The sequence below is a fragment of the Pleurodeles waltl genome, chromosome 6 (genome assembly GCF_031143425.1).
Source record: "Pleurodeles waltl isolate 20211129_DDA chromosome 6, aPleWal1.hap1.20221129, whole genome shotgun sequence".
NCBI classification, from domain to species: Eukaryota; Metazoa; Chordata; class Amphibia; order Caudata; family Salamandridae; genus Pleurodeles; species Pleurodeles waltl.
In genome coordinates this window covers 105,798,824-105,943,002 of record NC_090445.1, presented here as the reverse complement: position 1 = coordinate 105,943,002, position 144,179 = coordinate 105,798,824, and the positions used below count along the sequence as shown (strand labels likewise).

Below are 144,179 nucleotides of genomic sequence, written 5' to 3'. Positions count from 1 at the left end.
TTACATCAGGGAAGATGTATTATCTACTGGCAATAGCCAGTAGGTAATTATATCTAAAACCAACTTTTTCAATAGATGGAGCTTTTTTGTTTTGCCAAAACTGTGGTGCGGTTTGACGAATCATCACAAAATTTTCAACACTAATATGACAGACAGTTAGTACAGCTGCTGTGTTGAAAATCTCGGGGTGGTTCGTCAAGCAGGGGCTGAGAAATTGAGGGGATTTTAATCCTCTTTTTCCCCATTCTCTGTCTAAGGGGATTTTGCATTCTGTAGATACGGCTACAGCCCGCACCGCTGAACGGAATTACACCAAATGTGGCAGGAAACTAGATCTTGGTCTTTTGTGAATTGGTGTAAATCTGCTCAGTAGTTTCAGATTTAAGGTTAAAAATATAGATGTATAGGAACGTGGATCCTTCGTGGTTCTACTCGCGGAGGATCTGCAGATCCTAAGGAAAAGCAAGCCTTTGATTTGCTTGCTGCAGCATGACAGAAAAGTTCCAGCCACCATTTTGCTTCTCGCATTCGCTGGGGGGGTGGGGGGGGGGTAAGACACATGTGGGGTCAAGATACAGGTATCCTGACCCCATAGGACACATGTGGGGTCTGGGTCCCTTAGGGACCCTTCATGGACAGAAAAACTGCCAAATGTTTTTGGGGGGTTGATCCACAGATCCACCGTAGGACTCAGCATGCCCCCCAGTGTAAACTTGCGAAGGACCTTCAGATGCAAAAAAAATGGGAAAAAAATACACCTACTGCATCCAGCCCCATGCTGTGCACTGAACAACCAAAGGTTACAGAGACAAACTATAACCCATGCCCCCCCTATGCACAGTTTTCTCTTCAATTATTTTATTCCAAATGTTGCAGTGATATTATCAATGATGTCATAGAAGATGTCATGGCTAATGGAATATGTGGGGTAATTAGCAGTACATGGAGAGGGTGATTAATCAACAGGGACTGAGAAAAAGGGGGTGTCCAAAAACACTTTCCTGATTCTGTGTCTACGGTGATTTGGCAATCATTAGACACAGCCACAGCCCGAACCGCTGAGTGGAACTCCACCAAATTTGGCAGGAAAATAGATTTTGGTCCGCAGATTATGCTTTTTGTGATTTAGTGTAAATTTGTTCAGCAGTTTCAGCCTGCTCTACATTTATACCGGGCTGCTCTAATTTTATCCTTCACCAGGAGTGTGGTGTGGTTTATGTGGAAGAGTCTATTAAATTGGCCCCCGTCTCCTATTGTGCTCAATATGGACCAACACACATGTCTCTTTTAACTGGGAAATTGGTAAGATTTTCCTGTCCTGTGAAAGAACTCTGAACATCCCATGGTTTAACTATATCAAGTCTGCCTTGACAGATGTGGGTATGCCACATCTATTCCATGAGCCTGAGACTTTGAGTAAACATGATACGGCCCGGTGAAAAAAACCATCTTCAGTCAGGTTAAACACAACCTAGGAGAGGCCCATGAGCGTATCAAAATCTCCACTTAGTAAGTGTGCTTCACTCTGTGGTATGAAAGGTCTAGAGCCATATCTGGAGTGGAGTGACTGCTGTTGGGATAGAATGTTATTAACGCACTTTCAACTGGGTTTTGTGAGATGGCACTTGGGCTTTCCCCTGGGTCAGTTTGACCCACTTAGAATCCTGCTGTGCCCATGTGATGAATCCTCACCCCAGAGCTTGTTACATTTTACTTTTTTTGTAAATTTTCAAACATTTTTACGCTATTGTGGCGCTTTGCTGCACCAGCGTCAAAAATATTTACGCTAGTGCAGCAAAGTGCAAGGAGGCCCATAGGTTAAAATGGGCGCGTCATTTTAATGCCTGCTTTGAACAGGCATTAAAAAAGACGCCAAAAATGGTGTCGTGAAATCTTGTAGATTTCACTGTGCCATTTTTGCGGTCCTGCTGTCACCGGAACGCCCCCTTGTATAATTATGCCTGACGCAGACATAATGTGGCGCATTGAGTCACAAAGTGGTGCAATGCATGAATTGCACCATTTTGTAAATATGGCGTGGTGAAAATTGCCTCCTTGAGCAACATTAGCATTAAAAAAATGACACTAGTATGGCGCAAAGAGGCACTAGGGCCTTGTAAATCTGGCTCTTAGTTACTTAACGCAAGTATAACTGTAAGTATAACTGCAATTACTGAATTTCTATGGCTGTGTGGATGAAAAATAAACCTAACTATAATGTCCATGTAACCTTTAGTTTTTATTCAGTGAATATATATATATATATATACATATATATATATATATATATATATATTCACTGAAAAAGAATATGCTTGCCACTAATTAGTTATAGTTAGGTCAGTTGTTCCATAAGAAATGCATTTGTTGTGTTGCTCATAAATTTGGCACCATTTGACGAATCTCCATGAAACGTTCCAAAAAGGTGCTACTCTTTGACTAGTTTGAAGATGGAAAGTTTCAGGGTGATCCGTCAAGTGGAGGTGAGAAAAAAGGGGGGTCCTAAAATGTGAAATCCCCAAGCATTTTCCATAGATTTCTTAAGCAGGGCAAAAACTAATGAACGTAATTACATCAAATTTAGCAGAAAGCTAGATCGTTGTATGGAGATTGTGCTTTTTGTGATTTGGTGTAAATCTGTTTAGTAGTTTTTGAAAATGTAAGGTTAAAAAATAATTGTATATCTGGGCGGTTGGGTCTGTGAGAGTCTCTTGCGGAAGCGTCTTTTTAAAAACAGAGCATTCTGATTTGCCCAGGGAGCTTTATTTTCCTTGGGCCTCCTCGCTCACGTGGAAATCAGACTCTTGCAGGAGCGAGCGCTCTGATTGGCTGCCAGCAGCATGAGAAAAATGTTCTTGACAGCCATTATAGGACTCGGGGAGTTAGCCCCCTGCCCTGAACATGTTTGAAAATAAAGTTTGCAGGATATTGATACACTGCCCTCCTAGGCCCCATGGGGGTGGGGGCAGAGGGACCCCATTGGGGTCAACATGCAAACAAAATCACCAATTTTTGCAGCAATTCCGCAGGACTCTTCCTGTAACTATATTACATCTTCCATTCTACCTCAATCAGTGAGATAGTGATGGGCAGATTTCTGTGCGCCTTTCAAACAGCTAGCACAGTAGTCCACTAGATGCATCTGATCTTCATTGGCACATTGATTTGGCACTCTTAGTGCATGTGGTAGGAGGTGCTACATTGCATGGGATTAGTAAATTGCTCTTGCCATTGACAATGGTTGTGTTTTTTATTGACTCTGCCTAGTTACATTTACTTTCAAGCATGACTGGCATTTTGACATAATTAAATACAATGTCATTTTTGTGTCCAATAGATTGTTTCTTACTAATATGTGCATTTCATTACTTTGGCATTGCCCCCGGGCTGTCTTTAGTAGTCTAAGGACCTTATTACAGAAAGTGCCTCAGATGCGCTCAGACACTTGTGTGGTCCCTTCTGCTATACTGATAGCGCTGGCACACATGTAGCACCAGCGCTATCTCTAGAAGGCAGTCCCTCATTTGAATGGGTATGTGGCTGCATGCAAATGAGGGAATCTCTTTGCCACTGCGCATGTGCCTTATTATGAATGTGGGCGGAAAGACACTGAAGCTGTCAGAAGGCCACAAAAAGGTGATGCACTGTTTGTGCGACCCATGACGGCAGCCCTCTGGATGGGGCAAACGGGGTACCAGGGCCCCCCCCAGACGTCTCACTGCAGGCGGGCTCAGTCACTCACTACACCTGCCTGCAAAGGGATCTGTGCCCCCAGGGCAGCACGAGCTTGCGGCTGCCCTCAAAGCAGCACATTCTCTGTAATGAGAAGCACTTTCCCGGTTTGCACACCTATTTAAAGGTGTGCCATGGCACAAAAAGGAAAAGCGCGCCCTATGTGTAATAAGGGCACTGGACTAAAGTGTCAGATATTCTACCTGTCTGGTAAGTGGGAAGGCTATTGAATGAGCACTGGAGATGTCAAACTGTGTTTTATTACTTACATTCCTAACAATTCATCCTCTAATCCTTAATTAGTTTGTATTGTTATTTATATCACGTTCAGTGAAGATCAAAAGCGCACACATTAAAGAGGATGGTAATCTTTGAATCTTTGATGGTGCAGGTTTTTTTAGTTTAAGATCTGTTATCAAAAGGCAGAGAAGATTGTAGGGGTTTGGCTTCTTAGGGTTGCGGTTTCCTTTCATCAAATATTTCAAGGACCAGTCTACTACCTCATCTTCCTCTTTTGTTTGGAAAAATGAACAGGATTTTGTGATTGTATGCTCCCTTCTGTCTTGGGTAAAAACATACACACGCTCTCTCTCTCACTCTCCCTGAATCTACACGTCCTCTAGATGCACTTACCTTTCAACATTTTGGCCTTCAATATTTTGTCCACGATATTCTTGTATCTTGATATTCTTAACCTCGATATTCAGTAAAACAGTCCCTCTTTCCTTATTGAGGTAGTGAAGGGACCACATTGTGGGTGTTTTAGGAAGATGAGGGGCCCATAAATGGCACTATGAATGATTTTGTCTCTGCGTTCCAGAGTTGTATGCCTTCACAGAAAAATACATTATTGAAACTATACATTATGTCACAATATTGACTAAAATGAAGCATAAATCAGAGTTGATAGATAATGTGCTAGAAAAGTTTTAAAAAGTTTTTTCCTGCATGCATCTTGCACATTAAACTGTTTCTGTGTACCTTCACACCCTGCTTCTTTATCATTAAATAGCTACTACTCAAAAGCCACACTTCAAGTTTAATTTCACTTACTGTAGAACAATAATCATTCTGAATACATTTTTACACTCTAAAATAACTTATAATGGTTCTTATTTTGAGCGAGGAAACAATTAAAACCTGACTGTGCATTTCAAATTTAATTTCCCGTGCCTTTCATCAAAATTACTAATGTGCAATATTTCGTTTTTAAAGAATCACACTGATTGCAAGAAAAAGGGTTGTACAAATGAAATGGACCCCTAAGTTTCAAAGGAGTGGTACTAATCTGTAGTTACAATTACCAAGATGAACTTTCCTTCATTTCCCTACAAACGTGCTTAAATGAAGATGCGCAGAAATTACCCTTTCACAACTCGTTCTCATTCCACCATCCACACTGTCAATCACATCGCTATGAATTCACCCATTTAGTGTATTGTCATAAATATTCGACCACTTTTTCTTTTTAGATTCCAGGAATACAGGATACCATTTTCCACTATCGATGATTATTGAAATAACTTCATTCTGTTTGGCGGAAGTTGAAGGAATTCATGGCCCAAATCTATTTCTATGATTTTAGATCCATTACCTGCAGTAATGGATATAAATTCTAAACTTGCTTCTCGCTTCCTCACTATCGTTTGTTTTGTATTACAATATTTAATAGCTCCTAGTACCTCTAGTCTATCATACAACAGCAACTACCATGTGTTGCAGCAGCCAGGGAGCATCACACCACAGGGGAAGCGTGCAGTCCACACTCCCAGACTTGCAGAATACACTAGAGAGGAGGAAGAGCACCTTCACCGGTCTTCAGTAGGCTTCTTGCGCACATGGTAGCTGGCACAATGGCTTCCTCTTTCTTGGGAAGATGTGGAGTGAGTAGAGAGAGCCCGGCTCTCATCGGTGATGATCCTTGGCTTGTGCAGGCCAGCTGGAGCAATACTCGGGTCTAGGGCACATTCCTGTTGCAGACAGCAATCCTCTTCACAGTAGTCAAAGCAGCTGGTTTTTTGGTTCTTGGGCTGAATAAAGTAGGACCTTAACGTGCAGGGAAATCTACCATAAGCAGGTCTTTTCCACTGTTCTCGAATCAGGTCCCGGCGCTATAAAAGGGTAGCCACGTTTCCTGACCCATTTTTCGTGGCCTTATGCACAGAGCTTCAGCTTCAATGAAAAGGTGAGGATGAATAACTTCACACTGGGACAACATGTGTTTAGGCCTACAGCCAATAAGAACTTAGGCAGGATTTTAAATTGTGTAGGGATCCAATCAAGTACTAGCGCATCTTTCTTCAGATACAGTTCAGCCCCATGGTGAGGAGATAGGAAAGTAACCTCTTTCTTGGCATGGTTACTCCCACTTTCTTCCTGTTGTCAGTGTTTTTGACTGTGTCCACTGGGATCCTACTTACCAGTCATCAGTGGTTATGCTCTCTCCCTTAAAACTTAGTAACTGTAACCTTTTCTCCCCACATTTGGCATACTGGTCCCCCATGTAAGTCCCTAGTATGTGGTACCCAGGGCACTGGGGTCCCAGAGGATCCCTATGGGCTGCAGCATATATTATGCCACTCATGGGAAGCCCAGGCAAAGTGATCTGCAGGGACCTCTGGGAGCATCTCAGTGGCCAGGCCAGGCAGGTGACGTCAGCGCCACCTCCTGATAGGTGGTCACCTGGCTAGGTGACCAATCCCCCTTTCAGGGCTATTTAGGGTCTCTCTCTTGGGTAGGTTCTCAGATTCAGCTTGCAAGATTTCAGCAGGATTTCTCTGCAACCTCTGCTTCTACTTCTGGCCTCCGGAACTGCGACTGGACCCTCAGGACCCAACAATCTGCCTCTAAGAAGAACTCTTCTGCAACATTGTTTCTATGGCTCCTGCCAGCTTCTACAACATTTCCACTGGCTGTGCATCTACTGAGGGTGGTGTGTCTTCAGCCTGCACTAGAAGGAAGAAGGAATCTCCCTTGGAGCAAAGAGGTCACTTCCCTGCATCCGCTGGCACTTACTGCAATGAAGACCGGCTGCATGGATCTCCTCTCATCCTGAGCTGTGTGAATCCTGCATCACAAGTGGTAGTCTAGAGTAGTCCTCTTGGTCCTCTCTGCCAGCTGTCTGACTTTGGGGAAGGTAAGCTCCTGTCTTCCCAAGCAGGACAGTATCCCCATGCACCGCCTATCTTGCAGCTACCAAGGCTTGTTTGCATCTCCTTCAACAGAACTTCAGGATACGTGCAGCTCCCACCCTTAGCACTCCTTCCTGTGATGTACAGCCCTCTGCATGGTTCTCCTGCGGAGTGGGACCCTTCTTCTGTGTATTGCATGGGCTCCTTCTGCAACTTCTGTGTCCCCATCCTGTAGAACTCCTGTGGTGCTGCCTCTGATCCTGTGGGCCCTCTGTCTTGCTGAGGGTCCCCTGTGACCACCCCGCCCTCTCCTGGGTTGAGTCCTCCTGGGACTTGCCGGTCCCTGGCAGCACCACTTTTCCTCCAACTGCAAATTTGCCTTTGCCAAGGCTTGCTGGTTGAATCCCTGCACCAACAACCATCCGTAAAATTCACTCTAGTGTGGGGCATCTTCTGCATCCCTACAAAACTCTCCTCCGGCACCAGGGCTGTAGCGCTGACCTGACCTTGATTTTTTTTTTCTAATTATTTTTATTCACATTTTATCGAGGGTTAAATACAAACAATAGCATGACTCAACAGTTTCTTGTTATATCATTTGCCAACGTTACTTGCTTCCCCAGTGCACATTTGGATTCATCATTTGTCTTATCTATGTTACCTTGTCTCTATGGGTGCGTTCCGCTGTTGCACGTTCTCTGTCGTGTGCTTGGGTATAGCCTCCCCAGTAACCTCTGTCGTGTAATATGCTATCCCCACCTCCCCTTCCAATTGTCTTAACCGAACTCTTAACAACCTATTAACCTGATGGCGCGCATGGGAGCATGCTAGGATAGTTGCTGTAAGATGTGGGGCAGGCCCGTACCAGGGAAGTGGCCCGGCTCTTAATACCGTCTTCATCCCTATATTGCCTCTCGGTGCATGTCTGGGGTCCCCCCGGTGTGTCCTGTTACTTCCCAGGCCCGATCGGTAAGGGGTCTGTGGAGGCCTGTATCGTGGTCTGATTTCTTATTATACCTCTCCCCTCTATCGTAGGCCTGTCCTTCCCTCACTGCTCACATGTCCCGTCCTGTAATTCGTGTCCTCTATTTCTTAACATCAGGTCTCACTTGTCAACTGTCACCGTCTCCGCACCTCCCTCTCCCTTAACTATATGTTCCCACTTCATCAGTATTTCTTCCCATGTCGGAGCAATGGGTCTTAATCGTATGCCCACGCTTCTTCACACTTAAGGGCTTGTAGTTCGGCTCTGGCCCATTTCAGCCCGTTACGTCTCCATTCACTCAGGGAGGCTCCTGGGTGACCCCCAGACATGTGCTATTAATCTCCTAAATAGTGCCAGTGCCAGATCCAGGAAGCGTTCCTTTATCTTCCCCATTACTAATCCTGTTTTCAGGCCCAGGAGACACATAGCTGGAGTTTGGGTCACCTCGGACTCGAGCAACTCTTTCAGTTCGGACACCACTGCTCCCCAGCCCCTCTGAATATCGGGGCAGTGCCATACCATGTGGTCAAAGTCAGCGTCCACCTCATTACATTTAGGGCATGTCTTGGGGGTTCCTCCGTATATTAAAGTCAATCTATGTGGAGTAAGGTACGTCCTATGTAAGTAATTGAATTGAGTGTATCTTAGTCGTGTGTTCCTTGATACGCCCCACGGGTGTGCTAGTCCCTTCCGCCATTCCGAGTCTGTGAGATCCCTGCCCAAGGCCCTCTCCCATCTCTCTATTTGGGGTTGTAGTGGGTCCAATACGCTTCCGACCTGTGTCTTGTATAACTTAGTTATTAAGTGAGCATCATCTCCTGCTGTCAGCAGTAGGTGCAGAACTTGGTGTGTGGCCAGTTCCGCGTTAACCGTGTCCCAGTGCTTCATTAAATTATGTGTTAGCCTCTGGTACAGGAGAAACTGTCCACTCGGTACCCCTCCAGTGTCCATCAAATCGGTGAATGTCCTCAAAACCCCGTCACAAAAGAGGTCCCCGATTGTCTCCACTCCTGCTTTCGCCCATGCGCTTAGTCCGACTCCCTTTCGGTTCCCGCCCGCCGATTCCGAAAGAAGTACCGATAATGGTAGTTCAGGTGAGTAAGCCGGACCTACGCCCACCAGACATGTACAACTTCTCCAGCAGACCAGCGCCACTTTCGTCATTTTACTTTTTTCTTATGGTTCCACCTTCCGGTGTATCATCTGCGCTATGATGTCATTGCGACTCATTTCGCCGCCTGTGACACATCTGTCCAGTCGGCCTCCTCCCGGCATCCACCTGGAGACCCACTGTAACTGGCACGCCAGATAGTAGAATTCAAAGTCTGGGACACCAAGTCCACCCTCTAGTGTTGGCCTGCAGAGAATTGCTAGCGCTGTGTGGCTTTGGCCTCCGTCCCATACCAGTTCCCTGAGCAAGGTATTCAACTCCCTGAACCACGATTCCGGGATCGTCACTGGGAGGTTAACAAAATAGTAAAGGAGGTGGGGTAACATAACCATCTTAGATAAAGATATTCTGGCCGTTATCAGCAGTTTCAATGTCAGCCAGAACCTAACTGAGGTCCGGAGGGAGGAGAGTGCCCTTCCCAGGTTCCCTTCTCGGAGATCTTTAACATTGTGGTACACCTGTACCCCCAGGTATTTGATGGTTTGTGGTGCCCACACCACATCCTGGGGGCATGAGGAGGGACGGGCCCATCCTGCCATGATAGGGAAGACGAATGTTTTGCTCCTGTTAAGTCATAGCCCTGACATATTCCCGAAGCAGTCCAACATTTGCAGTGCCCAGGGCAGTCCCGTCTCCCCGTCCCTGAGATAAATCAGGACATCGTCGGCATAGAGTGAGATTCTGTGCTCGGTTTGTCCCCATTCTACTCCCTTGCCCGCTCCTTCCAACCGAAATTGTGCCGCCAAGGGCTCAATAGCCAGGGCAAATAATAATGGTGACAATGGACAACCCTGCCTGGTGCCTCTGTATATTGGGTAGGGTTCTGAGATCGTCTTCCCCATTCTTACTCGTGCCAGTGGGGATGTATATAGCAAGTCCACCCATCTCACCCAATCTTCCCCTAGCCCCATCCTAAGCATCACTGTTCGTAAATAGTCCCATCTGACTGAGTCAAAAGCTTTCTCAAAGTTAATAGCTATTAGCGCACCAGCTGGGGGTCGTTCCGTGCTAGGCATCTGTAATATGGCAAAGAGGCGTCTGAGGTTCAGCGATGTAGTACGGCTTGGGACAAACCCATTCTGGTCCGCATGGACTAGCATTTGTATATGCTGGAGCAATCGGTTAGCCAGGATCTTACTAAGGATTTTAAAATCGCTGTTCAGCACGGATAGCGGGTGAAAATCAGTGACTGATGCCTCGCCTGATTTCAATTTGGGCAGGGGCACCACCAGTGCCTCTCTGAGAGAGTCCGGCAGTCGTCCGGCGTGCAGTTCTTCTGCATATAGTTTCACCAGCTGGGGCGCCACCAGCGCCATGTACCTTTTGTAAAAGTCCATTGGGCGACCATCTGTGCCAGGTGTCTTCCCAGGGGCCAGCTTTGTGATAGCCTCCCTTATCTCTTCTACTGTCACCGGTCCCCCCAGTTCGCCCCTTCTTTCGTGCGCCAGTACAGTCAGTGGGAGCGGTTGTAGAAATGTATCTAGTCGCCCTTTCTCTATCTGATTGGGGCTCCGGTACAAATATGTATAATAGTCCCTGAAGGCGTCATTTATAGGGCCTGGTCTGAATCTGTGCTCGCCGTTCATATCCCGAATGCTCACGATGGGGGATCCCTCCCCACCCTGTCTCACCAACCAGGCCAATAGCTTACCTGCCCTGCCCTCTTCAGCTTGTATCGACACTAAATATTTCTGTGTGCAGTGGCATCAGAGCTGTTCCTCTACCTAGGAATGGGCCCTCCTTGCCTGCATATATTCTTCCTCCTTCAGTGTGCCTTGGCTCCCTGCCTTTTCTGCCTCATGTATGATTCCCTCTAGTTTGGTCAGTTCACGCTCTAGGGTGCGTTTAATCCCCACCGTTTGCCCTATACAGTAACCTCTTGTCGCTACCTTGTGTTTCCCACTCTATGTGTCTAGAAGTGGCTGATCCCTTATTAGTTTTACTGTGGTCTGTCAAGAATGAACGGAGCGCCTCCCTGTATGCTTGGTCTTCAAGTGCGGCGAGTGATAATCTCCATAACGGTATGGGGGGCCTGTCCTCAACCACTCTTCAGTTGAGCAATCGGGGATTGTGGTCAGATATTGAGCGTTCCAAATATTCTGAGTGGGTCATCCCCCGTGCTAGGGCAGCCAAGCACACCACCTTGTCTATCCTGGTGTATATGTGGTGTAGCCCTGAATAATATGAGTAGTCCATGTCCTCGGGGTGCTGTTCGCGCCAGACATCAATCAGTTCCCATTCATGCATCCATTCCCTAAGTTTTTGGGCTACTTTATGGACTGCTGCTCCCGGTAATGGTGAAATGGAGCGGTCCAAAACTATACTCGTTATGCTATTGAAGTCCCCCCCCCCAGCAATAACTCCCCGTGCTGCTGGCGCGTGAGACAGCTCGACAAGCGCTGCATGAAGCGAATCTGGTCCTGATTGGGGGCGTAAATACTTCCCAACACCAATGGGGTCCCATGGAGTCTCCCCTCCACCAGTACGAACCGACCCTCCTGATCTATGTCAATAGAAACCACCGCGAAGGGGACACCTGCCCGCACCCAAACCAACAACCCTCTTGCATACGTGGAGTATTTAGTAGTGAACACCTGCCCTCTCCATCTCCACCTTAGCTTTTCCACTTCTCTTGCTGTTAGGTGGGTTTCCTGTAGCATCGCTATATGGATGCCTCTCCTCTTTATATAAGATAGTATTCTATGTCTTTTAGCTGGTGACCCCATCCCTCTTATGTTCCACGTTAGGAAACTATAGTCTGTCATTGAAAAGCATCAAAGGGGGTCGGCCTAACCTACCACCCTCGGTACTCCATGTCCCCCCATCCACCATTCTTGGTTGCTCAGCTATAAGCTGTTGCCCCCAGGTGCCATCAAAACTTAAAATTTAAAATCCCAACTCCCCCTCCCAGGGCACCTTCGAAAATGCAGGTAGCCCAAATAACCAGTGCAACAGTGCAACTTTGTCATCAAAGTGAATATAGTTCTCGCCAGTCTAACTGAGTGGACGAGAAGCCGGTAGGGGGGTGGGTGGGTCCATGTCCGTCAGGGCCTTCTGCGTACTCTGTGTACCCCATCTCTAGACCAGGTCGCATGCAGTTACCCCAAGTCATCTGCTGTTTGCGGGGTCACCCTCGGTGGCCGCCCGGAGCAGCCGGAGCCTTCCACTGTTGAAACTGTTGTGCCATCTGAGTCTCTCTCATTGCTCCCTGAAGGGGATGCTTCTCTGCCCATGGCAGCCGGCGCTCTCAAGGCATCTGTCCTCTCAGACTCCCTCTAGGATTTTGTCGGTCCAGACCGGAGGTGGGCCCGGCGACGTCACCCCCGGGAAGCTCCCCGCATCCTTCTCTCGGCGTTATCCAATTTCGTGGGCCGCCCCGTTCGTCCTCCACGGGTCTCTATCCACTCCCATGCCTCCTCTGGATTCTGGAAGAATGTGGTCTTGTCCTCCGCAATCACTCTCAATCTTGCAGGGAAAAGGAGAGAGTACTGGATCCCTTCGTTTCTGAGGGCCCTCCTCACCGCCATGAATGACGCTCTCCTAATTTGGACGTCCATGGTGAAGTCCGGGAAAAGAGTTACTTCTCCATTCGCCACCTTAAATGGTCCCGCCTCTCTGGCTCTCTGGAGCAGAATGTCTCTGTCTTTATAGTGGAGCAGCCTAGCGACCACTGCGCGGGGCGGTCTTCCTGGTGCCAGGTGCCTGGAGGGGACTCGGTGTGCCCTCTCCAACGTGAAGAATGGTGTCAATTGTCCCGGTGCTACCACAGTGCACAGCCATTCCTCAAGAAATTCTATCATATTAGTGCCCTGTGCTCCTTCCGGGAGTCCTACCACTCTTACATTGTTCCTTCGATTCCTTCCCTCCTCATCTTCTGCGCTGCGCTCCAGGCACATCACTCTGCCCGTGAGGCTCAGTACTGAGGCTTCTAGTTCCTTTTGTCTCTGTGTAAGGTCCGCAATCGTGGTCTCCGTTTCCTTGACTCTATCAACAAGATTCTGGTGATTCGCCCGCAGGAGGCCCATTTCCACCGCCACCTGGTTAATGTCGTGCTTCAAGGTTGCTTTGGTGTCCTCAATTGCACCCAATATTTTATCTAGGGTATCCTGTACTTTGGTCTGCGGGTGGTCCCCTCCACCGTGATCAGCGTTAGTGGTGCGTTCCATCGATTTACTCAGACGCCGGCCCTTAGAAGTCATCTGGCCAGAATGGCCCGGAGCCTGGGATCTCGACAGTGCTTGAGGCCAAAACCACACCCCGCCTGACCCTTTTACTTCTAGATCCAGTGCATCCAGTTCAGGTTCTTTTACCAGCGCGGCAGTGCCCAGTCAGTCCTCCGCTGGTTACTCTGGTTGTCCATGCAAGACGTGTTCTCATGTTTGTACTGTCCCTATGTGGAGGCCTTCCGGGCCCGGACATGCCCTCTTCCAGGGGTTGATGCTAGGTGTAGCGCTAGGCCCCACTCCGCTTCGCCCTCGATGAACTCGTCGCCCACGGGGCCCCTAATGTCTTTTGCAGAAAGTCTGATGTCTTCCCCAATGTATTGTTGGGGTGCCCAGTCTGCTGCTCCCAATTTGCAGCTGAGCCAGGGCCTCGCGGTGTAGTCAAGTCCATAGAGGGTCTCTTCCCGGGTGTTCAGCTCTTCCCACCCCGGTGCCCGAGGGAGCTAGTAGGGCCCGAGGTGTTTAGAGGCCCCCGCTACTCTTCACCAGTGAAAATTCTGGGTCCCGCAGGCCTAGCTCTCGTTGCGTGGCCTGCCCAGGCAAGGCTCCGCTTCCGCCGCTCCGGCTGAGCACAGCACGCCGCTCTTCCGGCTCGCAGGGGCCGACTGAGTCCGCCGCTCCTCCGCTCGGGGCTATGCACCCACTCCCCCTATCAAAGGGGTCGCGCAGCCGGATCTGCCCCTCCGCGGCTCTGCAGCATCTCGCAGCGTCTCCTCACCACCACCCGGGAGACTGGCACTCGAGCCCCCGGCTCCAGTTTCTCTCTGGGCCCCGGCCGCAACGCTCCACTGCTCTCCTCCTGGGGGGTCCCGGAGTCCGGGAATCCTCTCCGCCGACTATTCTCTATGCCAGCCGCCTCCGATGCGCAATACCCTTGGGGATGGCCAAGAGATGGGGCTCGTTTTTGCAGATAATTGAAAGGCCCCTCGGGAGCCGATGAATTAAGCGGCCGCCATCTTACCCGGCCTAGCCGACCTGATCTTGATCACCATCAACCAACTCCTGCAAGTACAGCTGGGTGGGTAGTTGCTCCTACTCCTCCTGGACTCCACTGTGACCCTTGGACTTGTCCCCTCTTTCCACAGGTCTCCCTCTCCAGGAATCCACCGCTGGTTTCTTGCAGTCTTGTCTGGGTGTCTTCTCTTTTACTTCCTTTTGGGTGGTCTGGGGAAATTCCAGTGATTTACTCCTGCTTTCCTGGTCGCTGGGGGGGGGGTACTGTGGTACTTACCTTTGTGGTTTTCTAGCACTCCCAGCTCCCCTCTATGCATTCCACTTACCTAGGTGGGGGTCCTGTGTTCGCATTCCATTTTTTTAGTATATGCTTTGGGCTTAATCTAGGGTCACTATTGTCTAACTGTATTTGCACTGTTTTCTAACCTTTTCCATGCCTAATACTGTTTACTAGTGTATATAATAAGTGTTTTACTTACCTCCCATGGAAGGGTTGCCCTTCTAGTATTTTGTGGTATTGTGTGACCAAACTTTTACTTTTATTTTTGTACAACTGAGTGTTTTCTTTCATGTGTGTAAGTGCTATGTAACTACAGTGGTTTTGCATGAGCTTTGCATGTCTCCTAGATAAGCCTTCACTGCTCATCCACAGCTACCTCTAGAAAGCCTGGCTTCTAGATGCTGCCTACACTTCACTAAGAGGGGAAACCTGGACCTGGTGTAAGGTGTAAGTACCTTGGGTACCCACCACACACCAGGCCAGCTTCCTACAGAGGAGAATTCCCTAATAGTATCAAGAATGCTGTTCTGTTACCTGCGAAAATGTATCTCTTCCAGGTCCTTCAGCTAATCAACAGCTGCTGCAAGGACTCCAGGTCTAGTGCCTGAGCCAAAGACAGGTTGTGGTGGATAGGAAGGCAGCATATCCCTTCTGTTCGCATGCGAGCAATGGCAAAACACTTGGCCAACAACTTCATCACAGTCTGACCTCTGTGGACTAGCATGATACACTGGTCCATGGAAGGTTCTGTTGAGTTAAACAAGACACACAACATCCTGTCTGCAATGACTTGGTCAGGACGAGGGAGGATCAGCACAGGCAGGACCCTATGAAGACAAAGGGAGAAGGTTAACTAATGGCCTTCATGATCCGCACATCCAACATTGCAGCCCACCTTTATGGGGCTGCATACATTTTTGTGAACCCCAAACACTCATGTATACAACAACATGCTCCACCAACGCACACATCTCTAATTCTGGAAATTCAGACATAGAAAACACTCTAAAATTCGAATATATTCAGTCATTTAATGTTTTGTTGTATACAGACCCATTCATCAAAACAATCCTCTTTATCTAGTAGAGTTGCTCACTATTTCTGGTGGTTCTGCAGGCCTCCAGAACCAGAAATTGATAGCACCAACATTCAGATCTATCGTGGCCCAGAAGCATATGAAACAAAGAAAGACCACGAAAGTAGAGCAGTACTGAATTTTGTTTCCACAAGGGCCAGATGCAGTTGTTCCTCCTGGTGGGACCATGTCTAAAATCGGTTATGAGTTCTACTCTTCCCCCTCTCGGCCTCCATACATTCCTCTTCATATGCCAGGCACATTTGGAAATATCTCTGCTGACAAATACGGATGCTAAGGGACTTTTTTTTTCAATATTAGGCATATCAGACTCCCTTTGCAGGAGTCTGGATCAGATGTGTTAGGACAGGATAATTTAAACATTTGCATATGTCCACAATAGAGTTACACATTTCAAAACAACATAACACTTACAAGTCAAATAGGTCTTGATTCTTTTCACAAGTATTTACATTTTGTGATTATATGGTTTGTTCCTGTGGATTCTAGAATAGGTTTTGCAACTCATCGCTCAATAACTATTGCTACAGGAGAGAAGCAATACAGGTCCAGAAATACCTCTGCCAAGGTTTAAACGTAATGTTAATAGGAGTAGCAGATAAAGACTAATGTCTTTCACCACCAGGCACCAAAATGGTTAAGTTTGTTTCTTGACCAGCCGTTATTCATTAATTTCCTACTCACACAAGTTTTTTATCTTTTAAAAAAGTTCCTACATTTGTGTATGTTCCAATGTATTTAGCCAGTCTTCTCTACAACTTCAGGTAGGACTTTAAGATCCTTCAATACATTGATCTGTTTCTTTCCTTATATTTGGTCCACTCTAGTTCTAAGATTTTCACCACTTCCGCACATCTTATTTGAGGCTATCACTTTGTTGTCAAGACACCTAGGGGCACGTCCTTCACGCAACGCAGAGCAGCAAGCAAGTTGCTGTACTGCGTTGCGTGAAGAGTAAGAGGGTAGAAATGCTCCATATGCTCCTTATTTCTGCACTCTCCCTGCGCGGGCGCACTGAGTGCCGCCTAACCCCCAACACACGCACCCTTGCAGCATTGTGCAAGGGTGCCTGTGTTACAAGCAGGATGGTTTTGTGCAAGGAGGGGCACCTTCCTGCACAATAACAACCCTTACAGTCATGTTTCTATTTCTATGTGTCCTGCTGCAGCATGCACTACATGTGGAAAGAGGAAATTACGAGGACAAATAAATATATTTCTCCTCGTTACGCCTCGCTGAGGAAGGCGTAGCATTTTGTTGCCCATACTTCACCCATGGAACGCCTCCCAGGTTGAAATGTATTGTGACACTGCCCAAGCAGTTACAATGCTTTTGCCGGAACGCGCTTTATAAATACCTACTACTTACATACATACTCTCCATTTCTTACAAAGCCACTCAGGGCCTTGCAGATCAGGTCTTGCATGGCTTTGTAAATTCCAAATAAGCCTTTGTGTTGTGCGACATAAAGGCTTGAAAAATCTAGAGCTTAAAATATGCAGATTACCTCAGATCAACAAATAAAAATTAAAAAAAACTAGCTGCTCCATTTTGTTGGTGCGTATATGCATGGTATGCACACCTACAAAATGTCTCAGCCGGCCACATCATAGGCTTTTTTTTCTTATTTAGCCATGCTGCACAGCATCAGGGATACTGTGCAGCATGGCTAAAAACATTGACAAAGATAATAGGTTGACAAGGCGAGACCTATTGGCTTAGCCAATACTTGTTTCTTCTGTCGAACCTGTTAGTCACTGGCTCGACTCTCTTGTCCCTCTCCAGTTCCCTATCTTCTCTCCTCTCATTTCCTCCCCCATTTCCCTCATTTGGTTCTCCCGACGGTTCTGTACTCCCCCCGCCATCCCTAGTTACAGGGGAAGAGGGGGCCTGGTCCCTTCCATCTGGCCACACTCAGGAAATACGAGCCATTCTGCGGATATGATTCACTTTCCTTGGTGGTTAATTGAGTTAAGTAACAGCAACGTAAGACTAGACCGGCTCAGGGGGGGACTATGGGCTTACGTACTGGAAATATGTCATCACTGCTGCGAAATAGTCGCCAAACATCGCAGCAGTGGAATGCGGGGCTGACATGAGTGGCTGGTGCAGGATGTGTAGCTGAAGAAGGGTGGGCGAATGCAATGCAGGGAGTGGGGACAGATGCAGCAGAGGTAAGGCAAGGGTTGAGTGCTGCAGGACTACATTCCATTTGCTTTAGAATGCCACTAAAGTTTATAGTTTTACCAATGCATCTCACATGTTATTTATCATTGCATAGCACCCAACTTCCACTAGTGTGGCATCAAGGTTCTCTAATTGTCTGTAGTGGGTACAGTTGAACCAGTGTGCTTGGTTCCAGATGTGTTTGGTTGCAGGAAGGCCTTTGTGGTCAGATCTGGGTAAGGTGCTTGACATCCTAGCACACAGGCTGGTCATGTTGCCGCAGGCGTGTTGCTGCTGCTGTGCATGTTCATGTTCAAAGGACATGTAAAACGTGATAAATTGTGCCACATGTAGTATGTAATGGGAAAAGGGTGTGGTACCCATCTGCATTTTCTTGTGTAGGTATGTGCTAGTTGTGCAGATACATACTAACTGTGAAAGCCCAAGTGTCGTGGAGATGGGAAAGAGTAGTATTCTGTTGCGAGAGGTACAAGTGTAGGACACGGGTGTGTTGGTGCAAACAGTGGAAATCCTGGGCACAAGAGGTTGTATTGAGCATTACCCCATGGTATGCGAATTTGGGGAAGAGTGGCACCCTGTTGCGTGAGGTTGTATGCAGGTAGCTGCCTGTGCTATGTGAAGATGTGGAACTGTTGTACCCTATTGTGAGAATTTGCATGGGGGTGCACCTCATTGTGTGCTAGATTGGTGGCGAGTAGTACCCTGCTGTGAGACCGGTGGAGTATCCCATGCGTGCAATGCGGGAGAAGAGGAGTACCATGTCACGAGAGGTTCCTACAGGCAGTACTCGGTCGTGTGAACATTTTGGGAAAGTGTAGTACCTATTGATGTCGTGTGTGGTAGCCACAAGTTTCACCTGAGTCGTTATTCTATACAAATGGACGCGTGTTGTACAGTAGGCGGAGTAAGTTTGTGATTGTTTTGTCGTGTGTTTTATTCAGTTTTCCTATAATGGAGTCAGTCATTGTTGTGTTTCAATTGTAACATTTGATGTAGCTCAAGTGTGTCATGGGTGAGTACTTCTTTGCCTGCTGATCTGGTCTGGCATCATGGGTTGTATTTGTATTGCTGGTCTGCTCTAGTGTTGATGGTTGTGTTGTGTCAACAGTCTTTCAGTAGGCCTCTACTAGATGCTGTCACCATTGTGTTTGGAAGATGTCCTAACCTTTGCTTCCTGAGCATGCGGTACTGGTGCATATTTGGTGTTATCCTCGGCCTGGCACTTGGTCATGTTAGTGTGGCAGGCTAGTGTGACTGAGAGTTGGGCTTATTGGAGAGCTGGCCTCCACGTTTGTATGTATGAGTTTGTGGAGCGTGTGATTCCAGTGGCGATGTGTTAATTTCTTGTAAAAGATCATAAGGTGTGACATAATTTTGTGTCTGTGTGATCTGCGCAGATTGTTGTGCCCGTGTCATCTGCGTTATTTAGTATTGTGATGTGGATATCTGAGAACATTGTATATGAGTGTTGCTGTGATGACAGGTTTTGTGTTGGAGTCTAGCCAAGGGAATTTTGAGTTCAGATGATCTATGGTTAAACTTTAAGTTTTAGCTGAATACTAGAGGCTAGTTTTTGGCACATCTTGGGAGGGGAATGAGAGGTTAAAATAATGTATTGGGGGTTGGAGCATGGCTGCAGGTGTTGTGATATGTAAGTTTTGAGACTGGATTGCAGCAAAGACGCCTCCTAAATGTTCTGATATTTCTTAAACGAATATGCGAGAGGTGATTTAGGTCTGAATGGTCCACATCCTGCTGGTGAACTTTGTTGTTGTTTCCAATTGCCATTATATCCAAGGAAGTGCTGGGGCAAAAAAACAAACCCCACAGGCCCTGCAGTCTGTGTGTGTATTGGGGGCACAGGGCAGGAAGAGCACAGATGACTACCCATTTGCTGGGAGCAGGGATCCCAAGTTTCCCAGATCCATATGTGAGGCGCGTCTCCAGGTTCTTTTTCTTTAAAGTCTGGGACTTGTGGTTTTGTTTATTTCAATATAAAAAGTCCCAGAAGTCAAAGAAAAAACTGGACTAGAATAGCACAACACGCAGGGATCTGGGAACCTTGGCAACTGTATGAGAGAGTTTTGTCTATGAAAAAATGAACCTACTTCCAGAACCCCTACCCCTAAGGCTCTCCTGGCTGACAGGGATGCATCATAAGTGCCAATTTTACCCAACCATCCTGAGCCTAGGGCAGTGCTTTAAATGGGCAGGAACTTCTATTGACTGACTACAGGCACTTCTTTTATTTGATACGGAGAGTGCTTGCACTTCTCAGCCCTGCTGAAGTACAATTAATGGGAGAGTACAGGCACTTTTCGGGAGAAAACAGGTACTCTAAAGAGGGAGTACCTGCACTTTCATATTTCCATTTAAAGCACTGGCCTAGGGGGTGTAGAGGTAGGTGCGTGCCCTGGTTCGGAGCCGCACAAGCCCACGACAAATATGCAAAGGCCAAAGCTTCAATCTTCCTTTTTTTTGTGTGTGGTGGAGGTGGGACCCTGAGCTGCCAGGTGGGCTGTGTGTCTACACTTCCGTGCAAAGAGGCAGCGAACCAGGAACTAGGCACGGTGATGGGAGACAGGGTAGAGTGACCAGATTTTGAGGAGCAAAAACTGGGACAGGTCAGACATAAAAGAAGGACTAAAGACATTACTCTCACTTTTATATCTGGCACGTGTCTTTTTTTTTTGTGCAGGAGAGAAAGAATGAGAGAGAGAGAGAATTTACAAGACTACATATATAAAATTAGGTATGGCTTGACCTTCCACCTGCACCCCCAACCTGTCCCCACCCACCTCTTTCTGCTACCCACTCCGTTTCTCTGCTGGGAGCAGTCAGGGGACTGTGTTGCCTGACAGTAACAGATAAAATACTTTCATTATTTCATACTTTGTAGGCCTCTTTAATTTATGCTTCCCTGACCTTTGTCCCAAAATCTGGGACATCTATTTAGTAATCTGACCTTTGTCCCAAAAACCGGGACATTTATTTAATATTCTGACCTTTGTCCCAAAAACCGGGACATTTATTTAAAATTAAGAGAAGCGTCGGGACACCGGGACAGTCCTCTAAAAACCGGGACTGTCCGGGGAAATCCGGGACTCCAGGTCACCCTAACAGGGTGCGTGCCCTGACGTCCCACTCGCCCCAGCACGGTTTGGTCCAGCCATGGCTGGCATTAGTGCAGGCAAACTGAGTCTCAAGTTTCTTAGCCGCGCCCATCTGTACAAAACGAAGGCACCCGGCGCATCCGGGCCTAGCGAGGGCAGCTAAGGACTTGTGGAGAGAGACTGAGAGTCAGGAAAGAGGAACTCTCGTCTTTACGGCGACGTTTTGGGGTTAATGAAGGAAGCACGGATTTCTCCCAGGCCCACGCTGTGAGCGATTAGTCCCGGGCGGCTCGCTTTGTTCCACCCCAGTTCTTTCCACTAATAGCAAACCTCGACTTCAGTCCGAAGCTGTAGAGGGACTTGGAGGCGCGGCGCACAGAGGATGCAGGGAGCGCAGAAGCCTCGAGACGCACTGGAGCTGTGTGTGTATGTGTGTGTTTTGGGGCGGGGGGGTTGAAAAAACACCGAGGTTGCTGAAGGTTTACAGGGATGCTGATGTTGCAGTAGGTCCACGGGATGCAAAGCTGCAGGGGAGGGGGCACTGAGGCTGCAGGAGGTTCAGGGGCTGCGGGAGGGGCGCCGAGGAAGCCTGAGGTTCAGATGATGGAAGGCTCAAGGGTGTTCTGAGGAGTACTGAGGTTGCAGGAGGTTCAGAGGGTGCAAGGCTGCAGGGTGTTCGGAGGGGCCCTGGGGCTGCAGGGACTCACAGGGCTGCTGATGTTGCAGGAAGCTCAGAGGATGCAAGGCTGCAGGGGTTTAAGAGTTTCAGAGGATGGGAGGATACGGGGGCTCGGACGGGTAAACTGAGGGAGCAAGAGGTGCAGAGAATGGAAGGCTCCAGGGAGTTTGGAGGGGTGCTGAGGTGGAAAGAGGTGCAGAGAATGGAAGGCTTCAGGGGGTTTGGAGGGACACTGAGGCGCCAAGAGGTGCAGAGAATGGAAGGCTGCAAGGGGTTCAGTGGGGCGCTGAGGAGGCAAGAGATTCAGAGAATAGAAACATGCAGGGTGTTCGGAGGGACCCTGCGGCCACAGGGATTCACAGGGATGCTGATGTTGCAGGAGTCTCAGAGGATGTAAGGCTGCAGGGGGTTCGGTGAGGCGCCAAGAGGTGCAGAGAATGGAAGGCTCCAGGGGGTTTGGAGGGGCGCTGAGATGGAAAGAGGTGCCTAGAATGGAAGGCTACAAGGGGTTCAGAGGGGCAAGGAGGGGGCAAGAGGTTCTGAGAGTAGAAACCTATAGGGTGTTCGGAGAGGTCTTGCAGCTACAGGGATTCACAGGGATGCTGATGTTGGAAGAGACTCAGAGGATGCAAGGCTGCAGGGGGTTCGGAGAGGCGCTGAGGTGCCAAGACGTGCAGAGAATGGAAGGCTCCAGGGGGTTTGGAGGGGCGCTGAGGTGGAAAGAGGTGCAGAGAATGGAAGGCTGCAAGGGGTCCAGAGGGGCGCTGAGGGGGCAAGAGGTGCAGAGAATGGAAGGCTCCAGGGAGTTTGGAGGGGCGCTGAGGTGGAAAGAGGTGCAGAGAATGGAAGGCTTCAGGGGGTTCGGAGGGGCGCTGAGGTGGAAAGAGGTGCAGAGAATGGAAGGCTCCAGGGGGTTTGGAGGGGCGCTGAGGTGGAAAGAGGTGCAGAGAATGGAAGGCTGCAAGGGGTCCAGAGGGGCGCTGAGGGGGCAAGAGGTGCAGAGAATGGAAGGCTCCAGGGAGTTTGGAGGGGCGCTGAGGTGGAAAGAGGTGCAGAGAATGGAAGGCTTCAGGGGGTTCGGAGGGGCGCTGAGGCGCCAAGAGGTGCAGAGATTGGAAGGCTGCAGGGGTTTCAGAGGGGCGCTGAGGGAGCAAGAAGTTCAGAGAATAGAAACCTGCAGGGTGTTCGGAGAGGTCCTGCGGCTACAGGGATTCACAGGGATGCTGATGTTGCAGGAGGCTTAGAGGATGCACGGCTGCAGGGCGTTAAGAGGGGCTCTGGAGCAGCAGGAGGTTTAGAAAATGCAAGGTTGCAGGGTTTAGGAGGGACTCAGGACTGCAGGAGGCTTAGGAATTGCAAGGCTGCAGGGGTTTCAGAGGGACACTGAGGTTGCAAGAGTGGTGTTGAGGCAGCAAGAGGTGCAGAGAATGGAAGGCTGAAGTGGGTTCAGAGGGGCACTGAGGCGCCAAGAGGTGCAGACAATGGAAGACTCCAGGGGGTTAGAAGGGGCGCGGAGGGGTGAAGAGGTTCAGAGAATGGAAGGCTGCAGGGCGTTCAGAGGGGCCCTGAGGCTACAGGGATTCACAGGGATGCTGATGTTGCAGGAGGCTTAGAGGATGCAAGGCTGCAGGGGGTTATGAGGAGCTCTGGGGCAGCAGGAGGTTTAGAATATGGAAGGCTGCAGTGGGTTAAGAGGGGCTCAAGACTGCAGTAGGCTTAGGAAATGCAAGGCTGCAGGGGGTTAAGAGGGACTCTGGACTGTAGGAGGCTTAGGAATTGCAAGGCTGCAGGGGTTTCAGAGGGACACTGAGGTTGCAAGAGTATCAGAGGATGGAACGATACTGGGGCTCGGAGGGGTGTTGAGGCAGCAAGAGGTGCAGAGAATAGAAGGCTGCAGTGGGTTTAGGGGGCACTGAGGTGCCAAGAGGTGCAGACAGTTGAAGGCTGTAGGGGGTTCAGAGAGCATAGAGGGGTCAAGAGGTTCAGAGAATGGAAGGCTGCAGGGTGTTCAGAAGTGCCCTGAAGCTACAGGGATTCATAGGGATGCTGATGTTGCAGGAGTATCGGAGGATGCAAGGCTGCAGGGAATTCATAGGGACTCTGGGGCTGCAGGATGTTTAGAGGATGCAAGGCTTCTGGGGATTTGGAGGGGCGCTGAGGCTGCTAGAGGTTCACAGGATGTAAAGCTGCAGGGAGTTCAGATGGGCACTGAGGCATCAATATGTTTAGAGGATGCAAGGCTGCATGAAGTTCAGAAGGGTGCTGAGGCTGCAGGAGTGTCAGAGGATACAAGGCTGCATTGGGTTCGGACGGGGGCTGGAGCTTCAGGAGGTTCGGAGGATGCAAAGCTCCAGGGGGTTCAAAGGGACATTGAGGCAGCAAGAGGGTCAGAAGATTGAAGGCTGCAGGGGGACCGGAGAGGCTCCAATGCTCCAATGGGTTCGCTGGGCTGCTGATGTTGCAGGAGGTTCAGAAGATGCAAAGCTACGGGGGGAGGGGTGCCGAGACAGAATGCGCTTCAGAGGATGGACGGCTGCAAGGGACTCAGAGGAGCACTGAGGTGACTGTGGATTAAGAAGGGTGCTGAAGCTGCAGAGGGTTCATGGTGCTGCATGGCCCAGAGGTGCACCGAGGCTGCAGAGGGCCGCCTAGGTTGCAGGAGGCAGAGAGATACCAGGTTGCGAGGTGCTCAAGTGCACACAGGCTGCTGGAACTTCAGATGTGCATTAGGGCTGCAAGCAATACCGGAGCACTGGAACTATGTGCGATGTCTCCAAGATTAATGCATCCATTGCAGGGATCATAGTTTGACCCCATCATCACAAGTTCTAGTGCTGGTAGGTACATCCTTTCAGCCTTTTACCCGTCTGAGTTGAATGAAATAAGCACCGCTGAATTGTGCTACGATAAACATCTGTTATATAGTGCCATGAAACCCATAGGTGAGTGTGTGTTTTAGAAATACATTGCATATTAAATGTGCAGTGGGCTCCAAATAGATATACTATCAGAATATTGAATTTTTATATCGACCCACACAAAAATAGCTCCAGAATATTGACTGCTTTTCACAGCGAGAGGCTGAAATCCAAAGGTATCCCAAGACTATGGTGTTGAGTAGATTAGCAAATCAAAATTCCCCTTTGAATTCTGGTATTTGTAGTGTTACACTTTCAGTCATAAAGTAAACAGTATGAGTACCACACATACAGCATCCATTTTATGACATCCTGATTCCTCACTACTCATCCCTACTTCTCATCCATGCTTCTCATCCATCATCCCTACTTCTCATCCATCATATATTATCCCTACTTCTCATCCATCGTCCCTGCTTCTCTTCCATCATCCCTATTTCTCATCCGTCATACATCATCCCTACTTCTCATCCATCACCCCTACTTCTCATCCATCATCCCTATTTCTCTTCCATCATCCTTACTTCTCATCCATCATACATCATCCCTACTTCTCATCCATCACCCCTACTTCTCATCCATCATCCCTACTTCTCAACCCTGCTTCTTATCCATCATGCATCATCCCTACTTCTCACTTCTCATACATCATCCCTACTTCTCATACATCATCCCTACTTCTCATCCATCATCCCTGCTTCTCATCCATCATACATCATCCCTACTTCTCATCCATCATCATTACTTCTCATCCATCATCCCTGCTTCTCTTCCATCATCCCTACTCCTCATCCCTGCTTCTCATCCCTACTTCTCTTCCATCATCCCTACTTCTCATCCCTCATCTCTGCTTCTCATCCCTACTTCTCATCCATCATTCCTACTTTTCATGCCTCAGCCATCATCCCTACGCCTCATCCATCATCCCTACTCCTCATCCATCATCCCTCAGTCATACCAACACATTTTCAGTTTTGTGAAACACACCTTCACACTGATTGGTTAGGAACAGCCAATCAGAGTTATGAGAGAGCGCTGCATTCTTACAGCTCTGCTGGTTTGGGAAATACAAGGAGCCCACAGCTGGGGCCATAAATCAGCTCTTGGAGAAAGGGTTATACAGTTCATCTATAGTTCATCTAAAATCTTTCTGGTTTCAGAAAAGAAAAAAAACATCTCTCAGAGATAAAAGCAGCCTCAGATGTAAACATGTTATTTGTTACAAATAAAAAGCAGGCTCAGATTTAAACATTTTATTTGTTACAAATAAAAATGAAACCAGAAAAGGTTTGGATGAATTGGATTGCACTGTCACCAGAGTTGATTTTAAACATTTTGTTTCTACATATGAAACTGAAACCAGAAAGGTTTTTGGTTGAACTGGAGATGAACTGTATAACCCTTTCTCCAAGAGCTGATTTATGGCCCAGGCTGTGCACTCCTTGTATTTCCCAAACCAACAGAGCTTTCTGCAGAGGCCTGTGCAAACAGAAAAACACTGAGTTAAATAAAATGAAATATTGTGCAGCCTTGAATTCACTGGAAACAAACACACAGTAACATTTCCTCTCCTCCCTCTTCACCCACCATGTGCAATGAGGAAGCTGTTTTCCATTGAAATAGAAAGCAGCTCTCTCTCATAACTCTGATTGGCTGTTCCCAACCAATCATTGTGAAGGTGTGTTTCACAAAACTGAAAATGTGTTGGTATGACTGAGGGATGAGGAAGTATGGATGATGGATGAGGAGTAGGGATGATGGCTGAGGCATGAGAAGTAGGAATGATGGAAGATGGATGAGAAGTAGGGATGAGAATCAGGGATGAGGGATGAGAAGCAGGGATGAGGATTTAGAAGTAGGGATGATGGAAGAGAAGTAGCGATGACGGAAGAGAAGTAGGGATGAGAAGCAGTGATGAGGAGTAGGGATGATGGATGAGAAGTAGGGATGATGGATGAGAAGCAGGGATGATGTATGATGGATGAGAAGTAGGGATGATGGATGAGAAGTGAGAAGTAGGAATGATGTATGATGGATGAGAAGCAGGGATGATGGAAGAGAAGCATGGATGATGGATGAGAAGTAGGGGTGATGGATGAGAAGTAGGGATGATGTATGATGAATGAGAAGTAGGGATGATATATGATGGATGAGAAGTAGGGATGATGGATGAGAAGTAGGGATGATGGATGAGAAGTAGGGATGATGGAAGAGAAGAAGGGATAATGGATGAAAAGTAGGGATGATGGATGAGAAGCAGGGATGAGACACAGGTATGAGAAGTAGGGATGATGGAAGAGAAGTAGGGATAATGGATGAGAAGTAGGGACGATGGATAAGAAGTAGGGATGATGGAAGAGAAGCAGGGATGATGGATGAGAAGTAGGGATGATGGATGAGAAGCAGGGATGAGACGCAGGGATGAGAAGTAGGGATGATGGATGAGAAGTAGGGATGATGGATGAGAAGTGGGGGTGATATATGATGATGAGAAGTAGGGATGATGGAAGAGAAGTAGGGATGATGGAAGAGAAGCAGGGATGATGGATGAGAAGTAGGGATGATGTATGATGGATGAGAAGTAGGGATGATGGATGAGAAGCAGGGTTGAGAAGTAGGGATGAAACTAAAAACAGGAATGGGTGACATCATTTATCCTTCACATTTGGCAACTTGAACTGGGGTCGGAGTGTCTGTGTGTGTGTTTGTATAAATAAATATAAGGACTCCATTATAGATCCATATGCCAAATTTGGGCCTCGACCTGTCATTCGAGAGATGTGTGTGTCTGTCTTAAATTTCAGATTTAGGAGGCTAAGAGTGTTGCAATCTAGGTAAAGAACATATTTTGTGCTTATGATTAGTGCCCTTTCCATGTGGTGTGCTCAGTTTCCATTAGCATTACACCGTTTTTAATTGTGCATGTTCCTACGTGTCTCTTCAGCTCCCTTTTAAGGTTTTGCCTAAGTGAGCATGAGCTCGCCCATTACTTACTAATATTTACCACTGGCTGGCTTCCAGGTCACTCTTGTTTCCAAACTTCTTAATGGTCACGCCTCCTGCTTCCTCCCAGATGCTCATCTCCTCCTGTTTTAAACTGGGGCTTCTGTCCCTAACAAGGAGCATGGACCTAGCACAACTTTCTGTTTGTGGCCAGTATCCTTCCACCGGCCACACTGTCCTCCAGATAACTTATTGCAATGCATTCTATAAGAGCGGATCGGACTGTACGGTCTTCCCCCGCCCTCCTGCTGCTGTGCGGGTTGTTGCTTTTTTCTCCTCCGCAGCTCCCTTGTTTTGCTTCCACCCACTCCCTCCTCTTGTTGTCGGTTGTTGCTTCCTTTCTCCTCCACCCCCACCTCCCTTGTCTTGCTTGCGCCCCGCCACACTTTTTTAGACATACTGCACTGCAGCGTAGGCTGCGATGCATTATGTCTTAAAGGAAAAAAATGCACTATGACACGGTGAAGCTGGCCACGTCATAGCACTTTTCTTTAATTTAAGCGAAGTTGCACAGCACCCAGCTGTCAAACTACTTCACATGATGTGATATACTATTTTTGAAATAGATCCTTATTTTTGGCCCGTTCTCCAGGTTGTTGCTTGTCTTTTTTATAATCAATTGTAAAGGCTAAAGATACAGTCTGTCCATTTTCCATAACATCACAAACTCAATATAATACATTGTTTCTTAAGCTTAAAAATGGGCACCAGATTGCAGTCTGTATTAACCACAAGCATTTGTTTTACCAGGTGCCAGCATACTGGGGATAACTCAAGCCTGGTGGGCTGCTCCACTGATATAATTATGGTAATTCTTGGCATATTGGAGCATCCATGGCACGTTGGTGCCCACCTGTAGCTTGACTGCATCTGTCAAAATGGTAGTGATGTGCGGTGCATTGTCGCCATTCAGATCATGTGCCATGGTGGAGCTTACCACTGGCAGAATGCTACTCATTGGATATTGTTGGGACATAATGCTTGTAATATTGGACGATTCCACACATGAGCGTATCTACACATAGTGTAATGCTTGTGTATCAGTTGTAATTGATGGCATACTCTGGGCATGTGCTGTGATGCCCTATTATAGTGCTGGTATCGGTTGGCTTTATGACTGCTCTCTGCTACGGCGACCACCACATAACGCAAGGGGAGGTGCGGGGCAGGGCTGGCCTTAGCACTGGTTGTGCCCTGTGCAACAATGTTTGTTGCCGCTCCCCAGTGACCACCTCTGCCACAGATTCCCTCATTACCAACCTTTAACAGTGCCCCTCAAGTCTACATAACCACTCTCTCACAGATGGATTTAAATAGTTTCATAGAGACCCTTATTATAGTGTAGGGTGTCCGACCACTTTACATTGCAGACACATTACACAGAGACAATCAATCATATGTGTGTAAATCAGTGTATAAGAAATATTACATAAGACAAATGACTACAAGTTGTCGGAGTCACATGTCATCCATACTGGTAGGCTGCACAGTTTAAGAGTGCTTGGTCTGGAGAAGCACAAACTCAGAATTTAAAACGTAACGCCATGGTTGGGAGACCTCTTTAATTATAAGAATTGATTTCTACCCAAATTAATACTTTTTGCAACATTAGGATAATGAAAGACTGAGGAAAAGTCATAACACTCTAATGTATACCTTGCCGTTTGCATGCAGCTCTTTCATTACCGTTTATAGCTCACTGCTCTATATTAGGATTTGAAGGTATAAACTGCTAGTAACAAAAGGACCTCTGACAAAAGGAGTAACCCACAGACCTATTTGCATTATATGCACTCTGTGTTGTAGATGGCACACGTTCTTTGCAGCAGGCACATTAAACCTCTGTGCTACCTTAAAACTTCCACTAGAGAAAATTCCAATCCCTCCTCAGGCAGAAAATGAATCACCAGAGTTCTCTTGACATTTTAATTGTTGCCTGAATATTGCGGAGGCAAGGAACGCGCAGCAGGTGCTTTTAAAACCATACTATACCTACAAACACGGCGCCCTCACCAGAAGTCATTGCCCGGTGCGGTGGCTCTTGTCACACCACCCTAGAGCTGGCACTGGTGCGGGGGATGGAGACGAGGTACACATTAAAAATAAAATAAAAAGAACTTACCTCGCCTCCGTTCCTGCCGTCTACTGCCACTTTGTGCTCTTCTTCTTCTAGTGTCCCAGCATTCACTGCTGGGACACCAACACAGGCTCCCCAGCAATCCTGGTGCTGCTTTCATGCAAACATTGCATAAAAGCACCGCCAGGATTGGTCTGAGCGCAGTGACTGCTGCTCAGACACAGCCTTGAGGTCTGCTGGCTGGGTCCACAGCTAGGCTGGAGAAACCTAAGTGCACATGTGTGTTTGGCCAGCCTCAGCCGGCCGGCCAAACACTCATGTGCACTTAGGTGCACTCACCCCCCCCCCACCTCCTGTGGCCCAGCCCCTCCCTACACTGCTAGCTGTGCCAGAAGCAGATCTATTGTTTTGTCTGCTTCTGGCACAGCCAGTGGGGCAACGCTCCTTCGTCATAGTGAAGGAGCCGCCCCCCGCTCTGCTAGCTACCACTTGGGAGTCAGTCAACAGTCTTTCTTCTGTGTTACTTTTATTTTTTTCACCACATTCCTTCCAAGTACAATGCCAGTCATAGAGAATAACTGGCAACCTAACTGGAAGGAGCAGGATAGAAAACCAGACTGACGATGAACGTAGAAGTGAAAGAAGGCACTATATATATTTTAGAAAACTAATAAACCGTATGAAATTGACTACTCAGATTATTTGAACTGCCTCAAATACTCAGTGATGTTAGCCATTTTTAGTGAAACTGCAGTAAAAAATGCAGTTTTGCCTCAGATTTTTCAAAAGTTTTGTGTGCCTGTTGAACCCCTAACATTATTGGTGAGGGTCATTCAGTTAAAATACTGGACTATTTCAAGAGTGCTCTTTCAGAACCCATGGTCTTGTAGCCAGTTTGGCTTGAAATTATGTTAAACAATTCACTACTGAGTCCCATTTTTACAAATTCTTTTGGGGGAGACACCACTCGAACAGTTGCAGCTGACCCACTTCCGGTGTGGTGTTTGTGCTGTGCCACTGTTAGATTTCACCAGCCATCATTGTCTATGGCTGCCTTTTATGTCACCCGTCCTCACCCCCTCCTCATCCCAGTTTAAAGATGAACAACCAGGGCTGACTGTGGTGCCCTCTTTAAGAACATTTTGCCCAGTTGGCACAAAAACCTACCTCAGCCACTGAACATGAGATTAAGGGGACGAGGAGAGGCTGAGTAAGAAAAAGGAAAGAAAAGGAAATTGAGAAATTAGAGTTTAGAGATGAATTGGGTGTGAAGGTGGCTGACAGTGGATTGGTGAGGACATTTAAGAAAGGGTAAGTGACATTTGGGTTACATGTGCAGGACAAGTGTAAGTAGAGTGAGGGAGAGTTTGTGAGTCCAAATATTGGTGAAGATTTCCTATGCTTTCGCACAGGTTCTCACAGCTTGCTAGGTGACTCTACACACATAAAGGATTTTTGTGGCAAAAGTTAGTGCGATTTTGGCGCTGTATGGTTTTGTGTCATGAAGCACTGATGACGCAGAAAAGAGAGGCCAACAAATATTCATATATCATGTAATCAAAATCGTATAAGGTAGTGTGATTTTAGCAAAGAAAAATAATGTACGTGGGAAATTGTGCCCACGGGGTAGTTCGCCATTATTATATACAAGCTTAATTAATCATGAAGAATTGACAAGTTTAGTAATCCGTCATAATTGCAAATGTATTCTATGATTTTCTTGTTGAGACTGTTTTATGCCTAGCTTAAATTTAGCAGAGGCTTTGGCCTAGTTGCCTGGTCTCGAATTTAACTGCGTGGTTTTCACTTGTATTAACAAAGACATATTATTTTACTTTAAGGTTGTATTTTTCGAGTAGAAATGACTAATACACTTATCTCAAGGTTTCGTGCTAGGCTAGTTTCATCCCTTTTGAAGCAAGGTCAGTTTCTGCAGGTGCGGACAATAAAAGCACTGATACCGAAATAATTGGCAAACTTTGTTGCAACTTGTGTTCCAAGGCCCCAAGGACACCTTATGCAAAAATGAGTACTAGGAGAAAGACACTATTCATTGGTCAAATTGAAGCCACCTATGAACCCTCTAATGGAAGACCTTGAAGAATTTGGAATGTTTCTTACTTAAACCCACCGGCCAAAGAGAAGTTAGCCATTTTCTTTGATGACATTTTGAAGCAAGATTCAAGAAGCCATTTTGGAACTAACCCTCTGATGCCTTTTCTCTGTCACAGAGAAAGAAACTTTAAGAATTCTCACCCTAGAGACTTTAACTGTAATTTTTGCCCCGTCTTGTCCATGCAGTAACTTTTGCCCCGTTCTCCTTGCTGCAGCAAGTAAACTTGCCCTTAACTTTGCCCCCTTTAAAATCTGCCCCATGCTGATCGAACCGATACCTGAAAGACGAAGACTTTTCTTGAATGCTGATTGTATTTGGTAAATATGAAAGAATAATTGTATTATGCATTGTGTTTTCCTTCCTAGGTACCAACTGCTTATTTTGATAGGGCCCAAGCTAGAAGTTTTCTAAATTTGTGTTGACTAAATTCGTTTTGCATGAAGCCCCACATGCCAGTGCTAATTAGAGGCTAGTCGAGGAATTCATCTGATACATCATGCTAAATTGAAATCTTGTTATGCTGACCGATATATGAAATTAGTCAAATTCAATTGCTTATATTAGTGATTTGCATTGCTATAACCGAGTGCATTATAATCCAGATATTGCGTAGATTGCGTTTCTTCCGTTGCTATGGACAGCTAGTAATGTTCATATACGTATATCATTTGATTTTGAGACTTACTTACATTGTGCTAGCTTTGTTAATATAGGGAAATAAACTCATTAACTTTTAATAAACTGGTGTGGTTATTCATGACTGAAGGGTCATGGTGTGTCAAATACTGATTGTTATTGATTCCTAATGTGTTAACTGATTATTAATTGATTATTGGTTATTGAATATAATTAGTTATTGATGATTGATTTGAGTGATCCGACTATTCTTGGGTGAGGAGAGCCCAACTAGGTTAAAAGGTTCACCGACCTCCAGCGTGTCCAAGTACAAGTAATTTATAAGGACTGGATGCGCTATCAGCACCAAACCTCCAATAATTCCTGCAAAGTGGGTATAATGGGAAAACATCTGCAAAAAACCCTAGGGTTCCAAGGGAAATCAGGTAAACTCAAGTCATGGCCAGGCTTTGCATGAAATCCTAATACTAACTAAAAACAAGTGCAAACAATAGGCAAAAGGAAAATTGAGCGAATTTCCCCATGTGTAATACATGTAATTTATGTAAAATGACACATATTACATGAGAAAAAATGGGGTATTGTACTGGTGTAACAGTTTGTACTGAACGTTATCCCTTACATACAAAACGTATGCATAAACTGTTCCCTGCATTTATGCTCCAGGGGATTGCTAAACCATATGAAATGTGGAGAAAAGATTCTATTTTTTTGCTGGGCGAAGCTGATGACATCATTTTAGTCAGTGACAGAATTGAAAAAAAATTACTCTGGGAACCAATAAAGTAGATATCAAGGTGTGTTAGACCTATCAACCGTAGGGTGGTCTTCTCAAAAACATTTTGCCTGCTTGCCTCCATTTTTCTGGATTTTTGCTTCTGTTGGGCTTAGGACTCTGGACAATTTACCACTTCTAACCAGTGCTAAAGTGCTGTGCGCACTCCCCTAAACATGGTTTGATTGGCATATACCTGATTGGCATATCTAATATACTTGTAAGTCCCTTGTAGAGTGGTATACCATATAACCAGGGCCTGTAAATGAAATGCTACCAGTGGGCCTGCAGCACTTATTGTGTCACCGACTTAAGCAGCACTTTAAAACATGTCCTAGGACCGCCATTGCAGCCTGAATGCAGTGTCCCACTCCCATGTTGACTTGGCATTTCAAACGCCTTGCCAAGTCTTAAACTCCCTTTTTATTACATATGTTACCCCTGAGTAGCCCTCGGTAGCCCAAAGAGCAGGGTGCTAAGTAATTAAAAGGTAGGACATGTACTATTAAGTTTTACATGTCCTAATACTGAAAAACTCCCAAATTTGCTTTTCGTAACTGTGAGACCTACCTTTCCCAATGGGGATTCCTTATTACATATAATAAGCTGTAATTCGTAAATGGGAGGAGGTGGATATGGCATGTTTGGTACCTATGAACCTGTAATGATAAACTCTCTTTAATGATAAAGTTGAATTTATCACAATAGGCTTAACAATGCTGCATTGTTATTGCAGCAAGCTAGGAGACAGGTCAGGGGAGGCACGAAACTCCCAGAACTTCAAAGAACATCTCTGGACATGTCTCCAACTTTCTAGAAGCAGGGAACAAGGGTGTAAAAATAGGGCTCTCAGAACCACTCTTCAGGTCACTAATGGACCTGCGGAAGGACTCTCAGAGAACTGCCTGCTGTTGTGACCTTCTGTGCACTCTACCAAACTGCTACTGTCCCTGGAAGGACTACTTTGCTGCCTGGAGCCTGCCTTCAACCTTCAGAGACCAGCCATGCTGTTGAGCCCTTCATCTACATCAGCACCTAGGACTTCCCAAAGTGACTCCAAGGGCTAGATTGCTGGCCTCCTGTTCAGAGCCACGGGCTCCAACCATCTTGAAATCATACCTGGACCCAGCCTGAGTAAGTCCAGAACCCCCCAAGAGGTCTCCATCTACTCCTGGACCCTTGGTTGTGATGCTAAAGCTGCCCAGATGGCCAAATTCCAAAACTGAGGACTTAAAATTTAGCCAGAAAGTGCTCTGAGAACCAGGAGGAGACCTGTACCGACCTACTTGCCTATCCGCCTGAGGTGCATCGGCAGTGGAATTGACTTTGTGGCCTTTCCCACTATGTTCTTCTCCGCAGCAGCAAATCCATTTCAGCAGTCCTTCGCAAAAGGGGTATCCAACCTCGTGGAACTGTCTTTGGCTACACCTTCTGATTGGTCCCACTGGAGGTTTCTTACTTCCATTTCAACGACTAAGTCCGAAGGTGAAAATCTTCACTGCGGCTTCGCCCCAAGGCTATCCGACGATGACGCTCCCTCCTCGGATACTCCTGCAGCCTTGCCCCACTGAACTTTTACCTCCTCAGAGACTTTCTCTTCAAACATTTTCTAAGTCCAAAGGTAAGCACTGACAGGGCCCAATCCACTTCATATATCTGAACCACGCTCGATTGCAGTCGGCCTTAATTTTAGACTATGGCCCGAGCCAGCGCGACCATATGTCCGCGGTTGGCTGTTTTTGCTTTTTAACCTAAACATTTAAAAATTCATGACTCTGGTTCTACTAACTTGGGGGCATATTTATACTCTGTTTGCACCGAATTAGTGTCATTTTTTTTAACTCTAATTCGGTGCAAAACTAACTCCATATTTATACTTTGGTGCTAGACCCCTCTAGCACCAAATTTATGGAGTTAAAGTCATTTTTTGATAGTGGAGACCTACTTTGCCTTAATGAGATGCAAGGTAGGCGTTCCCGTGCAAAAAATGACTCTATGGCCTTAACGCCATATTTAGGGGCATATTTATACTCTGCGGCATATTTATACTCTGTTTGCACCGAATTAGTGTCATTTTTTTTTTACTCTAATTCGGTGCAAAACTAACTCCATATTTATACTTTGGTGCTAGACTCATCTAGCACCAAGGCCCTGATTTAAACTTTTTTTGCACCGCATTAACGTCATTTTATGACGCAAAAGTGGCGCAAACTTACAAAATATTGGCCCTTATTTATACTTTTTGCTGCAAAGCTGCACTAACTCAGTTTTGCACCAAAAAGTTTAGCACCGGCTTGCACCATTTCTGTGCACCAGCCGGGCACCATATTTATGGAATGGTGCAAGCCGGTGCAAAGGGTAGGCTAGAGTTTAAAAAAATGACTTTAGTCGGGTGGGGCTGGCAGTATAGAAGAAGAGGGTTTAGCACCAAAAAATGGCTTTAGGCAGGTTAGTGTAAAAAAAAATGACTCAACCAGATTAGCGTCATTTTATGGTGCTAAACCTACCATGCCACATGACTCCTGCCTTAGAAAAGGCAGCAGTCATGCCCACCACCCCTGTGGCCAGCAAAGAGGACAGGGGTCCCCTGGGCATGGCCATTGCACCATGTGCCATGTATGGGGGCCCATTTCAGGGACCCCTATGGCACTTTCAAAAATAAAATGCACTTACCTGTACTTACCTGGGATGGGGTCCCCCATCCTCGCAGTCCCTCTAGTGTGGGTGGGGGTGCCCCTAGGGCCTAGGGAGGGCACCTCTGGGCTTATTCCATGGTTTTCCACCATGGAAATAGGGCCACAGGTCGCCTAACACCTGCCCTGACCCTGGTCTTAAAAAATGGGGCAAAGCAAGCTTTGCCCCATTTTTTGACCCCTCCTCCCTCCCTTGCACCATTTTTACATGGGAGTATAAATATGGTGTTAAGGCCATGGAGTCATTTTTTTGCACGGGAACGCCTACCTTGCATCTCATTAAGGCAAGGTAGTTTTCCACTTCCAAAAAATGACTTTAACTCCATAAATTTGGTGCTAGATGGGTCTAGCACCAAAGTATAAATATGGAGTTAGTTTTGCACTGAATTAGAGTTAAAAAAAATTACGCTAATTCAGTGCAAACAGAGTATAAATGTGCCCCTTAGCGTCAAAAAATGATGCTAATCTAGTCAGAATCATTTATTTTGACTCAAAACTGCCTAACGTCATTTTATTTTAAGCTAGCCTACCCTTTGCACCGGCTTGCACCATTCCATAAATATGGTGCCCAGCTGGTGCTAAAAAATGGTGCAAGCCGGTGCAAAACTTTTTGGGGCAAAACTGCCCTAGTGCAGTTTTGCACCAAAAAGTATAAATAAGGCCCTTGGAGTCTTCCAGTATTTTTCTAAATTGGTTTGGGATTTTTATTGTGTTTAGTTTACACATTATTGCTGTTTGTGTGCTGCATAAATACTTTAAACATGGTCTCTGAGTTAAGCCTGGCTGCTTTTTGTGCCAAGCTACCCAGGGTTAGGCACAGGTTAATTTAGTGACGTTTTGTGGTTCAACCTGCAAGGGAATGTGGCTGCTGCTTGACCAGGGCTCGCACCCCAGTCAACGAACAACCCACTTTCTCACAAGGTGCAACATAGAAAAGGGAGTGAGGTCACGAAAGGGGGAGCTTGAAAGCAGAAACTGACAGTCAATTTATACATTTATTTAAAAAAATGCTGCAAAGAAATTGGCAACAAGGACAAATGTGACAGCAATTCTGTCCCAAAGAGGCTGCTTTTTAATACAATTTACAAAGTTAAGACACCTGCTGCAGAGATCTTTGTGTGCCCAGCAATTTTGAGGGGATTATAATAACAGTATGATAACTCCTGTGGTTAATGCAGTTCTGGGAGAGTTCTGTGTTTTGTCTAGTCATGGTTGTGACTGATAAAGTTGGATAGAGGGTTAATGTGACTCCTGCAAAGCACATTGTGTAACCTGCAGATCATAGATGCACATTTTATTTTATGTAGCTAGGTAGGTGGGCTACTGCTTTTGACACTGAGATAATTTCCCTACTTACAGTTCATAAGTTGCAGTCCTTTTTATATAGTGCAGTGAACTATGTACCGGCTTCAAGGAGCTTCATGCAAACTGTAAGTCATGGGTTTAGAATCTTATTGGGTTTTTTCTCACTCTGTTGTTAGTCTAAGATTGCAAAGAAGGGCTCCTCTGGGAATGAATCAAGTTGTTAGTACAAACAATCCCAATCACTGTGGTGCGTGTTATATCTTGACTTTGTGTTTCTCCCGACCATTCACTCTTAACACATAGGCCCTGATGACAACCCTGGCGGTCGGTGATAAAGCAGCGGTAATTCCACCAACAGGCCAGTGGTAAAAAAAATGGAATCATGACCATGGTGGAAACCACCAACACAGACAGCCACTTTAACACTTCTACCGCCATAGCGGTAGCTACCAACACTGCGGCGGTCACCGCCAACAGACAGGCGGAAGACAATGTACCACCCACACTATTACAAGGCACCAATCCGCCAGGTTTTCCGGGGCGGTACCAATGCCATCAAAAGAACGGCGGAAACAGCCTGTGGAACGGAAACCACTCACCTCTCGACACCCAACGAGGAACCAGAACGCCATGGAGCCCGAGTTACAGGTGTTACCAATGTTGGTTTGCCTCCTCTTCTACCAGGAACATCAAAGACGGCGGCGACAACCACGGTGAGTACTGCACCTAGCACACAGGGGAGGGGGGAGGAAAAAGAGAGTGACACACTCACGCAACACCCCCACCCCTCACCCACAACAACAGACACACAAACACATGCATCAACATTACATTTACACCCCGTAACTCCTTGGAAGAACGCAAGGACCAAATGAAATGATTGTAACAAGTGTAATCATCGAAAATCCAGATAGGCCAACATAACTTTAAAAAATCAGTATATACAAATATTTACAGCAAGTACACAAGTCTGTATACTGTTCCATTACATGTCCGTGGACCAGTGGTCCCAAAAAACATGGGCGAAGCCCACACATGACACCTGCCTCAAAACAGAGAGAACACTGCTGGGGCATCAGGTCGAAAAGAAACAGGCACCTCAGGGGAAGGGGAGGGAGAGCACCTCAGCCGGATGACAGGACGACGCCACTGCTTCATGAGGAGGCTCCATGCCCACTGGTTGGTCCTGTGGCAGTTCCCATTCCCTCACCTGGGTGTCTGAGCCACGAGAATTTCTGGGAACAGGTAGCATGATACTCCATGGAGGCAGAGACACACTCCACCCTGCGGCGACTTAGCCTGCCAACTGCTGGTACTGCCAGTGCTGGTTGTGGGGCCTCATGTAGTGTGTGCAGGGTCCAGGACGTCTCCTGCAGCCTTGGGCGGCTGCCCACTGGGGATGCTGCTGATGTCCGCTGTGGTGGCACTGGCTGGGCACGTCGCAGGGCAGGTAGCGGTGGCTGCGGCGGAGATGCTGTCGGTGGTGCAGGTGTCAGCACCTGTGGAGGGAGACACCAGGACATCTCCTGCAGTCTCAGACAGCTGCCCACTGGGGATGACGCTGGGGGCTGTAGCAGAGGCAGCAGACATGCAGGTGGCGGTGGTAGCAGCGGTGGCCACCGCAGTACAGGTTGCTGTTCTGTCTTGCAGAAGGGGTGACACCAGTCCCTCACCCGGAGGCTCCGTGCCTTCAGCTGACTTCCCTTTGGCCTTGTGTCCCTTCCCCACCCTGGAAGTCGCTGCTGGGACCTTGGCACTGTCCTCTTTTGTCTTGGATGAGGCCTTGCTGGGTGGTTGGTGTGGCTTTTCCCTACGGCATGTGGGCCCCTTCTTCACCTTGACAGGTGGCGGAATAGGGTGATCCTTGGCCTCACTAGGTGGCACACTGACAGCCCTGGTGGGTGCCGCCTTCAATGTTCCCGCACTTGCAGGGACCACAGTGCTCGAGGATTTTGTGGCTGAGGTGCTGGGCTAGGATCTGGACATCCTGGCCCTAGGGGAAGGACGGGGGGCAGGTGTAGGGAATAGGTCAATGTTAGCTAGGAAAAGTTTTTTAGACACACTGGGACAGGAAGATAGAGGGGGTTTGGGAGTGGAGGAAGAGGTAGTGGTTGTAGGAGGTGTATGTCTGCTGAGTTTGGGTGAGGGTGCATGGGCTGGAGGCTGTTGTGAGGTGGATGGCTGTTGAGTGGGTGTGTGCCTGCATTTGTGTACTTTGGGAGTGGGGCTCACAGACACACTGGGAGAGGACACAGGGGACGTGTGCATGGTAGTGGGGGTGGTGATTGCACGTGAGCGGTGTGTGGTGATGGGTGTGCTGGTGATGGAGGTAGTGGCTGAGGAAGTAGTGCATGCAGGTGTGAGTGGAGACGAGACTGGGAGGGAGGTGGAGGACGTGGAGGAGGGGGACACAGTGGAGGCAGTGGATGTTGTTATGTCTGCATGGGCATGGTGCTTGTGTGAGTGCCTGTGGGATGTGTGGTGCTTATGTTTGCCTGAGCCACTTTTGAGGGTTGATGAGTGTGCATGCTGGTCTGATGGTGTGCTTGGGATAGGCTGAGGTAGAGGGGATTGGGTCTGGGTAGTGGAAGTAGGAGGGGGGAGGCTGGACACAGGGACGATTGCTGCCATCAGTGCTAAGGACAGAGCCTGAAATGCTCTTTGTTGGGCCACCACGCCAGAATGAATGCCCTCCAGGTAAGCATTTGTTTGTTGCAAATGTCTCTCGACACCCTGGATGGCATTCAGTATGGTTGACTGCCCAACAGTGAGGGTTCTCAGGAGGCTCCTCACTGAGGGCAGCAGGGCTGACTGGGGCAGGGCCTGAGGTGCCTGGGGCGATGGAGATGCCCACCCTCCTGGGTGTGCAGGCACACTGAGGGGCTCCTGGGAGGGCGGTGCTGGTAGGGGGGGTGGCGGCTGTACCTGTTGTTGCGGTGGGCACAGAGGTGCCCGCCACCGCAAGGGAGCTCCCATCAGAGGAGGAGTCACTGTCGCTGGTGTCTCCTCCTGTCCCTGTCGTGGAGCTCCCCTCGCCCCCCGTCCCACTGGTGCCTTCAGACTCCGTACATTCACCCTCCTGGGCCATGTGGGTTGCAGCTCCCTCCTGCTCCGGTGCCAATGCTCCTCCGCCAGATGATGCTAATGCACACAAGGACAGGGTGACAAAACAAAAATGGGGGGAAAGACAGAGGAGACACATGGTCAATGCCAGCAACAACACCACCGTTGGCGGACACAACACACAGGGAGCAGCCCTATGCACTAGGCCATGCACTAACAGTTCTTAGGAAAATCACGTGTCCATGGGGGACAGTGCCTAAGCCCATTTGATGCACACCTGGAACCCACAGGAGCCTGACTAGGTGTAGATGGCCACTATCACTTTGGATTGGAGTGCCACAGAGCCTGCCTAACAGTGGACCTACCCTAGCAAGTTTGCCCTGGCCTAGGGGAACCCACAGCCCACTTCCCCCACTCAGACACCTCATAAAGCACACAGAGTCAGCTGAATGACACTGTACTCACCCCCTTGTGGCTGCTGTGATGCCCTTAAGCGCCCATCCATCTCAGGATATGTCACCACCAGGATCCGGTACATCAGGAGGGTCATGGTGCGACAGGCACCCCTTCCACGTTGGGAGGCCATCCCCAGCTGGGCCTCCACCGTCTTCTTGCTCCAGCGGGGCAGGTCCTCCCATCTTTTGCGGCAGTGGGTGCTCCTTCTATGGTAGACCCCCAGGGTCCGCACTTCCTTGGCGATGGCACGCCAAATACCCTTCTTCTGGTGGGCGCTGACCTAGAGGAAAAGTGAAGTAAGAATTGATTTTACTGTCCCATCCAGTTCTTCTTACTCATTGGCCACAACTTCCCAACCATGCCCTGAAACACATACACTGACCATCCTCACATGCTGGCCACAGCCCCCCCACATGTATCTTCCATCCACGCCACTCCATACATTCATGTCCCATCCATCATGCTCACAGTGTACTCACCTGTTTGTCTGGAGGACCGTAGAGTAGCGTGTACTGGGGAGGACGCCAGCCACCAGGTTGTCCAACTCCTCCGCGGTAAAGGCAGGGGCCCTTTCCCCAGACACTGTAGCCATTGTTGCTTCCAGACTCAGGTCACAGCAGCACTTGCAGTGTAGGTCCTCTCCTGTTGAAGGTCAGGTATCAAGTGAGTGAACAGATAGAAAATGGCGGTTACGTCCGCGGCGGTGCGTACCGTCACCACCGGCATACATCGTCATTGGCTCCTGGAACCCATAGGGCCCAATGATAACCAATGCTGAATTTCGCCATGGTCTTCGTCCGCCTACCGCGACGCTGCACAACACCAGCGCAGTTACCTCATTTCCCCTTGTCCCTCCTTACAGGTCAGGCAGTCGCCATTTCAGGGGGCCACATGGCAGGGCAACTAACTGCGTCACAATACTGCAAAACACCCTTGTGCAAGCTATGTGGTGTATGACCCTCTGCTCACCCTTCTCCTCCACAGGGCACATCCGCTGGGGCAGATGATGAGATGGTGTCATCCTCCGGCATACAGACCCCTTGTGGACCTGCCGACAATGGAAGACAGACACATCATTATCACCTACAGATCGTGCCACAATCCATGAACTGTGTGCCCAGTTGGAGCCAGACCTGATGTCAGCTATCCGCCATCCCACAGGAATCCCCCCTCTAGTGCAGGTCCTTTCAGTACTCCATTTCCTGGCCAGTGATTCCTTTCAAACAACAGTGGCCATGGCATCAGGGATGTCACAGCCAATGTTCTCTAATGTGTTGTCCAGAGTGTTATCTGCCCTGCTGAAACACATGAGCAGCTACATTGTTTTCCCTCAGGTGGAGGATTTGCCCACAGTGAAAGGAGGCTTCTATGCCCTGGGACATATCCCCAACATCATTGGTGCCATTTGCCCCAGCCCGCAGGAATGAACAGGTGTACAGAAACCGCAAAAGCTACCTTTCCATGAATGTGCAGATGGTGTGTTTGGCAGACCAGTACATCTCCCATGTGAATGCCAAGTATCCTGGCTCAGTGCATGACGCTTACATTTTGAAGAATAGCAGCATCCCTTATGTAATGGGCCAACTCCAGAGGCACCATGTGTTACTAATAGGTGAGCCCAAGGTCCCTATACAGTTTGAATAGGTGTCTGGGTATGGGAGAGTCCCTAAGGGTTGGTGTGTATCTAACAGATACCCCTCGATATTTGCAGGTGACTCTGGTTACCCCAACCTGTCATGGCTACTGACCCCAGTGAGGAATCCCAGGACGAGGGCAGAGGAACGCTACAATGAGGCACATGGGTGAACTAGGAGGATAATAGAGCGGACTTTCAGCCTACTGAAGGCCAGGTTCCGGTGCCTCCATCTGACAGGTGGCTCCCTATACTACTCTCTGAAGAAGGTGTGCCAGATAATCGTGGCATGCTGTATGTTGCACAACCTGGCTTTGCTACGCCAGGTACCTTTTCTGCAGGAGGATGGGCCTGATGTTGGTCTTGTGGCAGCTGTGGAGCCTGTGGACAGTGAAGAAGAGGAGGCAGAAGAAGAAGATATAGACAACCGAAACAATATCATCATGCAATACTTCTAGTGAGACACAGGTAAGAGACTTGCACTGCTCCTCTCATATCATACTACTGTAGGACATTGCATGATTCTGCCTTTTTACCTCTGTGTATGGACCCTGACAGTTAACTTTGCCTTTCCATTTCACAGATCTGGGTACCACTTTCTGCCTTCTGCTATGTTTACTGCTGCCCAACAACTGTCAAACATTGGTATGTGAAAATTAACATTGACATTGATATTTGTCAGAGAGGTTGTAATAACACACTTGTGAAAGTACAGACTGACTCCAGATCGTTTTGCGATTCAAGGGTGTTTATTTAAGTGCTATTCAGTGGAGGGGTATGTGCAATGGGCTGGGGTGATGGTGGAGGAATGTCCATGGCAGAGTCCAGTCTCTTTCTATAACTGGTGCATTGTCCAAGGGGGCATAGGAAGTGGAGTAATGGCAGTTCAAGGTTGTCAGGGTGACATAGTGGGAAAGAAGGGTGACAATCAGGAGAGTCTTATTTCCTGGTGGGGGTCTTGGCAATGTTTTCTGTCTTGTGCCTGGATCTCAGGGACCGTTTGCGGGGTGATTCTCCTTCTGCAGGGGTTGGGGTGCTGGTGGCCTGTTGGTCCTTTGGTGGGGCCTCCTGTCCACTAGCGCCAGCGGACATGGAAGGCTGTTCATCGTTCGGGCTGGTATCAGGGGCCACGTGGTATGCCACTGTCTCCCTCATGGTGTTGGCCATGTCTGCCAGCACCACTGCAATGGTGACCAGGGCGGTGTTGATGGACTTCAAGTCCTCCCTGATCCCCAGGTACTGTTCCTCCTGCAGCCGCTGGGTCTCCTGAAACTTGGCCAGTACCGGCCCATGGTCTCCTGGGAATGGTGGTATGCTCCCATGATGTTGGAGAGTGCCTTGTGGAGAGTGGGTTCCCTGGGCCTGTCCTCCCCCTGTCGCACAGCAGTCCTCCCAGTTTCCCTGTTGTCCTGTGCCTCTGTCCCCTGAACCGTGTGCCCACTGTCACTGACCACAGGTCCCTGATTGTCTTGGGTTAGTGGGGTTGCCTGGGGTCCCTGTAGTGGTGGACACACTGCTGATTGATGTGTCCTGGGGACAGAGGGATGGGCTGGGTGGGCGCTGTGGTGGTGTTTCCTGAGGTGGGAGGTTCAGTGGTGGTTTGTGACTGTGGCAGGGGAACCGACTGTCCAGAGGTCCCTGATGGGCCGGGCTGGTCATCTTGATCCAGGCATGCAGAGCTGCTGTCAACACTGTGGGCCTCTTCTGTGGGGGGGACTGGATATGGCTGGCACCTCCTGTCCGGTGGTGTTGGGTAGGGGTCCTATTGGGGTGTAAATGCATTGTTATTGTATCTGTGTGTGCCATCTTGTGCAATGGGTGAGTTACCCTCTACTCCTGTGCTTGCATTATTGCCTTGGCCCTTGTGTGATTGATGATTTTGTGGCCTGGGTGAATCTCTCTACTGGACATGCTTTGGTGATGGGTGTCCATGCATTGGTGTTACATTCAGGGCTTGGTTTTGGGATGTGTGGGTTGTGATAGTGGGGTATCTGTGAGGTGTTGGGGTGAGGGGTGTGAGGGTAGGGGTAGGAGTTTGTGATGGCATGCAGGTAGGGTGGGGGGATATAATAGTAAATATTTGCCTTACCAGAGTCCAGTCCTCCTGCTACTCCTGCGAGGCCCTCAGGATGCATGATCGCCAAGACTTGCTCCTCCCATGTTGTTAGTTGTGGGGGAGGAGGTGGGCATCCACCGCCAAGCCTCTGTATGGCTACCTGGTGTCTTGCAACCACGGAACGCACCTTCCCCATGTAGGTCGTTCCACTGCTTCCTGATGTCATCCCGTGTTCTTGGATGCTGTCCCACTGTGTTGACCCTGGTGACAATTCTCCGCCATAGCTTCATCTTTCTTGCAATGGACGTCTGCTACACCTGTGATCCGAATAGCTGTGGCTCTACCTGGATGATTTCCTCCACCATGACCCTGAGCTCCTCCTCAGAAAACCTGGGGTGTCTTTGAGGTGCCATAATGTGGTGTGGGTGATGTGTGAGGTGATGTGTGTTGTGCTGTGTGAAATGTTGTGTTGGTGTGTGTTCTCTGAGGTGCGTGGATGTTGTATGAGTGATGGTGTTGTGTGCCTGTGGATGCTGGTGTTGTGTTTGCTATTCTCTCTCTCTCTGCTTTTTGAAAAAATTTCATTGTAAGGGGTTGTGGGTAATGTGGGTGTGTGCTTTATAGTGGTGTGAGTGTGTGGGTGTGGTGTGTTTATGTGTATCAGGTGTGTGTATTTTAAATTGTCCAATGTGGTTGTGTTTTGTAAATGTGTGTGTATTTTGAGCACGGCGGTGTGTATCGCCAATGGATTACCGCGGTTGAATGACCGCCGTGTTGATTCGCGGGTCGTGATAGTGTGGGCATATTCCTGTTGCCGTGACGGTGTAGGTTTTGCTTTCGCCAGTTTAGTACTGGCCTTTGGTGTGGCAGACTTGTGTGGGTGTCTGTATTGTGGCGGATTACGAGATGTGGGTCCTAATACCTGTAGCGGATTTCCACCACGGTATCTTGATGGCCGTCAGCACGGCGGTAAGCGGGATTTACTGCCAGGGATGTAATGAGGGCCATAATGTCTACAAGTATGTATTCACTTTATAATCACCATTGCCTTTAGTAACTTTTCATGCACATTGATTTACACACTTGTATGATTTATTGGGGGTCATTCTGACCCCGGCGGGAGCACCGCCGACAGACCGGCGGTGCCCCGCAGGGCATTCTGACCGCGGCGGTTCGGCCGCGGTCAGATGCGGGAAACCGGCGGTCTCCCGCTGGTTTCCCGCTGCCCTGCAGAATCCTCCATGGCGGCGGAGCGCCATGGGGATTCTGACACCCCCTACCGCCATCCTGTTCCTGGCGGGTCTCCCGCCAGGAACTGGATGGCGGTAGGGGGTGCTGCGGGGCCCCTGGGGGCCCCTGCAGTGCCCATGCCAATGGCATGGGCACTGCAGGGGCCCCCGTAAGAGGGCCCCACAAAGTATTTCAGTGTCTGCTATGCAGACACTGAAATACGCGACGGGTGCAACAGCACCCGTCGCACCTTCCCACTCCGCCGGCTCAATTCTGAGCCGGCGTCCTCGTGGGAAGGTTGATTTGCCCTGGGCTGGCGGGTGGCCTTTTGGCGGCCGCCCGCCAGCCCAGGGCAAATCCCAAAATACCCTCAGCGGTCTTTCGACCGCGGAGCGGTATTTTGGTGGGGGAACTTTGGCGGGCGGCCTCCGCCGCCCGCCGAAGTAAGAATCACCCCCATTGTGTCTCTGTTTGTGATGTAAAGAATTCTGACACACTACACCGGGATGAGTAACACCATAAAAGAAGTAAATACAAAATAAATTAATAGGTGCCATTTAAATCATTATTAGTGTAATTACTCAAAAGCACATATAAATCCTTCATTTGCACAGTACATCATGCACCTCTCTTACATGGCAGGGGTGGGGGTCGTGAACAAAATCAAAAGCTGCCTCCAAGTCATAGTCTCTCTAACATACTTCTAAAGAGTTAAGAAATGAGCCTTTGTTTCCTTCCATTGCATTGGCATCTAGGTGTTGGACTCCAGATGGCTCCCATCCAAGGTGATACATAAACAGAAGATGCTAATGATGGCCCTTACATCAGGCATGTGTGCCTGGCTGGAAGTGTTCAAAAAATAGAAAGTGCTCTCTCTGTCTCCGAACGGAATGCAGACACCAAGCGGACGCTGCTAAATTGTGTCTGAAAATGACGCCAGGACAAATTCAGCATTCACGGGGTCGGTCGGACCCCAGATCCAGCCCAGAAATAGTTGCCGGAACCGGGATATGGCGTGATCCCCCCACCTTCCATCACTGAATGTAGTAAATGTGGTGCTGCGCAATTTTTCGCTGTGCTAATAATGCAACGCTGCATATTGTCAGACAGCACTGCGCTGCGCAAATTTCTGAAAATCTTACCTGTTGTCTTTGGGGTGGTGGCACAGGTCGATGGCTGTAGTTGTGGTGTGGAAAAGAGGTGAAACATCTTAAGAAAGGGATATGTAGGAGTAGGGTGACCAGGCGTCCCGGATTTGCCGGGACAGTCGCGGGTTTTCACCAGATGTCCCAGCAGATTTTAGCAAATTTAGCTCATGTCCCGGTTTTTAAAGGGGGACGACTGAAAACAGTGAAAGGCACTTTTTAGGTGTTGTAAAGCTGTGCTAGTTAGCAGCTTTTATAAGTAAGCAATTCAATTAACAGAAATGATGCTGGTTTTAAAAATGAAAATTTTTGTCTTTTCAGAGTGCCTCATCCGTGTTCCTATGTTGATGTAAAATTGTAGACCTCCTTCTATTTTTGCAAAATGTCCCGGTTTTTGTTTTACAAGATCTGGTCACCCTATTCGGGAGTGACAGTAGAAATAGCCTGGGTAAAGGCTGCTGTTGAGATGGGCATAGCCGTCAGTCATGTTTATCTAAGGATCAACCCCAAACACATCTCTCTTTAAAGAAATTAAAGATAAGTGTTATATGTACTCCGTGTCAGTGGAAGTCAACGTGTTAAATACACTCACCGAGGGAGTTTCTTATTTCTTGACATGTTATTCACTTTGACCCATTTCTAAGCTCAATTATCTCTTGACACATGAAAGAGATCTACGCGATTGGCAGTAACTGAAACTGACATCTGAGCATCCTTCCTGTCTCTCTATGTGTGGTGTTTATTGCATTTGTTGCATGTTTGTAGTGCTTAAGCTGTTAGGTTGCTTCTTTGGAGCATTGATACACACATACTGTGATCTTAAATGCTGGAGACGTCCGCTATGGTAAACATTGTTTATTATTGTTTTTATTTTTCAAGGGGGCAGAGCCACGGGCGATGACGGACGGAGGGGGAATACACAGCACTCCTCTCAGTGCGCATGCATGTTTGGCCAGCCATCTCGGGCCGGCCAAACATACATGCATACAGGGCTCTATCCAACCAGGCAATATGTTGGCGAGAACTGGCAGAGGCTCCGACTCTGCCTCGGAGCGCCAAGCCAGGGTGCTCCGGCCAATCCTAATGCTGCTCTCATGCGAGAGCAGCATTAGGATTGGTCACAGGGCAGGCTGGGAGTTTGTGCCTACAGCGAGTGGAGTGGGAGCCAAAAGAGTGGCAAGGAAGCGTTTTTAACATTTTCTTTATGTTGTTGTGCCCCTGCCCGCCTCTATGCCCCTACAGGCGCCGCCCCTGGTGTTATTAATATTTCCCTGCCGTCCACTTGATGACTTTGAAATAAAAATGATAACATAAAGCGCATAACTTCTCAAAGCAATATCTGTGTAGGGTATGACCCTGGGGCACAGAGGTAGTAATTGTAATAGCCAATGAGAGACTTTCATCCCTAAAGCACTGTGACTCTGTATGCACCTTTCTAAATGTAATAATACTAATGGTCCCAGTAAGGGTCAAATAAATGTGTTAAATACCTTGTTGGTTCGCTCATGTGCTTGTAGTTGTTTGTGTTCATGGAAGTGAGAGGAGCGATGGGGCTTGCTGGGAAGTTCTGACGAGAACAGCAATAAATCTAGGGCCACCCTCCCTCTGGCACACTGCCAACCCCTTTATATGTTCTCACACATGGTTATGTGGTACGCATTGGCAAAGCCAATAGGTTTCACCTACACAAGACAGATTGGCGTCAGTCTTTAAAAGATGTTGCACCGCAGCACGGGCTGCAGGCTGCTATACAACATGGCTCACAGTGAATAAAAACAAAGTGCTATGGTGCAGCCAGAATTGACCATGCCATAGCGCTTTGTTTTTATTTACTTTAAGCCATGTTGCACAGCAGCCTCCTCTGCTTTGCATCATCTTTAAAAAAACATTAATTAAGCCAAATAACGCTGCACGAGGTATTTTGCTTTGTTATTGTTTTTTAAAAGATGGATTAGCGTAAATAAAAACAAAGCGCTGTGGCATCATAGCGCTTATTGTTTTGAGGTGGGAGACAAAAAAAGAATGCAAGAGGGTGGTGGGGGATGTCAACAAGGAAGCAAGAGGGGGTGGGAGGGACAGGGCGGAAGAGGGGATGGGATGGGTAGAGAGGACCTGCAAACATATGCACTCTTAAGGAGCGCCTGATTAAAAAAACATGTAAAAGTACCTGTGCAAACAATGGACAGTGGAAGGACACTGGCCTCAGAGACAGGAACTGTACTTGGTCCACGGTCCAAGGATGACTCCACAACAGAAGAATTTAAGAGAAAATGAAAGCAGTAGAACGCCATGACCAATAAGAAGCAATGAAATGAGAGCTACATGGGAGCCAACCAATGATAAGTAATGGTAAGTATGTGGCGGGCTCTAAGCCTGTTTTTTATTTACAACAGCTTTTGCTGACAGCGCATGCATGCTGTAGGCAAAACCTAAAAAAATGCATCCCAAAGTGGGAGCACATTGTCAGAGTGTGTTTCAATATTTAGCTTTTGGAAAGGATAAAAGACCGCCAGAATTAATACACATTTACTAATCAATTATTTGAGCCACCTACAGCTCCCTTGCTTAGACGTTGATACTTGAATATAAGGGTAACAGCCTGGAAAGTGACATTTCTGAGTGACATTGAATCTAAAATTCCTCATTTAAATGCTCGACATTTTGGTTGGCATGTGTACTATGAATTTAATTGGAAAAGCTTCTGCTTGAAGTTTCTTCTAGGCTGTGTAGTCTATTTTTGATATTTGAATTCTACATATAGCAATTATAAATATGACATAGAAGCACTGAAACATGAAGCATGTTTGGGTGCTTTTAGATTACAAATATTTTAATTGTATTTTCACATCATAACATAGAAATAGAAATAGTCTCACAATCCACCTTCATCGTGCCGAACTGCCCCATATTTATATGTTGTCTACAATTTCACATATGGGAAATAGAGTTTTTTAAACCTCCAATATCCTCTGTTTGCATAGTAATAGTCCGACTTGGACCCTTCTGTCTCTTGGGGCATTGCAATTCTCGGACGTTCCTGCACAGATAACCTAGCAGCAGGCCCCACTGCTTACAAAACTCCCTGCTCCCTGCTCTGAGATGTTTTTGAATGTTTTCAGATCGTCCCCATCCATTCCACCCTCCCCACATCCATAGACTGCTTTGTGTCACTGGCAAAACTAGGGGAGACATAGAAGAGCCCTTCCTGCCATCCAAGGGTTAACTTAGCTCAGAGTGACCCCAGCAGAATCACGCCCGGACGTGTGCCAACAGCTAAGATCCTACTATATATATGATTCAGGCTAGGAATCCCAACATAAATGCATAAAATGCATTAATAATGAATCTGTATAGCATTGACCTATTTTGCCACCTATTTCTGGTGACATTTACAAACCGCTCCGCATTTGGCTATATATATTATGATGACAATTTTACGCCATATTATTCAACTATGCGTTATTTGTTATATTGGGTTTACTATAGTCAGAAAGATTATTTAATTGTTGTGTTTCAGTTGCTGTCTGGTGCGTTTGCTTTCCCTTCCGTGGTTGGTATTGTTCTCACTGGGTTATACTAACTGATATTTTTTTTAACATTCATTCAAAACTGTCTGGCTGCCAACCTACAGGACATTTAGGAAAATATTTACTTCCTTTGTTAAAAGACATACATCAGCGTATGCTAAGTGGTCCTGTAACAATGCATTGTCCATGGTTAGGTGAGTCCAAGATCTGCATCTCTCATGGTCATGACAACTGTGTTAGTTTCATGACTCATTTAGCTGCCTCCTCTCCAGTAAGGAGAAGAGGTTCAGATTCAGTCTTATTTAAGGTGGAGGAGGAAGACGAGAATTCACTTCCATTAAGTAAGTCCCATGATAGTATTTCTCTGGGATTTAGTTTACAGATCAATACTCCATCCTCTCCGGCATAAGTGAGGAGCATCCATCACTGCCCCTACAGCAGGATCCTTCTAATGTACTCAACTTAAGTTAAATTGGTTTTAGACTGATTAATTGAAAATGATAGGTAAGCTAATGTTGCGCTAGGGAGTAGATCCATTATGTCATCCTCCGCGTGTTGTAAAGGTTGTGCAAGGATAAGTCTGGATCCGCACACAATAGAAATCTCTTTGAAATAACTACTGAATAAAAGAGATTTGCAAACAGAAATCCTGGAGGAAGTGTGGATTGTCATGGTGGCCCAATGTGCAAAGAGGCTGTTCACAAAAGGTGATCACAGGAGCGAAGGAAAAGGGAAGACTGACAAAATGTCAACGATAACGACAAATGACCAGTTAAGTCATAAAGTCCAACTCCTGGTTAATGCTGGATTCTTCTGCTCCCGGTGGACATACAGAAGGTGACTGACGGAAGTTTAAATGCCCACTGAGTGCGGAGGTTTAAATGGGTACCTCCACTTCCGAGCAAACTTGGGGGGTCAAGAAATACATCTGGGTGGAAAGATATGGGCACACACGTTGATTTCTTGTTTTTGGTGCACATTCATTTTCTCACACATTAAAAATTTTGTGGAGTTTGTACAGTGGGTAGCAGCTGTGCATACCACAGATATTATTTATAAAGGAGTGTCAGTGCTTAGTTTGTTAATAAAAAAAATAATAATAATTGCACTGTCAAATGCAAGGGTTTCCGAATACCTACCAACGTCTTGATTGTACCTCATGCCTCTTTCTTCCAACATCCTAAATTCCCTATTTTTTAGCTCACTCTTACAGTTTTTATTCCTGCTTTCTCCCTTTGTGAGTATTGTATTACCTTTTCCGTCCTTCCCATTTTACTGTCTTTCTTTTTCTGTCGCTCTGCATCAAAGTCTGATGATGTAAACAAATGTCTTGGTCCCCAAAAATGAGCGCCAGAACCCACCATCTCCAACCACCAAATCCCTAACTTTTGAAAGGTTAAATCAACAGATATTGTAACATTAAGTCCTGTTAGAGCCTGATTTATATGTCGGTGGAGAGGGAATTCCTTTGCAATGGTGACAGAGTTCCATCCCTACTAAGACTATGGTCTGTCCACCCAATTTAAATTCGGGCAAACCTTAGGTTGACGACGGTGAAGACTACTCCATCTCCAATGTGGTAGCCTCCTCCGACAGCCTTATAGATTAAGGACCGTTGCAGGTTTGGCTACATGTCCATCCGCCTAGTTTAGATGGGTGGACTTATAGCAGTTTTTCAATGCCCATCACCACCAGGAGAAACTTGGTGGTAAGGGGCATTGAAAAATGTTACTTTTTTTTTTGTTTAAAGAAAATCCCACTTTGAGATTTTCTTTAAAAAATGTAACTTTGACTTACAGCTCCATCATGTTTGACGGTGCTGTCTGGCAAAGCTACAATGCATTGGCAGGAACTGCTGTGACTGCAGCTCCCATCAATGCTTGAAATTTATGTTGGGCCAGTGGACATTTCATATTTTGGCTGATGGCATCTCTGTCAGGATGACTGAGTAATTTACTCTATCCTCCTGGCCGAGGGCGGGTGGTCTGCCAAAATTATAAATTAGGCCCTTTGACTGCTACAAGAGTGCTAAATACTAGTCGCAGTGTACCTCAATTTTATTTATTTTTTAAAACGTTAGCATGCTAAAATGAGGAATGGGAGCTATGATGTTAATATGAGAAAAGTTCTCATAGCAGCCAGTCTTCTCAAACCATTTGAACAAGGGCCCTTCACAACCACATATACCAATATTTACCTCTCAAGGCCATTCTTTTTTCAGCAACAAGACTAGCAAACTTGGCTAAAGTATTATCACATTTCCCCCATTCTTAAAGAGCTACACTGGCTCCTGATTCCAGTTTAATCCAAATTGCGCCACTTAGGAGACTAAGGGGGTCATTCGGACCCTGGCGGTCCGAGACCGCCAGGGCTAGTATGACTGAAAGCACCGCCAACAGGCTGGCGGTGCTTTTTTCCCCATTCTGACCGCGGCGGTAAAGCTGCGGTCGGACCGCCGGGGCCGGCGGTTTTCTGCCATTTCTGCCCCGGCGGCGATAATCCGCCAGGGCAGCGCTGCCCTGGGGATTATGACCCCCTTACCGCCAGCCTGTTTCTGGCGGTTTTCACCGCCAGGAAGAGGATGGCGGTAAGGGGTGTCCTGGGGCCCCTGGGGGCCCCTGCACTGGCCATGCCACTGGCATGGGCAGTGCAGGGGCCCCCTAACAGGGCCCCGGCCAGCTTTTCACTGTCTGCCTAGCAGACAGTGAAAAGCGCGACAGGTGCAACTGCACCCGTCGCACGGCCGCAAGTCTTCTCTTAGGTCTACTGCCCCTAGTGGCAGGTCGGGTCCCCGATTACTCAAAACATCCAGGTCTTCAACTGTTTTTAAAACATAGTCAAGGAGGTGCAGCTTCTCAAAGGTTCAGGTAAAGTATTCCACAACTTGGGACCCTGATACGCGAGGGACCTGCCTCCCATGTGTGAACATTTGACTCTGCGGACTGTGCACAGCGACAGGTCGCTTGAGCATTGTGGATGAGAAGGCTGATATGGTCTCACCAGTTCTTGAAGGTATCCTGACCTTGCTCTATGCACATAGCACAAAGCTTTGAACTGAATCCGCTTCTCCACCGCGAGTCATTGAAGCTCCCGGAGTAGAACTGAGGCAGAGGTACATTTTGGAAGTCTGAACAACAGAGCATAGCAGCTGAGTTCTGGACTACTTGTTGCCGTAGTCCAGTCTTGACAGAATAAGTGCCTGTATAACCATCCTTTGGGCTGGGAATGGAACAACCAAATGATTTTCCTCAGCCATTTCAGGACGGTGAAGCAGACAGTGGCCAACTCCGCCCCCTGAGGCTTCATGGACAGCTTTTAGTCCAGCAGAAAGCCAAGGTTCTTTACCTTGGGGGCTGAATCAAGGAGGGCACCCAGGGTTTATGGCCAGTGCTATGAGTCCTAAAGAGATGAATTATTTCCCAGCACCAATACCTCGGTCTTGTCTCCATTGAGTTTGAGCAAATTTTTGTTCAGCCACGTTGCAACCAAACTCAAGCAAGAGTTCAATGCCTCAGAGTTGAGGTCCAGAGCAGATGACAAAAAGAAGATGATTTGCCTGTGAACTCCATGTGAGAATAGCATGAGGCAACAACTATCCACCACATCAGCTGGATGGATGGACATAGATGTTAAATAGCATCAGGCTTAAGACTGATCCTCTGGGAACTAATAGGTCAGGGCATGCAGTTTGAAAGAGATACTGACCTATATTTGTCAGCCTCTCTAAGAAAGTGCCATGTAACACAGTATCAAAGGCTGCAATGAGATCAAGTCAAATCAGCATGGAGGTCTCGCCTTTGCCCAGGAGCCTTCTGAGCTGTTCCATGACTCCTAAAAGGGTGGGTTCAGTACTGTGTCCCGCTCTGAACCCTAATTGAGAGGGATGTAAAACAGCATTGTGACTGCACAAAAGTGAAAAGTTGTTTATTTACATGTTTCTCTAAGATTTTGGACATGATGGGGAGCACTGCCATTGGTCTATAATTAGACCAATTGGAGGAGTCCAAATATGGTTTCTTCAGGAGTGGCAAGACCATGGCGTGCCTCCACGTCTGGGGAATGTGCCCCTTTTGTCAATAATAATTTAGTAGTCCTACCAAAAGCAGTATGATATCAGGGTCCGAGGTGCAGCGCTTGGCAGGGAAGAAGTTCTCTCAGTGAACCAGACTTTATTGATTGAAGCAGTAACAGAAACAAAGGGATGCCTAGTGTGGCCCACAAGTTCAGTTTCTGGTGAGCTAGTGAGGGACTAAGGGAACTTATAGACGGCTACTTGCTTGGATCTCTGCTGATTCTCCAGAGCCTGCTCTAGGGTGACCATCCGTCCATAAATGTAAAGGACTGTCTCTGAATTAGCACTAATGGCCAATGTCTGTGATGGAGATTTAAACAGATGGCATTTGTCTGTAATTTTAGCATTTGTGCTAAAAGACTAATGTTATAGTTTAAATGCGGCTGAAGTGGAAGGTCTCCTGTGCAGTGATCCTTAGGGAGGGGCAGACACATAAACAAGAAACAAGCCTTCTCAGGATGCTGGTTATTTGGAAAGAAAAGTAGATCTGTGTAGTAGGTTAATCTATAAATGTAAAGGCTGCTTGAAAGCCTATAGAGGTGCCATTAATTGATGTATACACATTAAGCTTCCTGAAGACAAAGGTTTATTCTTTTTGAGAGGTATTGTATGGGTGTTCCAATCTGAGCTTTGGAGAGATTTCTTTTAATGGGCAGTTGTAAAACTGTTTGTGCTAGGTACAATCTCCATATTAGTAAAATCTTTACTTTGTAAATTCTTTTTTGTCTTTAACCTAAATTTGTGTCCACATTTTGTGGCAGCCTTTCTTATACTTTTTGTAATGCAAGTTTAAAAAACATGACTTGCACATTCACAGTGCTTTCTGTGGTGGGCTGGGAACTCCTAGCACTACAAATACACAAGTCACTATTTCCTGCTGAAGCAAACAGAATTCAGTTCTATGGGCTCCTAGTGCACACACATACGTCTACATCGATGACATTAAGCAACAGAGATTTCATAATATAAAATAGAGTATTTCCCACTGATTTTTTAAACTTGCATTTATTTTTTATTTAAGATGTGTATTATTTTATATGCAGTTACCTGATGGTAAGAAATCAAAAACAGTCACAGAATATTTTGTTCATTTTAGCCATGCCTTTGATTCCACCTCCAAGCTTGCAGACCCCATCCACATTGTACTCAAGATCAAAGTATCCATAACTTTTTTTAAGACATTCGACCACTGAGTAAGTCAGTGATATTAGCATATGGTGTCCCGCAGTCTCTTACCTACACTATGCATCTTTTTATTTAGACATTTTCTCAAATTAACATGTGATCTGGATTTACTTAACAAATTGTACTATTCATCTGACAGAATTGGTGCTAAAGGACATGGAGAAAAAGAAAGTAATTTAGTCAGTTGCTTAATTGCACTATATGTGACCAGGAAACCTGGGTTCAAATTCCTTCTCACCTACGTGACTAAACAGTGTGATTTATGCGAATCAAGTTTAGGGGTGCGCGGGGTGCTCTGCTCCGCTGGCAGAGCCCATAACGTTTTTGGAACTCTGCGCTCCACTTGGAGCGTGGAGTTATCCAAAAAACTCTGCTAGCCCCGCCAGCGGAGGGGATCTCACCCGGTGCACGCTGCAGCCCAGTATGGGCTGTACACCGCAAGCGCAGACAGTCTACGCTTGTGTTGTGCAGACCATAAAGAGCTGCAGTGTGCATCAGAGCAGAGGAGGGAGGCAGACACGCTGAGGAGGACTCGTCTGAGAGGAGACCCTCTGGGAAGACCCAGGAAAGTCCTCTTCTCTTTTTTTGTCAGTGTTTGTGCACACTAGTGCACAAAAAAGGACTGAAACTGCAGCTTACACTCCCTACAGCACTGCCAAGGTCCTCTCCTGAATTCACCCGATCTCGGAAACGCTAAGCAGGGTCCGGCCTGGCTGACCAGGCCCGACCAGGCCCGACCCTGCTTAGCGCTTCTGAGATCAGGTGCATTCAGGACTTTGTGGGTCACGGAACTCTGCCTTCGCAGAATTCCACAGGGTTTTTATTTTTAACTCTGCAGAATTCCACGGAGCCGGACTCCATGAACTCCACCCAGGCCTAAGCAAGTTGCTTAAACCATGTCTAGTTTACTTGATAGTTACATTTGAGAACACATTCAAGTAATTTAGTTCAAGATGGATCTAGTAGAAAAACCTCACTTGTATATGCTTTAATGGCCTGTAATATTCTACCATCAATAAAGTTAATATTGGCCCTGACATAGGGCACCTTACAATTCATACTCTTTTTTAACTCATGGCTTTCTCAGAAGTGAGGCTTAATAAATGTTTTAAAGTTCATATTTAGAAACATCCAGTTCAAATAACTATCAATGCAGTGTTGTCATCGTATATACTGAAGTGAAACACTTCCAGGTTTTAAAGAAATACTTTCTACAATATAAAGTCTTTATCATGTTCTTATATTTTGTTTTTGGTGCAATTTGCATCCCAAATATTTTGAAGATTCTCTATGTTCTTTGGCACTTAAGGATGACTCAGACTACTGGTTCAGGCTCGGCTCGACTGCAGAGCCTTTTTATGATATGGACAAATTGGACAATTGCCCAGGGCCCAACATTCCAAGGGGCCCGACCCCTACCTGTCCTCTAGTAGCACTACCAATGGACCATTGCAACGGCACAGTTTGCCAGAGTGGGAGGGTGCTGCTTATTCAACCACTTGACAGTGCCTCGCATGGTTCTGGCCTCTCTGCTGAGACTAGTCTCCAAATACGCAATACTTTCCTAAACCCATGGAGGGCTTATCTTATTTTAGGAATTGTTTGCTTTGTTCTTCTCTTTCTCATTTGTTTGGTTCTTAGCAATGTCCCTTTGAATCAGTTGCTGCGGATCTCCCATCTGATCTTGAATTCATCATGCTCTTTAATTCTCTGTCTGGTGGTTGTCTCCCAGTTAAGAGATATATATAGAGTCCCTGTCACAGACTCTAATGCAGAGTTTGGGCCTTCTTGTGCTGTGACATTACAAACAAGTTGTGGGTAGCTCACATCCTGACATTTAGGGCTTCATTTTGAGTTTGGCAGGTGGCAGAGGCTGCCCGCCAAACTCTTACGGACAGAAAACCGCCACTCTGGTTTTCCGCCTGCCGGCTGAATACTCACCACAACATTGCCGCCGGCTCGCAATCGAGCCAGCAGCAATGCTGCGTTATGTCGGGTGTAGCGGCACCCGTTGAGCTTTTCAGTGCCGTGATTTGGGCAGTGAAAAGCGCGATGGGGCTGTCCATTGGGGCCCCTGCACTGCCCATGCCCCCGGCACCCTATCTCCGCCAGCCTTTGGCAGAGAGGGGACTCGTAATCCCCAGGGTAGCGATGCTTGCAGCCCTGCCCTTGCAGATTAAGACCGCCAGCACCGCCAGGCTGTCGACTGGCGGTAACCTGGTGGTGCCGGCGGTCGGACTGTGGCGGCTCTGCCACGGTTGTAATGTGGAGGCCGACCATTACTTTGGCGGTGGTCAGACCCCCACCGCAAGTCTGGTGGTCCCAGAACCACTAGACTCGTAATGAGGGCCTTAGTGTGAGTCTGTCACCCACACCATCTGCTCCGCCTCATTCATTTTTTTTTTATGTTTGACGTCTAGTGGAGGGTCAGGTCAAGCAGATGTGTTTGTTCAACTTGCTTAAACTAGCAGACGGTGAAAAAGACACTTACCTTAATGTTTCCAAAACTGTTGGCAATGGGTATTGAAATGTTTGTAAACAATCAAAATGTTGCTGTTGCTTTCTCTCCAAGAAAGAGTGGATATATTTGAGTATGAGTGATGCCCCTGACACCACTCTCAAGAGCATCAATTTACTATTGAACAAGGACCTAATATGCCATCTGAAATCAAAATACCTGGAGGCAATCCCGTACACAGCACAGTGAATAAATAGTGCGATAAAAAAGATAGTAAATAAATGAATTGACAAACCAGTGTGGTATGGCCACTCCTCCTTTTGTCCTGAGTTTTTGTCCTGAATTTTGACTCTTTTTCCTACTTTGTTACAGTTCCGTCCTGAACTTGCGTCCCTTCCAGGTGGTCACTCTAGCGTGGTCTGCTGCTGTAAAGAAGGGACACTTGATCTGCTAGCCGCTGGCAGTCTCCCTGGCCCGGTGTGAGCCTGGAATCTGATAGGCTCAGGACTGATCCTTTCACGCGCCTCCCAGGCATGGAGAAGCGGAGATTTCCCCAGAGTGTACTTCGCCTCTGCTAGTTATGTCTTGTGTCTGGCTCAGGCCCAGTGAAGGGTAACAAAGTACAAGAATTCCATCTTCTCTCAGGCGGTGACTGGCTGTTATGCTATTTTTCCTTCGTTTTCTTCTCCTCTCGCTCGGTTGATTTAGTCCCAAAGCTTTTAGTTTCACTTCCGTGGCTGAGCGATGCAGAGTGACAGACGTGAATTCAGGGAACCTGCGAGGCCCGTCGGAGTCCTGCAGAGACAGCGAGCGGAGGAACCTGGTAGGCTCCGTAGGGACAGGCCTTATGACGTCTTGTAGGTTACTGCTTGGCCTCCTAGACTTAAGGATGGGGGGGGAGGGCCTTTGAGGTGGGGTAGGGGTTATTTGCAAGTGCACGGGGCTGAAGGGCCTTCCTCAGTCCTGCCGGTGCAGGGCGTTGAGGAACCCAGCAGAGTCCTCTAGAGTCAGGCTGCTGAAGGGCCTCCCACTGCTTTACCACAAATGGTAAGTAGTGTCGGGAACTGCATGGAGTTCTATTCTTAGAAAGGGGGGGGGGTGGTAGTGCCGGGGCTGCGGAGCCTTCCTCAGTCCTGCTGGCACAGGGGACTGAGGGACCTGCCAGGCTCCCATAGGGACAGAACACTAAGGTCCATATTTAAGATAAAGTGGTGCATCAGAGGTGATGCGCCAGTTTTTCTGCGCCGCCCCCCCTTACCGGCACCTAATGACACCTTGGTTGCGCCTTATTTCTGCACACCATGGTGGTCGTTAGCGCAATAGCGTCAGTATTTTTGATGCTATTGTGGCGCTTTGCTACACTAGCGTCCAAAATGTTGACGCTATTGTAGCAAAGTGCAAGGAGGCCCATACGTTTCTATGGGAGCGTCATTTTAACGCCTACTCTGAGCAGGCATTAAAAATAATGCCAAAAATTGTGCACTGAAATCTGTTGAATTTCACTTCAACATTTTTGCGGGCCTCCTAGCGCCGGAATGCCCCCTTGCATACATTATGCCTAGCGCAGGCATAATGTGGCACAATGGTTTACAAAGTGGCGCAATTCATGCACTGCGTCACTTTGTAAATATGGCGCGGGGAAAAAGCCGCTTTTGCGCCCCCTTAGCATAAACAAATGATAAAAAAAACAAAGAACCAAGTGCAGTAAGCCCAAAGGAAAAACGCATCAATCCCTAGTAGTTTCTAAATATTCAAATTGTACATGAATAACATATAATACAATAAAATGTAGTGTGCACTACCAGCAAAGTTCCTACTGCACAAAGGAACCAAAGGGGTGAGGGAAAAGCACCCCAAATGTTAAAGAACAATAAAGTGGGTTGTGCACCACCAACAATTGTAAAGACATATAAATAATGTTCCAAGAAAGTCGTAGATTTTCATGAGTTTCTTCCAGAAGATTTATTTGATGCCACAGTAGATTAATGAAGAGCAACAAAACAGCAGCCAACGCGTTTCGCCCTATATACTTGAGCTTCTTCAGGGCAAGTAGTAAGTTCCAATATAAGGTCAACCATCGTTTGTACAATGAGTATAAGATGCCAATGAAGGGTTCAAAGAACGTAAATAATACTTTTGCAGAATAACATATTGCTGGCCGGATTTTCCAAATAAGAGAAACAATGTTAACATTCAAACGTGCCGCGTACTTTATTTACAAGACGGGCGGCAACGCGACCGGGCCCGTCCGTTTACACTTGTTTCTCTTATTTGGAAAATCCAGCCGGCAATATGTTATTCTGCAAAAGTATTATTTACGTTCTTTGAACCCTTCATTGGCATCTTATACTCATTGTACAAACGACGGTTGACCTTATATTGGAACTTACTACTTGCCCTGAAGAAGCCCAAGTATATAGGGCGAAACGCGTTGGCTGCTGTTTTGTTGCTCTTCATTAATCTACTGTGGCATCAAATAAATCTTCTGGAAGAAACTCATGAAAATCTACGACTTTCTTGGAACATTATTTATATGTCTTTACAATTGTTGGTGGTGCACAACCCACTTTATTGTTCATAAACAAATGATGCTATGGCAGCGCTAAGGTGGCGCTAGGGGCTCATAAATATGCCCGTAAGTGCTGGGAACAGAAGAGTCTCCTTCTGTTGTCACATGTGAGCACTAGTACAGTGCAGGGAACTCCAGGGCCTCCCTGGACGTCTTCTAGGGCAGGACGCATGTGTATGAGCCTGCAGGGCCTTCTGGGATCCTGCGGAAACAGGGCTTCTCACGTACCTACATAACCCTCTAGCTGTGGGTCTTTCGCATGTGACTTTAATCTACCTCCTTAAATCTGCATTCCTCCAGTGTGGACCCCCTCAGACCTACTACTATGCAGTGGCTTATCAAGCTTGTCATAGGCCCTATTGCAAGCAAGAAAGATTGCCACCCTGAATTTCACTTCAGGGCTGTTTTAAAATCCAACGCACAAAGGTGATGTGAGTAATGCTTGCAAATAGCCCAAACCACTGGCGGTTGATGGTAGCACTGAAACCCATCATCAACTGGTTTACAACAATTGGAAAGAGGAAGTATTATGACAAAGACCAGCAAGAAGTAAATAAGCTCCTTGTCTACTAAAAGTAATCCTGGACCACCAAGTATGAACTGATAATGAAGATGCATTTTTCCAATGTGACGTAATTGATTTGATAGCTGAGGATAACAGAAAGATAAATAGCTATTTATGGATGCCACTCTGCACAAAAGCCCGCCTTTTTCAAATCAGTACTGATTCACAATTTCCCTTTCCCCCTTTCCTCCATTTCTTCTCCTGTGTTTGATTTCTTTTAATCTATCCTCTTTTTTCTTATCTCCTTTCATCTCCCCTCTCTTGACCCACATTCTCTCTTTTCTCTCTTCTATTTACGTCATACCTTTCTCTCTCTCTCTCTCTCTCCTTTTAATTTCCATCTTCTGTTTCCCTTCCTCCCTTTCTCTTTCACGTCTACATCTTAGCTCCTCCAGCCCATCTCCTTCCTCCCGTTATCTCTTGCTTCCTTATTTCTGCCCCCTTTCACTTTCTCATAATTATGTTCTTTTGCTCATTCTCATCTCCTTTCTCTTTCTCATCTTTTACCCCCCACCTTGTCTCGATTTTTCTTCTTTTTGCTTCCTTCACTCTTTCACTCTTTCGTTTTCTTTGCTCCCATCCTTCTCTTCTCCAGTTCCCCCTGCTCCTGTTTACTTCACCCTCTTTCCATTTAATCTCCATTATTTTCTCTCACTTACTTCTGCATTACTATCCCAACTTTATCTTCACTCTCAGATCCCACTCTCGCTGCCTCCTCCTTATTTCCTTGCTTCCAGTCTCTTACTCCTCATCTCTTTGTTTCATTCTTTGTCTTTACAATCTTCTTCGACCTTTTTCTCACTGTCTTTACTCTCCCTTCTTCCGTTTTCTCCCCTCCTTTATCTCGTCCCATCTTCTTGTGTCTTCCTTCATAAACATCTTCTCTTCTCTATCGCATCCCTACCTGCCCTCCTTGCCTTCTGACCTATTTGCTTTCCTCTCTAACACCTTCTTAAATGTCTCACTATTCTCCTTCCTTTTTTATACCTGCACTTCCTTCTTCCCTTTTCTTCTCCTCTTCCTCACTTGTCCCAAGAATCCAGGGATAAACCAACCACTGATAATGCCTCTCTCGCTGCACTCTTCCCACCTCACAATCTCCTCATCCTTCCTAAACAACACTTCTGTCATATCCTCTGCTCACCCCACATGCCATTCTCACCAACAACATACATCCCTTCTTCATACCTTTTTTAGCCCACCCATTAACATTACTTGTATATTTCCATCAGCTTCCTTTGACCTCTGCCATTTTTCTGTCTCCAATGACAAACCTCAAAAGCACCCAGCTGATGAGTTTGCTACACTGATTCGTGCCCTTGTCACAATGTCCATGAAAAGGAGTAAACCAGGCGGTTTGGCACATCTACTTTACAGTTCCTTTCTTTGCAAAGTAACAACTCAGCCAGCAGCATGTGAAGGGAAGGGCGGGGCTGGGCCACAGGAGAGGGGGAGGGGAGGGAGAGGAGGAGAGAGTGCACCTAATGCGCATGTATTTGGCTGGCCATCTCAGGCCAGCCAAACACACATGTGAACCTAGGGTTCTCCAGCCCGGCTGTTCAACACTGCCAGGCTGAAGAAACTGCACAGAACCCAGGGCAGTGTCTGAGTATCAGAACAAGCTGCGCATACCAATCCTGATGCTGCTTTCATGCAAAGTTTATCATGAAACCAGCACCAGGATTGCTTGGGAGCCTGTGCTGGTGTCCCAGTGGATGCTGGGACACCAGAAGAAGTGATGAGGAGCAACGTGGCAGGAGGCTGCAGCGACAGGAAAAGGTGAGTTTTTAAAAATTTATTATTTTTTTATTTCCCCCCATCCCTCATCCTACCCGCCACTCCCCTTGAGATTTGCGGCGGCTGCCGCTGCTTAGGACCAATCCAGTGCGTATTTTTTTTTAAAAAGTGGCCTCCCTGTCGCAGTAGAGACACTGCAGCTTGCACCACCTATTGCCTACGCCAGCGTTGCCAGTGATAGTACCAACGCAACTACTAACCATCACACTCTTCAAGCGTGACAATTTGGATTATTCCAAGCCACCCTAAGCTGTAGGAACAGACAGGGCAGACGTTTTTTTAAATTTCATTTACATTGTATTACAAATAAATTGAACTGGTGAGCAAAACACTCTGTTGTACTCACCTCAAAATTAGACAAACATCGTCACCCTACTTGTTTCTTTAGACTGGACCAGCCATAGTCTGACTATGCTCTTTTTTAAAAAAAAGACCAGTTGGTTTCTCAGTTCCTTTAAACGTGAATAGAAATTCTAAGCCTTATTATATAGTGCTTGTAGTTGCATTTCAATGCACTGTATTTAGTTCATGACCTACAGGTGTGCGGTCGGCCTATTTTTATATGAGGGAGTTGCAGAAGAGCTGGGCCTGATTCCGTTTGCGCAAACCCTCAGTGGCCCTCAGCCTGAAGCTACAAGTAAGTACATTAATTAATAATGCATCAATATTACTTTAATTGGAATCAGTAAGTTATACAGTTTTTAAATAAATGGCAATAATCTGTTTTAAAAGTTGACACACTGCAATTTTCAGAAACAGTTCCTGGGGGAAGAAACGTTAGTATATTTTACAGGTAAGTACACGACTTACAGTTCCAATCTCCAGAGGTTAGGAAGTTTACAGGTTGGGGTTCAAGTTAACCCCAAACACCCACAACTAGCAACAAGGGGCCAGCCGGGTGCAGAGGTCAAAGTTGAGGCAAATTTAACATGGGATCCTACGGAGACTGGGGGCACTCGGTTTAAGATCTGCTGGCGGGTAAGTACCCATGTCTTCGGAGGGCAGACCTGGGGGGTTTAGAGGAGCACCGGGGGGAGGGCAGGTAAGCACCAAACACACCCCCTCAGCGGCACAGGGGCGGCTGGGTGCAAACACAGCGTCCGGCTACCAATGCTTTCCTACGAGGGGACCTTGGGAGTCACTTAGATGCTGCAGGCTGAGTCCAGGGGGTTGGTTCCGGATAACCACAGGCTGGACAAGTAGGAGGGCCGCCTGCTGAACGTTGCTGCACCGGAGGTCAGGTTTCCCAAGGCCAGGGGGCTGTGGGTGCAGTGTACCTTTTGCCAATAGGTATCTTCATCCGGAGCTATCGCTGTCAGGGGGGGTCCTCTGGATTCACATTGCAAGCGTCATCACGGGGGGACAGGATAGGTCAACCCAGGATGGGCACTCGCTTGGAATTGCCTGGGGATCCTCTCTAGTCAGTTGGACCACCTGGATACGGACCGTGGGCGTCAGGTGCAGAGTAGTCAGGACTCGCGGATCTGTGGAGGTTCTGGAGTCCTTAGATGTCATTTCTTTTTGGACAGGGCTGCTGTCCATGGTACTTCTTGGTCTTTGTTGATGCAGGCAGTCCTCTGGAAGCTTGGCAGAGATCACTGGAGCCACAGGATGCGTTGCTTTCTTCTTGCACGTTCTCTGAAGCAAGAAGCAGGCCGGTAGGGCTGGGGCCAAGTCAGTTTTCTTCTTCCTTCTTCTCTGCCGGGGTTTCGGCGTAGCAGTCCTCCTCCTTTCTTGTGAGGTCGCCAGGAATCTGATGAATTGGCTTCAGGGGAGCCCTTATATCCTGGATTTAGGGGCGTTACAGGGGTCAGAGGGCAGTAGCCAATGGCTACTGTCGCTGAGGATGGCTACACCCTTCTTGTGTCCACTCCCTTTGGGGAGGGGGACACAAACCTAACTCATTGGCATCAGTGTGGGTTTATTGTGCGGAGAATTTTGATTCCAAACTTCCCAGTATTCACTGAAGCCATTATGGAGCTGTGAAGTTCGTAATGATAAACTCCCAGACAATATACTCAAAATGGCTACACTGCACTTACAATGTCTAAGAATGGACTTAGACACTGTAGGGCAGGGATCTTCAAACTGGGGGGTGGGCCCCCTTAGGGGGGCCTCAAGTGATCCCAGGGGGGGCACCAGGCTCTGGCAAAAGAAGCATTATGCAGATAACAGTGCTTTCTTTTAAGCAAAAAAAACATTTATTACATTTTGAAAACGGCAACAGAACGTAACTGCAATGTTTAAACAAGTCTAAACTTATATAAACATTGCCTACCTAATCAAATAATTGTGAGAATTTCTGAAGGGGGGCCCGATTATGTTTTTTCCTCCACTGGGGAGCCTCGGCATTAAAAAGTTTGAAAACGACTGCTGTAGGGGCATATTGCTCATGCAACTATGCCCTCGTCTGTGGTGTAGTGCACCGTGCCTTAGGGCTGTAAGGCGTGCTAGAGGGGTGACTTACCTATGCCACAGGCAGTGGCTGGTGGGCATGGCACCCCTAGAGGTGTGCCATGTCGACTTTGCCTTTTTCTCTCCACCAGCACACATAAGCTACAAAGGCAGTGTGCATGTGTTTGGTGATGGGTCCCCCAGGGTGGCATAATACATGCTTCAGCCCTTGGGGACCTTCCGTGGCCACAGGGTCCTTGGTACTATTGGTACCTTTTACATGGGACTTAACTGTGTGCCATGGGTGTGCCAATTGTGGAAACAAAGATACAGATTTGGGGAAAGAACACTGGTGCTGGGGCCTGGTTAGCAGGATCCCAGCACAATCTCAATCAAAGCTGGCATCAATATCAAGCAAAAAGTGAGGGGTAACCATGCCAACAAGGGCACTTTTCTAAACAACCCTCCACCCAAATGAAAGGGGACGAGACTAACTTTTTCCAAGAGAGTCTTCATTAACTAAGTGGAGCAGCCAGGAAAGTCCATCTGCATTGGCATGGGCAGTTCCAGGTCTGAGTTCCACTGAAAAGTCCATTCCCTGTAGGCATATGGACCACTTCAAAAGTTTAGGGTTCTCACCATCATTTGCATTAGCCATCTGAGAGGTCTGTGGTCAGTTTGAACAATAAAGTGAATACCAAACAATATGGTCTCAGCTTTTTCAGGGACCAAACCACAGCAAAGGCCTCCCTCTCAATGGCACTCCAACGCTGCTCCCTGGGGAGTAACCTCCTGCTAATCCATCATTGGTTTGGGACAGGACGGGCCCCTTCCCATGTTCAGAGGCATCTATCTGCAAAATGAAGTGCCTAGAATAATCTGGACTTTGAGAACTGGTGCTGAGCACATTGCCTTCTTCAGGGTGTCGAAGGCCCTCTGATAGTCAAGGGTCCAGTTTACCTTTTTGGGCATCTTCTTGGAGTTCAGTTCTGTGAGGGGAGTTACAATGGATCCATACCCCTTCACAAACCTCCTGTAGTTACTAGTCAAACCAAGGAATGCCCTGACTTGAGTCTGGGTTTTTGGAGCTTCCCAGTCCAGAATTGTCTGGATCTTGGGCTGTAAGGGTTGCACTTGGCCTTCACCTACAAGGTGACCCAAGAATACAACTGTGCCCTGCCCTACTTGGCACTTTGATGCTTTAATTGTGAGGCCTGCTGATTGCACGGCCTGCAAAACCTTCCCCAGGTGGATCAGGTGATCATTTGTGTGTGTTAGTTAGGTCAATCTGTGTGAACCATAAAGAGCCTTGTTTTAAGATAAATGCTTTATGATATTTAAAAAAAATGGTAGTCCAGGCCCACCATTAGTTTTAGCAATTTGGAGTTTTGCATAGCATACACGTGGGGGGTTTATGATTCCAGCTAAACTGAGAGATTATTCTGTCCAATTTTTTTAAAATAAAATGTAAATGGTAATTGACCTGGATGTATAGATAAAGTAAATAATATTTAAGGCGCAATAACTATTTTAATAGACTCAATTTCCCCCTCGTAAAAGACGTAAAGGAGCCCAGTTACATAGTTTATCTGTAATTTTAGAAAATAAAAAAGCACAATTTAATGTGATGGACTGTTTAATAGAATGTGAAAATTAAATTCCCAAATATTTTACTTTTTTGCCATTTAATATCACTCTTATTTAACATATCTGGTGTACAAAGTACATTTAAAGGGAAAAAGTCACTTTATTGGTATTTATAGTATAACCAAAAACAAAAGAATAATTGTGACTGATGATAGGGTGTCTGAGATACTAATGAATAGTAAAACATCATCTGCATATGCAGACATTTTGAGAGTGATGTTACCAATCTTGAGTCCAGTAATTTCACTGATATTTTGGATAAGAGAAAGCAGTGGTTAATAAAAAAAAAGTAAGGGCCATAAATGTCAAGCTTGTTTAATATTCCTAAAGAGGTTAAATGAATTGAAAAATGGCTATTGATAAAATGGCTTGCAGAGGGATACAAGTATAATGCCCAAACCATTGTAATAAATAAGTCTCCAAAATTGAAGCGCCATAAGGTACAAAATAAAAATTACCAATGAACCTTGTCAAAGGCTTTCTCAGCATCAATCTCTGGAACGCCAGATGGAGAAGGAAACAAAGGGATTGCTTTAATCACTTGGAACAAAAGTTTTGTAATATTAACATAACACCTGTTTTTCATAAAACCTGTTAGATCCACATGGATTATAACTGACAACATTTTGAGAAGTCTAGTGGCAAGGAGTTTTGCAAAGATTTTACAATCTTGGTTAATTGAAGAGATAGGGCAGTAGTTTGAAACGTAAGTGTGATTGTTGGCTGGAGAGGGTAGTACAGTGATGAATGCTTCAGTAAATCGTACCTGTATTACTAAGGTTAGTAAATAATTTAAATAAATAAGCAGTGGAGCGAGAATAAAATGTTTTAGGAAATTTCCCAGAAATCTCATCTAGTCGTGGAGATTTTCGAGGCTTCAATGAATTAATTGCTGTCATAATTTCTTTGCTGGATATGGGTAAATCTAATTTAGATCTATCCAGCTGGGAGATTAGTAGAAGATTACATGACTTCAAAAAGGAGTGTGACGTTTGGTTATCAATGGGATCTGATTTGTTGTATAACAAGGTATAAAATTCCAGAAATTAAGTAACAATCACTTAAGTGGATAATGCATTTTCCTATCCTTCTCATGAATAGCATGAATTTGATTTCTGTCTTTTTTAATACTTAAGTAATTTGCCAATATTTTCCAGATTTATTTGCATTAAAATACAATCCTGCACTCCTGCTCTTTACGTTAAATAATTATATTCATCATTAGCTTCTGCAACTTAATCTTACAAGACCTATCATCAGATGATAACCATACTCTCTCAAATTTAGCAATTTGTTTTTCTTGCTCAGATATTCTTCAATAAAAATACTTATTTTCATGTGCTACTATGGAAATCGTTATACCTCTAAGATGATCTTTAAAAGCATCCCATGTATAACAGGTGCTGTTGCACCATCAATATTAAGAGAAAAATAGTTTGGCCAAGATGACCTTCCCCCTGTGTTTTTCAGACCTCTGAGTGAACCGCCTATTAGAAGCCTGAATGCCTCTTCCTTAATTGTTTACTGGCTGTTGCCTTTCCAGTCCCTGACCTTGACCCTGACACTTCGGGAGCTCTGACTTAGCTGTGAGCGGCAGGGTGCCCAGGGGAAAGTTACTATAAACTTTGGGGTTGCTGTGGGGCGAGGTTAACTGGAGGCTGGATGGCAGGTGGGGGGGCAAGTTGGGACCCAGCCACCATGGCATACCACTCCTCACAATGTATCAAGCACGTATACCATGCAACCATACTTAAATGCCCAAGATGCAAGCTTACAGAGGCCAGGTTCTACCACATGGTTTGGGAATGTCCTCCAGTATGTCTAACGTGGGTGGAAATCATGGCCAATACAGCAGATGTAGCAGGTCATGCACTGACACCCACCCTTGAATCTTGCCTCCTCAGCCTTTGTCCCAAATCCAAAGGTGACAAATACTTACATCGATTTATTGACCTGACAGTCATTCTCTTTAAACGGCAGATCGCAATGCAATGAAATGCACCCACAGCCCTAGATACTGATAAATGGCTGGCTACACAACTGCAATGGGCATGCGCGAATCAAACACGATGCGCTCCCTGCGTGCCAAGGGGATGGCAAGGGTTGGGGTAATAATTGGGACACATACATTATAAACATGGAATCCAAGAATGATACACGCCCACCTTCAAGGGAATACTCTATGAATACAGGACTACACTGTCATAAAGCGACATAATTGACCCACAATCCTCCCACACTGCTGCGACCCAATGGGTGAGGGATCCTAGAATTTTATACAAAACCTTACCCTCCATGGTCGCTGATGCCTGTCTCTGTACTCATGGGTGGTTTATGTATATTATATGCTGGGCCTCCACCGTTGCCCAGTGGTGACTCCACCTTCCTACCCCCCACCCATAAGAACCACTGCAACAGAAATGTTATGTGAAATGCTCCCATATATCACTGTATGTACTTTAAATGTGGTTATTGTCATGACTATGTAAAGTACCTCTTTGGAAATGTGATGTATGTTACTTACCTGGCTTCTCTTGCTGTGAAATCATAAAAATAGATGTAAAAAAGAAAAAACAAGAAAAGAACTACAGGGGTCGAGCTTCTATACTGATAGGATGCATCCGGGGAACTGCGTGTCCTGGTGGAGAATTATAGAACCAGGGAGGTCCGTTCAGTGGCAAACAGTCTAATCCAGGGAACTGCAGAGCCTGCCAGAGTACATCATGGGCAAGGACTCTGTCATTTTTTTTTATTTCTTCTGGTTTTAATATAGCGTGGATCTGATCCAGAGTGGCAGCTGTGGTCTTTACATGAGGAACAAGAACCAGCCTGGTTAGCACATCTTGGTACAAGTAAGGCAGAAACAAGCTGAGGGAGCCTGGTGCCCTCATGACTGAGAATACAATGAAAGAGAAAGGAGATACAGTATAATCCAGGTGAGCCTGACTACAGAGTGCCCTCAAAGCTGTTCACAAAGACAATAAATGAGCCAGCTGGGAACAAAATGGAGCAATAAGAAATACAGAAACGATCCAGATGAGTCTGGTGGCTTCATGGACATAAATCAAATGTGGAAACAAGAGATACAAGAGCCAGACGAGCGTGATTACACAGTCTCCTCGTAGATGTAAATTGTGAACAACACAAGAGATACTGAGAGGAGCCAATCGAAGGTGGTTACACAATGTTTTGACAGATGTATACAAGATGTGGTCAACAGAAATGAGCCGGGAGAGCGCAGATAAAGAAAGGCCCCATGGCTGTAAACAAAATGTGGGACAAGAGCTACAGTAGGGATTCAAGCATGTGGATGCTTGTGATGCAAACCAGGCACAAAGTGTTAGTAAATCTGACCCATAAATATAACACAATGACAGAGTGACATAATAATAAAATTGCATTGCTACCCAAAGGAACCCTTTGGTATAATGAAAGATTGAGGGGAAAAAACAATGAAGTTCTAAACCTAGGCCTTTCAATTTTCATGTAGCATCTGGTCAAAGCTCAATGTGCTATATTAGAAGGATTTGTTACTTATTGGCTCCAAGTAAAAAAAGAATCTTCATGACAAAAGCAACAACCCACTGAGCTATCTACATTAAATTATTATTCCGTGATCTGCATGTCACACGTGCTTTGCAGATGAAACATTAACCCTCTATGTTACTATACCAGGAGTCAAAACTGTGACTAGATATATCACAGGTGTCTACCTAAAGTGCATTTCTGCACCAGATAGATAGATAGATAGATCTTTATTGTTTACTGTTATTTAAAAGCATCACAATATACAACAATGCAATTAAAATGACAATATAACCTGTTCACTTCATACAAGCATCTGTGTCCTCTAAATGCCATGAACAAATGGTCGATCATAATAGAAGTCAATGCACCTAGTAAAAAGCATAATCCCAGGCAGTACAAGATGCAATATAATACAATGAAATAAATCAAACACACTTCCTACCTGCGACCCCAAAGTACCCAGGATAAAATAAAAAATCTATTAAAAAGCAGCTAAGCCAGCTTACAGAAGACCACCCACATACAAATAATTGGTAAATACATCCTCAGATACCATATAAATTCAATACTTACGGCAGAGCTAGAGACCAAAATACAAATATTAAGAATTAGTGAAAATAAAATTGCAAGTGCAACAAAATTGCCCCTTTTAAATATTATATAACGGTCTAGTTATTTATAATAAAGTGCAACAAACTCAAACAAACTTGACCATGATAAAATTTAAAAAAAGGTAGTGCAATATATACTGAAAAAGATCTTTATAGCAAGGCCTAATCACAAGGACTCGGATTTAAAACTGAAAATTCAGTCACAGTCAAATAGCGATGCAACAGGCAATCCTTATACTTGGGTAGTTTGACCCATTTACAAATAACAAACAAGCGTACTTAAGTAGACCCCTGCAATGTGAAATAGAAAATTTGCCTATTACAGTGGATACAAAAGGGGGCCCCTACGATGACCCCCATAGTCACCTTAGTAATCACATTGTGTAAGTGGACATGCAACGCGATGGCGGGGACCATTTTAGCTGTACTCCAGTGGACCAGTACTCTTTGAAATAGTGATCAAATAATCTTAAACAAACCCCAGCTACTTAAAGTTGGGAAGGGGCAAGTAGGGTAGAATCCAACAAACATTGCGGCAGCCAAACATATAACTGTGGTACCGATTTAACATTTAGACTGTTGTGTAGCCATTTTAGTTATAGCTCCATGCATGTTGTTTTAACACACTAGCCCGCTGTGCACTTTAACCTAGATATATTTTATTTAGCATGCTTTATTATTAGTACAATAACCATTTTTACGGTCTTGTTTTATTTTCATCTATCTAACTGTTTTTGCCTAGGCCAGCACTCTGTTCTCAAACAAGACATTCTTGATCACTCTGTGCTTTATTCAAGGCTGCAGCTCGGTACATTGTCGGTGATGGTGGTAGAAGTTTAGTCTCCAACATTCGTAGAAAATACACATCTTTATGGAGGGACATTTTCTCAGAACATCAGCTGTGTTATTATATAAACACTTCTTTGTCCCTTAAAACGTTAGAGGGAGATTCCAGCCAGGGAACCACAACTGTATGCTGATTGCTCAATGCTTCGCTACAGATGCTAATGCAGACGACAGGCCTTTGCTCAGGTATGGGGGTTGATGTCTTCTCAGGGGAACCGGGAAGGCAGAGTTAGAGCTTAACATGCTGTGCTCAATTATGACCTAGATAGGAAATAGTAGATCGCTCATAGTGACAATATGATAGCTTTGTTTTTATGTTTCACTCTTCTCGTCACAATTTTAATACTGTCATGTTGTGTCATCCTGGTTATTGCAGCTCACGCTTTGCTATCTAAGATGCAGTCATTTTTATTAAACTCATTATTGAAACATATACTGCTTCTGTTTGTCATTTATATATGAGACTAAATTGTGAATGAGAGAACCGGATGCGACCTGAGTGACCATGACTTCCCTGAGAAGCCTAGTTTGTCAATTGCTCGGCTGCCCAATCATCACTATCCTTTGGTAGAGATGAGGTACTGCTAGTTAGCCGGAGCAAAGCCCGGATTGGAGCAACAGGTGTCACCCGCAGTGGGTTAGACTCAATCTCCCACACCGCGGGCGATTCTGCTGCTCAAAATCCAGTAGTCTCATTAGAATAATGAGAGCCTACGCGACATGGCGCCGTCAACGTTTGGTAAGGCTCTAATTTTCGGGCCCTCCGGAGTATCTCTGTCTCATTATATATAATGATGCCTTAATACCGTATGCAGAGACATCCATGGTACGGAGGGTTTCCACCCCAGCTGCGTAGGCTATCCTATTTGCAGCTGGAGGTTGTTCAAGCTTGAACTTTAAAAGGAAAGCCCTATTTGGTGTGCCTTATCTGAACTTATAGTGTCACTACAATGGCGAATCCACAGCAGGTACAAATAGCGGTTAATATGAGACAACCTCTAACTACACATTTATTAGCGAATGGCCTAACGGCCCAGGGGGGTCCAGTCACATTTGTGGTGGATGCCCATGCAGCTTATAGAACATAACTTTTTTATTCTTGGGTCACATTTCCAGTGGTTGATGGGAATACAAATACATTTAATCATTTTACAGTTGCAAATGCGCCTGGACAATACAGAGCATATGCATATTTAGAAACACCTTTATCTTATCAAGAACATAATAATTGGCTTGATGGCGCCCTACCCCACACAATTTTACCAGTAAGGTTAGGTCCTCTAAGTAATGATGGTCCTACCTGGCCTTTATTGGCCACCTATACACCACATCCTGCAGTTGCAAATTTTGCAGTAGCTGAGGTTTGTCGCTTACATACTGAAATAACAGCGATATATAGATAATTAGTACAATTCGTAATACAAACATGAAATAAAAAACGCAGCACGTGCTGCTCCGGCACATCCACATGCAGTAACACCAGGCATAAATCCTGCGACTGTACATTCGATTATGGGTAAAGTACCCGTCAAACCAGAATCTCTGAAACACCCGAGCATCCTGTCACTCCCCGGCTGTCCGAGGAGTGCCGACTCCTCCGCTATGGCAGAGGAGTGTCGCCCCACTGCTAAAAGGCAGAAAAATAAAATGATGATAAAAGTACTTTATTATCATTTTATTTTTTTAGCTATGGGATGCCATGGCGGGCCAGCATTCCCACATCAGCACGGAGGAGGAGGAGTAGTAGTGTGCTTTAAAAGCGCATGTCAGTTTGGCTGTTCATCTCAGGCCGGCTGAACTGACATGTACAATTAGTACTCTCTACCCAGCTGTGCTTTACAGCTGGGTGGAGACCAAGCGTAGGCTCCCACTTCCTCCCTGAGCGGCGTTTCAGCCCACTCAGGCCAATTCTGGTGTTTCTCTCATGCTGTGTCTAGATTGGGTAGGGAGGGGAGCAGAGAAGCACCGAGGCGGCAGGAGCACCGAGGTGGCGTCGGAGAGCTCTGGTAAGTGTTTTTTTTTTTATTTAGTATTCCTCCAACCCTACCCCTCACCTCCACCACCCACAGTTCTGTGCGCTGCTCCACCGGCTGTCCCTGGCAGCGGCTGCCTCTGGGTCGGAGGCCATCCCTACTGGCTGGGACCTGCCCTCAGAAGGCCCAAGAAACTCAGGGGCTACTGTGTAACTGAAGGAGTGCATCACCAGTTGCAGCAATGGCCACAGTGGAATCTGCTGAATAGTAAGTTTCAAACTTGTTAGTTATTTGTTTATTGAAGGTTTTGAAGGAATGTAGTATGACGCTAGGGCATGCCCAATGCCGTATCTGCTCACACCTCTGCATTTCCTGACCTCATATTAGATGTCAGAGCGAAATAATAAAAGGCAAAAGCCCCAGCTCACGCACTAGTGGTGAGCTAGTTCAAGAGCAGCCACTGTCTCCCACCTCAGACGTTGCCGCCAAGCACACACGAGCGTCGGGAGCCTCGACCTTCTCCTGTGCAACAACCTGCTTTGCCCAATCTTATAAGTAACGGTCTGACTGCACCTTGCAGCTTCATTTTAGTCTTTGTTTTATAATTATCATTCATACCCGAAATTTTAACAATTGTGCTGGGTAGCTACCCACTTTCAAAATAATTTTTAAACTGCAGCCTACCATTTTGCTAGCTGGCTACCAAGAGCTAATCCATAAAATTCCCTTGGGCAGTGGGTCTTTCTTCTACCTACTCGCTGCTTGTTCCTGACGTCATCCCTGATGATATATATATATATATATATATATATATACATACATATATATATATATATATATATATATATATATATATATATATATATATATATATATATTTTGTTCAAGATTTATCATCTTGTCTGCTAGTCCTAGTCCTAGTTGCAGACCTACTGTTTAAAATGAAGTTGCAAGAATGATGCGTTGAGTGTTGTGGTGATGAGAACCACACTGGATCCCAGATTTCCGGTAAGATATTAAGTTATCTTGTCCGTCAGCAGCTCATCTCTTTCAGTTGTATACGCCAAAGGAATACTCCATATGCCTTGAAGAGTTCCCTTCAAATTTAGCAAGTCCCATACAAGCATTCTCTGCTTCTAGAGGGAGGCCTCTGTGCTTTATTCCTATGTGAACAAGGCAATTACTCCATGTTCTTGGAACACGGAAGACTTGTCTGTTTCCAACACTAAACTATCCTTGAGATGTGTAACTCTGCCAAATCACTGCCATGGATCCTTTATTGGCATACAAGCCTTAACAAAATGTGACGAGATGGGTGTGGAAGCAGTGACAGCCTAATTGATGGGCAGCCCTGGGCACTGCAGGGTTAAGTCTAAAGTGTCCAGGGCTACCTGTACCAGTGACACTGCTACGAGTCAATACTGAGGAGGTCCTGAGGACTTAGTGGACATATATATATATATATATATATATGTATACAGACATACGCACATACATATATATATATATATATATATATATATATATATATATATATATATATATATACGCACATATATATATGTGTGTGTGTTTGTATGTATGTATATATATATATATATATATATACATATATACATATACACCTATCTATATATATAGATTTATAGTCACTGAAAAACCAAACGTTACAGGTACGTTATAGATAGGTTCTGAGTTTACACATTTCAAGTAACTATAATTCATGCCTTGAGGTAACTATAACTCGGGCCATAGGGGAGCCTCCAGGTCCCTATCAGCTCTCTCAAGCCTATAACCATAGTGGATCCGATTAAAAAAACAGATGGCAGGCATCTGCCGTTTTTTAATGTGAGTCCCTCAGAGTGGGACGGTCTGCGGGTCGGTACATTTAATTTTTTGGGGAGGCGTGTTCAACTCCCCTCCCTGGGCCTTTTTTTAGGTCCCGGGAACCCCATCCCCCATGCTGTTTTTGTGAAACCTGGGTGGGGATTTCACCCCCCCTCCCTGAGCACTTATTTAGATCCCAGGGACCATTTGTGTTAAAGTTGGGAAGGGATCCACCCCCCTCCCTGATCCTTATTTAGGCCCTGGGAATCCCATCACCTGGGAGTGAACGTTAATACCCAGTAGTCTGGCCAAAGCTATTACCTTTCTGATGAGCTCTAAAAAAGAGTGAAACGCATGCCAGGGGTTGCTTTTATCCAACCCCCCTGCAAACCAGTCATTCACAGGCACCAACTGTGCGGCTAAGTAATAGCCATATAATCTGGGATCCCCAATCCCCCTCGTAGGGAGACTTCCGCGCAGTAACAAAGGCTACTTATGTCGCCCCCTGTTCCATATAAAGTTTGTAAGTTTAGATGTGAGAGCTCGGAATCACCCCCTTGGTATCTGATAGGGATTATTCGTCAAAGCATAAAGGTAGCGGGGGAGCCACATAATTGTAAGGTGGGCAGTATGCCCCATTGGGTTCAAGGGTAAACCATTCCAGCGTTGTAGGTCCTGATCCAAGTTTGAGGACAATCCCCGAAAATTGAGTACCCAAGCCAACTCAGGTAGAAGGGAGATGTGGATCCCCAGGTATTTAAACGCATTCCTCCGCACTGGGAATTTAGGGCACCACAGTCATCCCTCCGCATCCCCCCTCACCTCCACCAATGTTGATTTACTGGTATTAACCAGAATCCCGGATATCTCCCCAAACATCTCTAACAAATCCAAGCACCTGGGGCCCAACACAGGCGGGTCACCCATCAACACCAGGACATCATTGGCGTATAACGCCACCCTGTCTTCCATTCCATTCCCCCATCTCCACTCCCACATTAGAGGGCCGCCACACAGTAAGCATGCCAGGGGCTCAATAGCCAGAGTGAAGAGCAATGAGGATAAGGGACATCCCTGATGGGTTCCCTGCCCAATGGGGAATGGAGGGTTGAACACTACGTTCACCTGCACCTGGGCTGTTTGTTGCTGATAGAGGATGCTGATCATATGCCAGAATCTCTTTCCCAGCCCCATATGCAGTAGGACTACCTCCATATATTCCCATGAGATTGTGTCATATGCTTTACAAAAACAATGAGGAGCAAGGCCAGTTTACTACTTGCTTGAGGCCCTCACTCGACAGATGCAGTCCCTTGTACTCCTACCTGCCATGAAGCCACATTGATCTGGGTGGATGAGGCGGAACAATGTGAGGGTAAGACACGTTGCCAGTATTTTGGCATATGTCTTTACATCAGCATTAAAAAGAGAGATGGGCAGATACGATGCACATTGGTCACAGGGCAGCCCCTCCTTCGGCAGGACGACAATCGTGGCACAATCTAGTTCAGGAGGAAATGGCCCCTTCGGCAGCACCTCCTCATAGAGGTTCAGAAGATGAGGCACCAACAATGAGCAGAACCTTTTGTAGTACTCTACTGGGTAGCCGTCCGGTCCCGTGGTTTCCCCACCTTGAGCTCAGATACAGCAGCCTCAACTTCTTCTTTTATCAGTGGTTGATCTAAGTCTTGGGTAAGGGAGGGTGGGATATTTGGTACCAGGAGGTACCAAACTATAGAGTCCTCCTTTGTTAAATGTGGTAGGGGACCTCTAGTATAGAGATCTTGGTAGAAGGTTGCAAAGGTCTGAGCTATCGCCGACAACTCCACTCATTTGTTCCCCTCCCGATCACGTATGGATGGCACGACTCTGGCAGCTGCCTCACATGTCGCCACCCAATAGAGCAATTTGCCTGGTTTATCGCCCACTCCATAGACTCTACTGGTGGACGCCTGCCAGCACTGCCTTGCCTCTTCGAAAGATATTTGGCGCAGTTCCGTTTGTGCCAGCACCAGCGACAGTGTATCACCTGAGTTTCTAATTGTCAGGCCTGCCCCTCCAACTCTAGTATCCTGTATTCGAGCTGCATACATTGCTACCTCTGGTGCAGCTCCTGTTTGCGGATGTAGCTTTTGAGTATTCCCCTCATTGTAGGTTTGCATGCCGCTCAAAGCATCTCCCCTGAGTTTACTGAGCCCTCGTTGCAGCGGAAGAAAGCCTCAAGTTCCCCCTCTACAAAAGTGACACATTCAGGGGACTTCAAGTACCATGCATTAAGTCTCCAAGTTGGCTGCTGTGCCTGGTGCACCACACCCCGATCCGCTTAAAATGGCGTGTGGTCTGATATGCCCCTAGGAAGGATCTGAACAGATCTCAGATTCATCACGTCCATTGCTAGCACCCATATGAGGTCTATTCGGGCCTCAGTATGATGAGTAGCAGATCAGTGGGGGTCAGCACGCTCCTCCGGGTGCCAAACCCGTCATGCATCACACAGACCCCATGAGTCAGCCCAGGTTTTTAAGCACTCAGGCTGGAGGCGTCGGCTGGGACTGGGACCCGCCGAGACATCCTAATTTGGGTCTGGAACATCACTGAAGTCTCCCCCCACCAGAGTGAATCTGGCAGGGAGTGATGCCAAGAGCGATCCAAGTGCCTCACATGTGGTCTGCAAAAGTTGTGGGGTAATATAGCAGGACACCAGATTGTATTGCTTGGCCTCTATCTGACCCTCTACACCAATGTACCGCCCCAAGGGGTCCTCATGAATCTTGGTCACAGTCAGCAGAAGCGATTTGTGCAACAATAGGGCTAATCCCCTGGGCCCTGCGTAAAGCCTTAAATCCAAAGCACCCTAGAGAGGAGCACCGGGTCCCCATTCGATGCATCTCCTGCAGCAGGACCACCCCCGGGGAATGCCTCTCTACGTAACAGAGGAATGCAGCTAGTTTGATGCAGTCCAGCAGCCCATTAACATTCCACAAGATTACAGAAATCATTGTAAGTATAGGGATTGATGTGTACAGCCCATGTACAGTCATAGGGTGACCCACGGGGACAGCGGGCCATGAGGGCTAGGCCCTTTAGAACAACACAGTGGTGGTCATTACAACCCTGGCGGACGGTGTTAAAGCGGCGGTAAGACCGCCAACAGGCTGGCGGTAAAAATTGTGCAATTACGACCGTGGCGGAAACCGCCAACAAAGACAGCCACTTTAACACTCAGACCGCCACGGCGGTACAAACAAACAGCGCGGCGGTCACCGCCAACAGACAGGCGGAGGACAATGTACCGCCCACACTATTATGACAGGCCAATCCGCCACCTTTTCCGGGGCGGATACACAGCGGATAAAAACACAGCGGAAACAGGAATTTCGAAGGGAAAACGCTCACCTCTACACACTCCACGAGGAAGGAGGACACCATGGACCCGGAACTCCAAATCCTACCTGCAATAGTCTTCCTGCTCCTGTACCTGGAGCACCAACACCGGCGGCGAAGACCACGGTGAGTACTGCACCTACGACACAGGGGAGGGGGAGGCAAAAAACAGGGACACACACACGCAACACTCCCACCCCCACCCTCACCCTCGCCCACTACAACACACACAAATACATATCGATACATTATAGTTACACCCTCCAACCCCCCCCGGAAGAATGCAAAGACAAAAGGAAAGGGGGAGGGGGCGTCACAGACACACTGGGAGAGGACACAGGGGATGTGTGTATGGTAGTGTTGGTGGTGACTGCACGTGAGCGGGGTGTGCTGGTTGGTGTGCTGGTGAGGGACGTAGTGGCTGTAGAGGTAGTGCATGCAGGTGTGAGTGTAGACGAGACTGGGAGGGAGGAGGGAGACGAGGGGGAGGGGGACACAGTGGAGGCAGTGGATGTTGGTGTGTCTGTATGTGTGTGATGCTTGCGTGAGTGCCTGTGGGATGTGTGGTGCTTATGTTTGCCTGAGCTTCCCTTGTGTGGTGAGGTGTGTGCAGGCTGGTCTGATGGTGTGCTTGGGATAGGCAGAGGTAGAGGGGATTGGGTCTGGGTGGAGGAAGTTGGAGGGGGGAGGCTAGACACAGGGACAATGACTGCCATCAGTGCTGAGGCCAGAGTTTGAAAGGCTTGGTGAAGGGCTGCCTGACCAGAATGAATGCCCTCCAGGAATTCATTGGTTTGTTGCAACTGCCTTTCTACACCCTGGATGGCATTCAAAATGGTAGACTGCCCAACAGAGAGGGACCTGAGGAGGTCAATGGCCTCCTCACTGAGGGCAGCAGGGGTGACTGGGGCAGGGCCTGAGGTGCCTGGGGCGAAGGTGATGCCCACCCTCCTTGGTGAGCGGGCATGGGGCGAAGGCTGAGGGGCTGCTGGGAGGGCGGTGCTGGTAGGGGGGGTGGCGGCTGTACCTGTAGATGCGGGGGGCACAGATGTTGCCGCCACCACAAGGGAGCTCCCATCAGAGGACGAGTCTGTGTCGCTGGTTTCAGCTCCTGTCCACGTCGTGGTGCTCCCCTCGCCCTCCGTCACACTGGTGAATTCTGAGTCCGTAGTGTGGCCCTCCATGGCCATGTGGGATGCAGCTCCCTCGTGCTCCGGTGCCACTGCTTCTCCGCCTGATGATGCTAATGCACACAAGAACAGGGAGACCACAAAAAAGGGGGGGGGACATAAGAAAGACATGTTGAGTGCATGGATTACCGCTACCGTTGGTGGACAAGACAGACACAGAAGCCCCCTGCACTACGTCATGCTCTTGGGCTCTACAGTGCAATTCATGGGAAATGGTCTACAAGGCTATGGACGACATCTGCACACATAGATGACACAGGCACATGACTAGGTGTACTTGGCACTCTACAGAGGTGGGGGGCCACAGGGCCATGGCTTACGGAGGGGCCTAGCCTACGGAACTCGCCCAGACCTAGGGAAACCCACAACCCTCCTCCCCCACCCAGACACCTCCACTGCGCTCAAAGTCAGCAGAATGAGAGTGTACTCACCCCCTTGTGTCTGCTGTGATGCCCTCAAGCGCCCATCCAACTCCGGGTAGGCCACCGCCAGGATCCTGAACATCAGGGGGGTCATGGTTCGACGGGCACCCCTCCCATGTTAGGAGGCCATCCCCAGCTGAGCCTCCGCCGTCTTCTTGCTCCAGCGGCGAATGTCCTCCCATCTTTTCCGGCAGTGGGTGCTCCGTCTGTGGTGGACCCCCAGGGTCCGGATGTCCTTGGCGATGGCACGCCAAATATCCTTCTTCTGGTGGGCGCTGACCTACATGAAATGTACAGGGGAAGAAGAGAAGTCATTACCAACTGCGCCGTCAAAGTGAGTGGCCCCCATCCGTACCATGTGGCACATGCACCCACCGTCTTTCATGCATGCAGAACTCTGCCCCCTTACTACTTACAACCAGCCCTCTCCACACAGGCATAGCCCATACAACATGCTCCCTGTGTACTTACCTGTTGGTCTGGAGGACCGTAGAGTAGCGTGTACTTGGGGAGGACCCCATCGACAAGCTTCTCCAACTCCTCCGATGTGAAGGCAGGGGCCCTTTTCCCAGACGCACGAGCCATTGTCTCTTCCAGACCGAGGTCATAGCAACACTTGCAGTGTAGGTCCTCTCCTGTCGAAGATCAGGTATCAAGTGATTATACAGATAGAAAATGGCGGTCACGTCCGCGGCGGTCATGGCCGCGGCGGTGCGTACCATCACCGCTGGCGTACATCGTCATTGGCTCCTGGGACCCATAGGGTCCAATGTTAACCAATGCAGCATTGCGCCGCGGTCTTCGACCGCCTACTGCGACGTGTACAACGCCAGCGCAGTTACCTCACATCCCATTGTCCCACTTTAGAGGTCAGGCAGCCGCCATTTCAGGGGCCCACATGGCCTAATTTCCAAATGCATCACACAGACCTAGGCCTAGTCTCACCACACATACAGGCCACATTTTGTGTATTATTGGTGTTCTGTGTAGACTGTGGGTACATACCTCTGAGTTGTTTGACTCTGTGGTCGCTGTTGTCCTTCATAGGCATCGTCCACTGGGACATGTGAGGAGATGGCGGAATCCTCCGGTGTACCGACCGCTGGTGGATCTGTCGACAATGGAGGAAAGAAATTTGATAATCACCTACAGGTTTGACCGTGCCACAATCCAGGAACTGTGTACACAGTTGGAGCCTGACCTGATGTCAGCAATCCGCCATCCCACAGGAATCCCCCCTCAAGTGCAGGTGCTGTCAGCACTCCATTTCCTTGCAAGTGGGTCTTTTCAAACAACTGTGTCCATGGCATCAGGGATGTTCCAGCCTATGTTTTCCAACGTGTTGTCCAGAGTGTTGTCTGCCCTGCTGAAACACATGCGGAGCTACATTGTTTTCCCTCAGGTGGAGGATTTGCCTACAGTGAAAGGTGACTTCTATGCCCTTGGATATATCCCCAACATCATAGGTGCCATTGATGGGACCCATGTGGCTTTGGTCCCCCCCCACAGGAGTGAACAGGTGTACAGAAACCGGAAGAGTTATCATTCCAAGAATGTACAGATGGTATGTTTGGCAGACCAGTACATCTCCCATGTGAATGCCATGTCCCTGGCTCAGTGCATGACGCCTACATCCTGCGGAATAGCAGCATCCCCTATGTGATGGGTCAACTCCAGAGGCACTGTGTGTGGCTATTAGGTGACTCAGGTTACCCCAACCTGTCATTGCTACTGACCCCAGTGAGGAATCCCAGGACAAGGGCAGAGGAACGCTACAATGAGGCCCATGGGCGAACTAAGAGGGTGATCGAGCGGACCTTCGGCCTCCTGTAGGCCAGGTTCAGGTGTCTGCATATGACAGGTGGATCCCTATTCTACTCACCAAAGAAGGTGTGCCAGATCATCGTGGCCTGCTGTATGCTTCACAACTTGGCTTTGCGACGCCAGGTGCCTTTTCTGCAGGAGGATGGTCCAGATGGCAGTGTTGTTGCAGCTGTGGAGCCTGTTGACAGTGATGAGGAGGAAGCAGAGGAAGAAGACATGCAGAACAGGGACTCAGTTATCCAGCAATATTTCCAGTGAAACACAGGTGAGAATACATTCCTGCCTACTACATGTACTTTTACACTTCTACCTCTATCCTGTATATCGTTTTCACCCAGTTTATGGTCACTGAGTTGTCACTTCCCCTTACGGATTCACAGGTGTGGGTCCCACTGTGTCTCATCTGCTTAGATTTCTCATGGACTAGAGCTGTGTGACATAGGTATGTTGACATTACTATTTCAAGATCATTTTGTCACTGTAATTGCAAATACACTATTTCGAAATCACAGACAGACTCCAGATCTTTTGGTGCTTTAGGTGTGTTTATTTAAATACAAAATATTGGAGGGGTAAGTTAAATGGTGAGGGGTGATGGCGGAGGAGTGTCCATGGCAGAGTCCAGTCTATTAGTCTCACAGGTGCATTGCCCATATGGGCATAGGAAGTGGAGCTGGGGCAGTTTCAATATGGACAGGGTGACAAAGTGGGACAGTGGGATGACAATCGGGGTGGTCTCATTTCTTGGCGGGGGTCTTGGCATCGTGCTCTGTCTTGTTCCTGGATCTCAGGGAATGTTTGCGGTGTGGTTCTCCGTCTGCAGGGGGTGGGGTGCTGGAGTGGTGGTCCTCTGGCGGTGCCTCCTGTCCACTAGCGCCGGCGGAGGTGGTGGGCAGTTCATCGTCCATGCTAGTGTCAGGGGCCCCTTGTAGTGCCACAGTGTCCCTCCTGGTGTTGAGTACTTCCTTCAACACCCCTACGATGGTGCCCAGGGTGGAGCTGATGGTTCTGAGTTCCTCCCTGAACCCCAAATACTGTTCCTCCTGCATCCGCTGGGTCTCCTGAAACATGGCCAGTACCGTTGCCATCGTCTCCTGGGAGTGGTGGTAGGCTCCCATGAAGGAGGAGAGGGCCTCGTGGAGAGTGGGTTCCCTGGGCCTGTCCGCCCCCTGTCGCACAGCAGCCCTCCCAGTTCCCCTGTGTTCCTGGGCCTCCATCCCCTGGACCGTTTGCCCACTGCCACTGCCCCCAGGTCCATTTTTGTCTGGGCCACCTTAGTATGAGGGGGCCTGTTGCGCCCTCTATCCCTGGGGAAGCTCAGCTGGGCCAATGCACCCCAGGGAGAGAGCACCCCGGTCCCACCGCACCGTCAAATTATATAGGCAGGCACACCAAGGGTCCGATGACCCAGGGCCCCCCGTCGCCAGGTCCACTGATCAACACTCACCAGGGCAGAAGCATGACCCCCCCCGGACTGGGGAGCACTCCCAGCACCACGCCTCCTTCACGGCCCCTAACACCGTCCTCCACCTGCTGGACTTAAGTGGAATACATTTCTGGGGAACTGCATGGAAGGCATCAAAGTTCTTGACACTAATTACTATCTAGCTTTCCATCAGACCTCCGGATTTGTACTTAGCCATGTTATTTCCCATCCATGATATGTCTAGGTGATCCACGAATGCTCCCTCAGAACCAAGCTGCAGATTATTGGGAAATGTCACTAGCAGGACTCAAAGAAAGCAAGCTGCATTGCATTAGATCCAAGGTATATTTCTGCCCCAACTTTTACTCCAGAGAATCAGGAGTCAACCATCCCGGCATGAGCCAGCCCACTAGACGCCCTTCATTGTCCCTCCAGCTGCAGTCGTTGTGTTGTAGACAAAGCAGGCAGCCCCCAGCACGCGAAGTCCGTGGCACAACTGAATGTCACCTTCAATAGGGGGGGGGGGGAGGATCAGGGAGCCAGCGAGCCCCCATGCCCAGTGGGCCTCCACCACCTTGCACTCATCAGCACCTGATCTCCTCGCCCTCTTGCTCCCCCCCAGAACAGCACCAACCTGCAGTCCAGGGGGCCTCACCCCACCGCAGGCCTCGATGCGCCTTGCCGCCACCCTCAAACCACCAAAGCAGCCGCACGGCACTCCCCTCCACCTGGCCCCGGCATTTCAAACACAGCCAGGTGCCACTCACAGCCATGGGCTGGTCGTCAATGCCGCTGCCCTCTTCAACAGCAAGGCGGCCGGCCTGCCACCGAGCCTCACCCTCCTCCAGGCCCAGTTGTTCCCGATCCATCAGGCCGAGGCCCCGCCAGGCTGGTGCAGTGCGCCTCAACTGCAGCTCCCTTTCGGTCGACCCTCCTCTCCCCGGTGGCTATGGTGGATTCCCCCTGATGCCGGGTGCCTTTCCTGTCAGTTTGGCCCAGCGGGGACGTTCTGCTGTCAGGCAGGATCACTTGCTGGATCCGAGGAGTGGGAGCTCCTTAAAAATGCGGCCGCCATGATGGTTCACTTGGCTACGGCCCCGGCTTTTGCCATTTTTACAGCTCAGCGTGCATTGCACTTGCTAATCCTATGCGTAAAGACTTTGCTGTAAAGATGGCAAAGTCCTTTGTCACTTTCCTGTTTGGCATGGATGGCACTGTGCTAATCTATGCTTAAAAACTCTGCCAGAAAAACACATGTTTAAGGTGAGCAGATTCAGAGTGTCGTTGTGTTGTAGGGTGATCCTTATAACAGAGCTGCTCTTCACCTAAACTTGGGAACTACCCAGAGTATCAGCTTCCTTTTTGCATAATTTATGCAGCACTGTAATATGATATTTATTCCCATTTTTGTGTGCGGACAGGTGAAGCCTCAAGTGGGTCATGCTGCTCCTTCCTCAATATTGGTGAAAAACACGATGGTATACTCTGAATAGCTCCATACATAGTTGATGCCACGACATTTACGTGTATTCGTTTTAACATAAGGTATTTAACAAAAAACAGGTTTCATGGGGGTAACACAATTTGTATAATATGGTAAAATCACATTGAAGATGCCTCCTGACTGTTGTTTTTGCTGTGTAAAGCAATCGTTATTGTGGTTTTCTAATCCCAGTTATGCTGTACTTTGGGAATAAACTCCAGTTTGGCCTGCGTGCTATAGTAATAAATGTATGAATATGCGTTTATTAGTAAGCTTTCTTTAATTAGCATGTTATTGGGCCACATTCATCTTCTGTGTCATGGCCTAAATGCATTATGCAAAAGCTTTGAAAATAAATGTGACCCAATACCCCATGTTATTTAGAGCAGCAGATGCCATTAAACGAATATTCACACGTTTACTATTGTTGCCAAAATGAGTGCACCTGGAGGACAAAGCCAGCCCAGAATCCTCGAGGAGACGTGCTGGTGCGCGAGGAGGGGAGGACGAGGATGCTGGCAGCTCTGCAACATTTTCTGCTGATGAAAGCTTCCCTTTTCAGCCAGTGTGCTCTGGTAGAAGTGTGCTGCGCTGCAGAATACAATAGGCTGCTGTCAGCAGCGGCAGGGTCATTTATTATGTCCCCGATAATCTCTGGGGACGTGGGAGCAGAAACTGCCAGACATGCACAAAGGCACTTCCAGCACACATGCAGTAAAAAAACAACTTAGAGTAAGTGCCCCATGGAAGCACAAAATAATCCTTCTATGGAAAAAGTAACCGTTCCAGGGATACGCTCCAGAGGACTAGAAAATAACTTTCATATAAATACACACAGTAGATGTTCTAAGGACATACTGCCTTTTAAGGAGGTTACAAAGCAACTCTTACAAGATTACACAGTAACTGTACCGAGGGCACACGGTGAAACAGGTACACAAAACAACTTCTACATGAAGACACACAAGTAAAAGTGCGTCATTTTTTTTACGCTACTGTGGCGTTAGAGGGGGAAAAACGCTGCGCCATATTTACAAAGTAAACAATCAAACTCTTATATGGATACCTACAGTAATTGTTTAAAAGATGCACAAAAAAACCTCTAACACAACTACAAAAAATAGAATTGCTCCAGAGATACACAAATTAACGATTCAGGTCTTCCAAACAAATCAAGTAACTGTTTAAAATGTACACAAGGTAATTCTTTTAGGATGTACTAAGTAACTGCCTAAGAGTTGCACAAAGTAACTATTCCAGAGCTGCACACAGCAGCCTCGGAGGGACATCAAGTGCTCCCTATGGCTAGACCGTTCCAGGTGTACAGAAAGTAACTGCTTATCTACACACAAGATACCTGCCCCAGGAATATGGAAAGTAAGGGCCAGATTTATGGAGCCCTTGCGCCGTGCCAAAGCTACATTAGCGTCATTTTTTTTACGCTAATGTGGCGTTAAAAGGGGAAAAACGCTGCGCCATATTTACAAAGTGGCCCAATGCGTGCATTGCGCCACTTTGTAACCCTTTGCGTTACATTATGCCTGCGCCAGGAATAATGTATGCAAGGGGGCCTTCTGGCACTAGCGGGGGCTCTATGAGATTCCTTTGCACCATTTTTATCATCATTTTTTAACGCCTGCTAAGTGCAGGCATTAAAAAGAGTCTCCCTTTGATTACAATGGGCCTCTGGGTGCGTTGCAAGATTAGTGTCATCATTTTTTTCACTAGTCCTGCAAAGCACCGGACTAGCGTAAAAAATTATGAAGCTAGTCATCCTAACTACCGCCATGGTTCGCCGTATTATAAATACGGCGCTACCATAGTGACATTCGGGGGGCGCTATGGGGTGCAAGAAAGTGGAGCTGCACTGTGTGCAGCACCACTTTTCATAAATATGCCCCTAAATGTCCAGGAGTGGTGCAAATTAGGTGTTTAGATATACACACATTAACCGCTCCAGGTACACAAAGTACATGTCCCAGAGTCGCACTCAGGACCACATTAGGAACCCAAAGCAGCCCTGGCATTTTTGTCAAACCAGCCCCCCAATGGGGGTTGGGGTTCGCAAGTCTGAAGCACTGCTGCTTTTGTTACTGGAGGTCAATATTGCAGCACCGGCCCCATCCTTCCAGCCTCCTGGGAAAACGTCCGATGCCCGATACGGCCAGTCCGGCCCTGGTCACACTAAGTACAGTTCCAAAGACATGCAAAGGTACTGTGTTGAGTTACACAATGCAGAAATACACAAACTGTTTCACAGTTGTACACTGTACCTGCACCAGAGACACATAATACACAATGCACATGATTTAAATATACACAAAATAAATATAAAATAACATTTGCTACTTGAGTATTGTCCGTCCACTAAGAAAATCGTTTTCCTGGGCCCCTTCTTGTTATTTGGCACCACATGCTGGTGGCACATGCAGGACTCTTCCTTACCCTGCCTAATGGAAGCTTTAGCCATGGCCTGAATTGCCTTTGCTGACACAAATACTTCAGAGACAGGTTACTATCCATCTACAAAACAATATGTCCTGGTGGAAGCTCACTGCTTACACACTCAGGGCCAATTTAGGTAATCTGTACATGTGCCATGAAATTTTACACCATTGGTTAAGATGTTTTTTCCCTGGGTCCTGTGATAATAAGGGATGTCTAGTCAATGTATGTATTGAGTATAGTTATGTACCAGTGGTTTAATAGGCATTCAGGTACCAATGCACTCTGATTTAATAATCCAGTCAGATTCTTTGTACACTTAACTCTCCTGGAAGGTTGAGAAGGCAAGGCTTACTCCAGGGCATGGTTGAAGATTAAGAATCCTAATACCATCGGAGACACTTAATTGTACTGAATAAAATCAAAAGTCAGAACTATGTATTGAAAAAAGCAATATTTGTTTGTATACATGTAGGAAGTTGAAATGATGAGGACAAAAAAAGAGTGTGCTAGCACCTTCTGGGGTCCAGACACAAAGCAGGATCAAGACTAATTTGCACATGGTTGGGTCCTAATTGAGGTGGCATGGTGTGCAAAATAGCAATGTCTGGGGTGTGGCCTGAGTAATTACCAGTGGCTGAGATTAATTTAAGCATTCCATCAATCACTTTTTTCTATACTTCAGTGCGCTGCCCTAAATGTGACGCGTGTTCTCAGACGTGGGTGCCATGCTCACCATGCCACCTGAAACAAACTGCATCCCAATGACAACCTACAGTCAGTCTGAAACCAATCCTGGGTTGATTGTGTTCCTGTTCAGGGAGGACCTGGCCTGGCAGTTTGGACTGGACTGTTTCGATTGGAGCAGGGTCAAGACAGATGAGCCTATGACTGGGTCCAAACTGAGGTGGCATGGTGGGCGAAATAATGATGGGCTGGGATATGGCCTCGTAATTACCAGTGGCTGAAATGAATTCAAGCATTACATCCATTACTTACAAACCCAAACTCTAATATAGTGTTTATGCCATAAGACACTCAATAAAAAAAAAGACTTGGGGCATTATGATGAATGTTAATATAATTGAAATAGTTTTGGTGTTCTCTATAGACTTAGGCCCATATTTATACTTTTTAGCACCGCATTTGAGTCACTTTTTGACACAAAAGCAACGCAAACTAACAAAATACAATTATATATTTTGTAAGTTTGCACTGCTTTTGCATCAAAAAGTGGCGCTAAAAAGTATAAATATGGGCCTTAGTGAGCTTTGTGTTTACTATATTATCCAATTTCATCAGCTAATCAGTAGAGTAGAGCTGTGAAGAGAATGTTTTTGTTAGCAATATAGATTTGAAACTTTAAAAACCCTCAGTTTCTGACCTCTGATGGTTGGTGTTCTGCTGTACGGTACGCCTCCCTACCAGAGTCTCTCATGGTGTAAGCTTTGTTTAAATTGGATTACAAGCTACAACTTGTAGCCTGTCTTTAAAAAAAAGCCACCTGTCTGAGGATATCTAGGATAAAGGGCCCTGGGTAGACTACAAGAGACATTCATAGAGAGTGCATGTGCACTGTGCATGTTGTGCACATGGAGAGCATGGAGTATACCACTACTGCTGTGTGTGAGGAGGAATCCATTCGAATCCCATGTGTGTGTAAGGACCACGATTCTATGAAAGGAAGGAGACAGGTGCCCGCTTGAATTGTAGGAAGAGTCCCGCCCTCTTCCCGCTTCATTCATGTATGCCTACGTGAAGTTGTGTCTTTGCCAATGTCTTTTAGCCATGTTGTACAGCAGCATGGGTGAAAGTAAAGTTAGATATAAAATCTCTATGACGCGTCAGTGCTGACCGCTTGTAGTGTTTTTCTCCTATGGCAGGTGGGCAACATGAACATTAGGATAGCGGGCGGAGGTGGACAACACGAGCAATGGGAAGGAGGGTGGTAATGGGAGGCTTTGACAGTGGGAGTGTGGAAGGGAACAGGCCGTAAAAAAAAGTGCTATGACGAGGCTAGTGCTGGCCGTGCTATAGTGTTTTTTTTTCTCTATGGCAGGTGTGGAAAGCAACACAGACAAGTGGATGATGGGAGGAAGAAGCAACAAGAACGGGGGGAGGGGTCGGAGCAACAAAACAACATGGACATGGGTGTGTTGGATGGTAAGAAGCTACACAGACATGGGGGATGGGTGGGGGGGGAAAAGAAACACAGGCAATGGGGGGAGGGGGTGTAAGGTAAGAAACAATGGGGGTGGGAGTAAAAGAAACAAGAATAAAGAAAATAGTACCTGAATCACAGGGATCAGTGGATGGGCAGCGGAAGGACATAAATCAAACTATATGAATCAGTTGTTAGTCTATACTTCAGACATAAGAGGGAACACATGTATGCCTATGTGAAGTCTGCACACATGTATTTAGCAAAGCAAGTATAGTGTAATATTGCTATGTAAAGCAGCCTTGTCACCCCCAGATCAGTGAGTATCTAATCGTACCTCCACTCTTATTTGCATGCCTTTTATAGATTTTCTATATACATTGCTTTGAATGAGAGACACAAACGAAATTTACATTAAAAAGAACACAGCCTATTCATGGGAAGAATAAACAAGCATTGGCACAGCCAATAGATCGTGCCTATGTGAGACCTATTAGCTTTGTTGACGTGGAGTGACATGGAGTGGCGTTGTGTGTTGTGAAGAGCGAAGTGGTGTTGTGTGGTGTGGAGTGGCACTGTGTGAAGAGGAGTGGAATTGTGAGGTGTGGATTGCAGCAAATGTGTGGAGTGGAGTGGAGTGTAATTGTGTGGAATGTAGTGGAGTGGAATTGTATGAAGTGTAATCGTGTGTGTGGAGTTGCTTGGATAGGAATTGCATGGTGTGGTGTGGAGTGGAATTGTGTGCAGTGAAAATCAGTGGAGTGGCGTGGAGTAGAACTGTGTGGCATGGTGTGGAGTGGTATTGGGTGGCAGATAGTGCAATTGTGTGGCAGAGTTGAGTGCAGTGGAGTGGCATTGTGTGGAGCAGAGTGGGCTGGAATTGTGGGACGTGGAGTGGATTGGAATTGTGTAGAAAGGAATTGTGTGGTGTAGAGTTGAGTGGAGAGAAGTTAAATTGTGTAGCATGGAATGGAGTGAAGTAAAATTCTGTGGAGGACAGTGGAATTGTCTGGCATGGAGCGGAGTGGAGTGGAATTATGTGGCATGAAGTGGAGGGGAATTGTATGGCGTGGAGTGGAATTTTGTGATGTGAAGTAAAATTGTGTGGCATGGAATTGTGTGGCTTTGCCAGTGTCTTTTAGCCATGTTATACAGCAGCATAAATGTCAGCATGGCTAAAAGTAAAGATAGAAAAAAAATTGCTACAATGCAATCAGCACTGGTTGCGTCATATAATTTATTTCTTATGGAGGGTGGGTAACACGAACAACCTCTGTGCTAAAGCCCACGCAGTAAAGTGCCATAAAAAGGCCTTCATGGTACTCACCAGTGTGGTAAAGACCACGTAGTAAACATTCCGTACCCTTAGCGAGGCTGTGTATAACATGAGCACAATACAGAAACAAGAGGATGGTTACTAACTCAGCATAGCACTAGCTATTTTGCTGGTATTAAAGCACATCCCCTGTGGTCTCACACACATAATTAGTTAGTAGCTGTCTGAACCAGTTTCAGAGGTGATCCAGTGGAATACGCATTGTTGCCTGGAAAGCCAAGATTAAAACTGGGAAGAAACTAAGGTGATTCCACCAGTATTATCAAGGACCAGTGACAGGATCCACCCCACAAGGTGACTGGGAGTTTCCTGAGATCCAGATGACTGCTGGCTTCCTTTCTGTTGGGAATAACACGTGTAATGCCTGTGCTAGGAGAGCATTATACTACAGAAAAGGAAGATCTGCCTGCTGGATAAGGGGGACAGGTAAATTGGAGCAACTTGTCCTGTGGAATCATCAGCCCACTTGCCTAATGACTAAAGAGCTGTGGAGGCTACCACAGTTGAAACGATGCTGGAGGAGCTGATTCTGTCTTGAGTAAAGAGGCCAATTCACAGTGGAAAGGAGTGCGCCCAGTATGTCCTTCAGGAGGACCCTGACTAGAAAAGTAAGGTGAAGTTCAGTAAAAACAGGGAAGCAGAATGAGACTGGATTCAACCCTAGGAGCAAAGTGTTGAAACCCGCTTGCACTAGAGGCGAAGATGCTGCCATTTGAAACAGCCACTCAAATGCGACATCATCGGCGCTGCTGCAGGTGCCTGGTGGATCTAGGTTACCCGCTCTGTCAATAAATCCCAGGTGGGAGTTAGTTTTCCCCAAGACACATGTAAGGGGGTGGTTCTGACTCTGCTATATCTTTTAATTATCCAAATTAGAGGGGAGGGTGAGTGTGTTTATGTAAACAAGAGTGAGTGTATGAGTGAATGTGTGTATGTGTGTAAGCATGTGTGTGAGTGAAAGTGAAGATGAAACGGCGTGTGATGTCACTTCCGCTAACCCTGGCGTTTTGGTGAATTGACGTCCATGGTTGTGCCTTATAGTGAATATTTAACAGCTTCTCTCCCTCTTGACATTTTTGGATTTTACAAATTGCCGTGGCGTATGTGCGTCTTAAAAATCAGTAGAGATTTGGGTATTAGGAATGCTCAGAATGTACTCGGAAGTCGTCAAGCTTAATTGCACAATTATGTTACACTGATGGGAATTCTATAATTAAATTATTCAGCGGAGACTTCTGATCCTTCCTGGTCTGGCAGACGGAAAAAAAAGAATTAAGACTGGTGACGTGATTTTACCTCAACTTCAACGTACTAACACACAGCTGCACACCCCTGTGCGCGCGAGGAGGTGTCATGCGAAACGGAGGAGGCGAGATTGGTGGGCCGCAGGGATAACATCACACAAGAAGCAGTGATTAATTTGGACCGGTGATTAAAAGTGGGTCTACATTTTTGGGGACCTGGACGTATGTAAGTATAATATATCTATACATAATGTACGTCATAAAATCTTCACTCACAGCGAGAGAGAAAAACACAAAAAAGTGAACGAAAGAGAGAAAAACACTGACATAAAAGGCAGGGAAGAAAGAAAAACTGCAAGAACGGGATTAAGGTCTAGGGAGTGAATAGACATTGTGACTGCTGCTTAAATGACAGCTACACTTCAGTTCTCGCTTCTACCAGTTTGATTTTTAGGGTTGAGCGCTTTGGCCCCTGTTGTAATCTCTCTGTGGACTTTTAACCACGACCATCAGTTTGGTTGGTTCGTTGGCTTGCCTTTTAAAAATTGATCGATTTCATTTGTGAAAGGCATGCATATGTCATGCATTTTCCGGTGTTTAGCCCTCCTCAAGTGCACCGGTAAACTACAGAAAACATACGGCGCTCTGTGTTTTCCGTATGGTTTATGGACTACTTTTTCTTTTTATTTCTTACGCAGCGTGATCTCGCTAGGCAGTAGTCGAGCGCTTTGCATGATATCGACCCTGTTACATGGATAATGCGCTTCTGCCGGTTACATGGATAATTGCACTTTTGCCAATATGTTTGCGGGTGAACTTCTGTTTCCTTTTGTGTATCTCCTTCACAGTCAAGGCAGCTGTCAGCTTGCTTATGTGAAACTGTTTTACTTTTCATTTTCATTCAAGTGGCAGCAAAAGTCCAGTTAGGAGTTTACAACGCTAATAGCTCTGACTCGAGCAAATGCGAGACCCATTGCATTGAAAACGCTTGTTTTTTAAAGCTGCTGAAGGTAGTCCGGGGACAAGGTGTCTGAGGTGTTTGAGAATAAATTGGACGGACAGTGACAAGAATTGGGTTGCCAAAGGGTGATTTCCTGCTGCCTGAATTCTCTGATCCAAGCTGACATGCAGCCCGAAGTTTGTGTCCATCTCAGCAAGGTCAGTAAAGACTAGAGTGTAGAGGACAAGGGTGCAGCAGTGGAGGAGGGTGGCCAGCCCTCCGGCAAGGGTAGCAGGCCTAGCTCTCTGCCAGCTACAGGGGTTGGAGCAGTACTCAATGAGGTCCACACAGCATGCAGGAGGCCACATGTCTAGAAGCAGGGTGCCAGAGAATTAGCAAGGCTCTGGAAGAAGGGATGGCTATCTCACTATGTCTTTTTCCCTCCTGCGTCGAACAATACTTTTTTGATGTAGCAATTTTATTTATTTATTTATATTTTTTTCCAAAAACATTTTTTTTTAAAGACAGTAAACTACATTCAGCATTGACTTCATGCAAGGGAATGCCTCTTGTTGTACAGATAAACAAAACAGTTCACTCAAAAGAGTCACATCTATACACACACTGTTATAGTTCTTGACATTAAGTCCATGGGCCTCATGTGTTCAAGTACTGCCAACACATTTTTCCCTTTTCGGTCTTTGGAGCAAAATGTTTTGCTTGGTAACTGGTAGTAATATAGTGAGTTTCTGGTCATGAAGATATGTGTCCCCACCCCTCGCCCTGACAGATAGCACTGCCCCTTCACGTGGTACTGTGGCAGTAGTGAGCACTGTTGTTTACTTCTGGTATCCGAGTGCCATGATTTTATTGCTCTTCGGGAGGCTAATCAAATTACTACCATTGTACATTTCACTCTCCAGGGCTATGTCGAACCAGCATTCAGGGCTTATTTCAGGAGATGGCAGTGGCTTTGCAAATCAGGTTTGGTCTGTTATCCTGCCTAATAAATCTAAGTTCTGACTTTGTCCGCATGATCTAGTCATGCCCAGTGTTATCTGCCTTTTAGGGAGAAATAGGCCGTGAGCTCTCTGCGGTACTGGGCCGCCGGATTGATCCTGGCCCTCGGATGGCCCTGCTGGGTCTCTTGGTAGAGTTTGGGAGGATGAGTTTGGAAAGGACCTTTATTGGAGTAGTCACACTGGTGGCCAAAATGAATATCACCCATACCTGGAAACTGACGGAACCCCCCTCACTGGAAGTATGGAAGAGAGAGGTGGACTGGTGTGCGTGCCAGGAAAAGCCGATCCACAAGGCACGGGATGCCCCCGAAAACACAATAAAATATGGTGCCGGTGGTGGGCACATCATGTGTCACAAGCTGGCCTGATGTGTGATGGACACCTATGGTGTTTGCACCTTATACCAGGTCCAGGCAACCCCTATTAGTGGTAAGTACACTATATATATATATATATATATATATATATATATATATATATATATATATACAGTAATTATTAGGGATTGGCATATAGGAATAACAAGCATTTGCAAAAAATGTGTACAAAATAGTTAGGGCCCTATGGGCGGGGCGGGGCGGGCAAGCCATATACTAAAATAGTGGAATGCAAAGTGAAGCCCCCCACCCAAGGATGTGGAGTAGTTAAAGGGGAGCTGAAAGAACTCAGGACCCTAAGAGGTGAGTACCTAGGTGACCCCTAGCGACCAGGAGAGCAGAGATAAATACCTGGTCTTCCCAAAGACTAAAAAGGGGACTTGGAAAGAAGAAGATTGCAAGACGAGGACCAGTGCGGTGGAACCCAGTGGTGGATTCTGGAAGAATAGGACCTGAAAAAGAAGGGGACAGAGTCCATTCCACACAGGAGTGTCCAGACGGGGCATAAGCCACTGCCCACCCTTCTGTGGATGAAGATCCAGTTCGACAGGGGAAGAAGAAGATCTCCTCTGGAGCCCAGGAGCTGCAGAGAAGTTGTTGGAGCCATGCAAATGTTGTCCCACGTCAGTAGTTGGGTCGCAGATGGTCAGTGGTCAGGATGACCACCAATAAGCCTTGGCAAATGCAAGTTGGAGCAAAAAAAGAATTGCAGGGAAGAAGAGGACCAGCAAGGTCCAGGGGACTCGATCCTTGAAAGGTAGTCCGGGCTGACCCTAAGCAGTCGGGAGAGCCTGCAGAAGCAGTCGCAGCCCCACATGCAACCCACTGGCAGCAGGCACAGTAAGTTCCAGTGATGCCCAACCAGCACACCTGGAGCAGAGTCCCACGTTGCTGGAGCAGCAGAGGAGAGACTGTCCTTGCAAGGATGAAATGCTGGAGCCTGAGACTACTTGGAGCCTGAAAATCCCCTGGAGCAGGAGTCAACAAACCTTGGTTGCCGCAGGAGTCATGGTACATAGGGTTACTGTCCTAGAAGGAGAGGCAAGGGCTCACCATCTCCCAAGATGAGCAGCAGGTAGAGAGGACCAAAGGAACCACTCAGACCCACCAACTGAGTTGGAGATTCTTTCTAGAGCAGGATTACAGAAGATCCTAGCAGCCGGTCATCGTTGTCTTAGGTGCCTGCGGATGCAGGGGAGTGATTCCTTCACTCCAAGGAAATGTTGCAATTGCTGGAGGGAGCTGAATGTTGCAATGTTGCAAGGTGAGATCATCTCTGGTGTTGCAGGCTTGTTTGGTTCCTGAAGAGTCCAGCAGCAGTTCCGGTGGCCAGGAGCAGAAGAGGTCATTGCAGAGGAGTGCTGATAGAGGACTGCATACCAAATCTGGAGACCTACCCTCAAGGGAGTCCCTAAATAGCCCTAACAGGGACCTTGGTCACTCTGCAGGGTGACCACCTATCAGAGAGGGTCACTGACGTCAGTTACCTGTCCTGACCAACAAGATGCTCCTGGGGGCGTCTTCACATCTTGTTTCCAAGATGGCAGAATCAAGACGCCACTTGGAGGAGCTCTGGGGACCACCCCTGAAGTGGTGATGGACAGGGAGTGGTCACTCCCCTTTCCTTTGTGTGCTTTCAAGCCAGAGTAGGGACCGGGGGTCCCTGGACTGGTACAAACTGGATTATGCAAGGAGGGCACCAAATGTGTTCTTCAAAGCAAACCAGTGGTGTGGGTAGGCTCCTCCTCCCCAGCCATGTAAGACCTATTTCCAAGCAAGAGGGTGTTGTCTCCCTCTCCCACAGATGGTCAAGCAGCAGGAGGGCAGAAACCTGTCTGAAGGGGGGCTGTAGCAGTGTTGGCTGCCCGCAAACCCTGAAAGACTAGAAGGAGCAATACTAGGGGGCCCTATAAGGAGCCCTCGGAGTGTATGGAATCATGCCACCAATACTGGCATTAGTATTGGGGTATGATTCTGACATGTTTGACACCAAACCTGCCCAGGTTCGGAGTTACCATTATGTAGCTGGACCACGGGTGGCCAGTACACAGGTAAAATGGCTTCCCCGCACTTACGAAGTCCAGTGCATTGAAACTGGAGTTCGTAGGTGCACCCCTGCTCATTCAGGGGTGCCCTCACACACAGGAACCTGCTCCCTGCCCTATGGGCTAGGAGGGCCTCCAATAGGGGTGACTTACAGTGACCAGCAGTGAAAGGGTGCATGGACCATTTCATGCAGGCTGCAATGTCAGGCCTGCAGACACAGTTTGCATGGGCTTCCATGGGTGGCATAATACATGCTGCAGCTCACGGAGGACTCCTGGTGTGCCAATGCCTTGGGTACCTAAGTGCCATATACTAGGGACTTACAGGGGTACACCAATATGTCAATTGTGGGGTGTAAAGTGTACTAAAGCAAACAAATTTAGAGGAGAGACCACAATCACTGGGAGGATTAGCAGGATCCCAGTGAAGACAGTCTAAACACACTGATAACCAGGCAAAAAGTGGGGGTAACCCTGACAAAAAGAGTGACTTTCATACATCATGGACTAACAGTGTAATGATGTTGATGTTTGATGATGCAGATACTATGTCTACATATCCAAAGCTGATTGTGGTAATATTGATTGATTTATGGTGGGAGAGACTGATGTTTGTTCAAACTAATTAGATTGGTAATTAAAAAAATAAAGCTGATTTCCATTTAGAGGTATTACTTTTAAAAAGAATGAGGGCTGATTTAGAGTTGACTAGACAGCTCGCCGTCTGCTAGGGGAGTAGCAACAATAATCTCTGCTCCCCTGGTGAACTTCCATTCTCCATATTTAGAAATCTCTGCTGACTTAGTGGAGATCTCTGTGCCTTCAAAGGAGCCACCCTCCACGGAGGCTCCGCTTAAGGGCCTAAATGTTTGTTGAGTGGCCTCCATGTTTCATGCAGCGGCTCAGTCAACTTTTTTATTTTATAAAAATAGATGCTTGAAGAGGGAATTCGTTTCTGCAAAACAAAATACTATTAACCCTTACAGATGGGAGTTTTTTTCCGGGGTGTGGGGTCAGGTTTCTGTTTTTTCTGTTCAGGGCTGCCAGGTCCTGGTGGACCCGAACAGTAAAAAAAAGCACATCAGACTATCCATTCTAAACAGTGCGGACGGTCAGATGGTACATGCACTGTTCAGGGTAAGTTATACACCAGTACAGCCAGCAGGGGCACCACTGGTGGAAGCATGACAATCCACCTGACTCTAAATAGAGTGGGTGGACTGTCAGTTTCCCGGACAGGGTACTTGGTCTGCCAAACTCTAAATAGCCCCCTTAGTCTTTATTTACATGTTGATACACAATGGGCGAACTGTCATATTTTGTTCTCTTTTACTTCAAGGGTATTGCAGCCTTACAGTTGCCGACCTTAGGAATGCTTGGGGCAAGAAATCATGTCTGATTGTATAGCAGTTTCTGCTGTGGCCCTCACCTATGCACAATTTGTCTTGTGTGGACCAGAGATGCGCTAGCAATTTGTTACAGAGCTGAGGCCTAAAATGCTCGCTGCAGCTATCCAGCGTTGTACTTCAGCACTCTATAGTCAGTGGCAGTCCATGCCCTATATTCACAGTGAGGGATTGACAGTGATTGACAGTGGCAGGCTGCATGGTGATTAGTTGTCCTGATCATTCAAACTCACTGTTAGTGTGTGGTCAAGGCATCCCATGCTTCAAGCAGTAGGAGATGAGTGGAGAAGCACCATGGGGGCGAGGCAAGGGAGGCAGAGCCAGAGATATTGCAGGGTAATATAAAATTATGTGGCAGTGCTGGCTGTGACTGGATCAATAAAGTGAGGCATCTGATATTGTCAGTTGAAAGAGAAAAATAAAAAAATTCATCTATTCGACTCGCGACCGAGTATTATCCTGAACTAGGAACACTGAATCAGTCGACGACCAGACCCAGGAAGAAATCAAAATGTGTTCGCCCCTTCTCCTAGCGTTATTGAGAAGTTCAGCTATCTTTAAAATGTTTTCTCCTCCTCGACTTCTATACTGACTCCAAAACTATCCCTTCCCTATACCCGGTGGTTGGTTCCAATAAATCAACTCGGCCCTTTCTGGTTTTCTCTGGAATGGGGGGTCCCCTCATTTAGCCCTCACCTCATGCTTTCAGTCTACCTATTCCGGGGTTATAGCCACAGCGGACATATGCCCCTACTATGCTGTAGCACATTTATTGGTCATAACCGATTTGTGGTGTGGCCCACACGATGAACCTGCCTGCATGACTAGCATATGGGGAATGGGTGACACCCGCTACTCTCCTACCTGTATAGCACCAGGAAACTAGACAGTTTTCCCCCTGCAGCCCAAGTGGTCATTATCCTCTGGTCTAAAACCTTGAGGGGCATGGGTTGGAACAGACTTACAGAGATGACACCCCTCTGACATGGCTCTGCTATGCCACAGGTGAAACAGGTAGCAGGCTTCCAGAAGTGGGACCTGATAGGGATTTCCCTCCTGGGGGATATACTGGACAAGCACTGTGCTCAAAACCTTCTCAGACCTGCAAAGCCCCTTTCAAGTACACCACCACCAATTCCATAGATATGTACAATTTCGCCACGCTCTTACCCCCTATATTAGGAATCTAGACACAATTCCTGACTACAATCCATTGGAGGGGAAACTTCTCTCTGAGGCCATGGTGGACCACAAAATTACTACCCTATACTGCTCATTGGTCTTTAATAGTCCATCTACTTTGATAACCCTATGACAAAAATGGGAAGCTGATCTCGACACGGTGGAGGATGATGACTGGGTGGAGGCTCTGAGGGTGCTCAGGCAGGCAGCATTGTCAGCGTGGCTACACCTGATACAGCTGAAAGACATTCACAGAGTATACTATAATAGGTGCCGGTTGTGGCCTATGGAAGTAATCTCCAACCCTTCTTGTCTTCGATGTCAGGCCGCAGGGGGTACGTTTTTGCACACAGTATGGGACTGCCCAAGACTGACCCAGTTTTGGCTCCGGGTGACATGATGCCTGGGGGAGGTTCTCACATGGTCCATTCTATTAGACCCCAGACTGATACTTTTACATATATCTGATGACATGGGGGCAATAGGTACAAACGCACACTCCTCTTACTTGGACTCACACTCGCTAAAAGAAATATAGCGAGGGCATGGAAATCATCCACCTCTCCTTCTATTTCTGCATGGAAACGGGGTGTGGATTATTGTATGGAACTTGAAATACTGGTGTACAAAGCTAGAGGGTGCCCTCAAAAACAAGCTAAGATATGGTAGTGGTGGGCCGATTACCAAGGTATAGTCCTCCCTCCAATACAACCTCATTCGCAACTTCTGTATATTGATCTTTGACACCCACAGACCTCCTGAGATGGTCGGTTGTTACATTAATACAATGATGGGAGCTGGATGGGTGGGCACGGGTGGGGGGTTAAAGACAGGGCTAAGGCTATCTGTACTTAGTCTAGTGCTGGTTATTGTTATTGTTCTTAATTACTGGTACTGTTATATGGTGACCACCACTAAATGCAATCAAATGTGTTATAAAAAATAAATAAATCTACTCAGACCATTGTTATGTGGTTTGAGGGAGAGAAGAGAAGCTCAGTTAGACAAATACTATCTTGATAGGTAATCGGTTTGCAAAATATTCCACCTTTTAAATAACTTAGAGAAACTTAAAATGTCTGAGTTCTACAGCAAATCTTGGAAGCTAGTTGCTAAGTTTGCAAAATACAATAAATCTCCCGAGCTCGAATTCAGTATCATGGGGCCCAGATGAGTTGACTCCATCACTGCAGTGAAGTGAGTTCAAGGCGACAGTTTAGATCTGCTGCTATGCCATGAGTTAATTTCGCCTCCCGATGTTTGCATTGATCTCATGCACACAACTGACTGTCATTGGTCCTGGCAATTCATCAACAGAGGACACATGGACCTTATACAGAGCACTTTTGAGGTCGCATAAGCGCTTTATACAATATACTACACCCTTTTGAGATTTGGAAAAGCTTTTATGAATCATTTGCTTAATGCACAAGGTTACTAATGCATGGCACCCTGAATATCTATACAAACTGACTCTGACCTTATCTCACTTCTATCCCGTCCCAGAACCTCCAGTGGCCAGCGGCCAAAGAAATAACCAATGAATTTTCAATCAGAAACCACAAGGGCGGGTCCCTAGGAACAATGCCGCAGGGCCACATACTCTGCATTGCTCTGGACCCTGGTCTGAGGATAGATCCAAACAATTTCAGATGGAAGAGAAGGCTTTAAAGTGACCTAAGAAAGCAAGGGCAGAGATTACGGAATACAGCGTAGAAATTCTAATCCTTAAAGCCAGTTGGATTATCTGTACCCCTGGGCCAGATGTAGCAAACGATTGCGACTCGCAAACGGGCCGAATCGCAATTTGCGACAGTGCAAAATCGGAAATGGGATGCAAAAAGCCCATTTCCAACTCGCAAAAAGCGATGGGACCCGTTTGCGAGTCGCATCCGGTGCGACCCCATTTTGCGACCCGCAAATTGCAAGTCGCAATTTGCGAGTCGCAACCCATATGCAATTGCAACTCGCAAATTGCGACTAGTCGCAAAAAGCCCAGTTTGCATGTCCCATTTACCACTAACTCAGAGCAGGTGGTAACCATTACCAAAGTATAAAAGGGGACCCAGAAGGCATCTGGCTTACTCAAGATGGCGGAGATATACCTGATAGCAGTGAGGAGGAGAGTCTACGCAGCCCAGCAGAGGAGGAGGAGGGGCCACAGACAGGAGAAGATGTATAGAACCAGGCAGACTCTTTTTCAGCAAACTGAAGAGGAGATCTATGACAAATAACGCCTTAGCAGCGCAGCCATTCTAGAATTAATAGATTTACTGAAACCACAGCTAGAACACAAGACTCTGCGTGGCTGCGCCATCCCTACGCATGTGCAAGTACTATGCGCACTGCACCTCTTGGCCTCAGGGAGCTATCAGGGGGTCATTGCCGTGGCAGGTGGGGTATCCCAAAGTGCAGTGTCAAGGTTCCTCAGGGCATTCCTAGATGCCTTAGTCACGCACATGTCTCACTTCATATACTTACCAAGGAATGAGGCAGAAATTAACAGCACCAAGCTGGACTTTTACCGCATTGCCCACTTTCCTCATGTCATAGGGTGTGTAGATGGGACACACATTCAAATATGCCCCCCTGCTAATCTGGAACACATTTTCCGCAACAGGAAGTGTACCCACTCACTCAACATACAGGTTGTTTGTGATGCCCATTATGTCATCACGGACATCGTAGCTAAGTTTCCTGGCAGTACCCATGACTCATACATTTTTAGGCATAGTGGGATACATCAACGCCTGGAACGTGGGGAATTTGGAGACGGTTACCTCCTAGGTAGAGCCACAGACACTTGCAGACATACACACAGGTCACTGTGCACGACAATCTGGACTTCCTAACCGTGTACTTTTGTACCCAACAGGTGACAGTGCATATGCTCTCAGGCCTTGGATCATGACTCCGTTTTTAACACCCAGAACTGAATCAGAGAGGCAATACAACAGTGCGCATAAGAGGACCAGGAACCTGATCGCGCGCACCTTCGGACTGCTGAAGGCAAGATTCAGATGCCTCCACCGCAGTGGAGGCGCCCTCCAATACACCCCCATTACCGCTTTCAAAATTGTGGTCGCATGCGCCATCCTCCACAACATAGCCACCCGACGTGGGCTACCTCTCACCCCTGCAGACCCAGATCCTGATGATGAAGAGCAAGAACAACCACATCGCCATCATGGGGATAGGAGTCTAGCTAATCAAGGCAGACTGAGACGGGACCACATTGCAACGCAATATTTTGGACGGTACGTGTCAACTCCCACCATACTCACCTATTAACCATTTGTTAAGTGGAACAAAAATAACTGTTTTATTAATGTCATGAAGAAACTATATACAAGTTGAAATTGTCCATGGGCAGGAAAATGCCAACCAGTCATGTGGCACATTAACGCCATGTGCCACATTAATCTGTCCTGGCTGTTATCTATGATCTCCTGCCCCTCCTGCCAGCCTGGCTGGTCCCTGCTGCGTCCTTGGTGCTGTGCCTACCACTCCTCAGCACCCTACTGTCAGTGGCAGAGACACTGCTCACTGTTGAGCCCTCCTCCCAGGTGTATTTGTTAACTTCCTGGCTGTGATGTCATCATCATGTGCCAGGAAGTGTTTCCAGAGTGTTCTGGTATGCTTTCTGGAGTGTTCTGCTGCACCTGCAAGCAATTTTGAAGGTAATCGCAATTTGCGACACCCACTCGCTAATTGCGAGTTCGTTTTTTGCACACTCGCAAACAGCGACCTCGCAAACTGCGGACTCGCACACAGCGTTGCGAGTCCGGCTGCGAGTCGCAAAATCGGATCGCTTTTGTTTCTGACATTCCAATTTGCGACTCGCATTTTGCGAGTCGCATCAACTCGCAAAATGCGAGTCGCAATTTTTATTTTTGCTACATCTGGCCCCCTGTTCTTTATTTATTAGACAGTATGATGTACTACTCAGTGATCCGAGGCGGATGCAAGACAGTATTTGAAGCTTTATACACGTCCATAAAATAAATACATAAAACTCTGCAAGTGATATGTTATTCTACTCAATGGTTTGTTCTAAATATGATTTACCGATTTAGGAAGATTTAGTTTTGAGAGACTCACTACTTTTTCGAAAGTTTTAATCAATGTCCTGCCTTTTTTATGGAAATTATTCTGCATTTCCACCTTGGACCCTACTAATCAAATATTCTTTCCCCTTTTCCACCAGCATGGTCAACATTGTATTTGCTTCATTTTGCACTGGTTTGTTAAAAGCGTTTTTCTCATTTTGCTCCGAATTCATTTTCATTTCTAATTTTGGCCATTTTATCAAGTAGTTGTTGCCCAGTCCAGGTTTTTCCACATCAGTTTTTGTGCCTTGTCTAAGGGAGCACGCGCTGCTGCCACACAAGTGGTTTGTTATTTGACATTCATTGCATTGGACAAGAACAATAATGAACCAGATTTCTTTGTAAGCAGAAAATCCAATAAGGGCCAGCGGTTTGCACCTGCCCCTGCCAGAAAGAAGCAGAAGTAAGGAAATCATGTTCAACACCTGTGCGTGCGTGGGTGCGCGCGTGCGCACACACACTGCGAGTTTCACTAACACCAAACATGCAATCAAACATTCTGTTGCACGTCAGCTATTGGGACTTCTTTAATTTTTGCCCTTTTTTCTTTTCTTTAGTTCACTTTTTTTTCTGGGATCGTATTACTTTGCCTAGTCTGTCAGCAAGTATCTTCACTAGTATCTTTGTCTCAGCATTGAGTAGGGATAACATCTCTCCTATTACCACCACAATCTGACAATCAGATGCAGCCTCCTTCCATATTTGTTTGAACCTGTCTGTATTATTGCCCGGGTTGCCCCATGAAGGCACTGATTTTTGCCCTAATATTGGAGCCCCTGGCGGCCTGGATCAGACGGGACCCACTGGTTCATAGTGTGTACTGAAATGATCATTGGGAGGACGAAATATCATTGTATGCGGATGACATCCTCTTGTATGTCACAGACGCCGTTAACACACTGGGTAGGCTTATGCAGATCATAACCACCTTCGGCCACTATTCGAGCTATACAATCAATTGGAAAAAAATCCTTAATCCACCTCCTGTGGTCTGAGAACCACAATTGCCCCAAGATTGTGAAGCAACAATAGTTACAGACGAGTTTCACTACCTGGGTATATACATTACCAGGGATCCTGTGCTCTTCTGTATTGAAAAACCTCTTGCCTCTGCTAGATAGGCTGAGGCGAGGCATTAGTCACTGGAGATCCCTGCCCATATATCTCCCAGGCAGAGTTGCCCTCTTCAAAATGATGTCCCTTCCCCCTTTTCTTTATATTCTGCAAAATACACTCTATCAAATGCATGACTCCTACCTTACATTACACAAACTCACCAGAGGGTGGTACGATGGGGGACTAGCTCTGCCCGATGTTCAGAAGTATTACTGGGCAGCGCAACTTACCACTGTCAACAGTTGGGTGCACCTCCCCCCAGTTGAGCCAGTATTGTGGATGGATAGATTCCTCATGCAGCAGTTGTGATATCTCGGGGCACTCTATGGCACACCTAAGAGCACTTCTTTCACCAGTCCCACAGCAACTGTGGTTACTGTTTGGCATAAAGCTCTGAAAGCCCTGGGATGGCGACGCAAAGTTACTCAAGCTACCCCCCATAAGGGATCCAGTGCTATTAGGCTCCATGTGAGCACTGCCAGGTTGTAGGACCCGATTGGCCTCTCCCTAGTAGGGATCTTAGAGCACATGGTGACGCCATCCCCTGGGACGACCTACAACAAGACTACCACCTAGCCCCCACCCAAATGTACTACTATGTATAGGTGCTTCATGCACTTAGGGCATAATCGCCAAAAGGAATGGATCTTCCCGAATCTTCCGCTCAGAAGATCGCCTACTAGACGAACACCTGTCATGAAAAGCAACCTCCCTGGAGTATAAAAAACTACTCAACAACACACCTGATCCACTGCTGCGTTGAGGGAACAATGGACACTGGATCTGGAAGAGCTGGAGGATAATGAATGGGTGGAAGCGCTTGTGTCCCCAAGGGAGGTGGCTAAAAGGACGGGCTTCCGCTTGGTTCAATTAAAGATATTTCATTGGGCCTACTACGCCTGGACTACATTGTTGAAGAAGGGGTGGGCCGAAATGGGGAATTGTTGGCAAGGGTGGGGAGAAATAGGCACGTTCTACCATATTGTATGGGAATGTCATTCATTACAGGGCTTCTGGGCAGAGGTGGTGGCTTGTATGTGTGATGTGACTGGTGTTCAGTGACTGTCTCTGCAAAGTGGTGTCTCCTCAACGTCTGTAGTGCAACTGACATGACTTGCTTGGCACAAACTTGGTGGACACTGAGGCCCAGATTTATACTTTTTGACGCAAAACTGTGTTTGCGCAGTTTTGCGTCAAAAAGTATAGCGCCGGCTTGCGCCATTCCAGGACACCAGCCGGTCGCCAAATTTATGGAATGGCGCAAAACGGCGCAAAGGGTGGACTAGCGTAAAAAAAATGCATTAGCCGGGACGAGGCGGAGGTATGGGAGAAGGGGATCTTGCATCAAAAAATGACATTAGCTAGGTTAGAGGAAAAAAAAATGCCTCTAACCAGCCTAGCGTCATTTTCTGACACAAACCATCCATACCACATGACTCCTGTCTTAAAAAAGACAGGAGTCATGCCCACCACCCCAATGCCCAGCACAGGGGACAAGGGTCTCCTGGGCATGGCCATTGTACCCTGTGCCATGCAGGGGGCCCTAAGTTGGGCCACCGATGGGACTTTAATTAAAAAATAATACAAATACTTACCTATACTTACCCTACTTACCTGGGATGGGGCCCCCATCCTCATGTGTCCTTCTCATGTGGGTAGGGGTGTTCCTGGGGCTGAAGGAGGGCACCTGTGGACCCATTCCATGGTGTTCAACTATGGAAATGGGTCCACAGGTCCCCTAACGCCTGGTCTGACCCAGGTGCTAAATAATGGTGTAAAGCAAGCTTTGCACCATTATTTAGCCCCTCCTCCCACCTCTGCGTCATTTTAGCACGGGGGATAAATATGGGGCTATGGGGTTAGCACCATTTTTTAGATGGGAACGCCTGCCTTACATCTTATTGACGCAAGGTAGGTTCATGCATCTCAAAAATTGTGCAAACTCCAATATTATGAAGTTAAACGGGACTAGCATCAAAATATAAATATGGAGTTAGTTTTGTGCCAAATTTACATCAAAAAAAGGCACAAATTCGGAGTATAAATATGCCCCTGAGTCCACTGATTGCCAAAAGCATTATTGCACAATTGTGGGGGACTGAGCAGCGACCGCGGGTGGGAGACTGGAAACAAGATATGGATTGGTGTATGCTGGCTGAGAGGGTGGTTAATGAAGGAGAGGACTGTCCCTGGAAATTGTTGAAAACCTGGGGATCAGGGAATACCTACAGGTTCTGCCTCTGTTCCTTCTGGTCGATTTGGGGCCCTGGAGGGCCCACCTATGTTCTCCACAAATGCTGACTGAGTTGGTGAGAGGGGAGGAGATCCTTGTTTCTTATGTTGAGAGGGATGAAGCTTCACTCCACTGTATTGTCAGTTTACCAAGTTGCTGTGTACCTGTATTTTACTGTGCTGTCAATATACAGATTTTAAAACATGTATGTGTATTATTTAACTCTATCATTTACTGTAGGTTCTCTATGTCTCAATGTTTTATCTTTAGTGGTTACATCTGACCATGAGTGTTGCTGTCTCTCTTCACCATAGCATAACTCGTTTATTTGTTCCCAGGCTCTCTTGGCGCTATTGTCAAATAATGGGTATTTATTGCTTATCAGCTCAATGGTACTCACTGTATTAATGACTAAATTGACTCACCATGATGTGAACCTGTAACCGTGGGCTAAGTCCAGATCCCTGCTGTTGGTGCATTGCTCCACTGAGCCACCAACCTGGCTATCGACAGATACTAATGGTGCGCAAACTTTTATAATGTGAGGATGAGTTTGCATAGATTAGGATTACTAGCATACCTTTTTTTACCTTTTCCTCATAAGGGACTAAACATACGTTGCATTTTCATATGAAATATTCATGAAAGGGGCAATTCGTATGGAACTTTGCAACATTTGCAGACGTTTGCTGATTTTTTGAGAAATGCCACAACTATGGCCCTCATTACAACTTTGACGGGCGGCGGAGGCCGCCCGCCAAAGTTGCGCCGCAGGAATACCGCACCGCGGTCTGAAGACCGCGGCCGGCATTCTGAGTTTCCCGCTGGGCGGGCGGGCGGCCGCCTTAAGGCCGTCCGCCAGCCCAGCGGGAAACAACCTTCCCACGAGGACGCCGGCTCGGAATCGAGCCGGCGGAGTGGGAAGGTGCGACGGGTGCAGTGGCACCCGTCGCGTATTTCACTGTCTGCAATGCAGACAGTGAAATACAAAGTGGGGCCCTCTTACGGGGGCCCCTGCAGTGCCCATGCCATTGGCATGGGCACTGCAGGGGCCCCCAGGGGCCCCACGACAAGCCATACCGCCATCCTGTTCCTGGCGGCCGAACCGCCAGGAACAGGATGGCGGTATGGCTTGTCAGAATCCCCTCGGCGGCACAGCAAGCTGCGCCGCCTTGGAGGATTCAAACGGGCCACGGGAAACTGGCGGGAGACCGCCAGTTTTCCTGTTCTGACCGCGGCGTTACCGCCGCGGTCAGAATGCCCTGCGGGGCACCGCCAGCCTGTCGGCGGTGCTCCCGCGTGCCGCGGCCCTGGCGGTTCTATACCGCCAGGGTCGTAATGAGGGCCTATATGCCTAAAGACCTTTGCACACCCCTATTTAATACCGAATCCACTTCACAGCAGTATATATTTTCATTTGGCTTCAAACGACCCGATCCCAGGGCAACGCTTTTTAATTTATGTATTTATTATTTAACAGTAGCAACAGTGTGCGAACCAGAAATGAGGCCATGAGGCATTAATGTGCTTTACTGTGACTAGGAGATAAATAAAAAGTAATGCAGTAGGCAACAGGGAACAAAAAAAAAAAGAGTATAACATTCACATAACAATATTTTTTGTTATTAGTAATTTTTATGTAGCGCTGACTTAGCTACTAGGGCAGCGGAGCACTTTACATGCACCTAGGAAATGATACATATAACATACATGATGCGAGAGTTGGAAAAGCAAAAGTGGAATGGCTATTAGGTAGATGAATGAATGAACAAAATACTTATTTTGCACGCTCGACCACGAAGGGACTCTGGCCCTCATTACAACTTTGGCAGGCGGCGGAGGCCGCCCGCCAAAGTTGCGCGTCGTGAATACCGCACCGCGGTCGGAAGACCGCGGCGGGTATTCAGAGTTTTCCCCTGGGCTGGCGGGCGGCCGCCGAAAGGCCGCCCGCCAGCCCAGGGGAAAACGACCTTCCCACCATGAAGCCGGCTCGTAATCGAGCCGGCGGAGTGGGAAGGTGTGACGGGTGCTACTGCACCTGTCGCGTATTTCACTGTCTGCTATGCAGACAGTGAAATACTAGCGGGCCCTCTTACGGGGGCCCCGCGACTCCCCCTCCCGCCATCCGGTTCCCGGCGGGAGAACCGCCAGGAACTGGATGGCGGGAGGGGGAGTCGGAATCCCCAAGCCGGCGTTGGAGGATTCCTTGGGGGCAGCGGGAAACCGGCGGGAGACCGCCGGTTTCCCTTCTCTGACCGCGGCTAAGCCGCCGCGGTCAGAATGCCCCGCGGGGCACCGCCGGCCTGTCGGCGGTGCTCCCGCGTGCCGCGGCCCTGGCGGTTCTATACCGCCAGGGTCGTAATGAGGGCCTCTGTGTCCCAGAAATGCTGTGCAGAGAGGAGGCGGAGCCATCAACTGGTGAGCGCTTGAAAGCGCTGGTTTGCTCACCACGCGCGGGACGCTTGCTCGACCAGGAAGGGACTCTGTGTCCCAGAAACACTGTGCAGAGAGGAGGCAGGGGGCGGAGCCATCATCTGGTGAGTGCTTGAAAGCACTGGTTTGCTCACCGCCGCGCGGGACGTGCCTGGACAAAGCCCGGGCCAATGGCAGACCTGTCATTGGCTGGGACAGGCTGGGCTGGGCCACCCCTCTTAGCTCCGGTACTGCGGGTGACTTTGTATGTCTCTATTGAGTACCGTACAGTTTATTATTGGTTCTGACTTTTTCACCCCAGGAGATCTTCTATTTTTAAATCTGGTTCTAGCGGGCCTGTTTCCTAGAGAGGCCCTTCCCCCGGGTATACTGCGAGAATGGGCAGGAAAAGGGCCCTGCAAACGGCAGACCAGCATGGAGGAGGGAGGGGAAGTTCAAATACAACGCTGGATTCCTTCCTTGCCAGAGCAGTAGGGGTTGTCACCAAGGAAATTGACTTGGCAGAGAGGAGACTTTCATTGGAGATGGGCGACTGGCAGCCAGTCTCTCCAGAAATTGAGGCTATGGGATCATCGGAAGATGAGGGTGGACCACCACGAGGAGAGCTGGGAGGTCTGCCCGAAATCCCACTACCAGCAGAATCTGGGGCTGGTGGTCTGACTGGGACAATAAGGAAGAGCAAGAGGCTTCTGATGGTTTGCCCCCGATTACGAGTAGCCCTCCCTTGAAAAAGAAAAAGGCATAGAAGAAAGCTGGGATTAAACCAAAACAGACTTTGTTTAAAAATCTGAATCCTATGGGTTTGGTGGATGGTACGGGCCTCACTCAATCCCCGGATTTCGATGTTGATACCATTCTGGTGAAGCTTAGGGAGATGGTTGAGGCAGGTTTGGCCCCGGTTTTGGAGAAATTGAAGGCTCTTGAAAATGTAGTTTCTCTGCTGTGTGGGCAGGTGAGGCCCAGTCCAATCACAGCTGAGGATGGCCCTTTGGATCTTAGTCGTCAAAATCAACCATCCGAGGGGGTGTTCCCATATGAGGGGCACCCTGGGGCCCTGGGCAGAGACTTGCGGCAACCCACAAGGTTCTCAACTTTGGGGGCTCCCGGATACTGTATGGAGGCTGCCCCAGCTGCCACAGTTGAATTAACAGGTTGGGACCTGGAAGGTTATCTGGTAGCAGGCATATGGAGTATGGGAGGGAGCCTCGCAAAGTGCAGCCCAAAATGTGTATCCGAAGAAAAATCCCCAACTTGTTTGTTTGGAGCTCCCTCTGGCCTGTGCCCCTAAGTGGTGGTGCTTACTGGCGTTCATTCTTTAGCACCAGGTGCCAATGAATCCACGAACCAACTAAAAAATAAGATTTGCCACTGGCTGAGTAAAAACAGTGACTTTGGTTGTAAGGATCTTAGGGATATTTTGTTTGTTAGAAGAATTGATTGGGTCAGGCCTCGAGAAAAAGTGGGATATGGGGATTGTATTATTGTAAATTGGAGATACCCAGGTCTGGCCCTATTCACACAAAGCCTGGCTTCGCAGAGGAAGAGAAAGATTGGCATGGTCCCCTTAGGTTTTTTTTCATAGTCACATGTCTGATGACTCTCCAATTAGGAATCCTAGAAATCTTCACCTAGGGCAGGGAGCCATACAGCCAACCAATACGGGGTATGGTTCTATTAGTATTCCTGATCTGGAGGGGGTGGACTGACGCTAGCTAGAGAAATTTACAGTGGGTACGGTGGAACCCTCAAATGCTACTATGGTCATGGAAGATAAGGGTGGAAAGACTACAAAGTGCTGTCTCATTCCATGGAATGTAGCAGGGTATGATACTAAGCCATAAGATTATGAATGGTTAAGGTTTTTGATACAGTATGATTTTATTTTACTTCAAGAAACCTGGTCGGATGGACTGGCAGCCTGGGATGGATATCATAGGTTTGCCGTCCCGGCCATTCGGCCCCAAGGCGGTCGCCCTAAATGGGGTCTAGTGACCCTAATTCGATTCTCTAAAATAGCAAGAGCGTATCAAATTATCTGTAATCATCAGGGTATATTGATTGTTTGGGTAGTCTTTCCAAATAAATGTAATGTCCTGTTGGTAAATTTTCATAATGCTGTCTGGGACTCCGGCTGCCAAATCAGGGTCCTTATTTTAGTTCTTCGGATTCTGAAGTGTAGATTGGAGGGGTTTGGTCTGGAGTTCTGTGCTGTTGTGGCAGGGGACTTTAATGCCAAAATAGGGTGGCATAGTACAGTGATGAATCCTTTTGAGGTGGATCCTGAGGTATATACAACTGAGGGATCACAGGATGCAAGGGGCAGGGACCTGATCAAAGGCCTACGGAGCTCGGGCCTCTTGAATACTTGCGATATAGCAGATGTGGGTACACATCAGGCCTCAACTTTTGTACATAGAGGGGCAGAAACAACAATTGACTACATCTTTGTGTCCCAATCCTGAAAGAACTTGGTCTTGCATGGTAAGGTGGTAGAAAGACACTTTAGTGACCATAGCCCCCTCACAATGTTTCTTGATCTTCCTGAGATTTTACGCAAACTATGATGGGGAGGGCCGGCTCTAGTGAGGACTAAAGATCAGGGAAGGAGACTTGGTTGGAGGCAGGTAAATATCCAGCAAGTAGTAGAGAGGGTGGTGTGTGAAAATCTAAAGCTGATTACAGGTATCCTCCTAGCAGAAACACTCAGTTCAAGGGAAGTCATGGATGCCATGTTTAGAGTAAACATAGCTTTTAAAGATTGTTTGATGGTAGCAGCTCAGTCCTTCTGTAAGTATAAGGGTGGTTGGTTTAGTAAGCCCTGCTATGAGGCGAAGAAATCCCTGAGGAAGGCTTTAAAGGAACATCCCAGAGATACGGCCCACGTTAAAGATGCGAGGGCTCAGTATAATACTGTTCTGAGGGCAAGAAAGTTAAAGCTTAAGGAGTTAGCCTGGGAGAAATTGGAATGTGCAGTTGCTCTTAAGCACCCAGGCCTGTTTTAGAAAGTTGTAAACAGGGGCTTCTATGAGACAGAAACATCTGAGGGCCTGGGCTGCAATATTGACCCTGAGGTCTGGGTGAGTCATTTTTGCAGGATTTTTCAGAGGCGCCTCCTAGGAGAGACAATGGTTAAACAATATGATGATCTCCCCAATTTAGCTATAAGGTTTACTCTCTCAGAGGTAAGGGATGCGCTACATGGTAGCACTAGTAACAAAGCCCTGGGACCGGATACTATCCCAATGGATCTCTATAAATATTGCCCTCTGCTGTGGGCAGCTATCTTGCTCAATGTCCTCAATGCAGCAGTGAGCGTGGGATTTCCTGCCACTTGGAGATCGGCATGTATTATTCCTGTGTAATAAAAGGGTGATCGAAGTGATCCTAAGTCATATCGCCCAATCTCTTTCCTTGATTCTTCCGCCAACATTTTGGGACGGGTTATCTTAAGGCGCATTGAGGTCTGGATGGCTGAAAATGCAATTTTGAGCAGGGTGCAATATGGTTTTAGGGAAGGGCTTGGTACCCAAGCTTAAATCTGCTTTTGGTTATTGGTAAATATACGCAAGCCAAAAGGGGCACTTTGTATCTTGCATTTATGGATCTTAGTTGTGCCTTTGATAAGGTGAATCGGAGTAAGTTGTGGGAGAGGTTAACCAGGCTGGGTATGGACCCCCAAATTATGAAGTTGCTTCGCTATCTCTACTTAGGAACTAATGCTAGTGTGAGGGTTGGGCTAAATGGGGAATGCACAGAATCGTTTGAGCTTAATAGGGGTGTACGCCAGGGGTGTGTCCTGGCTCCTACCCTCTTCCTTCTATACACAAATGGGTTGTATGATTTTTTGCGGAACAATGTAAGGATGCTCCTAAAATCAATATTAAGAGTGTCCCGGTATTGATCAATGCGGACGATGCAGTATTAATGGCCCGCACCATGAATGGTCTTCGTGAGGTGGTTAAAGCCTACAAAAATTTTATGTCAGCTTTAGATTTAGAGATAAGCTGTAGCAAATCACATTTTATGGTGTATGGAAAACCGTTGAGTAGGGTGGGGGGGCTTATGATAAACAAGCAAGTTATAAGTAAGATTCAGGAATTCCCCTATTTAGGGGTTAATTTTGATGACAAGGGCACCTGGAAATCTTGTATCTCTAGGAGAGGGGTGCTTTTTAATGCTACAGTTGGTGACACATTTGAGTTTGCTGCAAGGGTGGGAAATAAACCTATTAAGTCACTGCTTAAAGTGCATAGGCGAAAATGTCTCCCAGTCCAGTTGTATGGGGCTCTACTGTGGGGCTATACTGAAAATAGGACCCCTGCGATAGAGGAGAACCACTTTTGCAGAAGGTTGTTAGGAGTTGGCCAGAACACTTCTGGCTTCAGTCTGCATGCTGAACTGGACTTAGACTTCATAGAGGATACTATCCAGATTGCTCCTCTCAAGTTATGGATCTCCATATGGACCAATGAGTTTGCTTCCTTCAATAAAGAAATCCTGCGCAATTGCATGTCATGTGATCACGCGAAGGATATCCCCTGGTTGATGTATATAAGAAAAGTAGCCACTGCACTTGGGTGGCCAGATATGTTTGAGGCACCAGAGGGTTTAACCAGCTTTGACAAATGCTGGGCAAAGGAGAATTTCTCAAAAAACTTAAGGGCCAAGAGGGAGGAAGAGGAACTAAAGAAAAAATCAGTAAGGGATTTCATAATGTTAAAGATGGGGGTGGGTCCTGAGGCATATCTCTTGGAGATAAGAAATGTTAGGGAAAGAACCCTTATTTCGTGATTCCGTTTGGGAGTTATCAGAACTAATTTGTGTTTCCTGCTAGGCCAGTTTGATCAAAAATCTATAAAACTGTGCCCCTGTGATGGAGTGTCTTCACAGACTCTAATTAATTTTACTTTGTTCTGTGACTTTTATGCTCCCTTTAGGCGACGCTATTTACTGCCCTTATTGAGGTCCAGGGGTTTTGTACAATATCGCCTAGCTTTTCTATGGCTCCGTATGGCTTCTGATGCGTTGGTGTGGAAGGTGGTAGGATCTTTTCTTAAGGCTGCTACAACTTGGCAAAATAATTTAAATTATTTTTAAGTGACTTCTCTTTTCTTTTTTACCTTTATTTCAAATTCATATTTTTATTGAAATATTATCTTTGTAATGAATTTTTGGATGCAATTTTTATATGTTTTTGAAGTTATTTGTAGATCATGAAGGGATTAACCATTTGGTTTAATGAAATCTTTTTTAAATTTTGTGTAAAATTATTTAATAGGCAGGATAGCTACTCGATTGCAATTTTGCTAGTGATTGTTTTTTATTTTTCCTTGTTGAACAATTATTGTTAGTGTAATGTGATATGTTGCTTATTTATTTTCTGGTTGATATTTCTCAAACCGAATAAAGTGTTTTGATGATGAAATACTTATTAAGGGCAGACATACACCACAGAGGCATCTTGAAGTTAGAAGAGTGAGAGAAGAAAAGAAGACGCAAAATAATAACAGTGTCATGCAGGCTATTTGGATCTGATATTAACAGATAAGCCACAATTGTCTTTATATTTAATCAGAATGATTGGTATTTGGAGGCGTGGCTTGGTGCTGCCTCAGATGGCCACCTTTTCCAGAACTCCATGACAGCTGCGGTGGAGAGACAAACTGCACTCCTCTGTAACAGGCCGCTTTCATGCCGGCTTTTCAGCACTCAACGAGGGAATCCATCTGGATGCAGTAGGTTCATCAGCAACCTGTATCTTTGCCCCCTTCATGCACACTTTTTAGGGTCAAGCACAAAGCGCTCCGTCCCTTGTGTTTTCTCTCTGTGGGCTTTTAACCATGCCCATGTCAAGCCCATCCGTTTGGTTGGTTCGTGTGCATACCTTTTAAAATTAGCTTGATTTTATTAGTGGAAGGCATGCATAAGTCATGCCTCTTCAGGTGTTACCCCGCCTTGAGCGCACCGGCCAACTACTGAAAGCATACAAGGCTCCATGTTTTCCTGTATGGTTTCTGCACTATTTTCTCTCTTTATTTCGTAGGCAGTGCGATCTCGCTGGGCAGAAGTCGAGCGCTTTGCATGACATCGACCCTGTTACACAGATATTTTCACTTTTGCTGGTTAGATGAATAATTGCACTTTTGCTGATACGTTTCACTGCAAGCGGACTTCTGTTTCCTCTTGTGTGTTTGGTTTGCACTCATGTTGACCATCGGCTCGCTTATGTGAAACTGTTTTACTTTTCAGTTTATGTGGCAAGAGAAGTCCGGTTAGGAGTTCACAACTCTAATAGCTTTAACTCGAGTAAACCTGAGACCCATTGCATTGCAAATGCTTGTTATAATATGTGACCAGCGCGCTGAGGAGTAAACCGCGCCCAACATTTAGTTTTCTCTCCCGATGCCCGTAACGCTGTGCTGGGCACTTAATTAACAGAGAATGTTGCCGCTTAAGCAAGAAAGTTAAAAAGGGACTTTAAAAACATATTTTTCTTATTTGCCTGCCACCTGCTTCTGACTGTTGTCTCCTTTCTATCTATTGACTACTTTATTGACTACTTCATCTACATATGGGCAGAACCATGAACCTGCATCTGCACTCTATTAAACCTCTGAATACATACTAAGACTCTCTCTGAAATAGTTTCTTCCAACCCTTTTGCTATACTGGAGAACATGGAAGACTCTGGAGGTGCTTGTCCAAACTCTTCTTCTATTATGAGGCTCATCCCACCTCTACGAATAAAATACCTTCCAAGCTACCTACAACGCCTCACACATCCACGCATGAAAGACTAAAAAAAGACCCTCCCTTCCCAATAAAATCCACTACTATGGTCTCAATGGAACAAATACTTGAAGAAATGTGTGCACTCAAACCCTACATGGAGGATACTAATAGGAAATTAAAAAACCTAGACAAAAATGGTCTTATATGAATAATAGGGTCACTCCGGTGGAAAGAAGGGCTGGTGTACTTGACGATACAGCGCTAAAAGTACAGACATTGCAATATTGTCTTTAAAAAACAAGCTGAAGACATAGAAAATTGAAATAGGAGAAACAATTGGCGCATTTATGGTCTTGCTTAAGGAATGGAAGGTCCCAAGCCCACGCCTTTTTTCTAAACCTTTCTTCCCAACATATTTGACTTGTCTACTTCTCCCTTGAATGTTTAAAGAGCACACAGACTTGAACATTCTCCCTGGTCTGCCTCAACTTCACAAAAACCTAGAGGAGTAATACTTTACTTTTTGGAACACCTGTCATATTTTATGGTCCGGTTCCAATTTATTTTTTGCACAAGATTTTGCCAAGGTCACAGCATATAGAAGGAAAATGTTTCTTGATATGAGACCATCTCTCTGCTCACTCAATGCCAGATTTGGTCTATTCCACCCATGTTTATGTAAAGTAACATACAATAGCAAGACTATTACTTATGAGGACTCCACCCTACTGCCAAAAAATATTGCCAACTGCAGAGGAGAAGCGATGGATACACCTAAACTTACTATTACTTGATTTATGGTTCGTGCTGTTTTGCTGCTATTTTCTTAGGCATCTGTTTTCTGTTCATTTGTTTATATTATGGTTAATATTTTCTCATATTTCTTATTCAAATTAATGCTTATTATCTTTGTATCCTTTCTTTTAGGTATATCCCGTGTCTCGTCGACATTTCATCATTTTTATGTGGTTTGGGCTCCCTTCTGTTTGTTCACTGTTCAGAGTTTAGCTGTGTCATTCCCTTCCCATGGTACCACCACCCTCAACTTTTTGTTTGTCATGTAGGTACGTCCTTTTTTTTAAATTTTGTTCCTGTTTGTTAAATCTTTACTATCTACCTTCTTCCTCTTTTCCTGTCTTAACCTTTTTTTTCTTTAAAGGTAGATCTTTTTGTTATTCTCTGTAGTTTGTTACATTTCTGCTTTCCTCTCTCCCGTTCTTTTTGTGTTCTACCCTTTTCTTCTCCTGCATTTTCTTTTTTCTCTTCTTATGAATACACCCAATTTATTGGATACTACCCACTTGTGCTATTCTTTCATTGCGTACTCTTTGATTTACTTCACTATATATTTATGTTATTATTGAATTGTTGTTGTTATCATTACTTATTTAAGGTTTTAAAGTTTTGAATACTTTTTAAATGACTTTAAGAATTGTTTCATGGGACATTAAAGGTTTAGGCTTGCCTATCAAACGTTAGAGGGGTTTAACTCATATTTCCAAGTTAAATGGTGATATTGGTTTATTGTAAGAGACTCAAGTACCTAACAAAGAAATCTTTAAACTTACAGACCAGTGGGTTGGCCACATCTTTGCTTCTCAGGGTACAGGGAAATGCAATTGAGTGGCTATCTTGTTATAAATATTTAGATATTCAAGTCCTTTCCCAAGATTCTGATGCTATGGGAAGATGGGCTTCCTCTTCCATAACTATTATTACAATATCTATGACTGTATTCAATCCCTATGCACCCACTACCCCAGATAAACCTTCTGGTCTGAGGTATTATCTAAATTGATGTCTTTCAATGATAATTATTTATTTGTAGGTGGTGACTGCAATATGTTTTTTGACCCATTTATTGATCAACACTCTGAATCTAAGTTGATCCCAACACACATGTGCTAACGCGTCCCTTTATAATAAATTATTACACATTGGGACTCTTTTTAGGTGAAAGAATCTTTTGACCCAGTTGAGAGACACCTTAGGACAAGATAACTAATCAACATGTCAATCAATAAGTCAATAATATCATCAATATTTATTACTACAGTGCATTTCACTTTAGTCAAAGACATTAATCAACTCAAGACACCACCATGACCTTGCAGTCATGAATAACCACACCAGTTTAGTATGAATTTTTGTGATATGTATTCCCTATTTGTTACAATGCTACTAGCAGGTTTATTAATCTCAAAACCAATAAGCACAATAACATAGTTACAATATGGCAACTCTGGTAAGATTTCATCAAAGCAAGAATCACAAACATCAGAATATAACAAGGCGTAAACATAGGTTATCCTTGGCAAAGTATCATTAGCGTTTTATTCAACAAAGCATAGATTCAGTAATTTGTCTTATTTGCGTCAGTTTGTGAACCCCTCTCAACTAACCTCTATTTAGCATTAGCATGTTGGGCTTCATGCAAAACAATTTAGTAACACAAATTTGGAAAACAATCTAGCTATGGTCTCTGTCAAAAGAAAAGCAGTTGGTACCTAGAAAGGAAAAGCAAACAGACAATCACAATTCATTGTCATATAGTTACCCTCCAAGTTTGGGTCAGCACTCAGGGTCGGTCTTCGTCTTCAGGACATCAGTTGATTCGCCATCAGTCAGGAACTCAGCTCAGGCAGGGAGGGCAAAGGGGTACTTCCCTCATAAGGAGGTAAAGTATAAACGGGTAATCTAAGGGCAAGGTTGTTTCTAAATAAATCAGCAAGTCACTAATAAAAGTGACAAAGTCTCTGGATCATAATAAATCGCATCAGCATCTCCCTCTCTCCTAGTCTCCGACTCCCTAATTCTTCTGTCTTACTTCCTGGTGACAGGGGTTTTTATCCCCTTTTCTTTGTACATTCCCCTAAAATCTGGTTGGACAAGGGGTTGCACCCCACTATCTTTAACCAATTAAATTTACATTATGTCAGTGAATCTTTCACCTCGCATCAGTTCTCAGGCATTTTATTGGTCCATATGATTGACGTCTTTAGATGTAGAATGTCCGGTATGATTTCATCCTTTTGTAATTCTTTGCACATCTTCAGTCAGTAGCTCCATTGTCTTTACCGGTTTGGGCGACCTTGTATTTAACATTAATCTACACTGTTGCATTTAGTTAATACATTTCTACAAGCGCGATGAACTTCATGGGAACGGATCTACTGTAGTTACATTCAACTTCTAGTTTGAAGAAAAAAACAAGAGTTCATGTCCTTTAGCAAGTCAGCACACTGCACGTTTAAAAAAAACACATTTAATATGAAAGCCAGGCAGCTAGGCCTCGACTCATGCTAACTAAGGCCTAAAAATTTATTAGCAAAACTTGAATAACATAACCAGTAATAATTTGTATAAAACTATCTTCTGATATAATATTCCATCAACAGTAGTCATTTTCATTAGTCCCCGTATACATTGGCGGCCACTCCCAGTGGGCACATTTCAAACACACATTTTAGCACAACATTTTAATACAGTTTCTATGCAGCATTGTTGTACATTAGTTCATAAACATTTCATGTTAATATAGATTATATAAGTTACGCTCTCTCACATGCATTCCCAGTTCACATCTACTATACAACAGAGATCCCTCATTGATGCTTGGAGAGTGTGTGCCTCATTACGAGTCTGGCGGATTCACGGTGGCAGTCATGACCGCCACTGGTTTGGCGGTCCGACTGCCAAATTAAGAGTTTGGCGGTCGGACCACCAAATGACTGCCATCTCTGCAGGGACAATGTTCCAGACGGGCTGAAGGCGGTACAGGTTGGAATCAGCCCAGGCAGTGCTAAACTCAGCGACGCCCTGCTGATTACAACCTGGTTTGCCGCCAGCCTTTTCATGCCAGTTTCACCGCCATGAAAAGGCAGATGGAAAACAGGTGCAGGGAAACACAGGAGGGCCCCTGAACTGGCCATACCTATGGCATGGGCAGGGCAGGGCTCCCACTGCCCAGCACCCTCATAATGCACACTGTCGGCTGTGCATACAGTGTGCTTTACAAGGGTGCTGGTGCCAGCTGTGGGTGGCAGCATTGACGCCAGCTCAATTACGAGCCAGCGACAATGCTTCTGCCACTATCCCGCTAGGAAAATTGTTATGGGGCCAGCAGGGAGGTCACCAGTAAGACAGCAACCTTCCTGTCGGACGTTCGGCGGACAGGTCTTTCCATCCACCTAACTTGTAATCGCCCCTGTGTAATCCTACCCTTCAGGAATACACTTTTTTCTCCCCTGCACGTTCTTCCCAATCTCAAATTGACTATTTATTTATGTCCAAGTCTTTTGCACAGCATATTATGCATTCAAATATTGGGTCAATATTAATCTCCGACCATGCTCCCGGTTTCTCTAGACTAGATCTTCTTCTAGTCACTTCTGTTACCAAATGATGGAAAGACAATAACTCCCTTCTTCTAGATCCAAATTTTACACAAAACTTTTAACATTTTGCCACCACCTTTTTTCTTGAAAATGAAAACCCTGGTATTTCCCCTCAGATTAGAAGGGACACCGTTAAAGATGCTTCTAGAGATTAATAATTTTCTTGGTAGCCTATAAAAGGAATTCCTCCCCCAATAAATTAGGTTTAATTATGAAACATATTAACTGGAACACTCATATCACCTCTCTAATTCTAAAATTTGACTGGGTGAGTTAGCTAAAACCAAATTTGGTTTTAATAGAATTGCCACAGAGAAAGCCACCTCATATTTATTTAGAACCAGCGCCAAATATTATTGAGGTCAAGATAAGGCTGGGAAACGTCTTTCTAACTATCTCAAAATGAAAAAGGATTGCACTAAAATAGATTCTTTCTTGACCTCCACCAACCTCTCTGTCCATAAAAATGAAGATGTACTTTCTGAATTTACAAACTTCTTTCAAACCCTTTACACTCCAGAACCCTATACAATCAGGATGATATACTTCAGCATTTATCTTCTATTAAAACACTCTGTAATCCGAATATAGATTTCTCTTCACTAGATGACGATATTAGTATCAATGACATTCAGACTGCTATTTGTTCCATCAAAAATAGAAAGGCCCAGGACCTGACAGTTTCACTATAGAGTTTTATTCACCTGTTTCCAATCTTCTTACACCCAAATTAAATCAGCTTTTTACTTATTTTTTATCTTCTGAGCATTCTGGAGGCTCCTTCCAAGAGGCTTTAATATGTCTCATTCCTAAGGATAACAAAGACCCAAAGCTGTGTAAAAATTATAGACCCATTTCCCTTGTTAATTTGGATTATAAATTGTTTGCAAAAAATCTTGCCTTTTGTCTGGATCCTCTAATATCTCAGTTAATTGGATGACAACAACGTGGTTTTATTAAAGGTAGACATATTTCAGACAACACTAGATTATTTTTGTAATACGTAAATCCAAATCATATAAACATTATTTAGCAGCTATTTCTGTGGATGCAGAAAAAGCATATGACCGAGTGACCGAGTTAGCTGACCTTTTGTTTTTTCTACACTTTCTTGGTTCGGCTTTGGTTCTAAATGTATTAATTTAGTCTCCCTGCTATCCTTTCTCTCATCATGGCCAATGGCCTTATCTCTCCATCTTTTCCACTTCACCTGGGTGTTTGGCAAGGCTGTACTCTTTCTCCCCTATTATTCATTCTTGCCCTAGAGCCCTTTTATCAAAAATGTGTTTAAACTCAGAAATTATAGATTTCCAGTAAGGAGACAAACATTTAAAACTTTCAGTTTATGCTGATGCTATTCTGGGTTTAATCTCACAACCACAAACCTCTTTGGCAGCTTTCCTGAATGAAGTCACAAACTTCACATCCATTTCAGGTTATAGATTAAATGCTGATAAGTGCAGAATTCTCTCCTTAAATAAACTGTGTTTTCATGCAGACTTCACTTCTTCTTCCTTTCATTGAAATCCAGATAAAATTAAATATCCTGGGCTGTGGTTCAATGTTTCAATCAAATGAACAATATCCCTCTAATTGAATGAAGTACATGCAACACTAACATCTTTTACATCTAGGTGGCATCCTTTGTTCTTATCTTGGTGTGAATGCTTAGGTACGATAAAGATGACGATAGTCCCTATAATACTGTTTTATCTTTCTAACATTCCCATAAATATCCACAGTTTTCATTATGAAAGAATATATTCTATTTTATGTTAATTGTTTTGGAATAACAAAAAATCTTCTATGTCCTTTCAAAAAATTAAATGCCACCAACATTTGACGGGTGTCAATTCTCCCGATTTTCGCTTGTACCATACAGCATTTTTTCTTAAACAAACATCGTTCTTTCTGACTGAAGATGACTCTATAATAGCTTCCCTATGGGTCAACATTGAAAGATTCTTTTTTCATCCTTTTTCTTTTAAAGAATTATTTTCCTTTACTCATAAACATACTCAATGCATGCATTGCTCCACTTTGTAACCCTTTGCGCCTCATTATGCATGCCCCATTCATAATTTATGAAAAGGAGGCATTCCAGGACAAGGAGGCCCGCAAAAATGGCACAATGAAATCTACAAGAGTTCATTGCACCATTTTCAGTGTCATTTTTTATGCCTGCTGAAAGCAGCCATTAAATGGATGCACCCATTATAATCATTGGGACTCCAAAGGTTTTGGCATTAGTGGAACAAGGCGCCACAACAGCATAAAAAATGTTGACATTATATTTCCTAATACCGCCATGATGCGCCGTATCATAAATATGGCACACACATGGTGGCGTTGGGGGGGTGCAAGAAAAGTGGCGCTGCATTGGATGCAGTGCCACTTTTCTTAAATTCAGACCTTTATTTTTATCTACAATAGGCTCTTGATCACTCTTGCAACGCTACATAAAATTAACCGTACACTTCCCTCCTCCTGTTAGTCATGCCTTACTACTTCAGCTAACCTTAAACATATGCTATTCGAATATCCCTCTACTCACCAATTTTGTTTAAAAGGCTGGCAACAGATAAATAATATCTTCCACACACAAGTACCATTTACTTTCACCAATATTTTTCTATGAAGTATTTCAGATAATTGGTCTTCCCACTCAGATAATATTCATGTACTTGATTTGCTTCTTGCAGTTGCATTTCAGAAGATTACCAAGGCATAGAAGGATTCTACTGACCAATCTTTTCAGGCTTTGTAGTATGGTGTCTGCTACGATCACAGTCTTCACAGAGCATACGTCAATCCAATTGCTCTTGCCTCGAAAAGGAACTTTCTTTGGTTATCAGTGGGATTCTTCTGCAAAAAATGCTTATTTACATAACCCTGGGATTGAAAAGGTACTTAAACCTACATAACTCTTTACCACCAACAAAATTGATTGATATAACCTGCTGCTTTTTGTCATGTTTTGACACTTAACTTTTCAGCAATGATATTATAAATTTTTAGTTTCCTCCTGATAGCATACAATTATATTACTTTTCTCTCTTTTCTTCTTTCTGCCTTTCTAACTTTCTACTATAGAAATACTTTCTACAGTTTAATAAGATGTTTCATACTTTGCACATCATATTTTATTTACATGCCTATATTTTCATTTATTGTACTTTCTCAATTACAAAATACACTTCATGTTTTAAAACTTTATAATGATGGATATTTAATTTCTTGCAAAAGACTTTGGCCTGATTACAACATTTGGGGAGTCCCGCCACAGGACCGCCAAAGCTGCGGAAAGGACTCCAAAGCCATGGCGGTGACGTCCCCCCACAAGTGTATTACGATGTTCCTGCCATACGCCCTATGGGAACAGTACTACGATATTGTTCTCGGCTCCCTTAAGGGAGTTGAGGCCAATATTGTAGCACTCTCGCACCCTCAGTGCTGGGCAGGGGGGGCCTGCACTTGCTTTCCACCAGCCTTTCCATGGTGGGATCCCCACCACAGAAAGGCTGGCGGAAAGTGGGATTGTAACCCGGTAGGAGGCACTAAGTGCAGCGCCTCCGTGGCTGGATACAACTCAGGCCATATTCCTGGTGGAGACTAAGGTCCCCTGGTGGGTCTGCCCGCCAGGGTTGTAATGTGGTGGTCAGACCATTAATGTGGTGGTCCTGGGACCGCCAGCCTCATAATGAGGCTGGTTGTAATGGACAATTGCTTTGAGGGCACTTGGTTAGTTTCGCGGGATCCATTGCCCTGATCTCAATGGCAGGTGGCAAAACACGAATATATAACAAGGGTTCACCTCTATGTTTTTTTTTTTTAAATCCACTGGTTGTATGTCAGTGAAAACCATCTAAGCATTTTCATGATGCGGCTATACTATGTCCCTGCAGCCTTACGACATTACTCTAAATTTGCAGTATAGACAAAAATGTGGATTAATCAATTTACGGTGCATGGTTGCTGGTAAATCATAGCACAATATGTCCAAGAGACTGCATTCTTCTGAAAAAGATAACATGGGTATCTTTGAATATGGTGGTAAAAGCATAAGCTATAGTTGTCCCAAAACAAGTCAGTTTTCAATCTGGCCTACACAAATTATGGCACAGTGTATTTTTACCTGATGTGTATTCACTTCTCTGGAGCGCACTAACGATCTATGGACTTATCGTGATACTACTGTTTTGTGGTTTTTATTTCTTGTTTCATTTTATTTTGGGTGCGTTTAATTCAGGTTGGCCATGTTGGAAGGACACCAAATAATGGTACTAACATGAGTGAAACCTAAATTTTAACATGTGGAAATCTTCTGCCACAATTTAATTAAGCACAGGTGGGTGCTGTAATTGTCTTTGTGCTAAACAGGGGGTGTAGAATGTGCTGTTTTGTTCTGTTGTAATGTTGAATATTATTGTTGTATTTTATGGCCTGCATGCAGGGCTTGTGTTGTAAGGCTTGATCCATAGTCACGGATGTGTTAAAACAGTGATCTCCAAACCTTTTACTAATGAGAGATACTTTGTTCCACGAAAGTACTCCCGAGCTACCAAAATTATTAGTCTTGTACTTTTAACACAAGAGAACATTAGTGGCCATGGGTCAGCTACAAAGACCTAGTCACAAGGACCCATGCAGGATTACCAGCCATCATTACCTTAGTATGGGATTGCCAGCTATAATGTAAAAAAGCTTAGTGAGTTCGGAATAACTCTACAAGGATAATACATAACAGCCATGGCTGCAATGCTCCCTAGCACAAAGGGAATAATGTTAGTAATAAGTCTCCTAACGCGGCCTCACAATAAGTCTCCCAATGATTTATCATTCGAATATTAGCTTTAAATATATTTTTGAAATCATGGGATCTGAAAATCAAAAATACACACTTTTCAGTTTTGGTATGCACATATTAATTCAACCAAGCAAAATGTTATAATTTGGTAAGCTGGGCTGCACACAGGAGAGCTACTTACAAGTAGCTGGAGAGCTACCAGTAGCTCATGAGCTGGTTGGAGAAGCCTGTGTTAGAAGTGAGACATTGTTTAATGATGTACACTTGTATATTTTATTGTTGTTAAGCATTCGATTCTGCGTGATCCGTTCTGAAAATAAGCAATAGAGTTTTATAGAGATGTATTTTATTGCAGTGAGAGCATAATTAACATGAGAACTATCAGCTGGAGACCACATGGAGAATGCTTTTCACAGCACAGCCAGACTTATCAATTCTACAAAGCTATAAACATGAACACTCCACCATACAGTATATGTCAAGACCAAAATCTCTGGTGGGCAGCAAAGCCATCCAACTCAAGACAAAAAACACCTGGGAAGAGAAGGCAAGAAGCCAGACACTCTCTTGCTGCGCTCCTAGGATATGGAACTTGCCGCTCATCTCCCTGTCCGACAATCTCCCTCAATCCCACTCTTCAGCAAGGAGCTGAAGACCATTCTCTTTAAGCAACACCTCATCCTTGTGTAATACCCCGGATAATGCAACCCAGCAGGTAATCCCCCTTATGCTTCCTGCATCCCCTCCTTCAACCAGGAGCGGCTTGCAGGACTTTAAAGGGGCTGGGTGGGGGCGGTGCGTGTGGGGGAGATGAGGGGTAATTAATTGAATTTAAAAAATACACTTACCATCACTCGCCCTCGCCGTCACTACCACCACCACGTCGCTCAACTCCTGCAGGCTACTGGCACAGGCTCCCAGCCTGTCCGGCGGCCAATCTTGACGCTGCTCAGAGCAGCGTCAGGATTGACTGGGAGCACCCAGCCAGGGTGCTCGCTGGCAGCCTGTGCCTGCTCTCTCCAGCCCGGCAACACAGTGCCAGGCTGGAGAGAGCACAGTGCGCAAGTGTGTTTGGCCGGCCCGAAGCAGCCAGCCAAACATACATGTGCACTGCCTCTGTCCCCATCATAGCCCGTGGCCCCACCCCTTTTACTATAAAACAACAATAAACATAGTTTACTGTTGCTTTATAGTAAAAGGTTTGCAGCTGCTGCTGGCGGGGGAGAGACACTCGTCCGCCCTAGCCTAGGAACCGCGCCTGCCTTCAACCCGCTCCTTTGCAAGCCTCTCTTCTGACCCCTCCTTTGCAGTCCTCCCTTCTACCCCATCTTTCTACAGCACTCCACTGCTTTTCTGCAAGGTTTTTGCTGTATAAATCCCTATATGTGCATTATAGAGAATCAGATGAACTGTGAGGGGAGCGAGACCATGTAGTTCAGGCATGAGTAGGCTGGACACTTTAGAATTTTTGTTTTACATAGTTGCATTTACGATCGGATCCATTTATTAGCATGGCCACGTTCTGTTGTGTGATTTTGCATTATTTTGTTCATGATAGCTCCATGAAAACGTGTGTAGCCAAATTGTCTAGAAAACTGCAAGTCGGCGGTTCCATTGATCTTACTATAGTGATTTACCCACATGCTAAAAATAGTACATTTCTGACAGAGCTAGTAATTTAGGATTTTGTATCCATGCTATCTTTTTAAAAACAGGCCTTTGCAGCCTGCTGCTGCAAACAAGCGACTTTACGTAAATTGTGGCATCCTGAATGAAAGGTTGGTGCCGAATGTTTCCATACAAACATCATCATTTCATCCTGGACTACTATTTCCAGGGCCCCTTGATTGCAAGGTGCATAGGAGAGGGGCTCTAATTAAGGATTCTTTATTCTACCTACCTGTGTCTGATGAGAGCTGTAGTCTGGTACATTAGATAAACATTATCTAATTTAGGTGCATGAGGGGAAAGCTTTCACTTCACTCCCATATCTGACCTTTCTGCAACTGCACAGAACCTTTGTCAGTTTGGCAAAGTGTCAGTTGTGGCAATTTTAGAGCCAGGACAGTTTTCTTTTTCAAAACAGAGCACAGGTTACTCGAGACTAATCAGCAGTGTAGGTTAGTCCAGAGGTCAAACATCATATGTCTACTGCAAAAAATGGGGTGGATAAGCAAGTAGATGGATTTTTCTCACAATGTATAATGGTGGGGGGGTTTAACTTCGGAGAGCCTTAATTTTTTCATGCAGATTCCTTTTAGCTATTTCCTTTCTTCCGGATGCAACTGGCTACCCAGCTTCCCCCTGCTACCTAAGACTGCTTTTGTGGTGGAGTTTTGGGTGATTGCGTTCCGAATGCACACCTGATCGGAGGCTTCAAACGACATTAACTCTGCACGATGCCCACAGCGGGAAGCTTACCTTTTGTCCAGCGGTGCACATACCGCCTTTATGTGTTTTCTTCCATTATTATGTGGGGTTGATGCTTTGGCGTCTCTGCGCGATGGTGCCATTTTGAATAATTTATATAGTCCCAATCCAAGATGGTGCCACAAAGTTCCAACCGTAGTCTTATTCCAACTAAAGATGGAGGTTAATGGTTCCTGGGGTGACCTTCAGGTTAAAGATGTGTATGTAAGCAGGGCTAGCCGTGCTAGACCTTCATGACAGCTTTTACCCCTGAGCGGCAGCAGGTAAATAATGCAGTGCCCGGGCATCATTCATTCTCCACCTGACGGGGGTCCTGTCGTAAGAAATGTTACTTACTTCTGCACTTATATACTTGACCTGTGTTAACCTGGTCTCTATTGAGGACTCTTATACTCTCTCCTGTCCTACTAGTCCGTTTACATTACCTCTTCGCTATGCCTTTCACCTTTTCTACCCTCAGTCCTCATCCCTCTGCACCTCACCGTCGTGTCCACTCTTCCCTCTGGTAGTGCCCAGCTTTTTAATTTGCTCTTTTCTGTACCCCTCCCTCCCATTCACTTTACCTGTTATCTTTCTTTTAATTTTCTTCCCTAATCTGGTCTTACTTCTGTACTCATCCTCTTTCGTCTTTCCTCTTCATTTTCTCTCTCTTCTGAATGTTTCCACTTCACACTTTTTTCACTGCTCTACTTACATGTATACAAATACCTATACGTAACACGTGTTTTACTTCCACCCACAGTTCTCTTCTTCATTGTCTCCAGGATTTTCGAGTGCTCTGAAGTGGTAGAAACAAAACACTATACAAAAACACACGTCTTCTTTCCAAGAACCTCGCCCTTCCATTCTTCTTACGTTTACCACGGCATCCCCCGGTATTGCCGCTCCCCGTATGTGCTTCCAGCCCCCTTCTCCTGCCCTCACCATCTTCACCACCGAACCTTCCCCTTTCGTGCTCCCCCGCCCTCCACACTTTTACTTCCAGCTCCACCCCGCTTCACTCTCCGTCTGCCTCAAAGCGCTCTGAAGTGGCCAAAGCTACCAAGTCGGTGCTATACCAACCACAGAATACCAACGAATCAAACAAGTGCAGCATGCCCCCATTTTCTTGTTTGCCACGTTTTGATCAGTCTTAGTGCTGAAACTCCGAGCACGTGGGCACTGATTCTGGCTGCAGTGGAAATAATTGTTTCATAAACATTTCATGATGGCTGTGGAATATTTTGCAAATGGCTGCTGACGGCACGTGGACTTTGATTCCAAGTGACTGCGCAATTAGCTGACTTATTCATGGAAACTTCTCCAGCATTCCTAGTAGGGCTTTGAGAGAATCCGTGCCATGACTCTCAGTAGGCTGCACTTCATCTGATGTTTAATACACGAGCAGATGGCGCCTGGTTCTACTTGATTAAACACAATTTTACATTGGCTGATACCTTTCATGAACAGGACAGGTGAACATATTCATATGACACCTCTTCGTGCTGCAAAAGTGCACTTAGATTTTACAAGAGATGGTGATTGGAAACAAGAATATTAATAGATTTTTGTATTATGAAGATTAGAGGCGCAGATATGAAGTTCACGCACAATTCTGTCTCTCAGTTAACAATGAAGTCAAAAAGGGAACATAATGACAAAGAATTGGCGTAGAGCAGCGCCACAAGTCTTTTTGCTGTGCTGCCCTATGCCAGTTCGAAATGGCGGGAATGCACCATATTTCTGAGACACTGTGCACAATGTGCTGCCGAGCGCAAACGCATGCACCCTTGCGCCAATGTACAAGGGTATAAGGGTCTCCTTCCTGCACAAAAACAATCCATGGAGGTGTTTTTCTCTGTGTGTGTTGCATTCTGGGGAAAAATGAGGAGAAATAAAGATACTTCTCCTTGTTACGCCTCCCCTGGGGAGGCGTATAGCTTTGACGCATTCCCAGGTTTAGAGATGCTTGTAAATCTGGGAATGTGCCAAAACCCATGGGTTTTATGTGGAAAAACCCACTGCAGCGTCCATGGATCGCCCCTCTGATGCAGTGTAAGGCGATGCAGCTACTTGCGCTAAATTGCTTTTCACCATATCTACGAGGCCATGAAAAGCCATGCAAAGTAGCTTTGAATGGCCTCATAGATATGGGTCTGCAATCTGCACCAAAGGAGCATCATGAAAATTGATGCATTGGTGGCACAAGGGGCTTGTAAATAAGTCCCTATGTCTCAACCTTAAGAAGGAGGGTCACTGAGCCTTGGTCTTTATGTGCTCTTCACTGCCCTCCATTGAAGCTAATTACTGTTGTAATCCTGTGCACCGTGCACAGGATGGGAAGGAGTCAGCAGGAGAAGATGGGCCTTTTGGCTGGCCTGGCCACCAGTTATCCAGGAGATGATGAGCTGACTTGTCTGTGCTTTATTGGTGCTGGTGTTTTCCAGTTCTTGGCACCAGCACTTATTTGTAAACACTGCACATATTTACGAGAAACCACCACATGGTGGCGCTGTGTGTTTTCTAAGCAAAGTTCATTAGTAGAGTATTAAACTATTTAATATATCTTTAAAAACGATAAAACTTTAACTTAAACCTGCAGTTTGTAGTGATGTGGGTTGTGCCAGCTGCAGTGGCACCTAATACATGTATATATTTTTTTACAAATTAAGTATTATGGCTTATCAGCTAGTGGAGAAAATGCAGAGGGCAAAATAGTCATTTTTCAGTTCTTAAGATAAAGTAGCTGATGATCCTGAAACAAATGATAATGCAACAGCGAAGGATCCTGGAAGGAGACAGAGAGAAATGGTGGAAACCTGATCCAAAGACCCAACTTTAGAGCTGTGCTCCACAATACTCAATCCCTATCTAGATTTTGTCTCTGTTGGCAGATATGTTTTTATATTTACATTCTTGTTGGTATAAACTGTGCGTTCCCTACTTATTAGATTCTTCGCTTCCTAATTCAAACCAATCACGTTCTTGAATTCAGAAAGATGCCCAAGGCTGCCTTTTCTAGTACAGACACTTTATCACTCTTAATGCCTGTAATTTGAGAACCACCTGCCTTACATGTCAATCTTATTTAGGCATGAGCAAAATTTTAATTATGTGCCATGATTCATGTAATGTAAGGAATTTTGTGTTACTCAAAATTCCTACAACTATGGCATTACGCTAGTTTGCATACTTTCACACCATTTGTGGTAAAAATTTACCACAAATGCACTGGGATAATATGCACTGTTGTTTGCACTGCTTATGCTTCTTTGCTCTATTTTTTGATGCAAGGATGCATTTTAATCTAAAATATAGTGCTAGATGTCGGATTTGCATTTTGTGTAATTATGCATATTTTCACTTAATTTTGCTGAAATTGCGCACAGTTACAGGAAGGCAAATCATGCACACCCTTAATCTGATTGTCTGTAAACTTCAAGTGCCTTTATTTATCTATTAATTTATTCACCCATCTCTTGATTCTTCAACTTATTATTTCACCAATTAATTGCTCTCACTCATCCATCTATCCATCTGTCCACCTTGCAGCCACTTTTTTCAGTCTATCCATCTGTCTAGCCACTGACTTACTCTTCCACTCAACGGCAAACAAAATGTCCGCCCATCAATCGGTACCTTTGGTGTTTTTTTCATCCACCAATCCATCCATTACCTTGTTGTTTGTCTTCCTTGCCATAGTGATTATGTAATGACAAATGTGGACAGAAAAAATCAGTAAGCCAAGATGCTAGCTTCCCATCGCTCCAAAATGGCCCACTTCCTTTCACATCCTGGAATTCAAAATATATGGTCGCTCTTGGAAACAAATATGCTAATCCGGTGCCAGATACTGTGCATTTGAGAATGACACAGTGATATGAGAAACTGGTCAAGATGAAAAAATAACATTCTATGAAAAAGACAGAAAGTATCAGTTGTTAAGTTTAAATCAGTCTCTCTGAGTGAATTAAGAGATCTTCAAGAGGAAGCTGCAGAAGATGAGAAAAGAAAATGGGAACATTTAGGTGACAAAAGAAATTATCAAAATGTATATGTTACCTCTGAACAAAAGGATATTTTACCTGATTCAATGTTGTATTCCATGGCACCTTATGTTCCTAATCAGTCATACTCAGGAAGGGAATCAATGCTCAGACCTTTTAGAAAATATTGGGAAAATGTTGCAGTGAGTATTTATGTTGTCTGGCATGTCAAAATAATAATGAGGAAAAAAGAACCAACACATTGATGAATCACAAATCAGAGGGCGCACTTACAAGACTCCAATTAGATTTTGTGGAATTGCTAGTTCACAATGGCTTAAAACACATTTCATGATTTTCTACTTGTTTTCTAAATGTGTGGAGGCCTATCCGACCCGGGGATCAGACAGACTGACTGTTGTCAAACTTTTGTTGAAGGAATTGATACCTAGATTTTGCCTTCTAACTTCTATTCAGACAGGTCATGGCTCCCATTTTCAGAATAAAAGTTTATAATTGGTCTGTACTGCTCTGCAAATTGATCAGTGGTTTCATTACAGCTATTGTCCTCAATATTGAGGAGTGGTTGAAAGGATGAGTGGGACCCTCAAGAACAAACTGACCAATGTGTGTGCTTCTGCTGGTTTGAAGTGGCCGGATGCTGATCCAAATGAGCATTAGATGTACTCCTGACAAAAAGACAGGTTTCTCACCTCAGGAGGTGTTGATGAGAAGAGCAATGAGAGTGGTTTATACTCCTTCAGCTACTCTTGTTTCAATTGTTGATGACATCATTTTAGATTCCTGCAAAGGTCTGGCTGATGTGGTGAAATCTGTTTCTCACCAGCACTTGGCAACAGAACTTGGCAACAGAAGCAACAAAATTAGTACAATGTCATAATCTAAGTCCTGGTGACTGGGCAGTTGTTATAAGACAAGGAAGGAAGAGTTGCCTGCAGGAGCAGTGGAAAGCCCCTTACCAAGTAGTATTGCTAACAAACACTGCTGTTAGGAGTGCCGAAATCCCACAGTGGATTCACGCTGCCCGCACAAAGAGAGTGAAGGCAGTGGATGAAGAAGTGGTGAAAACAACCAATGATTCACAGAGTCAAGCTCAAGTTCTCAGTGTAGATCAAGGGAGGTAGATATTTGGAAAGTGAATCCGGTGAAAATCATAAAGTTATAGAAGTGCAGATCTATGACAGTGATGATCCGGGTGAAGGTACCAGTAGAGCTGTACAGTGTCAGGGTGAGGATCAGAGTGAAGAACTGATGCACTGTCAAAGTCAAAGGCATGTGTGGCAGAAGAAGGAAGTAGTCTCTGGTCCCAATAATAAAGAATTCCATTTGAAAATGTGAGTCACAAGAACCCCCAGAGGGATAAAGAGTTCACAATAAATTTCGTTGTTGAAGCTAATCAGAGTTCAAGTCTTTCATTAGGTGGAGAAGTTCAACAGTAATTACTACTGAAGAAGAAAAGGCTGATAAGTCACTGAAAATAACTTTCAAAAGAAAAAACTAGCAACAGGAGAGACTTAAGTCAATCAACAAAAAACCTGAAGTAATTGAATTAGATTAATTAAACATTGAAAGTGAGTCAACAATTGCTAAAAGACCAGCAAGAAAGAGAACTCCAAATAGCAAGTATGTATCACCTGAATTGTTATATCTAGCAGCACTAGCGGAGAAAGAAGACGAGTCATAACCAGAGATCTACTACCCAATAAACAGTTGCCAATGTACTTTTAAAAGTTATCCTGAAAGTGAATGAGCATAGGAGGAAGGATCACCTTGAAGATTTTGAAAACACTATTAAATACAAAGTTAAAATTGGGAACTCCCAGACAAATCTAAAAGATGGAAGTATCTTTTTAGAGCATGAACTGAAATGAAACAATTGAAATGAACATTTGAATAAAAAGCAGATTTTTGAAGTTTTCGTTTTAAATATTGTTTATCATTGCTTTAAGGAAAATATTTGTTTGTTTTGTGTTTTACAAATATTTTTGTTTTGAATCTAAATAGAAAATGGAGTACAGCAATGCTGTAAAAATATTAGTTTAATTGTCCTGTTAATGATACTAATAAAGTGAAACATAACACACTGACATAGGGAAAGTTTAGTTGCTGGATTTCATGTTAATATTTGTACTAAAATGTTAAATGAACATACAGAGATAACGTTAAACATTACTACGTCTGCAGTTTTCTTCCCTCTTCTGCAGGTGAAGGGGGCTACTGTTTTACAACTTCCTATCTCATACAGTCTATCCTGTAATGTGATTGTTAGTATATTTAACAAGAATTAGTTTTTGTCTTCTTATCTGTTGGATTTCAACGTCTAGTTGGAGCATCTACCAATCTCTGAAGATGGTCTTAATAAGGATCTTAAATATGATAAATATCTGGAAAAATGCACAAATTAAGCATGGAATTAAATTTACGGACCAGGGATAAGTGTGTAGTTTAAGTAAAGATGAGCATGAATTTGTTAAAGAATACAATGAGAGGAGAGTGAAGCTTGTGAGAGACTGGATAGATTGGAGAGATAAGAGAAGGATAAGAGAGCAAATCAAAGAAGATCTAGAATTTAGAATGTGGAATTTACATCGTAGGTTGAGAATGGAAAGTGAGAAAAACGGCAAGAGGTGTATGTTGTGTTGTAAATCTTTGAGAATTGGGAAGGTTATACATGTGAGAGATATTTTGTGAAGGTATATTATAAATGATGATTTTCTGATTGGTGAAGAGACGATTATGAGAAGAATTTATTATGAGTCGTGTAGGACTGCTTATTTCAATTTGCTGCGCAATCTGGTTGGATCTTGCTTTTAGTGTTTCCTAGAGTCTATCATACTAGTGGAATGGATGATGCACTCGGTTTGAAGAGAGTAAAATGTGGATTTGGGGAGATAGTATTAGATATATTACATGCTATTATTCCTCCTAAAGGTGTGGAAATGAATGATGTGAAAATTAGACACTTGTGTACACTTGTGGACCGGCTTGCCTCTAGCATGGCTGGATCCCTAACCCAAATTAATTCTGAATTTAATTGCTCTGTGAGTAATGATAATGCAAAACCTTTTAGTGCTAGATATTCATCTTGCGTAGGAAGGCAGTGTTTGCAAGGTACAAAAGGTAAGGAAATGGTGCACTTTCATACCTGATAACAACAGGATTATTAACACATATATTCAAAATGTTACTAATGTTTCTCCGGAACCTCAAGCTTTCAAAGAGCATGGCGTACAGAGGATTGTTGGTTTCTGGGTTAGTGAGGTAAGGAAGGGTTTTTCATAAGGTTGGTGAATAGACTAATAAAATGGGAGGGGGAATTTTGCGGCTAATCCTAATTTCTGTAATAATTATAATTGTTTGTGACATTGTTTTGTTCCTTTCATTTAAACGACCCTGGTGTCTTTTAAGAAATTATCGGTGTGAAGGTGAAATACAATTATTAAAATGAAAGAGACAAGGAAAAGTTGAAATGGAGAATGTCAAAGATCGTGTTTACAATCAGCTAAAGAGAATGGAGGAGATCACCAAAAAGAAGCAGAAAGGTATGTAGACTGTTTCCTGATTAATACATTCTTATTAATTGTGCTTTTTAGTGATTATAGACTACTCAGAGGAAGGATTTGTAGGAAACTTTATTATTTAATTCTTCTGTGCATTATTAACAAAAAGCAAAATGCAATATCTTATCATTTCACATGTACAGACTACTGTAGAGCATTTGTTTTGGAAACAAGTTTTCTAGGATGTGTAGAAGTACTTTTTTCTAGTGTATGTTAACTAGTCCACCATGGACATTGATTCACCAAAATGCTATGGGTAGCAGAAGTGACATCATATGTCCTCTTACACCAATGACATCACAGTAAGTGGTCATATGATTTGTGACCCACTGACACTGTCCCCTCTGCTGTCACTTCTCTCAAATCTCTATTCTTATTAACACTCTCACCTGTTGCTGTCTCTCACTCCTCCTCCTCCTCTATCTCAACTGAGTCTCTCTCTCTCTGGTCTTCTTATCATATTTCAGTGTATTTCCCTCTCTCACTTGACTTTCTGACCTGCCTCTTTTACACCTCTCTATCAACTCTTACCCACCTCTGTTACTGTCTGCCTCTTTCTCACCTGTCTCTGTTTCAATATCACATTTATATCTCTCCCTCAGTTGTTTTTTCTAATCTGCCTGTCTCTTATTCACCACTTTGTCTCACTCTCTAACTGGTATAACCTCTCTATCTCCCATTCTGCTTTGTCACTTTATCACCACTTTCTCAACTTTGCCCCTCCTTGTAGCTGTCACTTTCTCAATCTGTCAACCTCCCCATTTCTCTCTCACCTGTCTTTCTAACATGACTCTTTATTGTGTATCTCTCTCACACCTGGCTCTTTTCTGTGCTGCTTCTCATAATTTTCTCTATCACCTCTATGTCCATATCTCTCTCAAATCTGTTACCTCTTTGTCTTTAACTCCTCTCTCTCATCTTTGTCTCTGTCTCTCACTTGTCTTCACTTGTTATCCTCCTCTATTCCTTGCATTATTTTCAACCTCCTAGTCTTTCCACTCTTACCTTTCTCTCTTCTGTAATTTTTGCTCTCTTCACTTGCTCAGGAGCAGTAGAAGGCACATAGATGCCTTTTGCAGCCAGGGTCAGATACACTTCTAAACTAAATAATTGTTTTACAAGTTTGTTTGCTTAGATCTGGCTGCTGCTTAGAGTTATCTTGCCCCCGCATGACCCCTAAATGACGTCCATGTAGCCCAGACTTTAATGTAAAACACAATCTTGACCAAGATGTAAGTCTTTTCTTCCACTCTTCGTGTGCTTTCCCCAAGAACACATCCTCTCCCCTCTCTCCACAGCACACAGTCAAGCTGAAGTACACTGGGATGTTTCCACTGTTATTATTGTTTTGTTCATGATGAGCCTTCCCCAGTTCAACTGAAATTTGCAACGTTACCAGGTCTTCAGCTTGTTCACTGAGGCCTATTCATTCATAACATTTTATTGTTAATGTATCTTGTTCTGTTCAAGCACTTCCAGATGATATTAGCATAAGGGTTGCTGAATAATTATTCATGTAGTGGGTTAGTGCATTGGTGTTAAGGTAACGTGGCATTGTTTTTCATGTGCTCTGATTTGCTAAAGAAGTGATAAATTCGCTCACACCACAATGATTCTGCAGAAATTCTTATTTCCTATGCAGGAATTGTGTATAAAATCTCTTGATTTTGGGGATGAGCCAGAATACTTTCCTACTCTATTATGGATAGTGTCTGATTCTTCCCTGATTTTCCTGATAATTGAGACTTGGAATAATTTCAGATTTTTACATACTCTGTATAACTCTGCATTTGAGAGCCTTCATGGCATTGACTCTGTACCAATTATATTTGAATGCTGTAATAAAAGTAAAACCTTTTATGTTACTAAGATCTGTAGAACGCATGCATGGCTGCCCCAGCGACTGGGCTTCCCCGCGCTGGACCCAGTAATCCAGCAAAGACAGCAGGAAGGACAAAAGGGCTACTGAGAGACCTGACGTAGCAAACAGCCATGTTTTAAAAAAAATTCTGAAGCAAAGTTGACTTAGGGTAATCGTTAAATCCTCAGGCACGCTGTTTCAAAGGACAGACACCAATGCCTGAAAAGAGCGACCCCCCCCAACTTCTTTTTATTGAATCGGAGGACCACTGCCAGATTAAGGCCCATATTTATACTTTTTTAGTGCCGCATGTGCGTCATTTTGTGACGCAAAAGCGGTGCAAACTTCAAAAATACAATTGTATTGATGCAAATGCAAATGCGATGCTAAAAAAGTATAAATAAGGGCCTAAGTTCTATAGAGCGAAGAGCTATGTTAGTAGGCCTGGACTGAGTGCGTGGAGTTGCGCTACTCGGAACTCTGTGAAGTGGCTAAAAAACTCTGCCACACTATGTGGAGTTCTGCTAGTTCTCCGTTGCACCCGTTTTTGTTGCATTTGACATTGAACACAATGCGAAGTACATACTCGTGTTCAAAATCGCACATGAACAGCACCACACAGTTCGCATGGGCACAGTCATCTTATTTTTCACTTTGTTTATGGTGCTGGTCCTTCACCTTCAATCTGTCCCCAGTCTTTGTAATCCTCTACCCCACACATGGTCTACCCCTATTTCTTTTTATATACTGTATTAGTGTGTCTTTTTGTGTCCATTATTTTTACGATGTTTCATTTTTTGTGTGTGTCTTTGTGATTGTTTCTATTTTTGTTTATTTTTCCCTTTTTCTTTTTTTCCCTCCTGTTTCTTTTCTCCTACTCCTACCCCATCCAGCACTATGGCAGAGCAGCAGGGCAACAGCGGCCATCTGCCTTGCGGGTGGCACTGCTGTCAAGGTGTGCAGCCTTGGCCGATCTTCAGCAAGGAGGAGGCAGCATTGGTTTTTTTATGTGCAGCGCCCCTCCCCTCCATGCTGGTTACCCCCTGCAGGAGCGTCAACAGTGCAGGGCTACGGTGCGCCTGTTGGTCAGGGCTGCCACCAAGGTCCAGGGCAGCACCCAGTAGCTGACACACCTTTGGGCAGATATCATCAACCTACTAGGCATAGAGCACCCGGGGCTTGGTGAGTATTATATTTTTATTATGTTTGTGCTCTACAATGCAAACTTTTTTTTCTGAATAGCATGCTGCTTCCGTTCAGAGGTAAGTTACGTTTAGTTTATGTTAAGAATATTATTTATTATGTGATCCAGTTAGAGCTAGGCAGGTGCTTGGTGCTACATCATCGTACTCGTAGGCAGGCAATCACTTTGGCTGACTATTTAAGAAGCCATTGCAACGCAGACTCCTCTGTCTGCGTTGCAATGGCTTCTTCTCCAAAGTGTATTTGTGAGATCAGTGAGTTATCGTTCTGTGTGACTTTATGTAGATCGCACAGTCCCAAGCAATTTCACAGTGATGCGAGTATGTATGCATTGCAAAAAAGGGAGACTGAGCTGGTCCATCAAGGGGCTTGAGAAATGAGAATAGAATGAAAGATCAATTCATTGCAAATGCAATGTATTAGTTCCAAATGTAGTTTTTGTTAAGAAAATTTGGAATAGGGATTTTAGGAGTATAGCCAACTCAACAATAGTTGTTCATACTAGTATAGTACCATAGGTAGGCGATCTGATTTAAGAACAATGTTATTGTGTTTGCCTGTTATCTAATAATTTTGTGGAAATTAACTGTACCACTAATGTATTTTTTTAATCTTCTTTCTAATCTTACATCAGCACCGAAGGGCAAGAAGAGGGGCACTGCACCGTGGGTCCGGCTGGGGGCTTGGGGAGGCGCCAACCACCAGCGCTGATGCTGATGACTCTGCTCATCCCAGTAAGTCCTAATATTTAATATTATCATTATTATTTTCCTGACTTTTGCCTCTCCCCACTTTTATACTACTTTTAATTTTGCCTTGTTTACCTTTCTTATAGTGTCTCCCTTTTTTTCCAACTCCCCTATCCACTGTAGTGATAGTGTGCCAAGTTCCTGTTATGCCTGCATTATCTTTTCTACAGTCTTTCATTGACCATTTTGTATTTCACCCCTTCATTGCTCTTCAATTATTCTGAGTCATCATCAATCGTAGGCTATAGGTCTGCCCCTCTATTATGCATATCTTTTGGTTGGCATGACTACCTGGCTTTTCTAACAGTCCAACAAAAATACCCAGAGTGACAGAAGATACTGCAGTGCTAACCGAACTATAACAATTGTGGTTGCATTTTTTTGATTAAAAAAATTAAGAATGGGACCTGGCATCTAATAAATGTATACTGTTTTTTTTATAGCCACACCAACCAGTGAAGCCTACTCAAGTTGTACGCTTCAGGAGCAGGTGGAGCAGGGGGAGATGCAGCTGCAGGGACTGGCGCTGGTAAGTCACAACACTTGCTTATTCACAATTACTCTTCCTCACTAGCTACAAGGGCGTTGTCGTGATCAGATTCATGAACCCCCCCGTATTACAGCTACAGCAGTGGTTGGGTTACTTATAGCCTCTTCTATCTGCAACTCAGCAAAAGCACATGTAGTGGATGCTAAAAATGATGGCTTGATGGAAACATGAAGGAACGGAAGGTTAAAAGAAAGGATTGGTGAAAAGAGTGAAAAGAAAGGATGCGTGGATAAGTATTGGTATTGGGTAAATGGATGGGTGAAAGGATGATTGAACGAAGGATCCATAGTGTGGGTACTGTATGGCTCAATCAATCAATCATAATTTGTAGAGCGCAACTACTCATCCGTAAGGGTCTCAAGGTGCTGAGGGGGTCGGTTCTCTGTGTTTCAGTCAAAGACTCAGGTCTTAAGGTCCTTCCTGAATTAAGGCAATGATGGAGACTGCCTGAGGTGGAGAAGCAAGGTGTTCTAGCTATTTGCCGCGAGGTAGGCAAAGGATCTTCCTCCGGCCAAGGTCTTCTGTATGTGGGGTACGGTGGCTAGAGCCTGTTGAGTGGAGCCGAGAGGTCTGGCGTGGGAGTACAACATGATGCAGTGGTTGAGGTAGATCTGTCCTAGGTCATGGAGAGCCTTGTATGCATGGACAAAGAGTTTGAAGTTGATCCTTTTTTCAATAGGAAGCAGTGGAGGTCTCTTAAGAGTCTGGTGATGTGTTTGCAGCGAGGAACGTCCAGGATGAGTCTAGCAGAGGCGTTTTGGATGTGCTGTAGTTTCTTCAGGTTCTTCTGGGTGGTGCCGGCATAGAGGGCGTTGCCATGCATTGGATGGATAAGGGAATGAGAATTTGGGTGAAAGACTGGATGAGAGAAAGGAAAGCTTAAATCACAGTGGCTATGGGTGTATAAGGGGAAGAATGTAAGGACAATTGAATAATTGCATGGATGAATAAAGAAGGGACCTCTTCTTCCATAGAGAGATCAGTGGCACCCCTATATTCTTCTATAGCAAACGCTCTTCCTGCCTGCCTAATCCATCTGCCTTACACTGCAGTAGAGTAAGCCAAGTTTCCTTATATTCTTTACTCCCCACCAAATCAATTTGCTGGAAAGAATTTGTAATGGTGGGTTAGACCAGTGAGTAAAGTGGGACTAGTAAGTGCCTGATTTGATTTCAAGTTTGGTGTAGGGGTTACTCTGTGACGAACATGCCAAATACAACCTTTATACCCATTCCTTTCCCTGTAGTGCAGTGCACTGTTTCCCCCCCAGTCTACATATGGCAGACAGGATAAAATATATCCGTATTTTATACATAACATGTGTGATGTATCTTATTTATTTGTCTGCCTCTTTGAAGTCAGGGTAGAAACTAAAATAAAAGAAAGACATGTGGGGAAGAGCAGGGCCTTTGGAATTAAAGATAGATAATTGTCACCTGCAGCTGACCAAGCTGCAGACAGTAGCAACGTACTTAAAGCGCTGGCTAGCATGCCTCCAATTATTTGGTACAACAACTTGTACTCCATAGAGCATAATGCCTCACTCATCATAATGAGAGGTAATTCATTTTTATTTCATCACTAAATGTGTCTGTTTAGTTACTAGAAAAGCCTTAAAAAGAAAAAAAATGAAATCATTATGTTTTAATCTGGTCTTATTCTGCCTTAATTCGTTTCTACCAGACAGTTAGTGCTTCTTATGTGAGGCATGTATAGGTAAACAAATAAATCAATCAATCATTGAATTTATAAAGCGCTCTACGTACCCGTGAGGGTTTCAAGGTGCGGGCGGGGAGGTGAGGGGAGCTGCTGTTACTGATCGAAGAGCCAGGACTTGAGGAGTCTTCTGAAGGTGAGTAGGTCTTGGGTCTGTCGCAGGTTGGTAGGGAGGGTGTTCCAGGTCTTGGCAGCGAGGTATGAGAAGGATCTGCCGCCGGAGGTCTTTTGTTGGATGCGGGGAACGACGGCGAGGGCGAGGTTTGCGGAGCGGAGCTGATGGGTGGGGGTGTAGAAGCTGAGTCTGTTGTTCAGGTAGGCTGGTCCGGTGTCGTGGAGTGCTTTGTGAGCGTGGGTAAGAAGCTTGAAAGTGATCCTCTTGTCCATGGGGAGCCAGTGAAGGTTTCTCAGGTGGTGGGAGATGTGGCTGCGGTGGGGTACGTAGAGGATCAGCCGGGCGGAGGTGTTTTGGATGCGTTGGAGGCATCGTAGGTCTTTTGCTGGTATGCCTGTGTAGAGTGCGTTGCCTTAGTCTAGCCTTCTGCTGACGAGGGCCTGTGTCACCGTTCTTCTTGTTTCTGTCGGGATCCACTTGTAAATCCTACAGAGCATGCGGAGTGTGTTGTAGCAGGAGGAGGAAACTGCGTTGACCTGTTTAGACATGGTGAGGGAGGAGTCGAGGACGAAGCCTAGGTTGTGTGCGTGGTTGGTCGGTGTCGGTGGGGTTCCTAGTGAGGTAGGCCACCAGGAGTCGTCCCAGGCGGAGGGGGTGGGTCCGAGGATGAGGGCCTCCATCTTGTCCGAATTCAGTTTCAGACGGCTGCTTCTCATCCATTCGGCGATGGATTTCATTCCCTCGTGGAGGTTGGTTTTGGCCATGTGCGGGTCCTTGGTGAGGGAGAGGGTGAGCTGTCTGTCGTCAGCGTAGGAGAGAATGTTGAGGTTGTGTTGTCGGGCCACTTGTGTGAGGGGGGACATGTAGATGTTGAACAGCGTCGGGCTAAGGGATGAGCCTTGGGGGACGCCGCAGATAATGTCGATGGCTTCGGAGCGGAAGGGGGGGAGGCGGACTCTCTGGGTTCTAACAGAGAGGAATGAGATGATCCAGTCGAGGGCTTTTCCTTGAATTCCGATTTCGTGGAGGCGTGTTTTCAGGGTGCGTGGCAGATTGTGTCTAAGGCGGCAGATAGGTCCAGGAGGATGAGGGCTGATGTTTTGCTGTTGTCCATTTGGCACCTGATGTCGCCTGTGGCAGCAAGAAGGGCGGTCTCAGTGCTGTGGGTTCGTCTGAAACCGGACTGGGAGGGGTCCAGGATGTCGTTGTCTTCGAGGTGGCTGGTTAGTTGTGTGTCAACGATTTTTTAAATGACCTTAGCTGGGAAAGGGAGTAGGGAGATCGGTTGGAAATTCTTGAGGTCGTTGGGGTCTGCTTTGGGCTTCTTGAGGAGGGCGCGGATTTCAGCGTGCTTCCAAAATATTGGCCTTGTGACTCTCCTAATCCTAGATAATCAAATCAAATTCCAACATTCCTTGGCGACCAGCAATGTAGTGATAGTGTGCCACCCACTATCTATCATTTGAAGAAGTGTTTGTTCAGACCATTGTTTACACTTTGTCATTTGTCATTCTTCTTTTTCTTGATATAGCTACTCCTGCCCAAAAACCACCACCACCAACAAGGCAGGAGATAGCGACCCATCTGCGACAGAATGTTCCCCTGAATGGGGAACATTCAGGGAGAATACCAGTGTCTGGTGATCCTGGAGGAGGATAAGGCCAAAACAGTGCCTTGGACCCATGACCCAGCAGAGCCGCACGACAGTCCCCAGCTTCCCGGCCAGTACATTGCCGGTGCCACCACCAGCAATCAGGATCCCTGACTGCACCTGCTGCTGCACCTTCCCGCTCCACCAAAGCCTTGCTCCAACGCACCCTGAAGCGGATGGACTAGATGGAGAGCTGGCTCGCCAGCATTTAGCAGAGCCTCGACGAGCTCCTGACCCATATTGAAACAGCCCTTTTTGAAAAAATAGTTTTGATGGGGGGGACTTGCTGTGGGTAGATAGGGCGGGGGGATTTGGGCTGGACTTTGGACTTTTCGTTGGACTTTTTGGGAATGGGGTTATTTGTTCGGGGAGAGGAGTGGGACTGTTGTGGGTGGAGAGGGAGGGTTTTCTATTTGTAAACAATAAAGGGGATTTCTTTTACATCATTTGCATCTCAAATCTTTATTTTGGTGTTTTAGACTTTGTTTACACTGCTGCCTTTTAGTGTAACCTGTTATTTTTAATCTGCTAAAAAAGGTATTTGTCATTCACTAACACCCTTGCTCTACTGCCCACTGCAACCACTATTGACCACTAGGGGATGATTTCACTTGCCTATTTTGGCTACAAAAACCCAGTACACACAGACAACATCTTCTTCCCTTAGAGTTAAATACTAACTAAACAAGTTAACTTCAATCCGTAGTTCTTCTCTTACCTGAATAGATGAAGCGAGGGAGTCTTCTTACTGCAGGGTTTTTCTCAAGATGGCATCTTAAGGGGGTAATAGGTAGGTAGTAGTAGTAGCAGGCTAGCCCACTAACAGAGAAGACAGAACTTCACAGAAGATGCCACTCCCACCTATGCAAACTCTGACTACAGGATTAATCAAGGAGTTACCCATCACTGTCAACTTAGTTGAAAGAAAACAGATCAAAATGGATCATCATCATACTATCAGAACTTTAGGAAGACTACCACAATGACA

The 144,179-nt window shown here is 45.9% G+C and overlaps 1 protein-coding gene across 1 annotated transcript; it reads left to right on the top strand.

Moving 5' to 3' along the window:
* Positions 1 to 92,663: 92,663 nt before the first annotated feature.
* On the top strand, positions 92,664 to 143,432 carry LOC138301871 (uncharacterized). The gene is made up of 7 exons (XM_069242357.1): positions 92,664 to 92,797; positions 117,094 to 117,230; positions 135,195 to 135,328; positions 138,101 to 138,389; positions 139,045 to 139,144; positions 139,603 to 139,688; positions 143,072 to 143,432. The coding sequence occupies exons 3-7, from the start codon at positions 135,256 to 135,258 to the stop codon at positions 143,181 to 143,183; spliced, it is 660 nt and encodes a 219-aa protein (XP_069098458.1). The 5' UTR covers positions 92,664 to 92,797; positions 117,094 to 117,230; positions 135,195 to 135,255; the 3' UTR covers positions 143,184 to 143,432.
* Positions 143,433 to 144,179: the final 747 nt, after the last annotated feature.

Excerpts from the sequence above, each read along its gene's own strand:
- LOC138301871 (XM_069242357.1), top strand. The coding sequence starts at position 135,256 with ATGGAGAATGTCAAAGATCGTGTTTACAATCAGCTAAAGAGAATGGAG. Across the intron at positions 138,390-139,044 it reads CATAGAGCACCCGGGGCTTG|CACCGAAGGGCAAGAAGAGG; the intron begins GTGAGTATTATA and ends ATCTTACATCAG. Across the intron at positions 139,145-139,602 it reads TGATGACTCTGCTCATCCCA|CCACACCAACCAGTGAAGCC; the intron begins GTAAGTCCTAAT and ends TTTTTTTTATAG.